Source organism: Brienomyrus brachyistius, chromosome 3 (assembly GCF_023856365.1).
Source record: "Brienomyrus brachyistius isolate T26 chromosome 3, BBRACH_0.4, whole genome shotgun sequence".
Taxonomy (NCBI): domain Eukaryota; kingdom Metazoa; phylum Chordata; class Actinopteri; order Osteoglossiformes; family Mormyridae; genus Brienomyrus; species Brienomyrus brachyistius.
Genome location: NC_064535.1, coordinates 31,142,887 through 31,267,852, shown reverse-complemented (window position 1 = coordinate 31,267,852; position 124,966 = coordinate 31,142,887). Strand labels below are relative to the sequence as shown.

General features: G+C 42.1%; 4 protein-coding genes and 1 long non-coding RNA gene across 8 annotated transcripts; 3 read left to right on the top strand and 2 right to left on the bottom strand.

The window, feature by feature from the left end:
* The first annotated feature begins 25,441 nt into the window (after window positions 1-25,441).
* LOC125738035 (plasma membrane calcium-transporting ATPase 1-like) lies at window positions 25,442-68,868 on the top strand. Of its 4 annotated transcripts, none has more exons than XM_049006518.1 (21): window positions 25,442-26,042; window positions 33,621-33,818; window positions 34,166-34,423; window positions 34,723-34,848; window positions 35,447-35,638; window positions 35,921-35,959; window positions 36,519-36,674; window positions 36,768-36,982; window positions 39,178-39,420; window positions 39,627-39,868; window positions 40,040-40,277; window positions 47,027-47,206; window positions 47,289-47,376; window positions 47,574-47,680; window positions 47,932-48,123; window positions 56,774-56,987; window positions 57,282-57,493; window positions 57,877-57,984; window positions 63,670-63,843; window positions 64,268-64,398; window positions 66,896-67,020. In XM_049006518.1, coding segments are annotated over exons 1-21 (3,507 nt in total). In that variant the 5' UTR covers window positions 25,442-25,849; the 3' UTR covers window positions 66,897-67,020. The 4 variants fall into 4 exon arrangements, with proteins under 4 accessions (XP_048862475.1, XP_048862474.1, XP_048862476.1 ...); XM_049006516.1 differs by having other exon boundaries at window positions 25,443-26,042; window positions 64,268-64,369; window positions 66,896-68,868; XM_049006517.1 differs by lacking the exon at window positions 64,268-64,398 and having other exon boundaries at window positions 66,896-68,868.
* LOC125738064 (uncharacterized) lies at window positions 40,285-45,066 on the top strand. The gene is made up of 3 exons (XR_007396686.1): window positions 40,285-42,385; window positions 42,592-42,672; window positions 42,780-45,066. It is a non-coding gene; the product is annotated as an uncharacterized LOC125738064 (long non-coding RNA).
* Window positions 68,869-71,548: 2,680 nt separating the features above from the next.
* On the bottom strand, window positions 71,549-87,943 carry copg2 (COPI coat complex subunit gamma 2). The gene is made up of 24 exons (XM_049006520.1): window positions 87,791-87,943; window positions 87,067-87,119; window positions 86,764-86,844; window positions 84,488-84,559; window positions 83,061-83,140; window positions 82,825-82,900; window positions 82,258-82,350; window positions 82,089-82,175; window positions 81,790-81,947; window positions 81,576-81,709; window positions 81,428-81,495; window positions 78,926-79,114; window positions 78,600-78,695; window positions 78,282-78,525; window positions 78,058-78,133; window positions 77,202-77,305; window positions 75,091-75,216; window positions 74,843-74,911; window positions 73,607-73,746; window positions 73,188-73,359; window positions 73,008-73,105; window positions 72,570-72,708; window positions 72,347-72,445; window positions 71,549-71,882 (listed from the first exon to the last, which is right to left on the bottom strand). Exons 1-24 carry the CDS (start codon window positions 87,825-87,827, stop codon window positions 71,752-71,754), a joined length of 2,622 nt encoding a protein of 873 aa, XP_048862477.1. The 5' UTR covers window positions 87,828-87,943; the 3' UTR covers window positions 71,549-71,751.
* Window positions 87,930-97,644, top strand: LOC125738057 (uncharacterized). Its single transcript, XM_049006584.1, has 3 exons — window positions 87,930-88,000; window positions 95,454-95,676; window positions 95,809-97,644. The coding sequence occupies exon 3, from the start codon at window positions 96,362-96,364 to the stop codon at window positions 96,896-96,898; it is 537 nt and encodes a 178-aa protein (XP_048862541.1). The 5' UTR covers window positions 87,930-88,000; window positions 95,454-95,676; window positions 95,809-96,361; the 3' UTR covers window positions 96,899-97,644.
* On the bottom strand, window positions 89,455-90,333 carry LOC125738062 (urocortin-3-like). The gene has a single exon (XM_049006595.1). The coding sequence runs from the start codon at window positions 90,271-90,273 to the stop codon at window positions 89,848-89,850; it is 426 nt and encodes a 141-aa protein (XP_048862552.1). The 5' UTR covers window positions 90,274-90,333; the 3' UTR covers window positions 89,455-89,847.
* Window positions 97,645-124,966: the final 27,322 nt, after the last annotated feature.

Below are 124,966 nucleotides of genomic sequence, written 5' to 3'. Positions count from 1 at the left end.
TTAATAGTCGTATTATTTTACTTTTTTTATTGCAATTGTCACAAATTTGCAAGCTGCCACGATAGCGCAGTAAAGCACGGGGAAAACAGGGATTTATTGCAGGTATGGGCAGGGCAGGACAGAATGCTAGTACAAACATCAACTAACATTAATGACAGACAAGAAACCAGGGCAAGACACGGACTGAAATAGACAGGACTGGGCAAAAATAATCAGACACAGCTGGGCAAGATCGGGGAAGCACACGTGGATAATCAGGGGGCGTGGCACACACGAGGATCGGACGAGCCGGGCATGACACAAGCTCTCCAGGTAAAAACATGATCAGACTACCTATTCATTCGACATTTTTCAGTTTTATCTATTAAGACATCGGACCACTTCGCTGCATGGCGTTTCTGCATTAGAGAACAGAAAAATTCTGCTGCCAGGCTACAGATACAGGAACGATGATGAATCAAGAAAAACCAGGGAGTCATGAAAAAAATTACGCCGACTATTATACAGTAGCGTGGTAAGGATAGTTTTATATTCAATATTTGTTTGATATTCGCATTTACCTCTGCTGTATTGTGGCGAGAGGAAAAAGACAGGAGGCAATTGCTTAGTCCATGAAAGGGATGAAACACCTTTTTTTTATTAGCAACAAGAAAAAGAAACAGAGAGAGGAAGATCCGGTTGCCGCCGAAATAACGAAAAAACTTGGTAATCAAACAAGCCTTCAGAATAAGAGCACATCTGCCCTGAGAATTCTGATCGCTATGAACCCGCTACACAGGCCCCCCCAGAATTTACAGAGGCAGTGGCTCCCACTCCTTAGGGGGTCTGATTGGCCGTCCTGACCTGCTCACAGTATCACCCACAGGAGTAGGCACAACCAGGGCTGGGGCCGGTGCCGGGACTGAACAGCGCGGGAGACCCCTATGAGGAAGATGGCCGAGTGGCACTGGGGCATCTACATCTGATGGGGCCGGCTTCAAACGGTCCACAGAAATGCGGTCGGCCTTACCACCCATTTCCAAAACAAAAGACTTGTCCCCAGGCTGCAGCACGCGAAAAGGCCCATTGTACAGTAGGGGGGATGCAAAGGATCGTGATGGGCATCATGCTGAAAAAGGTCAGCAGCTGCCATTCCCCATTAACCAGTTGCTTATGTACTGCACCCACAGCAACATCAGAAGCATCCATAGTGATGGCAATGGGAGCATCCGGCAAAGGGTGAGCTAGCAATGTAGCTTCCAGCAATGCCTGTTTAGCATTATGGAATGCCTGACACCGCTCTGGTGCCCACTCAACCACCGCCTTAGGGCAAACACCCTTAAAATAAGTGCACAGTATAGGGGACACATAATGTGGGCAGCTTTAGGGATGAAACGATGGTAGAAGTTAACCATCCCCAGAAACTCTTGCAAGGATTTGCCCATGACTGGCCATGGCAAATCCTGAACAGCAGCAATTTTCTCCGGGAGGGGCACTGCCCCTTCCGAGGCAATGCGGTGGCCAAGAAAATCAATAGAATGGACACCAAACTGACATTTGGTAACATTCACAATTAACCCGTGAGCACTGAGACGTGCAAACAATGCCCGAAGATGAGTCAAATGCTCAGCCAAACTGGTGCAGGCAAGTAGAATGTCATCTAAATAAACAAATAGAAAAGGCACGTCCCGCACAACACTCTCCATCAAACGCTGGAAGGTTTGAGCTGCCTTCTTGAGCCCAAAAGGCATTCTAAGAAACTCAAACAGACCAAAAGGTGTAACAACAGCGGTCTTCCGGATGTCCTGGGGGGGGGGGGGGTACCGGAACCTGATGGTAGCCCCTAACCAGGTCCACCTTGGAGAAAATGAGAGTGCCTGCCAAACAAGCAGAGAAATCTTGGATGTGTGGAACAGGATACCGGTCAGGGGTAGTGGCATCATTAAGGTGTCTATAGTCCCCACAGGGGTGCCAGCCACCCCGAGGCTTGGGCACCATATGGAGAGGAGAAGACCCGGGGCTGTCAGAACGCTGAACAATCCCCAAATGCTCCAATGTGGCAAACTCCTCTTTGGCGACAGCCAGTTTCTCAGAGTCTAGGCACCTAGCTTTGGCATGCACTGGCAGGCCTGCTGTGGTTATATGGTGCTCCACACCATGTTTCACCCAGGATGCAGAAAACGTGGGTGTGGTGAGGGTGGGAAACTCTACCAGAAGGCGCTGGAAGACATCAGCCAAAGCAGAAACACCAGACAGGTTGGAAGGGGCAGCCCTGCTAAGTGTGCACGGAAAAGAGCAAAAAGTCTCAGTGTTTATCAGGTGCTTAACCAGCAAGTTGTTGGAACACAAAAAATCAGCCCCCAACAATGGAGTGGAAACAGACACCAACACAAATACCCATCGGAAACGCTGTCCATGAAAACAGAGGTCTACTGGCCGATCGCCAAGTTTCAATCGAAGTGCAGTCAGCAGCCACTAGGGGAAAACCACGCACTCCTGACTGCTTGTCTAGTTGTGAGGCAGGGAAGATGCTCACCAAAGCACCCGTGTCACACAGAAAATACTGGCCAGAAATGGAGTCTTCAACGAACAGCAGACTGCTTTGCCATCTGGCACCCAGTGCAGTTACAGGGCGCCGGTCCTGACGTTTTCTGGCGGCTTCAAAGAGCAGGGATCTTGTAGAACGCTTACCACCCATGATGCTGTGGCGTTGTCCAGTGCAGCAACAACATAATAGTATTTTGTGTCGTCCTGCTTGATACCCCGGACGGCGAACTTGGCTTCAGCCTGTGCGAACCACACAGAGACATTGTCACGCCAGAAGTCCAGCAGCTTTAAAGCCACAGCATTAGCCATCATGCTGAGGGAAATCTCGAACATGTGCGAGGAGATGTCGGGGTCACCAATGTGGCAAGAGGAAAAAGACAGGAGGCAGTTGCTTAATTTGTGAAAGGGATGAAGCACCTTTTTTATTAGCAACATGAAAAAGAAACAGAGAGGAAGATCCGGTTACCGCCGAGATGACAAAAAAACTCTAACAGGTCGAACAAGCCTTCAGAATAAGAGCACATCTGCCCTGAGAATTCTGATTACTATGTACTTGCTACAATATCTTTGAAACTGCACCACTAAAAGTCACTAAAGTTACACTTTATGTTTCAGAAGAAAATGCAGATTGTACTTCAACACTGTATAGTGACTGATATGTTCATTAATTATTGTAGTGACGAGGCATTTCCTGTGAAACTAATAAGCTAGTGTTGGAAGCGCAGCCTTTTGCTAGAGACCATCTACAAAGTGCAAAGTGCATTCAGGGGATCAAAGCATTGCTACTGGAACATTTTTGCTGATCTTCTAACACAAAAATCTGTGAAGTTGCAATAATTTCACATTCATACTTAACCAATTTCTCCCACTTCAAAGGTTGTAGTAGTTGCCAGAGGTCCTCCCTGACTTGCTATAGGTGGAATTTCTCAGAAATATCGAACCATGAGTGGACAGTAATTCAATACATTTTTTTTGGAAAATTACTGCAAACCACACAAATGGATTTCTCCCACTTCATAGGTTGTAGCAGCTGCCAGAGCTGCTCCCTGACTTACCACAAGTAGAATTTCTCAGAAATATCCAACCAGGAGTTTACAGTAATTCAATACGTTTTTTTGAAAATTACTGTAAACCACACAAATGAATCTCTCCCACTATAAAGGTTATAGTACTTGCCAGAGACGCTCTCTGTGTCATGTCCTGGTCACAGCGAGACGTGGTGAGGGATGAGGCAGACCGGCGAAGATGAGGAAAATGACGATTTATTGGGGGAGACAGGGCAGACGGCGACGATCATCAATGACAGATCTGATGCAGACGGACTTAGACGTAGAATAAATACAGGAAACAAGCTGAAATAACAAGAAACAGCTGGGCACAATCAGGGAAGCACACGTGGATGATCAGGGGGCGTGGTACACATGAGAACTGGACGCGCAGGTCATGACACCCTGACTTACTACAGGTGGAATTTCACAGAAATATCCAACTAGGAGTTTACAGTAATTCAATACTTTTTTGGAAAATTACTATAAACCACAAACATGAATTTCTCTGATTTCAAAAGTTGTAGTAGTTGCCAGAGGTGATGACTTACTCACTGTCATGTTCGCTAAGCAGACAAGCAAACCCGGCACACAATGATATACACTAAACAAGCCAAAAAGAACATCAAACAGCTGGAACAATCAGGGTAGTACACGTGGGTAATGAGAGGGCACGGCACACACAAGGATCGGACGAGCTGGGCATGACAACTACAGGTGGAATTTTACAGAAATTTCCAACCCTGAGTTTACAGTAATACGTTATGTTTTTTGAAAACATACAAATTTCTCCCACTTCAAAGATTGTAGTAGTTGCCAGAGGTGATCACTAATTTACTACACGTCCCCCTAAAGGGACTGAAGGGACCAAACAGGAAACACGACAGAAAACAGAGCACAACAGCACCTGGGTGAAACAAAAGGCTATGCTTAGTTCCCCTGAATGCACTTTGCAGATGAGACAGTCCCTACTGTAGCAAAGGGCTGCACCTCTAACGCTGGCTTATTAGTTTTGCAGAAAATGCCTCGTCAATACAATAATTAATGAACATATCAGTCACTATACAGTGGTTGTCACGCCCACACAGGCAGAGGACACCGGACGAACGGTGTTGCCCGTCATGCCCACACAGGCGGGAGCTGCCGGGTATAATTCGTTGCCAACAATTGGGGAAGGTTCAAAAGAATCCAACCTACCACAACCCAGTGCGAAGTATTGAGCCGAATGTTTGCGTGCCATACCGAGCAATTTCTTGTCTCTCATCTCCCCGATCTCCCAGCCCTACTCCATTTGCCTAGTGTGTTTGCCTTACCTGCTTTCCTTTCCCTCTCCAGACCCGCTCCCGTACCTGACCTGCCTTCCCCGCCAAGACCGGCACTTCCCGTTCCCTCATCCCCGTGTGTGCCAGTCCCGTCTATCTGTGTAGGACAGATTCCTTGATCATCGACCTCTGCGCTTCCCCTTCTACGACGATTTCTGCTTGCTCCTCCTATTACCGTGTTTCTTGTTTTGCCAATAAACTAAAACCTTGCTTGCAAAACCTGGATCCTGGTCTTCCTGTGCAAGAGCTACTGACAATGGTGTAGTACTGGTGTAGTTTTCTCCTGAAACAGAAAGTGTGATTTTTGTGATTTTTGGTGATGTTGTTTCAAAGATATAGCGGAGGCAAATCCAAATATCAACCGACTATTGAATATGAAACCAACTTTACCACACTGACTATTATTAGGTGTTGTGGAAGCCTCGCTCCAGTCTCTGGGTGGGACTTATGGAGGAAAATGGATTGAGGAGTACAACTTTGTCCACGGATGTTTATACTAAATTATACAGCTGTTCTGTTATATTATATTACATTACATTATCTACATGGAGGTTAAGAACATCAGCCTTTCGAGTTTAAATTCGGGAGTGAGATTGATAACCCAGAACTTTCCCGATATTTTATTTGCACCAACAGGCTATCAGCCATAATTCATGTCCACCACCATGTCCTTGCTCAAGTATATGCCCCCTAAATGATGTTTGTGGAGTGGGCCGTGCAGATCCAGAGAAGTGTCTGGTCTGTTTTCAGTATTTTATAGCGGCATGTTAAAGAGGCGGAAGGGAAGTTTCCCTGCATTGGGCAGCGCCGTGAGTGTCGATTATTCTCATATTTTGCGCTGATCTAATTGTGGCAATGATGTATGTATTTTTAATCAGCAGATATGGCCGTGCAGGCAGTAACATCTCATCTTCGCTTATAAATCAATTTAATCAACCAAGTTACTGATCCGCAGTAGGTTGGAACAGGGAAAGTGCTTATTTTTATAGGTTTACAACATAAATGAATTACATGATCAGCTGCCCTTCCCGTAAATAGAGAGTGAACCAACCGAGCTTTTTAAAGGTTTTGTCCAAAGTACGGATGCGTTTTGGGTAGAGTTTCCACCTGTCCTGGTTTTCCCGGGATTGTCCTCTTTTTTGAGCAACCGTCCCGGAAAATTAGCATCCTTTCCCAGGACAGGAATTGTCCCGGATTTTTGTGAAAATGTACATCAAGTTTAGAATGTTGTGAATAAAACCTCACTTGGTTTCCTTTTACTGCTATTCTTTTGTCTTTCTGTTTGTGTTTATATTTCCTATCCTGTGTCCGTCAACGGTGGAAAATGGCTTTATATATACTGTATAGCTCGGACATATGCAACCGGCCTGCTTGAACAACGCGGCTTAAATGATTGTCTGAGTCAGCCCCTATCTTGCGCATGCACACTCACACAGACACAAATTTCAAAATGGCGACACCAACAGGGACACATGCAGCCCTTTTATTTCAAATAAGACCCTTTAGCCACATCGTCTTTTAAGTAATGAAACTCTTTTTCGGCTAATGTGTTATTTAAAATAAAACATCCTAAGCATTTCGACAACAAGAATCAAGGAATAACGTGGGTGATCCTTCTTAAAATAGCTCTCGCTCTCTCCATGTCATGCTTGTGCGTAGAGCCACGATCCCCACACACCACTGTCTTTTACTGAAAAGAGCTGAGGCAAGTTGTTTTCTGAATTTTAAAGTGTGTATACAATAAGTAAATGTGTGTAAAAGAAATATAAAATGTGTTATAAAGCATATAGCCAATGATAATAATAAAGAATTTAAGCATAATTTCCTAGACATACCACGGCCTATAGTTGGTAGAAATGGAGCTATCCTATGGCCTACAAGATAAAAGCATATGGCACCAAATTGGAATCAATAGTCTTTAAAAGAATAAAATACATTACATGAATTTATTAATGCGATATTTTAAATATGTTTTAAGGCATAATAAAACTTTTAACAACAATTTTAACAGGGTCACCGAACGTGTAGAGCTTTCCTAGCTAGAGAGGAAAGAGAGTCTGGCAGTTTTGAAGGGTAAAAAGCAGTAGTTGTGTATTGTTAACAAGTTATTTTTTAACAAATGTCCTATTTTATATTATCCATCCATCCATCCATTTTCCAAACCGCTTATCCTACTGGGTCGCGGGGGGTCCGGAGCCTATCCCGGAGGCAATGGCCTATTTTATATTATATATTTTATATTTTATACACAGCCATTCTGTTTTTAGGGGGGATTTATGTGTGTTGCATGTCTAGACATGTCGGTCAGCTAATGTCCGCGGCAGTGGGTAATGGGGTGTCGGCGCAAAAGCTTTTGCAGTCATGAGCGATAAGCCCATGAGAAGGAATTGTCAATGAAACAAAATGGCCGCCGGTTGACAAATTGTTGCAGGGGGTGCCTGCAGAGTGCCTGTAACATCTCACTTAACTGTTGGTCCTGAGTGTGAGAAGCAGACAGCCAGCAGTCCAGTCGTGTTATTTTAATAAACAAGTTTTTTCAGTAAATCTTTGTTCACACTCATGCGCACAAACAAACACACACCAGAGGTCGGGGGCTTTAGAGTTTAACTTTAGGTTGGTGATCGCTATGTGTGACCAAACACCAAAGCACCCTAACTTAAACTTAACTTAAACTTAACTTAAAATCTTAGAGGCCCTTGCTGCAGTTTATGGAGGCCAGTAGCCAGTGGCTCAGCTACGTGTAAAATGTTTACACTGTAATCAGGAGGCTGGGGAGACAGTAGGGGCATTTATTCTTTGTCTGTGTGAGTTGCACCAGAAATGGCGAGCTAGAGACCCTCTTACTAATGGGACGGATGATAAATTGCTACATACCCAGTTTGCCATGGGTTTGAGAACTGGGCCTCTGAAGCAGGAATTAAGACAGTTACAATGGGTTCCCACATTTATGTTTGCTGATAGATGTAGGGAGTTGAAGGCGTTAGAACAGGAGTTGGCTCAGGAAGAAGAGTTTCAGGCTTGTCACGGCTCCTCAGCCCAGACCAGCAGTGACATCAGTAGGGGAAAAGAATCGGGAGTTAACTACAGCAGAGTGGCAACAGATGAAGGATGCCCTGTGGGTATAGTTACAGCAGGAATTAAAGGAGCAGCTAATAGTGTTGAGGAAATCCCTCTCTGAGGAGTTATGGGATCAGTGTGATTTTGGCTTGATTGAAAACCCATTATTGACTGGTAGGCCCTTTCAGCAGCAGCATTTCAATTTGGCCTCCCAACATCAACGCCTGGGGTCAGCTCCTCCTGATCTGCATCCGTATAAATGGGATGCCCAAGGGCGAGCTATTTGCCTTGATTGTGGGGAGGCAGAACATATCCTTCGGGCAGTGGAGGTTGATGTTCGATAAGCTGAACAGACCCTGAGCGGGGATCATCCGGCCCTGGCTTTGTGGGATGAGGGCCTGGATATTTACCAGCAAGGGGAATTAACTGTTCTCCTGGGCAAGTGGTCCCATGTGTTTGCAGCCCATGAGGAGGAATTTGGGAAGACTGAGTGGTGAAAGAGTGTTCGAGACTGTGGGCAGCCCCATTTGTACTAGCAAAGAAGAAGGATTGGTCTTGGAGATTCTGCGTGGATAATCGCAAGCTTAATGCAGCAACCCACAAAGACTCCTTCCCATTGCCACTCATTGAGGAGTCCCTCACTAGCCTATCCAAGGCCGAGTGGTATTCAACTCTCGATTTAACAAGTGGCTATTAGCAGGTGGAGGTGGATCCAGTAGACTAAGAGAAGCCCGCCTTCATCACACCATTTGGCCTCTACCAGTTTGAACGCATGCCGTTTGGCATTTGTAATGCCCCAGCCACATTTCAGAGACTAATGCAGCACTGCTTGGGGTCCCAGATGTATCACTTTCTTCTTATTTATTTGAATTATGTGATTGTTTACTCACCTGATTTTAACACCCATTTACAACACCTTGAAAGAGTCTTTCAAGGAGCATGGGCTAAAACTGCAGCCTCATACATGCCACCTGTTCCATCGTTAGGTGATATACCTGGGACATGTGGTCAGCAGGAGTGGCTACAGACTCTGAAAAGACTGCTGCTGTTCGGGACTGGCTGACTCCAGTGACAGTGAGGCAGGTCCGCTTGTTTGTTGGGGTTTATGGTATTACCACCGATTTATTCTGGCTTTCTCAAAGGTAGCTGCCCCACTCAACCAACTTTTTCAGGGAAATGCTAACCAGCCCTCTTTAGCTATCCAGTGGAGTGCCAATCTGCCTTTGATGCTTTTAAACAGGCCCTCCTTACTGTTCCAATTTTGGCTTATAATAATTTCCAACTCCCCTTTAGGTTGTATACAGACGCTAGTCTTGATGGTGTTGGGGCTGTTCTTTCTCAAGATCAGGTTGTGAAGGAATGGGTGATCGCATATGTTAGCTGCAGTCTTCATCCATCCGAATGTAATGATCAAAATTATAGCTCCTTCAAGCTGGAACTGCTCGTCTTAAAGTGGGTGATCACCGAGAAGTTTAAAGATTTGTGGGGAGCTTGTGTGATTTACTGACAATAACCTCTTGGTCCACCTAGAAGCTGCAAAGCTAGGGGCAACGGAGCAGTGGTGGGTGGCTCAATTAGCCAACTACCCCTATGAGATCCGGTGTAGACTAGGAACAAGAAATCGGAATGTCGATGCCCTTTCTCGACTACCAGGGGAAATCTCTGATGTGGCAATGTATAGGATGGAGGGCACCGCGCCACCAGAGTCACCCACTGGGCCAGGAATGTGGGGGAGGCTACACATGGAGGACCTGAACCTACGACAAATGCATGCATAGAAGGCTCAGGGTGAGCCCTCAATGGTGAGTGACCCCTCGATTCTATCTAATCAGCTGCAGTGTTTGCTGAAAGAATGGGATCGTTTGGAACTGTGTGAGGGACCCCTTGTTTGATGTGTCACTGAACCAGATACTGGGGCCCCTGTGCACTGGTGGTGATTGCTTTTGATCAGGTTTGTCAGGTATGGGAAGAGTACCACAAAGTGGCAGGTCATGTGAGTGGTGACCGGATGGTCTCACTTTTGTGGAGAAGATTTTATTGGGTGGGCATGAGCAGAAGTGTCCAAGCCTGAACAATTGAGTGCTTTAATTGTGTATTGGGGTAGCAGGGAGCACAGCCAAAAGCACCTTTTTGCTCGATTTCTGCCAGTTACCTATTTGAAATTGTGGCACTGGATTTTCTGTCTTTCGGAAAGGCCTCATGATACTTACCCATAAGTCCTTGTGATCACAGATGTGTTCTCCCGATATGCTTTGGTGGTCCCCACTCGGGATCAGACTACCTCCACCACTGCTAAGGCCTTGTGGACTGCACTCATTTTCAAATTTGGTTGCCCAGAGTGAATTCTTAGTGATCAAGGTGTGGCATTTGAGTCGGATTTGATGCAACAACTTTGTGCAGTGTATGGGTGTAAGAAGGATCATACCACACAATACCACTCACAAGGTAATGGAATCTGTGAGCAATTCAACCGCACCTTGCTATCACTCTTAAGCACCATGGAGGTGGCCTCCCAAGCTCAGTGGCCAAATGTATTGTCTTACTGCAAGCCTAAAAACAACACGAATCATGCAAGTACAGGCATGACCCCTCATTATGTGCTCTTTGGCCGCCATGCAAGACTGCTGGTGGATGTGCTACATGATGTTGCACCACCACAGTATAGAGATGGCGTGGATGGGTGGGTTAAAAACCACCCTCCTTGAGGCCTACGCTAAGGTGCAAACCAACGTTGAACGGTGCACCTGTTATCCTGGGTGCATCATTTGACCCAGTAGCTGGCACCCCTCATCCCCAGGATGTAGACACTTCACCCCATGGGGCTCCTGGGCCCAAATTAATAGTGCCTTTTCCTGCTGAGGTAATGCATGGCCCAGACCCGGAATTCAACGCAGCAGTGAATGACCCCAGCAAGCTAATCATGGCATTCGTCCTGCCCACTACAGGCTGTAATGGCCTGAGAATGGCTGGCCATCTATCGTGCCGTATAGTGCACAGAGCACAGACAGAAGAGCGGGACAACAGGATTCAGGGAAAATGCAAGGTTTAATAGAAACGCTGGCAAACGCAGACTGACAATACCACATTAATGACCGGACTAGGGAAACAAATGAGAACGCAGACTAAATACATTGGACTAATGACAACAATCAAAAACTGCTGGTAAACACGGGAATCCACATGGGGTTAATGAGGGGGCGTGGAACACGAAAGGAGAGGACGATCGGAGCGTGACACCATCGGCTGTTTGACTTTAGGGTGCAGTAATCAGGACGACCACTTTTAAAGGCCGGAGGACAATGTAGCAGTGCTTATAGAAAACTGTATACAGGGAGTGACTGTGTGAAGCAAGTATTGTATGATGTTGGGTGGGATGGTAAACAAAACAGCAAATGAGATTCTAAAGTATGAGTTCAATGGGAAATTTTCAGCAGACAAGTGCAGCAGCGGAGGAATAGTGTAATTATTCAACACGCTCTAGTTCCTTTCAATAAGGGAAGTGACTAAGTTTTACTTCTGCCAAGCCTGGGGACACGAACTGTGTGTGGGTGGGAACTGATACCCTACCTCTTGCTTCACAGATCCGTGTGGATGGTCCTTGTGCACCTTCGGAGCTACTGGGAGTGAATTGATGCTCTACAGGAATAGACTGCTGTCATACAGCTTGCTGATTCGGGGTGTTGGTGGTGAGAATGTGCTTGTGCAGGGGTTTGAAATGGACTTTGTGAGTGTTCCGCTTTGTGAGATTTTTCTTTCTTCTGATTTGGTTACCAGTAACGTAAAGGTCTGTGTATGTCCATCTCTCCCTATTAGAGATGTTTCGATGTTACTTGGTAATGACGTTGCGGGTGGCAAAGTTTTTCCCAGCCCTGTTGTCGCCCCTTTTTCAGGTCTTAATGATTCGCATATGGAGCTTCCAGAATTTTTTTATGTGAATGTAGTCAGCCGCACTATGGCAAAAAAGGTAAAAGTAAAAATTGAAAAAGGCGACAATGAACATATTGATCTTAGTGATTCTTTTATTGTCTCCTTAATCTATGTCTCCTTTTGGTGGCGACAAAGTCTGTATATATGTGTATTGCTTGTGTCTCTAATTAGCCATGAACGACTTGTTCTTGAACAAAAAAATGACCCATTTCTTTCCTCCCTATTTTTAGAAGCTGTGTCAGAAGAAGATATTGAATGTATGCCTTATTGTGAGGGGGTTTTGATGCGAAAATGGAGACCACTTACAACCGCTGCGAAAGATGAGTGGCGTGTTTTATATCAGGTTGTTCTTCCTCTGGCTTATCGATATGATGTTTTGCAACTTGCTCATGATCATTATCTTGCCGGACATTTAGGCATCAATAAAACTACTGGACATAACAACAGACATGTATTGTTTACGCTTTTCTTAAAATTGTATAAGGATCGTTTTGTTATAGTGAAATTTGAAATTAGGATGAGTGGGATATAAATCATTTAGGTAACAAGAATTGAAGAAATATATTTATGTAAAAAATGTTTCTGCCAGAGGGCGGCATGGTGGTGCAGTGGTTAGCACTGTTGCCTCTCACCTCTGGGACCTGGGTTCAAATCTCTGCCTGGGTCACATGTGTGTGAAGTTTGCATGTTCTCCCCATGTCGTCGTGGGGTTTCCTCCAGTTTCCCCCCGCAGTCCAAAAACATGCGGAGGCTAACTGGAGTTGCTAAATTGCCCGTAGGTGTGCCTGTGTGAGTGATTCCTGCGATGGGCTGGACCCCCATCCTGAGTTGTTCCCTGCCTCGTGCCCATTAGTGATGTGTCGGTCGCGAACGAAATGGCTCTTGGAGCCGGCTCTTTGAAGTGAACGATCGGAGCCAGCTCCTGCCTGTGAGCCGGAGTCAGAGCCGCTTTTTTTCTTTCTCTATTATTTATTTATTTTTTAAGCCACACGGATTGGCCAACTACACGATGCGTGTCTGCACTGAGCAAGAAGGGGAGGGCGGTGCTACAGGGTGCATTCGACTTGGGCTTTAAGTCTTAAGTTGTCTTGCTCTCGCGAGGTTTTTGTACCATGTGACATGGTTACAGGTGGTGACGTTTTGCAGCACTGGCTGAAGTCGAAGAAAAAAATCTAACCATGATGCATTGCGTTGGGACCAGAATGCATTTCTTTAAGCCAGCGCTGCAAACGGCTGCGTGAAGTCAAACGCACCCATAAATACAGCAATTGCACGCACAGTGAGAAACAGGAGGGAAGGAGTCGCGCGACAAAACAGAACAAATCGCCATAGCACACCGACTGACATCAATGACGGACAAGGGAAACCGGGGAGACCAGGACTTAAATACACAGGACTAAATCAAAGTAACTAGACAAAGCTGGAGACGATCAGGGAAGTACACGTGGGTAATCAGGGGGCGTGGCACACACGAGGAGCGGACGAGCCGGGCATGACACTTAATATAGTCGTGAGATTTAAAAAAAAAAAAAAAACTCACTGTGCAGGTCTTGAAAAACTCAGAGACATCCTCACATAGATACACAGGAAGGGCATGAAGAACAGTAACATGCTTGGTGTGTATGTCATGAAACTCCTATATAAAAGGAGATAAAAACAGAATTGTACATAACTTATTTACTGTTAAACATTACAATCAGATATACAAAATCAGACAAATACCAAAAAACCTGGACAAGTTGTTGTATTCAAAGCTCATTTGAATCATCAAACTTTTCAAATGTTTTCCAGTGGTCCTCTTTTAATTAAGAATTAGACCCATAAAATAGGTATAACAATATTTTTACCTGTTCATCATGGATTTTTAGGATTTCAGTCAAAGCATCTGACGTCGTCCCAGTTCTGCTTGCCTTCTGTCTGAACAGGGTCATCAGTCTAGGAAGATGTCGGTCAAGCTCAGAGTAGAATGTGTTGGGCAGGTTCTGGTTTGTAATCCGTTGGAACTCTGCATACACCTACATTTTAAAACAAAGACAGACAGACAACACAGCCGTATTAACTATGTGAATCTGGCAAATACACTACCCTTCCATAAGGCAGAAAACAGCCCCTGAATGTGGTATATGTTGTCAAAAAAAGAAATAACAGGAAAAAGTGCCTCAGATTACCTCAGATTCCATTTTTAGTGCAGGCCAGAGTTCCATGAGCTCTTTCACTGGTGGGCATGTCTTTACTATGGTTTGTCGCCGCAGGGCAAATGTGGTTTGCATCATATTTTTTATAAGCGGTAAGTTCTTCTCAGCTTTCTTCATTTCATCAACGACTTTCTGCCTCAGCTGTTCAAGGGTTGAGAGATTTTCTCCTTGGGGAAAGTTGGGCAGAAAGTTTACCACCGCTCGTTTGGGTCTTTTAATATTTGAATGTGAAGATTCATTGTCAGGATTCATTCTACTTCTTTTTCCAGCATTCACTGTGATCTCTGAACATCCAGCCCTTCTCATCTTGCTCGTGTAGTTGCCCATCTTAAACTTTAGGCTGTTCTTCCATCCATTCCAGCCAGTTTCAGATCCTGCTTCCTTCAAGCAAGGATATTTTAACACAAGAGCCTCAGCTACCATTGCTATCTCCTTATCACTGGGATAAGCCTTGTAGCCATACATCTCAGATGCTAGCTTTTCTAAAATGTCATGTTTTACGTCTCTTGTTAACTGAAGATACTTGTTGTTCTTCTCAAATTCAGCATTACCTTCCCGAAGTTTCAATTCAACATCCAAAGAAAATGTGGGAATTGAAAAAAGAACTGAAGGCCATCTTCTCCCATGTTCTGAGGATGATACGCTTGAGATTGTTTCCGTTGAGGCAACAGAGCTGGAATCTTGCTCAAAAGACACATGCACAACCGCTTTCTGTGGCAACTCATCAATGTCAGAGAGGGATGTAAGTTTTCCATCAAAGTCGGGTTTGTCATGCCCGGTTCGTCCGCTCCTCGTGTGTGCCACGCCCCCTGATTACCCACGTATGCTACCCTGATCGTCTCCTGCTGTGTCCGATTACTTTGATTAGTCCTGTCCTGTTTTAAGTCCTGGTCTTACCTGTTTGCCCTGTCCATCATTGTAGTTTGTTGTGGATCTGGTGAGGATTGTCCCGGTGTTACCCGTTTCCCGTATTAAACCCTGGTTACCCCGATCTCGACCTGTCTGCCTGCTGCTTGCTCGCCTTACCCGCACGATCGCCGCTTGCCACCAGCCTGATCGTGACAGGGGTCTTCATATTTTAAACTGAAGTCAAGGTCTATTTCCAGCTGTTCTTTTAAAACAGCAATCAGTGCATCAATAGAGGCTGGTCGTGAACCGAGTTTTAATTTTCTAGCCCGGTCTGGTTCAACAACACGAAGGACCATGGGTTGTGGGGATAGATCTGCCATTATGCTAATGGAAAGCAAAAGATTGGCATGCATAAATGGTTATTAAAATATACAGATTATATGCTGCTAGATAAACAGTAATAAAAATATAGTAATTAATTCATTAAAAACTACTCACCACTGGCTAGACTCAGTTCTGTTTTATTTGTATGAATCTCTTGGGTGTTAACAGAAGTGAGCCTTCTACCTCGTATGCAGAGAGCGGGACTGAATCGTTGAGACCAGACTTCAGGTGGATTGACCGACTTGTCTGGGAAGGTGACAGCTCATAGGATCCAAGATGTTCTAAATACCAGCAATCATAATTAGAACAAAGGAATGAAACAGTGCTACTGACAAGGTAGATGTGCTCTACTCTGCAGAACCTAGGTAGTCCACCACTGTCTCCGACAGACAAAAACATTTCACAGACATAGTCTGTGCCATCAATGGTAACCTTTGATGTCTGGTATATTGTGTCACTAGTTGTTAGTGTTCTAATGTGTAGCTGAGCTACTTCTGGTAGAGCTGAAACCAGAACAGAGTCAACCCTGGATGCTTGTGTTTCTGGCTTGAAAAATGATGGGGCAGCAAGATGGTATGCCATCATGTGTTGGTGTCTGACTGCCATTGTGTTCAAAATATTTTTGAAGTTTTGAGTGTCATGCTCAAAAAATGGTGTTTGGCCTCAAATCGCATTGTCCAAACATGCACCAGGGGCCCATAGCACTTGATCATGGTGGGGTAATGCTCCACATAGTGATGTTTAGGACGAAGGCTAAACTCTGGGAATGTTTTCAGCAGTACTTGCTTATGATCGCTGATTTTGGACTGAAAATAGTCTAAGGTTTCATCAGTAAATGATGGGCATAATGCTAACTGCACTACTTCTTTCAGTTCCATCAAAACTGTCCATGCACCATTACCTTCTGGTACAACACAGCCTACAAGCAATGGAAGCAGTCGGAGCAGAGTAGCATTTTCATGTCCATTCCCTCCTATCGTTCCTCGAGACAGAAATGTTTTGGGAATTGGTTGAGGTTTATCCACTTTATCAGCATGTTGATATGGGAATGATGCAATCTTTTGGTTCAAATACTCTAAAGTGAAGTACTTCATCTGGATCAAGGTCTTAATGCAGAGAGAAAGCTCCACAGGAACTATGCCTTCTAGAAGATCATGAAGGACATCTGGAGGAAAGCCTGTGACTGGATGAAAGTAATCCAGGGAGTCACGCAAGACACAACTTGCTTTAACACCAAAGTGGTTGGAGGAAGTGTCATTTTCCTGAATGTTTTGTACATGAAGGTCATGGCTATCTTTGGTTCTTTGAGAAAACTGCCTGGCTTCAGTTGCTGGAAACTGTTCTCTTGTGGCCAAGCAGAATCTGCAAACATAGCCTGCTTTAAATGACTCCACAAGTCATTGCAAAGCCCCTCATGCAAGGGGAAAGCCCCTCATACAAGTCAATTCAGTCACTTTTATTACTCAATAAGTGTTTTTTTAAAATAAATGTTATTAAAATAAAGCATATGGTTTTATCAACAGGAACCAGAACAGCACAGCAGTGGGTTATTTTTGTGTCAAGCCAGGATAGGCTGCAGGATAAGCCAGTGGTGTGTAATTTGATTTGTCTAACGTTAAACATTAGCTTCATTTAGGTACGTATGAATCTATACGTAGATCTGCAGAATCTTGTATTGCTTATGTGTTTCCTTATTCTTAACTGCATAACGTAGCATATAATTGGGGTTAAATGTTTTGTGGTTTTAATATCACAAATTGTTTTTCATTTACATGGTGGCCCTACTCATTGGACAGGACAGTTGAGGTCTAGAGAGGACAGGTTTCTTGGCAGGTGTCATCAGGGAGAAACAATAAGCCTCATATTAAAATGATATGGCCATGCAAAACTGCAATTTTAGGACATCAAAGCATATTAAGGCATTATAGATTGAAACATTTACATGCTGGTCAGGGCGGTCACTACCCTGTTTGTACACAGACTGTCCTTGTTCATTTAAAAGTTGGGGGGCACTTCGCACCCATTTGTCTAGAGATCATACACAGAGTGAACAGACAGGGCAGATTGTTTCCTTTTCATGTCGTGTATGTAATTCGTGTAGTTTTCACACAGAGAGCCAATATTTTGAACACCTTGGAGCTCATCTGAAAAAGTATGAAACTGTTCATTGTGTTTTTAAAGATTCTGACTACAGTACTAATGTATATTTAACTTTTGCATCACATAAAAGTAGAAAGCACAATCCTCACTGTATTGAGGATTTTAAACATACTGTAATTCAGACATATTCAGGCAACAGAAGATAGTAGTTGGTTGGTAGATGAAAGTGAAGCTACTTCTCTTGAAACACTTGTCAAAGAGGGTGGGGATTTGGGTAAAATCATAGTTGATCAAATTGGCTCCTTATTGCCTAAATTAGACTGCATGTGCCTAGTTATATAATATAGACTGGAAATGTACTTCTTTTCCAGTTACAACTGTAGACCAAACTACTCTTTTTAAGCTGAGCATTGTACGTGCACCTTTATGTAGAATTTACCCTTTACTTTGCATCAGGCTATTTGGCCTGGTTCCTAATGTTGTGTGTGTGTGAGAGAGAGAGACTGCAAGTGTGTGAGAGAGAGTAAGTGTGTGAAAGAGAAAGTGATGAGTGTGTATATGACCTGGTTCGTTATTTTGTACGTTTGAATCTTTTGTCAATTTAGGTCAAGGAGGAATTTAGAAGAATAACAACAGTTTCCCTGGAGCAGAGGTTCATGTTTAAACTTGAGCACTACACACCAAAACTTACTGCCCTGATGAAGGCCAAGGGAGGTGTCATGGGGACCAAGCTGAGACCCTTCCTGGACAAACTGAGCCAGGTAAGTTTGTTCAAAATTTGGATTTATATTTTTATGAACAGAGAAGAACCTGTTGTCTCTCTCTCAAACACACACGGAGCAAGAGCCATGTTTGGAAAGATGACGTGTGCAGGGGCAGAGAAGCTATAGAGTGCAAAGATTCATGCTTTACAGTATATGCGGTATGTCCACATGCATAGCACTAGCCCTTACACTCTGTAACTTTAGCTTTTCACGTGCCGAAATCACTGCTCTTTGCACATGTCTGCTCTCAATTGACTATTCATTGTATGTAAATAGTTGTTTAGTGTTGACATCATAATTTGTTCACAGAACCAAAAACTTGAGATGAGACGTGAAGCTGTTATCCATAGCATCATCGTGTACCTTGGGGAGGAACTTGAAGATTGCCTGGTAAATCATAATTGAGTTGTTTTATGATACAATTTTAAAACTTAATGTATTATTGTGATGCCCGACTCGTCCGCTCCTTGTGTGTGCCACGCCCCCTGATTACCCACGTGTGCTTCCCTGATCGTCTCCTGCTGTGTCCGATTACTTTGATTAGTCCTGTCCTATTTTAAGTCCTGGTCTTGCGTGTTTCCCTTGTCTGTCATTGATGTTAGTTGGCGTCAGATGTTTCCCGGTCCTTGTTCTCCCATTAAACCCCGTTTGGCCCGTATTCCGCCTGTCTGCCTGCTTTCTGCCCGTCTCCCTGCCCGAACAACCACTTGCTCAAAAATAAACATGCTCGGGCTTACAAGGTCATAGGGTTTTCTGCCACTGTAAAGTATGGAGCCTTTGACTGCTCACAGCAGAGGCTGAGAGAAATATTAAAGCAACTGTCACTCAGAGGATACTGTGGAGTGCAGACATCTTGCAACAAATGTTTTACTAATGCCGGTTCCCTGTAAATGGACTCAATTTAATGTAAGCTGATCGTTAAATGATCAGGACAGCCGCAGTGATGCCACTCAACACGTCCTCAAGATCCTGGTTGTCCATGGTACTGATGGAGAGGAGCCAGTGTATGTGTCCATCCTTCTTGAAGGCAAGGAGATGATGTCTGGATGTGGCAGTATTGCAGGAATGTCAAAATGTTGTAGTTGTGCTGTAACAGAGTTTTAAGGTTTTAATTCTGGCTGTTGACATTTTGTGTAAAATAAGGGTTTTAGTCCTCAGAGAAATTTAACAAGCTTTTTTAATTGTTAAATACTTAATTTCTGTGTGTGTGTGAGTGTGTGTGAGAGTAACATACTGTGTGTTGAAAACTAGTGGTTTGAATGTTGCAATTGCTTTTGTAATTTCTTTAAAATAAGAGCTGTGCTCCCCAGGGATATTTCAGCTTTTTTCCGAAGTGTTGACATCGACTTTTTTACATTGTTGTTACATGTATGTGTCAGAGAGAGTGAGAGTGTGTTTGTATGTTTTAGTTTGAAATGTTTTATACTGATTTGTGATAACTGTATTGATAATGTTTGAAAATAAACTGTTTAATTGTAATGCATTTCAGTTGTGTGGTCTGATATAAAATTGTATTCAATGCAGAGAAAAAAAAAATCATTCATTTGGTAACATTAATCAGGACAGAATTTACAGGATTTTCATAATTATATTGAGTAATTTAACTTCCATCCATCCATTTTCCAAACCGCTTATCCTACTGGGTCGGGGGGGGGGTGGGGGGGGGTCCGGAGTCTATCCCGGAAGCATCAGGCACAAGGCAGGGAACAACCCAGGATGGGGGGGCCCAGCCCATCAGGGCACACTCACACACCAGTCACTCACAAATGCACACCTATGGGCAATTTAGCAACTCCAACTATCCTCAGAATGTTTTTGGACTGCGGGGAGAAACCGGAGTACCCGGGTGGAAACCCCACGACGACATGGGGAGAACATGCAAACTCCACACACATGTAACCCAGACAGAGACTCAAACCGGGGTCCTAGAGGTGTGAGGCAACAGTGCTAACCACTGCACCACCATGCCGCCCCGTAACTTAACTTAATACAATTAAGTAACTGAAAGAGTCCAATAGTGAAAACATAATAAAAAATATTTATTTATATCATAACAGTAAGTAATATTTATTATATTAGTTTAAGTAAGATTTACTTAATATTTTTATAATAATATTCTTCTCTATAAACTGATTTTACTTGATTTTTAATTGATTTTACTTAATTAATTTAAAATTGCTATTTAAATATAATTATGTAACATTTATTTATTATCTTCATCAATGTTATGTTCAGTACTAAGTAAATTTACATTGATACTGGCATGTGAGTTGTACTTCATTTTACAGCAGTAAAATCAACTTAGAAGTACTACTGCAAATTGTTACGAGGATTTTATTAAGTAAATCCTACAAGTCATTTTTTACAGTGTAGTTAACACCTCAGAGAATGGTGTTTACTCTCACAGTTTCTGCTTCATCAGAAAGAAAGAGAACAAATGTTCATTCATTAGACCAAAATCTAAAGGCAGCTTTATGCCTGACTATTGACAGTGAATAAAATAATCCAATATCATGCATCGGGTCCTTGACTTGGGTAATATACTGTAAGTGAGACACAAAGGTAATATTTTGGTTTATGTGCCTGTTTTACTGTGCCCTCATTGAGTTTTGACCACTGATCAAGGAGTCTCTCTCCTGTTTCTCCTTATAAATGAGCCTGATGTTTCTCCAGAGACTGGACCACAGTGAGAGAGAATGCAGTGTCTCTGTCTATAGATGGCTTGTACATGGCTTATTATGTGGCTTATTTGTTGTTGTTTATGTTGTTTGTTGTTTTGTTGTATATTTTGTTTGCTGCGCCAATCTATCTGAGTTGAATAAGGTTGCTTTTGTTATAGCAGCAACCACATAAAGCTGGTCATTTAAATACAATGCAGTACAGAGTCAATGTAACACTGACAATGTAAAGCAAGAATCGCCTTCAGTAATATATTTTTTGTCCACTTAAATAGCCAGAAGCACAGAGAGTCTGCACGGTCAGATGCTCAGTCGGTTTCCTGTATTTCGTTGCACAGTTTGAACTTGGAAGTATGAAAGCCCGTTAGCGCTAGCGTGGTACAAAAGAAATTATAATGTAAGTTGAAATAATGATGTCATGCCCGGCTCGTACGATCCTCATGTGTGCCACGCTCCCCTGATTATCCACGTGTGCTTCACTAATTGTGCCCAGCGCTTCCTAGTTATTTTGACTTGTCTGTTCTATATCAGTCCGTGTCTTGCCCTGGTTTTTGTCTGTCATTGATGTTAGTCGATATCAATGCTGTTAGTGGATGTCATTGCTGTTGTTCCGTCCTGCCCTTTCCGTAGCCTACTGCAGCCACTATGCCTGAGGCACTCCGTCCGCCCGAGGCCCCTCTGTCTGTCCTGCCACCTGCTGCAGCTACGCCCGAGGCCCCTCTGCCTCCACTGCCTGCTGTAGCTATGCCCGAGGCCCCTCTGCCTCCACTGCCTGCTGTAGCTACGCCCGAGGCCCCTCTGCCTCTGCCCACGGCTCCGTCTGCACCTGCAACTGCAACCCCTGTGACTCCTGTCCCAGTCCCTGACCCTTCTCCAGTCCCTCCAGCTCCAGTCCCCGAGGAGGTCCTGACCAACCCCACCACCGCTCCTCCCTCCTTGGAGGTAGAGGAGCCTTCCTTGTGTCTTCCCTTCCCTCGCCCCGGCGAGGTCGACCCCACATGTCGGTGTCCCGGAAGGGGAGAGGGCACACATGCAGGGCTAGGGTCCTACCCACCCTGCCCCCTGGCTCACTCGCCTTGGCTGGGGCTCGGGTGGCGCCTGCGGGCCCTGGGGCTTCCGTTCGGCGGTCACCTAAAATGATGTCATAGTTGATAGATTTTCTTTATATGTTTTCTTATTGGATGAGATTTAATTGGGTACAGGAGAGGACCCTGGATTGTGGACATCCATGAAATTTTTGCAGTTGTTTCAGTGTCCCCCCTTGACTGTGATATTCAAGCTTGGTGTCTCTAGCTTAAAAGATGTGAGGGAGCAGCAGTTTAAAAATCCTCGCTGTATAAGTCAAAGGGGAAAATGGGGTGTTCAGTGGGACCTCACAAAATGAAGGTGGGTGTGAGAGCTTATGAAAGCACACCCCAAATTCACAGCTATGGGATGAAGAAGTGTGGAAAGTTTGATGGCTGTACTTAAGCGTTTAGAAAATTGGGGAAAGAGAAAAAACAAAGAACAATTTGTTGGCTTTTTCACTCACAAATTGGAGTCACTCACAATTTTGCCAAAGAATACAGCCATGAATAAATAATGGTACCAAAATAATATCCGACAGCAACTTCTTCCAACCATCCAAGTTTGGTGATGAACAATGCCTTTTCCAGCATGATGGAGCACTGTGTCATAAGGCAAACATAACTAAGTGGCTCAGGGAACAAAACATCAACATTTTGGGTCCATGGCCAAGAAACTCCCCAACCCTTTTACGGACCAAAACAGGGTTTTATTTAGGGAAACAAGGAAACGAGGAAGCACTAAATACACAGAATCAATTAACAACAATTAGACACAGCTGAAAACACCGGGATTCCACATGCGGTAACAAGGGAGCGTGGCACACAGTAGGATCAGATGAGCAGATGAGCAAAACCTTAATTCCATTGAGAACTTGTGGTTAATGCTCAAGACAAACAAAAACCCACAAATTCTGACAAACTTCAAGCATTGATTATGAAATGGGCTGCCATCAGTCAGGATTTGGCCCAGAAATTGATTGACAGCATGCCAGGGTGAACTGCAGAGGTCTGGAAAAAGAAGGGACAAAACTGCAAATATTGCATAAACTTAATGTAATTGTCAATAAAAGCCTTTGACACTTATGAAATGTTTGTAATTATACTTCAGTATAACATAGAAATATCTGACAAAAAGATCTACAAACAAGGAAGGTGCAAACTTTGTGAAAACCAATACTTGCATCATTCTCAAAACTTTTGACTACAACTGTACATGCCTTGATGATAATATTTGGCCAGAGTTTGATCGAAATATGTTAACCAACTTTTGTGTGCCCAGTTCTGTTGTTGTGGAACTGGGTGCATGCTGTTTATGTCACATGGTGCTGTGTTGACACACATACTAGCTACTTTCAAATGATGAAATTGTTTTCTTGCCATGCAGCTGACTGGGTTTTGCCACTAGATTTTGTACAACATGGAGACTGTCTAATGGACCTGATAGTCTGATCCCCCATCAAAAAAAATAATAATTGTCTTATTCCTTGAGTGGATTAACATACTGCTCTCATGTAGTTGATGAGACTTATGGGTTTCTAAAGCTTAACAGTGTTTAAAAATGCAATAATGAGAAATGTTTTGGTTTTGGAAAATTGAGGCAATATAATCTAAGATAAAACAACAAAAGCACATACAAAGGCGCAGTGAATGTGAGGGCTGAGAAAGGACATCATAGGCACAGACTAAGTGCCCTTGCTAAGTTTGTCGAGGAATGACTGAAGAAACACAGGCAGGGACAGTCAAAAGGGTTGCATCTTTTAACAATTGTTGGAGTATGCTGACTCCACCGGGTCTGTAGATGAGAAGAGATCACCCGGAGGCGTGGATGAGTTGTCAAATAGCCTTTATTCCTGCAGATCGATCTGGGAACTCTGCGACGCACCGTAACCTCCACAGAGTTCGACTTCCTTGTTGTTCATGTTTGTCTTATACCCCTTCTACAAGCAGCCCCCGCCCCTGTCCGTACTTTTCCACTTTCTGGCAATTTCGGCTTATCTGGTGCAACATGTAGTTCTGTACGTTCCTAGTTATTGCGTCAATCCTATATCATTTGCCTAGCGGCTGTCACCGCAGCCTGCGTCAATAGATTAGCTTTGGTACATACAGAGCCTCCCTCTATGTCCTTGTTCCCCTGCAGATATCGCTCTCCACAATTCCCCCTTTTGCTCTCACATTTAACAGTGGAATTATTTGAGTCCCACCCCTATCTTGTGTGTGGAAAATTCCGCGTTCCCCTGGTATCACACGGGTCTCTTCTTTCAGTTCAAAGATGTGCTGTTAGGCTAATAGGAATCTAAGTTGACTGTAGTGTGTGTGTCCATGTGTGTGTGTGTGTGTGTCGTCCAGGTATACCTTATGTTGTAGGGACCAAATGTCCCCACAATGAGATAAAAAACTGTTATTTTATTGTTGTGAGGACCATTTTCTGGTCCCCATGAGGATATCCTCAATTTTATAAAAATTGGCAATCAAAAAACTAAAAATGCCAAATGACTTGAATTTCATTACGCTATTTATGGTTAAAGTTAGGTCTGAGTAGGGTTTAAGGTCATCATTTTTGGATTTTGGTTTTTCCCATAGAAATGAATGGAGGGTCCCCACAAAAATATGAGTACAGGTCTATGTGTCTGTATGTGTGTGGGTGCGTGTGTGCATGCAACTATGCACTCAGCGATGGACTAGTACCCCATCCAGGGGGTATCTCAAATATGTGTTCTGTGGTGTGTGGGATAGCCTTCAGGTCCCCCTGCATCCCTGACCAGCATAAGTGGTTGGGTGGATGATGGATGGAAATTTTTAGTATGATCTTATAGCACAGGATAATGTACGAATTGGTTGGTATATTTCTTAGTGTATCAACTGATTAATTTTTTGTTATTTTCCAATTTATTCCTTGGCTTCAAGGTATAATAAAGGTCTCTGAACATTATTCATTATTATGCAGAGTTTGTAATTTTACAAAAACCAGATTTTACAAAAACCTTTTTTCAGAGAAAAAAGCCAGGGGTTGAAAATTATTGGAGTAGGGCATTCAGTAGGAAATGCTGCTGGGAGACACAGAGCTGATCCCTTCTTCTATCCTGCATCTCTCCTGACCTCTTGCTACTGTTATATGTAGCTATACTGTTATGATAGCAAATTGGCAGAAGAATCGCTGCAGGAAGTTGGTGGCATTCATTACCAAGTCCAGCGGGGTAAGTATTCCATGGTTTATGGTTTACTGTCTCCCTACACCTCTCCACTGAGTTTTATTTAATTTAATTTTATGTAAGAACTAAAGGCTATTAAGATGTAACAGGCGTGAGCTTCCTAAATCAGTATGGAGCAGTGCTGTAATTTTGGCTGAATTTTCTGGCTTTTTTAAGGCATGTTTCTCTCTGTGTGACAAGTAGGTTCCCACGCCGTTCCTCAAATAAAGTTCTGGTATTTTTTCCTTTAAATGGGTAGTGTTTCATGTTGAGTCCACGCCAGTGACCTGGAGTTCCTCAATTCTATTTTTAGAGCTGGCCGCACTACCAGCTACCAGTCATAGCAGTTGATCCTATTGAAATCCCGGTAGTCAGTGGCCTTTTGGTGTTTACACTGGGATAGAAACTGCATGCTGCCACTGACATCCACTACTACCATTTTTTTTATACTGCAAGAAAAGCAAGGGATGTTAACATTGTATACTCTATTTCCCAGTCTCTCCCAGATCTTCCCATGCTGATACCCCTGGGCTTTGGACAGCAGCTGGCAGCATGGAGGAATAGACATGGGACATTTGGAAGGAAATGGCTTTTAATTTATCCAGATCACACGACAAAGACCTGGACGTGGCATAGCTCTGACGGATTGAAAACGTTCATGGAAAGTGCTTTATTCAGCTGAGGATATTGCTGTTTGTTCATGGGCCTTCCCCTGACAAAGCTGTGGTGATACGCGGCAAGGAAACATGGCAAACAACTCTCATGGCGGGGGAAAGAGCCCCCCAGACCAGGACGACCAGGAGCAAGAGTTTGGCTGTACGCTCCAAGAACTGCGCTCTCTCATGGAACTGCGGGGGGCTGAAGGACTACAAAAAATACAGGAGTCATACGGTGGCATCCATGGACTCTGTTCCAAACTGAGATCATCTCCTGTAGAAGGTAAAAATCTCCTTTGTTGTTCCAGATTTTAGTGTGAAGAAATAACAATTAATAGTCCTTCAATGGTTTGGTTACATTCTGTGCAACAAGAGTTACAGTGCTTGGTTTTAATATATCCTTTTATAGATTGGTGATAATCTTTCAGTGATAACTTGGGCCTAATATTTGTAAAAGTACAACTTTTTGGGAGATACAGGTCCATTCCGCAAATTAGTGTGTTTATTATGGGATATCTTTGTTATGTGTTGTATTGTCTTAGACAGAGAGGAGAGGTATTTATAGAAAATCTTAAACAATGCTGCTTAAGGTGTTTGTTACCTCTGTGTTGCCTGCTTTATACCCAGTAAATGACATTACATTGTGAAGTAAAGCTTCTATGTTATCTCTGTTGGTCAAAAGCTGATTATCACCAAAGAGTAGTTAATTTTATTTTTGTACCATATGTTTTACCTCGGGGGCGGCATGGTGGTGCAGTGGTTAGCACTGTCGCCTCACACCTCTGGGACCCGGGTTCGAGTCTCCGCCTGGGTCACATGTGTGCGGAGTTTGCATGTTCTCCCCGTGTCGTTGTGGGGTTTCCTCCGGGTACTCTGGTTTCCCCCCACAGTCCAAAAACATGCTGAGGCTAATTGGAGTTGCTGAATTGCCCGTAGGTGTGCATGTGTGAGTGAATGGTGTGTGAGTGTGCCCTGCGATGGGCTGGCCCCCCATCCTGGGTTGTTCCCTGCCTCGTGCCCATTGATTCCGGGATAGGCTCCGGACCCCCCGCGACCCAATAGGATAAGCGGTTTGGAAAATGGATGGATGGATGGATGTTTTACCTATGGGCTCACAGGAGCAGCTGATTACCAATGATTTTTTTTTTTTGAGATCCCACAAATGAGTATGTTCATAGATCATGCAAAATGACACAAAAAATTTATGGATTAGTCAGCTGTTAAACTTTTATTCCTTTGTTAATCGTCCCATTGGTTGGCTAAGAACAATAATAATGTTCAGCAAATTTATTTGTAGAAAAGTATTATAAGTTTAATTATAAATTGTTTTTGGTTGGTTTTGGATGTGTATACAGCCTCTCCCCGGGTTATGATGGGGTCACATACCAACAAAACTATTGTAAGGCAAAGATATCATAAGGCGAAAATGCATTTTAATACAGCACACCTAACCTATCTATCAAACATCACAGCCTAGCCATTAGCCTACCTTAAACATGCTTAGAACACTTACATTAACCTACAGTTGGGCAAAATCATTAACACAAAACCTAATTCATAAAAAATAAATGTTGAATATCCATCCATCCATTTTCCAAACCGCTTATCCTACTGGGTCGCGGGGGGTCCGGAGCCTATCCCGGAAGCAATGGGCACGAGGCAGGGAACAACCCAGGATGGGGGGCCAGCCCATCGCAGGGCACACTCACACACCAGTCACTCTCACATGCACACCTACGGGCAATTTAGTAACTCCAATTAGCCTCAGCATGTTTTTGGACTGTGGGGGGAAACCGGAGTACCCGGAGGAAACCCCACGACGACATGGGGAGAACATGCAAACTCCACACACATGTGATGTTGAATATCTCATGTAATTTATTAAATAATGTTCTGAAAGTGAAAAACATTTACCCATTGTAAAGCTCAAATATCATAACACAAACCATCGCAACCTATAGAGTGTCTGTATATTGGAATTGTATTAAAAAATGGCACTTTCATACAGAAATGTGATAATATAGCTAGTTTGTGCTTTGTAAAAGAATATTGCCTTTTATGATCTATTATCATCTTTGGTGATGGTGAGTAAGTTTTGAACTTGTCTGTTATTCCTCTCTGTTTCTATCAATATTTTGTTGCATGATAAAAGATGTAGAGTGGAACAAACCACAGGCCTCTTTTATGAAGCACTTGTAATGGTCTTGTGGTTTTGGCAAATTAAAAATGCTTGTTGTGAAATATTTCTCCTGAAGACCCAGAGCACATGCAGCAGTGTTCCAGTGATTCACTTAGTGGCCTATACCACTATGTTACTATGTTAAGTAATATTTCCTGTGCTCATGGGAAGACCCAGGCTGTGCCTGACACATTCTGCCCACCTGCTACCAAAAGGTGTTTCACATGATTCCAGCAATCTTGTGGTATAATCTAATATATGGCAGTTTTGAATTCTGCAGTGTACGTCTATACATTCAAAGTTAAGTTGACAAATCTTTGGGGAAAAAATCCCTCTCAAGGATAATAAGAAAACCCCATAAAGTAAAATGTCACTAAATGTGAGTGGTGGATGTTGGACTGTATTGATTACCCACAATGACAGTTAAAGGAGGGTGTGGATGCTAGAATGCATTCACTGCATTGAATCCTCACATTTTATGGCAAGTTAGATCTTAGTATTTTACAGCACTTATTATGAATGTGGTATAAAAACTGTAGTGTTAAAAAAATATGTATTAAGATCTATAGGGTCATGGTGAAGGTGGAGTGTCTGCCAGGAAGCTCAGGCCATGAGGAAGGCAGGGGACACTGTAGACAGGATGCCAGTTTATCTTAGGGCACACATTCACATACTTGGTCATTTAGAGTCCCTAGTTTACTTGACCACCAAGTGCAGATTAATTTAACTGGGGGCCCTTGCTAACCACGTAACTTTGCACTGTTGCAGAAGCTGGTTTCTTTTGTAATGCAGGACTGTTATCTGTTAATGTTGGGAAAATTTATTTCGTCACATATAGTGATTCCACTGCACTGGCTTGCTTTCCTAAGGTAACATTTAACTAGTACTCTGACTAGACTGCTATGGGAATAGACTGGAATAATAAGACACTATCTGTACTCTGTACTGTTTTAGCACTGCACTGTTTTGTTTGTTGATTGCTGTAGATTCTTGTTATTTTCTTAAGTAATGTTATGTTCTTAACATAGTACATTTTGGAGTTTTGCTGACTGAAAAATCTATAAGTATTTCGGCCATTCATTTAGGTAACAGATATCATAGTGTCTCACTGTCTGTTTGCCTAAGATTTATAAATAATATTGCCTAAATTTTGGCCTTATTTGAAACTGTTACAGTCTTCATCTGTGCTTGAGAGCCGGGCTGTTTGGTAGGATTTATTTCAAGATTCAAGAAACTTTATTGTCATTCCACACGTTCTCAAATGCCGTGGAGCGAAATTAAGTACATTGGATAAGCCACAGAGCTAGTCACACACACTTATAAAGATAAAAATTAAATATAAAGGTCCATCCATCCATTTTCCAAACTGCTTACCTTACTGGGTCCCGGAAGCAATGGGCACGAGGCAGGGAACAACCCAGAATGGGGGGCCAGCCCATCGCAGGGCACTCTCACACACCATTTACTCACACATGCACTCCTACAGGCAATTTAGCAAGTCCGATTAGCTTCAGCATGTCTTTGGACTGTGGGGGGAAACCGGAGTACCCGGAGGAAACCCCACAATGATATGGGGAGAACATGCAAACTCCACACACATGTAACCATGGGAGGGACTTGAACTTGAGACTGGTAATTTACTATATAGTAGTAATAACTTAGTTACTGTGTTATAATGAGTATTGCACATATGGGCTTATTGCATGTGTTAAATATCACTTCGGTTGATGGTAATAATAATTTAAATACTATGTTATGGGGAACATTGCACATATGAGTGTATTGCACTTGTTATATGTTATATGTTACTATGGTCTGCTGGTGGTGGTGGGGGGGTATAGTCTATTAGTCATTTTGTGTGGTGGAGATGGGGGGGAATCTGTGCGGGGGCTGGGGGCAGAGTTCAGCAGTCTTACAGCATCTGGCAAGAAGCTGTTACACAGTCTGGTGATCCTACTCCTAATGCTCCTCAGCCTCCTGCCTGAGGAGAGAGGAACAAACAATTTGTGTGCTGGGTGGGTGGAGTCCCTTATAATGCAGGAAGCCCTTCTCTTGCATCTGGTGGTGCAAATGTCAGTGGTGGTGGGTAAGCTGCTCCCCACCACCCTCTGAGCTGCCTACACCACCTTCTGCAGTCCTTTCTTTTTTTTCAGCCGTGCAGCCAACATGCCATACTGTGATTCAGAAAGAGAGAATGCTCTCCACCGCACACCCGTAGAAAGAGTTCATGAATGTCCCCCCAGCCTGCCTCAGCTTCCTGAGGAAATAGAGGCGTTTATGGGCTTTCCTAATAAATTACGATGTATTTATAGTCCAAGTGATGTCCCTGGTGAGAAGTACACCCAGGTACTTGAAGCTGGAGACCACCTCCATAGGTGCTCCTCCGACATGTGGGAGGGGTGTCTGCGCTTCCTGAAATCGACGATTACTTCCTTAGTTTTCTTTACGTTGATGCAGAGATTATTTTTCCTGCACCAGTCCTCCAAATGCTCCACCGACTGTCTGGATGTGGATTCATCATCATTCCTTATGCATCCCACCGCTACCATGTCATCCGCAAACTTTACGACCTGACAGCTGTGATGTTTAGCCGAACAGTCGTATATCAGTAAGGTGAATAGGAAGGGGCTCAGCACACAGCTCTGGGGGGAGCCGGTACTGAGGGTAATGGTGGAGAAGGAAAGGTTCTGGATTATAACATGCTGTGGTCTGTTAGTCAAGAAGTCCAGGACCCAGTTGCAGATGGGCTAGCTCAGACCAAGCATCTTGAGTTTTCTCACCAGTGTCTGTGGGAATATTGTGATAAATGCAGATGTGAAGTCCACAAACAGAAGGCGGACATACGAGTCCTTGCTCTCTAAATGGGTGAGAGCCGTGTGAACCACTGAAGAGATGGCGTCCTCAGTGGATCTGTTTCTGCAATAGGCGTACTGATGTAGGTCCACAGTGATATTGATGGAGCTCTTAATGTGGGCCATAACCAGACTCTCGAGGCACTTCACGACAATCGGGGTAAGAGCAATCGGCCGATAGTCATTCAGGCCTTCCGGCCTATTGCCCTTACCCCGATTGTCATAAAGTGCCTCGAGAGTCTTACTTATTATTGTGAATTACATAACAGCATTACTTAATTAGGTGATACCCTTTATACCCTTACCAAATGAAATGCTGGGGACTGGAAAGTAGACTGTTGTCCATTACATGGATTTTCCCCTTTTTGCATCTGTGAGCACAAACTGATGTACTTGTACAGTATGTGTACAGTTAATAGCTCTGCATGTTTCCTGAGAGCCGGTCATTGGGGAATGTGCTGTGATCCCACATCCACAGGCATCCACTGGCAACTCCAATGAACCTCCGCATGTTTTTGGACTGTGCATGGAAACCAGAGTAACTGGAGGAAACCCCACAATGACATGGGGAGAACATGCAAACTCCACACACATGGAGCTATGGTGGAGTCTTGAACCCTGGTCCCAGAGCTAGGATCCTGTTATTGATAAAATTGATAAATTTCCCCAATTTAAATCTGTGCCCCAAAAATTTTCAAGTAACTCCTATTTAAGTGTTATATTCTCCATTCACACAATAGCGGCAACTGCGTATTGTTTGTTTATAGTACAAACAACGAATTTCATCGCCATACAACGCGTCGCGTCACGAAATATACATAAAAATTTTAGGCATATAAAAATAATGTACAGTATAAAAAAAAAATAATCACATTTTCGAAATTACTGTATTGTTTTTGACTGTTATTCAGTCTTTTAATGTTAATTGTTTAGTTTGTTGGGGGGGATGTTTTGTGGCATTTCCGTGTTTTGGTGTCTTTCGAGCAACCAGCCCCCGCCAACAAGAGTATGCTCAGTTGTACTGTTTTATTTAATTTAGCATTATTTGTGTATAATTAAGGTTATTTTAATTTAAGCCAATATTCTTGGTCACAGAAAAACATAAAAAATTGAAAAAAATCAGTGTTTCTGAGGTTTGAACGAATTATTTGTATTTACATTATTTTAAATGTATCTATCTATCAGTTGTCTCCTGTTTTACTTTCTGTAATAAGGTTGTTTTGGGATAAAATGCATCAACATCAATTCTACTCTTAGGCAGTAGCTGGAATCTTAAACATGGGATGTGCATGTGGTATTGTGAGTGCGAATGGATGCTGAACCTAAGTACCCAGACATAAGGTTTATGTGCATAATACATAAATATGTTCCTGTTCTCCTCAAATTTGTCTCTGCACCTGTCTGCTTTTTTTAATTTTGGCATCTTCAGGTTTTGCACTAAATATAAATACAAAGATACATGTGTCGGATTTTGGACACGACATGCATCTGTACATCATATATCATATGTAGAAAAGTGATTTTTGTGTCTTTATTTAGAAGCTGGTTAAAGAAAATGCAAACTTTCCTGCCTAATCAGTGCTACAGTTTGTTCAATGACTAGAAGGTAAACTGTGGTGACTTCCTTGTAACACTATAGGGAACTCTAGGAATCACACCTTAATTCCCAACTCTCTATAAAACAGGATATAAAGGTCGCTGGAATAGCCTTTTATAGCCCTTCTCTACTTAGTAAGGTATCTAAACTGAATTGCTCCAGTATGATATATGTTTTGTAATATATCCCAAACAACCCCATGACATGATTTCATAGTCCTTTAATCATGTAGCAATGTTGTCATTCAACATTTTAAAATCAAATTATATAAATGTAACAATAGATATTTTAATGAGAACAGGGAAGTTCCTTATTGCAGCTACTATAATGATGGATTGGTGACCCAAGGAGTAGCTGTGAATTCTGGATCCTCTGACAAAACGTTACCTTGGGACCTTGAGCCCCCACTAGGGTTGACACTTTCAATACTGGTTACTCAAGGTAAAATTGTGCCAATCTCCCATGGTTGATTAAAAGTACAGGACCCCATGAATCTATCAAGGCATCCCTCCAATGCCCCTGCATAGGACAGAACTTTCTGAAAACTTAACTGTATAGCTTTCAGTACACAATAATGAAGGTTCCATAGTGATGTTGAATTCTCAAATTTGAATGGTCAGAAGGGTGTTGAATGACTTTCTCACACATAGTGCCAGGTAAACAGTAGTAAACCAATGAAGTATTATAAACAATGGACAATTTCTAACTTTTGGCTTATAGTCTTACCAACAGACAATTTTCTAATTAACAATGGTAAGATGTTTTTGTGCTTGTGTATGTTTTGTACCTGGATACCATTTCTTTTTCTAGAATACCAATCAAATGCCAGTACATTGTTCTAAGCCATGTATGTCAAAGTCATGCTATTGTAATTATATTAACAAATGAATTTTGTGTATTTATGTGAAATGAGTTACCGGAGATCCAGTCATGCAGTGTTTCTCAACCCAATCCTCTGGGATCCCAAGTCCATATTTGGGATAACAAAATGTGGACTTTCTGGGGATCCCGAGGAATGGGCTGAAAAACACTGCAGTAAATTGACTAGTAATGAAGTAATGACTAGCAAAGACAAGAAACTGTTGTTGGTAGACTTGGTGGCTATTCATAGTATGTTAGTACTATGGTAGGCAGTATGAATTTAGGCTTCAGATTAACTGAATGTCTGATTCAACAATCAATAAAAGCATTTAGTTTTGACTTAATTTAGTGTTGTTGCATCATCTTTTCCAGGGTTGACTGGCTACCCTGCAGAAACTGAGAAGAGGAAAGCAGAATTTGGACAAAACCATATACCACAAAAACAGTCAAAATCCTTTCTTCAGTTAGTGTGGGAAGCATTGCAAGATGTGACTCTCATTATTCTGGAAGTGGCAGCCATCATTTCCTTAGGCCTTTCTTTTTATAGACCTCCAGATGCAGAGAAAGACTGTAAGCACGTTCATGCTCATCACTGTCTGGTGGAGTCTCTCTCGTGAAGCTGTATATGAAATGTCAGTGTTTTAGCCTGATGATTTGTTTTGGAAATCGGGTACTTGCTGATATTCGTATGGTGATTTAAGTCCAAAACTAAAAATTTGTAAGTCTAAGTGATATGGAGAGCTAAATGGAGAGAAGCCATAAATAATAGGAGAAGGATTTTATGAAATATTAGAGCAAAGTGAGGAGAGAATTTTGTCTTGTATCTTTCATATCTGCTTTACAGTGCATGCTTTTTAGACCAGATGCATACTAGTGAACACATGCAGGCATGTAAACTATGTTTTTGCCTGTCAAAGACTGTAGCAAGGCGGCTGGAAGTGTGGATGAAGAGGACAAGGCAGAAGCAGGCTGGATTGAGGGAGTGGCCATCCTGCTATCCGTCATCTGTGTGGTACTGGTGACAGCCTTTAATGACTGGAGCAAGGAGAAGCAGTTCCGGGGCCTTCAAAACCGCATCGTACAGGAGCAGAAGTTTTCTGTCGTACGAAGGGGTCAAGTTATCCAGATACCTGTAGCAGAGTTGGTTGTTGGGGACATTGCACAAATCAAATATGGTAAAATGCTTTCTTTGGAGGCCATGTGGTATTTTTGAGGCAATGCATTATATTGTAGATGATCTTGTTAACAATGACACAGATGTGGTGAAACAGTTTGTTTAGTTGTAGATATGCTGTATATGAGGTATGAGCTTTGGTAATTTTATTCATATGTCACTGCAATATAACGGCATGGTGCATTGTTCTACCTTTGATATAACTGTACTTTTTCATAAAAGGCATAGAATTACCTATTCTGTGATTTTTATAGTTAATTTGTTATTTATGACTTTTTGTAATCTGTGTGTCTGTGGCAGGTGACCTCTTACCCACAGATGGCATCCTTGTTCAAGGCAATGATCTTAAACTCGATGAGAGCGCCCTCACAGGGGAGTCTAACCTTGTAAAAAAAGCACTGCATAAGGACCCCATGCTGTTGGCAGGTATAAAACCATGTACCTAGTGACCATGCACCTAGTGACCAGTGTTGATAATGTGCCCTGTGATGGACTGGCATCCTATTTGAGGTGTCCCCAGGATTATGCCCTGCATAGAGCAAACTTTAGGCTCATGACAACCCTGCACTGGACCAGTAGTTCTGGGAAAATGAATGGATGGATGACATCCATTATGGTTATTGAACACCTTAATGTGTTTTTAGCCTGCATTATTCCCCTTCCCCAATTAAGTAACAGACCATTCTGCTGTTTTAGATGCTGTAATCTTTACATTTTTTCTTGTCCTTCAGCTGTTCCAATGTTATGGAGCCCTGAAGGGGACGGGGTTGGAAAATCTATGCTTTTAAAACAGCTTTTCGTTCCCTCACAAAACCGCTGTGTTCCCTCACAATTGATTTTGCATTTCCTTGCAAGACACTTGCATTCCCTGTGAACTGTTTTTGCGTTCACTTGCAAAACATTTGCATTCCCTGCGAGTTGTTTTTGCATCCCCTTGCAAAATCTTTGTGTTCCCTCTCAACTGTTTCTCCATAAAGTATTCAGAGCATGAGAAACATTGGTCACTTAACATTTGTCACTCCAGGTACCCATGTCATGGAGGGCTCTGGCAAGATGGTGATCACTGCTGTTGGCATAAACTCCCAGACAGGAATTATCTTCACTTTGCTGGGTACTGGAGAGGATGAGTATAATAACAAAAGAGCGAAGAAGGAGCAAAAGAGGAAGAAAAAAGAGGAGAAAAGGAAAGAAAATGGGAAAAAGAAGGAGAAAGAAAGTATGTCCCAACTGTAGACTCATCCAACCATCTTCTAATGGTTCTAATCGTGATCAGGGTTGTCGGTGAACTCTATATTTAAAATGGGTATAGGGGAGCTAATTTATATGCTGATCATGACCATGGCCCTAAATTTTGACTGAAAGTATGAATATGACCATCAGTGTGGACCATAGATGACAGCATTCGTGATATATAGATTTATCTGTGGGAAGTCTGGACTGTAGATAAAGTGGGATTTTATCTGATACCTTCACATCTTTATGCTGTTTTCCCTCTCAGACAAAGAACTGGATGAATCTGCTGAAAACCACAAAAAAGGTGAGTGACAGGTACCACTTTATCATTTCTAGAAATTGTATTGACAGGTATAGAACAATGCTCATTCTACCCTCACTCTTTCATGCTCGTTTTATACTTCCTATCCTGTGCCTTCCCTACTTTTATACTCACCTTTTTGAACATGCATTTGTTCATGCTTGTTTAAATTTTGGAATCACAAATCTTCATTCTGACCACTTTTCCCTGTCAGACCCGCTGAGTGGCAAGGTACTCTTAAATCCTATTCTGGTAATTAGTGACCATGAGATTAAAGGTCTTTAAAGGCCTGAAGCAGAACCCTAACATTTTTCATGTCTGATTTTTTAAAAGTTCAGGTCTGCATCCGTGGGCATAATTTTTAAGATAATGTCTTCAATAAAATAAAAAATCATGCTTTTTGAGTCATGCATGCTAGTTACATTCTACTTTTGTGCAATGAATGCAAAACTTGAAAAACAGTCTGAAATTGTATGAAGCTGGTACATGTGGGCAGTCTGGGCCTATTTCTCAGTAAGGATTGTGGCCCTGTTGGATTGATGCTTTTTGTCTCCCACCACAGATGAAGCTCTGGATGGTGTAAAGATAGAAATGCAGCCCCTCAATGCCAAAGAAGGAAGTGATGGTGAGGTCAAAAAGAAAGTTAGTATGTCAAAAAAAGAGAAGTCTGTTCTTCAAGGGAAGCTCACTGTATTGGCAGTTGAAATTGGCAAAGCAGGTGAGACTAACAGAGATACACTAAAGGGGCTATATGTTTTGATACTTGCATGGATGTGGCTAATTTTGTGTGTGTGTATGTGTGTGTTTCCAGGCTTGGTCATGTCTGCCATGACAGTCATTATCCTGGTGGTCCTCTTTGTGGTTGACACTTTTTGGGTCCAAGGCCGATCCTGGGTCAAGGATTGCACTCCCATCTACATCCAGTTCTTCGTCAAGTTCTTCATCATTGGCGTCACTGTGTTGGTTGTAGCTGTGCCTGAAGGCCTTCCATTGGCCGTCACCATCTCTCTGGCCTACTCTGTCAAAGTAGGGGCCATCTCTCACTGCATCTGTCTGTTTCTTTGCCCCCTGTTTAGTCGGTACCGTATGCTGTAAAACAAACATTCGTATTTGTTCTAAAGACTCAGGAAAGCTTTATAGAGACATTCTTTGCATTACATATCCAGTTTATGTTATTTGTGTGTTATATACCGTACAGTGCAATAGTCTTAGGCAGTGAAAAGAAATGTTTAAAACTATTTATCCGGGTAGTAAGTGCACTTTTGCTCAAAGCACTAATTTAGCTTTAGAACTTGTAAAAATTAAGAGTAACACTGCAAAAACTAGTAAGAATCTCTTCTGTTTTCAAAACAGTGACTGATATCTAGTTGTATAGCTAGATGCACACTGCTTCAGTTCCCAGACCTCTCTTCAGGGGCACCTCAACCATTCCACGCATTTATTAAATTTCACCACTACCCCATTTATTAGATAGATCTATGGATGCTGTGCAATGGTCAATACCTTGAAGAAGCTGTCAAAGTGACTATGTGTATAGATCATAATAGCTACTACCATACATTATATATATACAGTGGTACCTCGGCTCTCAAAAACGTAATTTGTTCGAGGACTCAGTTCGTGATCCGAAAAGTTTGCGGCCTGAATCAGTTTTTCCCATTTAAAATGTAAATACAAATAATTCATTCAAACCTCAGAACCTTTTTATGTTTTTCTGTGACCAAGAATATTGGCTTAAATTAAAATAACCTTAATTATACACAAATAATGCTAAATTAAATAAAACTGTACAACTGAGCATACTGTTGTTGGCGGGGGCTGGTCGCTCGAAAGACGCCAAAACACGGAAATGCCACAAAACATCCCCCCCAAAAAACTAAACAATTAACATTAAAAGACTGAATAACAGTCAAAAACAATACAGTAATTTCGAAAATGTGATTATTTTTTTTTTATACTGTACATTATTTTTATATGCCTAAAATTTTTATGTATATTTCGTGACGCGACACGTTGTATGGCGATGAAATTCGTTGTTTGTACTATAAACAAACAATACGCAGTTGCTGCTATGTGTGAATGGAGAATATAACACTTAAATAGGAGTTACTTAATAATTTATGTTATTAATGAAGTATTGTAATTTTATGTATAGATATGTGACTGTTAAAAATCATCACAAACATGTTTATCAATCACTGAAAGGTACCGCTATACAGTAACAGAACGTTCTCTCTCTCTATTTTTTTCTTTTTTCAGATATTCGACCTCTGAAGAGATATAGTAAAGACATACATCTACAACAAGTTTTTTATACATTTCACAACCGTTCTTGAGCATAATGTACACTTCTTTGTGTTTCGGGTGGTTCTTTGGGGCACTTCTGGGGGATGTTTGTGTGTTTGCAGCCTGAAACCGTGAACCGGTACAAAATCTTTTTGAACATCTGGTTCGTAACCCAATTTGTTAGTGAACAGGACTGTTCATGGTTCAAGGTATCACTGTATATGAAAAATAATAAAGAAATATTATTTAAAAAGTATAATATATAAACCAGATATTTTAACATAAATCTCTGAAACACTTTGACCGGCAAAATAGCACAGTTTTACACCAACATGGAGATCATTTAAACATAATTTTCTTTGCCTAAGACTTTTGCACAGTACTGTATGTTATGACATCCCTTATTGCCTACAACCTTACTTACTTAAAACACGTGATAAATAGCAAATAAAAATGTAAGGCTTTTATAGGTACCTTGTGCCAGGGATTTTGAGGTTTCCAATAACCGTTAAAGTTAAGTTGTTTAAGTGCTTAAGTGTATCTTAAATGTCGACCTGCAATATCAACCAAGATGGACACTTCAGACCAGTGCTGATGGCATGATTTCTGATGCACCTAGGCTGATACCCACATGTTAACCAATATATCATGCATCTCTACCATGCACTTTTAGGTACTATATTTTGGGTGTTGTGTTTCTTTCAGTATTTGACATTTTCAGTTGGCTTTTTCAGATAAAGTATATCTAATTCTTATCCTAAGATATGAATTGCCCAGTGTGTTTATGAGTCTGGTTCCTTAGCAGCTACAACATCTGCATTCACCTCACTACGACACATGTACAAGGTTATTAATGGCCCAGACTAAATAAATAGATACATATATAAATAATACACCAACTGTGGAGTTGTAATGCTTTTTTCTTCTTTTTCTAGAAAATGATGAAGGATAACAACCTGGTGAGACACCTTGATGCCTGTGAAACCATGGGCAATGCAACAGCTATTTGCTCTGACAAAACGGGAACTTTGACCTTGAACAGGATGACTGTAGTTCAGGTTTACATTGCAGACACTTATTATAGGCGCGTCCCTAAACCTAAACACATCCCAAGGAACATCATGGACCTTCTCATTCAGGGCATTGCGGTCAACTGTGCATATACTACCAAAATTCTGGTGAGTTTTTTTTTTAGATCTTGTGTTTGTGTTTCAGTATATGCGATTATTGAGTTGTATTTACTGTACTGTTAGTGATTTTGTAATTTATGCCTGACAAGGCTAAAGGCAGTCATTGTTAAAGAGAAGATTCATTAGTGTTGAGAGGTCAACTGGGTAGACAGGAAGAGAGCTGACTAGACTAAGGTGAGTCTTTGTGGCTACAGTGTCCAGACAAAGAGGGAGGACTGCCACAGCAAGTGGGGAACAAGACTGAGTGTGCCTTGCTGGGCTTCGCCCTAGCTCTGCAGAAGGACTATGAGGCAATCCGTTACGAGATCCCTGAGGAGAAGCTCTATAAAGTATATACCTTCAACTCCATTAGAAAGTCAATGAGCACTGTTTTAAAGAACGCCGATGGAAGTTTCCGAATGTTCAGCAAAGGAGCCTCTGAGATCCTCCTGAAGAAGTATGTGGAATTTCTACATTTTTAGTGCAAAGTACTTATTATATAGCGCAAAATTGACTGAAGATGATATTTTCCTGAGTTCTGAACCTTTTCCTTGATGAGGAAAGTCCATATACTTTTATATGTTTTTTTCTTGTACAGAACTTTTAATGAATTGTGGTTTTGTTACAGATGCAATAAAATCTTGTTGTCAAATGGTGAGTGCAGAGAGTTCCGACTGAGGGCTCGCAATGACCTAGTGAAGATGGTAATTGAGCCTATGGCATCAGAGGGCTTGAGGACCATCTGCCTGGCCTACAGGGACTTTCCCCTGACTGAGAAAGAGCCTGACTGGGACAATGAGGCAGATGTCCTTAGATGCCTAACTTGCTTGTGTGTGGTAGGCATTGAGGACCCAGTTAGGCCAGAGGTTGGTACCATCATCTTTCTTTTCTGTTGTTATATACTGAAATATTACTAAATATTTATTCAGAATATATACGTGATAAGTGTTCTCTTGTTATTGACAGTAATAGAGTGTACTGTATTTATCTGCTTTTATTTTTTAAATTACATATCTCCACAACACATTTACAGGTAGCTGACAGGCTAAATGGCTTTTCCACTGCGTCAGGTACCATACTTTAAGTACAGTACTTTTCTTTTTTCAGTGACTTCCGATCAAGTTCCAGTAGCAAAAGTTCCAGGGCCTAAAGTACCAAAGCTGTGATACTTTTTTGGTACTTCAGTACCTTAGGATACGTAGAACTTGCAAATGAGTTCATTGTAGATTGGTTATGCAAATAGCCTGCCTCTGAAACACAATGAAAAGGCCATCTTGAAAAAAGTTACAAACTCAGAAAACAACGATACACAAAGTTAAAAAAAAAAGTTAGAAAAAAGTTAATGTATGTGTGGACAAATAAAGAGACCCAAGCTCAGGCCTAGAGTGGCCAATTGTACAAACATTCTTTTCTCTGGATTTGAGGTTTTATCAAATCCTTGCCCAGTTGTAGCAAATGGAAAAAAACAATGTTGGTTACTTGTACTATTGTTCAATATCTCGGACGTCTCCCCTTATGATACATTTTTCATTTGGATGGCACTGAATCCATATTGGGACAAATGAAAGCTCCCAAGGTAACTGTCTTAAAAAACTGGGCAAGGAATTGATAAGACCTCAAAGCCAAAGTGCTATTTTGTGAAAATGGTAAGGTAAAATTTGACCAGTTTTCTTTTGGAAATAGCCAAGAACCTCCACTTTCAAAAAGTATGACTTATTTATATCTTATGGGAAAATTCTGAGAAAGACCTGTCAAAATTGGCTAATATATGCAGACACATATATTACCATAGATTTCAAAGTGCATTTTCTTAAAAATGGTACAGTAAATTTTGGCCAAATTTTGCCTAAAAATATCCTTGGGCCTTACCTTTCAGAAGGTTTACACTACGCTGGGCGGTATACCGGTTCATACGGAAAAACGTTTTTATTATTGTTATGATTTTTCAACAGTATTTTTCATACAGTATAGCGCAATACCGGTTTAAATAGCCTGCACAATGTTCGGAAAGTGGCGTAGCTGGAAACTGGGGATCCTTTTTCACTGCTGCACCTCTAAAAATGTACCGCGAAAGATCAGAAACGGAAGATATAGCTGACGCTGAAGTTGAAATTTGGTTGTCAAAAAAACGACTCTCAAATACTAATCGATATTAAAAATTAATATCTGATTAGATACTCATTTTCACCATCATTGACACCAGCAGTGCGGTCTTCCCCTCATTCACCACACTTCACACAGTACCACTAAAGCGCAGGCGCACGTGCATGCACGCACGCCCACACTCATGCAGCCCCTCCCTTCCTCTCAATAGCCGCTGAACGCATTTGCGCTGGTTAATACACACATACCAAGTTGGCTGAGCATGGCATATGCTGTAAAGAAAAAACGCAAAAGTGCCATTTGGAAGTATTTTGCAGACGAGCGTGGAAAGGCTAAGGATGTCGATAAGCCTCTATGCAAACAATGCTACAAAGTTGTGGCGACAAAGTCAAGTAGCACATCAAACCTGGTGAAGCATCTTAAAGACCGACAAACAGGTGTTCTGACAAAATATCCTACCTATCAAGCTGTCCTACCCATTGTTACTGCACATGCGCACAACTCAAAACGGCCATGTTTTCATGCTAAGAGTACACGCCTAATATTTTATCCTATCCTGATCTCGTGTGTGCGGAAAAAAGGTTAGTTTTTCGTGCAAAAATAATCTAATTTGGAGTCTCAATTGAAGTCATGTTTCAAGTCTTCATTTACTACTTCTAAACTTTTGTAAACTGGCATACATGTGTAAACCTTGTCAGCTAATTTTATTCCTCGTGCAGTTAGTGGACACCACATTCATTTTTTATCTCGAAGAAAGTAATATTGCACTACATACTTGCTAACTGAGTGATAACATGGTTTGTGCTCACCACTACGGAAGCAGGTGCGCTGGAGTGAATACAGATAGCTTGCACCCTACTTGAACATCGAGGTAAGTTCAGTAATGTCCTTATCGCATTATAGTGTGTAATTGCAATTTAAATAGTACTTTTCAAACACTTTGTGAAAAGACCTTTCTAAATAAGTCTAAATAAAAAATTCAGGAGAGTAATTTGCCATGGTGTATCTTCCTAAACACTATCATTATTTTTTAATTATTCAAGGAATAATGTTTGAATAACAGCAAATGGCCATCAGTTTATTTTAGGGAATGCTGAGGACCACTGCATTGTTTGTTCTATGTTAGATGCCGAAGCTGACCGCAGCATGATTGAAATGGTAAAAAAACACCATAAGTCATATAACCATTACTTGCTGATCATGTTTGAAATGTTATGTAATGGTATGTACAAAAAGAATATGAGCTATTTATTTTTCCCTTCCAGGTGCAGTGTAATTCTTGCCACAGATGGGCACAAGGCACAATTTAAATATGCAAAATGAGCCATCTAAATTAAAATGCAAAAAATGTGAGGAAAGCATGTAACAAGATCTCATAAATACAGCTATCTTTTCCCCCCATTTCTTCTTGTATTCTGTGTTATCATTAAATGAATGTGTGCTGGAAGCATATTTTGATGGCGTAATTTGGTCATCAGAACGTCCTACCTATATAAATATAAGCAGGAAGCATGTTATGATAGTGTAATTTAACCATCAGAACATCCTACGTATAGATATGTACCGTGGAGGCATAAACCACGCATGGTAGTATATTCTGATAAGGTAGCACAGATTGATAGACATGACTATAAATTTATGCTACGGTAGGATGTTTTGATAAAGTGGGATATTTTGTCAGAACACCGGTCTTTATAAGAAATTTTGCAAGGTCAGTAAAGCTCACATTCCAGCACCACTGAACTATTAAACGCATCAAAAATGTTAACTTGGCCGGCGCACACCTTAACATTAGCCGTTTATTTTATTTATCCTTTATTTTACCAGGAAGGTTCCATTGAGATACAGTATCTCTTCTTCCAGGACGAAGATGGCAACAAATAAGAAAAATAAGACAAAAGTTTCATATACATACACACAGAGATGATTAATATAAACATAAACTAAAACATATACAAATACTCAAACTCTCCAAAAATACCTAGAATAAAAATTTTTTATATGAAACAATGACACTATTCTTTAAGCTCAGACTTTTTGAAAACATTCAGAGAAGGCAAGTCTAAATTCAATATATTTTGTAATATATTCCATTCATGAGATACATAAGAACAAAAGGCAGATTTCCTCAGTTCTGTGCGTGTGGTGGGAGGCTGAAGGAGAATTTTAACTGATGTATGTTGTATGTATTAGTGAGAAATGTCAGCAAATGTACTGAGGTAATTTGCCCATTAAAGCCTTTGCAATAAAAACCAGGCAATGCATTTTCCTTCTAAGAAAAGGAAATTTATAGGCTGTTTGCCAACAAACACATTAGCTGTTTTATGATTAAGGTAGCGGATAGGCGCAATGGCTAAAAATAAAATACCACAGTTAATGTAGGAGCAATACAAAAATGTAAAACAAAAGTGTGTCCTGTAAAATCATATAAAATGTGGTAAACGCCCAGTCATACTTTAAAAAAAATAATAATAATAATAACGTTGTATAGCGTGAAAACGATATAACTGAAAAATACTGTGATATAAATTTTTGGTTATACCGCCCAGCTCTAGTTTACACTTATTTATACTTTAAGGGAAAATTCTGAGAAATTACCTGTCAAACTTGGCTCATAACACAACGGATTTCAAATTGAATTTTCTTTAAAATGGTACAGTAAAAAACATATTTTGTCTGGAAATAGCCGTGGACCTTTCAGATGGTTTACAAGTTATGAGAAAGTAAGGAATGAATTGTATCTACGTACATCCTGTACTTCATACATATGAGTATGCATCCTTTTCTCATGATCAATCACTTAGAGTCTGTTATTTTCCTAAGCGCGAGTTGATGCCATAATGTTACATCTATGCCTTCACCACAAATTTTAAACGTAGATGATTTAACCGCGTATCGGCAAAGTGCAGATAGCTTGACCACAGTAGCACATTGCGTATTTTAAATGGAAGCACACTCAGCTGGAGTGCAGAAATGGTGTAAGAAGGAGCAAGATCCGATGAATGTGGTAGGCAGGTATCTGAAGTCTCGCATTGACCATGAGGCACACGTTTTGCCCCGATGTAATCTCACTCCAAATTTTTTATTCAATTTCAGAATCTTGCATGTTTCATTTTTATATTTGCTTTTATTTTTCTGCTATACATATGAAGAAATTTTCTTCTTGAAATGTCAGTAATACATTTATCGGAATAATAAGACTAACTTTTCGTCATTCACGTAATTCCCTTAGAATTAGAGCAATGAGCTTGTGCTCTCTGAGCCAATCGTAATCATTTTCATCTCACAGACGGTGTGGTGCATTTGGATGACTTTCGAAGGACTGAGAAATCCGGAATCTAGTCAAGTAGTCAAGAATTAAATTTTGATAACTCGTTAATCCATGTACAAAGAACACCCCCTGATTGTAAACAATATAAAAGTTTAGGTCCTGACGTGAAAACATTCAGTTAGTGTTTCAGGTGGAAGCTAATTGTTGTTTGGTTTATTTCGTTATAAAAAAATGTTTTATTTTACTGAATACTTATGCTTTAAAATATTAAGATATTTCATGTGCGTTTTCATTGTCAGGATTAGGTTTTCGATTTTTAGATCTTAAAAATGAAAAGCATTGAAATTTAGATTGTACTGTATTTTTGTTGGAAATTAATAATCTGTACATCACAGTCAAGTTAAACCATTAAACAAATATTAAAATATTAACTAGATAAAATGAGCTCTTTCTTATGGTCAGGCAGCATAGTGGGAAAGTAATAATTTCAAAGTAATTTTTTAGTTCATTTATTCTTACATGTAATATTTGTGCACAGCAAGCAAGCCAGAAAAATTAATGGTGGAGGGCAGATGCAGTCGGGGGGCTATTGGTTGCCCATCCCTGAATTACAGTATATGGAATCATTTCTGAAAATTTGTTATATACTTGGGTTCTGTTCAGTTCAACTGAAGTTTCAATACCAGTCCAATCAGAGCACTGTTCAAGTCTAAGCAACTTATTTTTACAGCGCTTAATTGTATTCCCCGGATGGGTCCTACAAGGACCACGATAGTCAACCGTGTTAAGTATGGCGTCACATTAAAATCAAAACTCACACGCGAAAATATGCCACTCGCGAGCACAGGACGAAAAGCTGCGTGCGCGTTCATCATAATATCACCTTCTTTAATGTATTTTTCTTCTCCCATTATCATGGTTGCGCTCACGCGCAAAGCGCATTTCCTTCTCCCGTTCTCTGCGCTCGAGGGAAATTTCTGCGCTCGCGTTCTGCCGGGGGGAGGTTTTGACAGTTTGGGGGCGGAGTCATGTTGTGTCTGACAGCGAGCTCTATTGACTGATAAAGTATGGTTTATCTATGTTATGATGTTATTGCCCCCTTGCCTGTTTCCCCGTCAATATAAAACAGATACAGTTACAGAATGCAGGGACACACGTTATTGGGATGCTGAGGCAGGCTTTAGGTTCGGCATTTCCATATAATAAAGTAACGTTGGCATGTGTTACGAGTTTCCATAGACCATACATAATTTCTACACCTCGTCATCCAACCGGTTACGATGACATTAAGTATTATAAACTAGTTCCAAATAATTACGGATATGGTTTGCCTCGAGCTGCAATCACTTAGTTAATCATGTGTTCACAGCTTGTATAAGTATATACATTTAAATTACTATTTTTTTAACAGTTTTTTGACAGAGAATAAGTTATACTAAAGCAGATTAACAATCTTTGCAATTTTAATGATTTTTCCTTTCCAAGTTTATCTAGTAAAATAAATAATAAAGTTTGCTGCCACTGGATTTGTATGAGCTCTGAGCTATTCATAATCATTTTCATCTCACAGTGTGGTGCATTTGTGAGAAATTTAATAAAAATGTGGAAAGTAACCAAGAACTGGTCATCAAAGGATATTTGTCTTCCGTTATATAGAAATATTTTGGATTCTGTAGATACAATATTGAGCAAAAGAAACTTATTTGTCTGTATAACCTTGTTATAACAACTCACAGCAACACCATCAACTTATTTGACAATATACTGTAATATGAATGACATTTTAAGACATGGACATTAACAAATAGACAAAGAAATATAGTTGGTGGGGAAATATTGTGTATATTGGCATGTGGAATGCATAATAAAGGAATAGGTGCTGTATCAGAGTTAAGTGTCACAGTTAGGATGGAGCATTTGGGAAAACACATTTATTGATATTTCCAGTTAATCCATCCATTAATTCTGCATACTGTAGTGGTTGGGGATGTAGGAGGTTCAGGGAATAGATCGGGAGGGGGGGGGGGGGGTGTCTGGGGAATGGGTTGTCATTCTAACAGAACATTTTCTAGTTTTTGAGTAACATAAGTGTTACTGGTAACTATGTAAAGCATTGAGCTGGTGCACTCACAGAAAGGAAAGTGTAAAGCTTATTTGGTTAATCACTCTGTTCTTTTATAAAGTGTGCCACTGTAACTTTGGTCACAGTGTACTTTTACAGTGTCCTTTGTTCAAATGTAGGTCCCAGATGCCATCAGGAAATGTCAGCGTGCTGGAATCACAGTGCGAATGGTGACAGGGGACAATATCAACACAGCCATAGCCATAGCCACTAAGTGTGGTATCATTCAGCCTGGGGACAACTTCCTGTGTCTGGAGGGAAAGGAGTTCAACAAGCTTATACACAATGAAAAGGGCGAGGTGGGTTTTTTTTTCACTCATACATAAATGAGACTTCTCATTCTTTCCCAGGGCAAGTAAATAAAGTGAATTATCGTTTCAGATTGAACAGGAGCTCATTGATAAGGTCTGGCCAAAGCTTCGGGTGCTAGCCAGATCGTCCCCAACTGACAAACACACTCTAGTAAAAGGTACTGTTACCTTGCTTCAACTTTTAGTTTAAGAATTTTCTTCCAGTGCAACCGTATTTGGAAGGAGGAGAAGTGTTTGAGTTTTCGGCACAGATTCAAAAATTATACACAAAAATATCTGCAGCTGGGTAGTTTGGTTTGCAGCTTTGGAAGTTTTAGCCATAAAATGTCATAGCAGATGTTTGTTTTACTGACAGGAATAATTGACAGCACTGTAACGCAGCAGCGGCAGGTGGTTGCAGTGACAGGAGATGGAACTAATGATGGCCCTGCCTTGAAGAAGGCTGATGTGGGGTTTGCCATGGTAGGTTATACTTTTTCATATAATGTTAGAAAAACAACAAACTTCTGTTTACAATGAAGATTGACAAGCTTTATGTCTCTGGCTGAAACCTTTGAAGGTTTTCCATAAATGAGTTAGTGGAAAGTTTGATGTATTCAGCGTTTAGTCCACATTCTGAAGCTCAACTCAACATGCCCTTTAGTTTGGACTTTGTGAGTCAGATAAAAAAGGTCACTTGTTGGGAAGGCACAGCTCAAGAAAACCTGTTTCAGGGCATTGCTGGCACTGACGTAGCAAAAGAGGCCTCAGACATCATCTTGACGGACGATAACTTCACCAGCATTGTGAAAGCAGTCATGTGGGGGAGGAACGTGTATGACTGCATTTCCAAGTTCCTGCAGTTCCAGCTGACAGTCAATGTTGTGGCCGTGGTTGTAGCCTTCACTGGAGCCTGCATCACTCAGGTATGGTGTCGCTTAATTATTTCAGTTTCTCAACCTAAAATGTTTAAGCCTTTTCTAAAGAGTGAGCTTCATGTTCACTGATACATTTTTTGGACTGGGCTCTTGGGGTTTCATGACATTATTCTGCAGTAAGTCTACTCTAGCTCAATTACGGATAATTTGAGATTATTATATTCCCCGGAGAGGGAATATATATGGTTTTGGCACTGGTCCTCTGCCATAGGAAATACTTTCTCATCGGTGCAAAATCTCAAAAAGTATTTGACATTGTTTTCAAACTTTGCAAACACATCTGACAAACTGGAATTGATTAAATTTTGCGATGGCATGATCAGACATATGATACCATTAGCATGATAACTCCAAAACTGCTTGAAAGATCTTTTTCAAATTTTGCAGAAACATTCTATTGTTGACTAACTGGAATCCCCAAAATTTCATTAATCCCACTTAGTGGCAGCAAAAGGAAGGATGACTACAGACACATTGCCAATTTGACAAATCAAAAAGTATTTCATGTATCTTATTACTACTTTACATAAACATTATATAGATGAAGATTTGCACCTAGGGCTGGGTACAAAACTTTAGTAGTTTGAGGTACTGACCAAAATTATCCAGGATTATCCAATCCTATCGAGTATCAAAAAATGTATTTTCTTTCGCTAACAAATTCTGATACTCAAACAGTAAATCTCACCGTCTGTTAGCTAACAAGCATGCAGCATAGTAAAGTCTAAGGTCACTGGTGATTGGCTGTATAACATAATGTTTCACAAACATGTCATACAGGCCAGAGAAAACAACGTATGCCCAGAGACATTGTGAACTGGTTCTCGTGTTTGTGTTTTTTTTTTTTTTTTTAGGCGCACAAGTGCGACTTGAAAATACTGTATGCCCCCCATACACTACATAATTGTATATCATGTTAAACACCCAGAGAGAGCTAGAATTAGAGTGTATGCGTATACATACGTGTGTGAGCGAAATCGTTGGTACTCGGTCCAATTCAGTTCCTTGGAGGTACTTGCAGTCATTAACTTGCTGATTGCTTAACCACAAGCACTGACACTAACATGAAAGTTACGCGGAAACACAGAAAAAAAGTAGATGGAATTATTTTTCCACCTAAATAAGATTTTGCCTGCTTCTCCAGCCAGTGCTGGCGGTGAAACGTGCCGGCGCTTATTAGCGGGATAACGTTACAGCATTTTTTATTTTGTTGAAAATTAAAGAGCAATCTGCTGGCCAGATTTATTTATGAATTAAAAACATGTCGCAGGTCGTATAATTAAAATCAGGACTCTCGAATCTCATGTACTGACCGTGAGACACGCATTTCAACCAGTTCACACGCTCACATGCCACACCTTGTGTCTCTCAAGCTGAGGCATAACGTATAATGCCACCCAAGGTGTTCCGTTAGGAGGAAATTGATGGATGAGGCGCAGGCATACAAAATGGAGTTTCCCGCCAAGCTCATAAGCTGTGTGAAAGATGCCCAGCCCTTATTTACATCAGATTTAGTTTTGAAATAAATTACTCCAGCAGCACTATGTGGCTGCAAAGGAAGGAAATGGCAGCTGTAGAAGACACTTGGTCTACAAATCTTTTTCTAACTTTGCAGGCACATTGTAAAGGTAATGATCATAATTTTTTCAAATTTGGAGAGAAACCACCCAAAAAATTAAGCGATGATTATTAGTGTCAGCAAATCGAAAGGTGAGTGCAGATGATGTTAGACAAAATCTGTTTGATCTTATTACCCTATTTACTCTATTGGATCTTTGATGAATCTTGTTACCACTGCACAAAAACATGGATTAAAATATATCTGAAAATGTACAACTGATAGACCTGAGACAAATGGTCCCAAACTGAAACAGCAGCAATAGGCTGCAGCAGAGGGCGGAAACTGCAGTACTAGTGGAGGGTGGAAAGGGAGGTGCAGGTGCCAACCTGTGAACAGAGATATCAGAAAGTCTCTTTGTCAAAGTTCACAAGAACGTTGTACAGGTCAGTGATTCTCAAACTGTGGGCCATGGGATCATTTTCAGAATATTGTAAAATAAAATGTATATACTTTTTCTGCTATTTATTCCATTATGTAAAGTTCATATAATTTGTTTATATAAAGCTTATGTATGTTGTCAGCTAACTGGAGCTTGTGTGTCTACAATCAAAAACTATTTGACTTTATTGGTTGACAATAACAAATTCTGTTTGGCTATACTGTAGCTCTGTTGGGTAAATTTGATCTCATTTTTAGTTTCATAAATACCACAATATTAACTGCAAAAATTTCGAATATCGCAATGTGAATTTTTTCCAGTATTGTGTAGTCCTAGATTGTCAGCTTTTTGCCATTTTTATGCATGCTCATTTTAACTAATCTACCATTATCATAAATATATTTATTTCCATTGATAAAATCCTAATATAGCAACTTTTTTGTTCTTGATTAGGATTACTTTTGATCAGCCAGCATCATTTCTAGTTATACCTTACTTTCAGAATAGCAGTTAATAGGAATCTCTCCTCATGTACGGTTTCTTCTCTTTAGTACTTATGGCATGTCTGCAGAATTTTACAGTCAGGTTTACTGATGAATAATTGTTCCAGGTTATGTAGTCATGTTCATTCCCTCCTCATTTCCAAATAGGATGATCCATCCATTTCCTGTAACCACTTGCCTTATTGTCCATACAAACTCCACATGCAGAACCCTGGAGGAGACTTGAATGCTGGTCCTAGAGGTGGGAGGCAACAGTACTAAATACTGCACCACCATGCGACCCCAAAATGAGTGATCTGATTGGTATATTTATTCATTTTTACTTTCTTGAGTGATATAAAGAGCCAAGCTACTTCTGGTGCTGCTACGAGTGGCTGTCTTCCACAGTAGCTCCCGTGTGTTTGTTTTCTTGGTTTTTATGTATTATAAGTTTGTGTTTTTCTTTGTAACCTTTTAAATAAGTTTACAACTACCATGGCATGGAACAGGAATGTTTTCCTGCTTTTTATAGCCATTGGTATACATATTTCAATCAGGGACAGCAGAGCAAAGTCCAGGCTAACTTGTAAACATGTGGGACTGCCATTCACTTACATGACAGGATCCGCTAGGCCTGTGTCCCCTGTCCCAGAAAAGCCAGCAGTGCTGGGGAAGTCAGGGGAACAAAGCCAAAGCTTGGCTCCAGAACAAACGCAAAAGATACAAACCTTACCTGCCTTCTATCAACATAAGCTTACTGACAAGCAAGACGGATGAGCTCTCTGTGTTGACCAGGAGCTAGGAGAGTACCAAACAGCCTCATGTGCTTCTCGGAAACCTGGCTGAGGCCAAAACCCTGGACTCTACTGCTTTTATTATCATTGCTGGAGATTAAAACTGTGTTTCATTCTCCGACACCCTCACCAACTGTTATCAGGTTGTGAACTGCACCACTAGGGGAAAGAGGATTCTGGACTTGTTATATGCTAACAATTAGGAGGCAAACAAGTCCATTGCGATGTCACCCCTGGGTAGCTTCAATCTCACCATGTTTCATCTTACACCAATCTACAAACCAGCAGTTTGACAGATACCAGTCACTACTAGGATTGTAAGGAAGTAAAGGAAGGAGGCTGAGGAGCCTCTGCAGGACGGCTTACAGGAGACAGACTGTGACATGCTCTCTGAGTCATACAGGGAGGACTTTGAGGGACTCAGCGGCCTACATCTGCTTCTGTGTGGACTATGCAGTCCCCATAAAGTCAGTGTACTGTTTTCCCATTAACAGACCGGACCTGGAGGACCTTCTTAACAAAAAGAAGAGGTCCTTCAGGTCTGGAGACAAGGAGGAGATCAAGTGGGTGCAGGCAGAACTGAAGATTCAACTTTACCAGGGGAAAAATCGCTAGAGGGAGAAGCTGGAGCATAAGCTACAGAAACAGCTTGGAGGAAGTATTGAATGGAATGAGGACCATCCCTGGCTACAAGCAGGCTGGTAACATTGTGGTGAAAGGGAGCACTGATAGGGCTAAAAAGCTGAATCTTTTTCTCAACAGATTTGATTCTCACAGGCCAGTCCTGCCCTCTCCTGATACCACTGGCTCAAGGGGGCCCAAAAGTGCCCTCCACAATTTTCACACCTCCCTATGACTTCCCAGTCAAAAGTTGCTTTCCCACCGAAGTTCAGGAACATAAATCCTGTTCTTGGCTTTTGTAGCTCCTGGACACTTTCATGTGTGGCTTTGCCACCACACAACAACTGTGACCTTTCTTGGGAGACGCAAAAAGATCATAGATTAATCTTTGCACATAATTTCATACGAAACACCACCACCCCAAAACAAAGCAGGATGAACAAGTCATTTTGTTATTTTTGGACCCCACACAATAAAAATGGGCCTAATCTGTCAGGAAGCGTGTTGGACGGGCGAGCAGGAAGTGGGCAAGGACGAGGCGAGCAGGCAGGCAGGGAATTCGGGATTTATTACGGGAATGGACGGACAGGGCAGACGGTAACCAACGAACATTACTAACATTAATGACAAGTCTGGGGAAGACGGACTCAGACGCAGACTAAATACAAAAGACAAGCTGAAAACAACAAGAAACAGCTGGGCATGATCAGGGAAGCACACGTGGATGATCAGGGGGCGTGGCACACACGAGGATCGGACGAGCCGGGCATGACATAATCACATTTTATTTATATTTTATTTATACAGCCCGTGACATCTTTATAATTCATTATTAAGTCTGGTCAGCAGATCGATATTTAATTTTCCTCAGATTAAAAAACAATGTAACGTCACTCTGCTAATAATCCCTGGCAGAAGTATGTTAATTATCAACCAAATTTTTATGAAGATGCAAAAAGGTATTCATTAATGCATTTAATGTAATTAAGATATAATAGTTTCATCTGCTCAATTTTTGCTCCACTACTTCTATCTTCTATCTCTGTCCTAACAATGAATTGTCCACGCCAGCCTGTGTAGAGTAGCAGATTGAAGACTGCATCCATGATGTCACACTTCCATGGGACTGAACCAGCCCATCAGGCATCTGAACATGTGAGAAGGAAGGCAGAGAACATGGGTGGTCAGAACATGCATAGACACATTGATAAACATGCACAGTAGACCAAAAGGGCATGTATAGCAGCACCAGCAAGTATAGTTATAGTGTGTTATATGTTCTGTTGTGGGTAAGCTGAACTGAATTAACAGGTCTTTTGGCATGTCAATCAAGAGCTGCCAAACTGTTCCACAATAAAGGTGCCCTGTAGCAGAAGATTTTACCACCAGATGTTACTTTATTTATATGTGGGATGACAAGGAAACCTGTGTTTTGTGATCTGACTGTATAATGCAGCTTGGAAACATAAATCACTTTTGTCAGGTAGGCAGATGCTAGACCATTGAGCGCCTTATATGTAAGTAGGAGAACTTTGATTTCAGTCTTGAATCTAACAGGAAGCCAGTTCAAGGAACGAAGAACAGGCATTGTGTGTTCAAACTTCCTGTTCGTATTGACAATTCAAGTTGCTGTGATCTGAATACGTTGTATTTCATAGGTGGTGTGTGCACATATATAATAAAACATTACAGTAGTCCAGTATGGGTTGATATTTGTGCCACTTGAAACTGAATATAAGAACATAAGAAATTTACAAACGAGAGGAGGCCATTCGGCCCATCAAGCTCGTTTGGGGAGAACTTAACTAATAGCTCAGAGTTGTTAAAATCTTATCTAGCTCTGATTTAAAGGAATCCAGGGTTTTAGCTTGTGCTACACTAGTAGGAAGACTATTCCATACATTACGCTGTGAAAAGAAGTGCTTCTTCAAATTCGTTTCATAATGTTCTCCCACTAATTTCCACTTATGGCCACGAGTTCTAGTATTTAAACTAATATTGAAATAGCCATTTGGCTGAACAGCATCCAGACCTGTTAGAATCTTATATACCTGGATCATGTCCCCCCTTAGTCTCCTTTGCTCGAGGCTAAACATATTCAGCTCAGCTACCCTCTCCTCATAAGACATTCCTCTAAGATCAGGAATCATTCTCGTAGCCCTATGTTACACCTTTTCCATGGCAGCAATGTCCTTCTTAAGGTATGGTGACCAAACCTGCACACAATATTCTATTGGGGTCTTACCAAGAAATTATACAAGCATCTGCATGGAAGCATCAGATGTTTCTCGTAATCAGCTACCTTTATTTCAATGTAACCCATAAAACATCTGTACTTTATATTTCTTCTCCCTTCATGGATTACCTTACATTTATCTATGTTAAATTTCATCTGCCAGGTATCGGCCCATTCGCTAATTAAATCAAGATCCCATTGTAGCCTCTCTGCTGCTAGATCAGTATCTGCTACACCAACCCCCTTGGTGACATCTACAAATTTAACCAGTTCACTGTATGTATTGGTGTCAATATCATTAATGTAAATTAGGAACAGTAGTGGTCCTAAAATTTAATCCTGTGGTACCCCACTACAAACACAGGCCCACTGTGCCATTGTGCCTCTAATAACTACTCGCTGCTTCCTGACGGTTAACCAGTTTTCAATCCAAGCTGCTACAGTTCCTGAAATCCTTTCAGCTTTGATCTTAAGCAAAAGCAATTTGTGGGGGACATCAAAGGCCTTCTGGAAATCTAAGTATATCACATCTTAGGCCTTTTTGTAATCAATTTGTCTTGTAGCTTCCTCAAAGAACTCAAGTAAATTCGTTAAACAGGATCTACCTCTCCTAAATCCATGTTGGCTATCTCTCAGAATGTTATTTGTATCCAGGTAATCTACCATTTTCACTTGGAATATACCTTCAATTATTTTTCCAGTAATGCTAGTTACTGATTGGCCTATAGTTTGCTGGGTTACTTCTATCCCCTTTTTTGAATATGGGTGTTATATTAGCATGCTTCCAATCAGAAGGTACCACACCAGCAGATAAGGATTTCTGGAATAGTAAAGTTAAAGGTTGGCTAATAATATCCCTCATCTCTTTTAAAACTATAAGTAAGATGCCATCAGGGCCCTGCGATTTATTTATTTTGAGCTTAGCTAGGCTTAGTACCACATCAGCCTCAGTTATACATATATTGGTTAAAGACGATGCTGTATTCATACTTAATGGTCGTAAGTTACTCATGCTCTCTACTGTGAATACCTTTGTAAAATAATCATTAAATTCATTTACTATATCAATTTCATTTTCAACTATACAGCCCTTATTATCCTGCAAATTAGTGATTTCAGCTTTTAGAGCTCAAAATATGAATAGTGTATATTTGAATCTGCAGTTGTTACATTAAAAAGCTGAATCTGAATTTATTAGTTTGAATCTGAATTCCAATAACTTAAAACTGCATTTATTCATACTTGGAAAATGTGATGCTCTATACTTACAAATTCACTTCTCCCAATTCAATTTCAGTTTTCAAATTCAATTTATTGAGACGCACAGTCTGGGTCCTTGAGGAAAAGTAATTGACCGCAGGTTCACAACGCAACTCATTTCCATGTTTACGACAGTTCTGTAGGTTGGGGTAAAGTGGAAGCGTGTGCCGGGGTGTCGCAAGAGCATTACTTTGTGATATATATGAGAATAAGCTTTATATACACAAGCAATAGCATAAACATTAACCATTGGTCTGGTTAGTATGGTAGTATATGTAGTTAAATGAATGATTTCTGGCACTGCTAGTGGGGGTGGCATGGTGGTGCAGTGGTTAGCACTGTTGCCTCACACCTCTGGGACCCAGGTTCGAGTCTCCGCCTGGGTCCCATGTGTGTGGAGTTTGCATGTTCTCCCCATGTCGTCGTGGGGTTTCCTCCGGGTACTCTGGTTTCCCCCCACAGTCCAAAAACATGTTGAGGCTAATTGGAGTTGCTAAATTGCCCATAGGAGTGCATGTGTGAGTGAATGGTGTGTGAGATGTGCCCTGCGATGGGCTGGCCCCCCATCCTGGGTTGTTCCCTGCCTCGTGCCCATTGCTTCCAGGATAGGCTCCGGACCCCCCACGACCCAGTAGGATAAGCGGTTTGGAAAATGGATGGATGGATGGATGGCACTGCTAGTTTATGTAATATGGTAAACTAACCCAAAACTAGCTAGGGATATGAATTTTATTTCTAGTTTAGTTTAAGTTATGGCTCGCCTGTTCAACTCATGTGGCTTTCTAGCAGTGTTTATGCTAAATATCTTTTAAAACATTCAACAATTTCTCTTATCTTTCCTATCCTGCATACCTGCATTGAAATCTGTTGTAGACATTGCCTTATTTACCTATAAACTTTTAGAAGGAATGTATGGTGCTGCTATCCTGTATGGAGTGTAAGTGTAACATGGTGTAAAACCAATAGAGACAGTCACACAGAGATTTGGCTTTTGTAGTACTATATTTTACAGAGCTCTAAAATTAGTATCTAAAATGAACTTAAAACAATATCTCAGAAAGACTACATTATGGCTTGACCTATGAGTAGTTTTGGAGAAAGGGATTTGCAGAATGAACATATATAAATATAAATCAAGGTGGGTGTGTTTGCTTGTGTGTCCTCAATTTGATAATGGCCTTTCTACATTTCTGTGTTCCAGTATCTCAGCCTGTTTATATGTATCTCTTGTCTGTTTGTGGATAGGACTCTCCCCTGAAAGCCGTGCAGATGTTGTGGGTTAACCTGATCATGGATACCTTTGCCTCCCTGGCCCTGGCCACAGAGCCACCCACTGAGTCGTTGCTCCTCAGAAAACCATATGGCCGCAACAAACCACTCATCTCCCGCACCATGATGAAGAACATTCTGGGCCATGCAGTCTACCAGCTCACAGTTGTCTTTACCCTACTGTTTGCTGGTAAGCTGCAAGTAAACTTGTTCTTTACAAGTCAAACATTTCAACCAATGCCTATAATGCAGTGAGGTCCACTAGCTGTTGGTTGTACTCTTACTGAGATGCACAGGGCCTTGATGCCATATCAATTCACGTACTTCACATTAATGACTTTTCTATTCTAATTTATGCCATTCCTCGAGGGATTTCTTCTTCTTTAATCGTACCCGCTGTGAGTTTCAAAGCCCCATCCCTATGATCATTGCACGGGTATTTGCTGAAGGTGTGGTGTCTGGTCCTTGGCCAACTTTCCCACAGGTGAGCGGTTGTTCGACATTGACAGCGGCAGGAACGCCCCACTGCACGCCCCCCCCTCCGAGCACTACACCATAGTATTCAACACATTTGTCATGATGCAGCTGTTCAATGAGATCAATGCCCGCAAGATCCATGGTGAACACAATGTGTTCGCTGGCATATTCAGCAATGCCATTTTCTGCTCCATCGTGCTGGGCACATTCATCATCCAGGTAAGGACATGGACATGCCATTTGTGATAGTTGTTTGATGTTTAGCTCTGGTGTGGCAGTGGGTGACAGTGTCCGAGTAAAGATTGCACATTCTTCTCACGTTGAACATGTATTGTCTAGGTCCTCATGCAGGTAGGCTAACTGACGTATGTAAATTGTCACACATGGACTAGCATTTAGCTTCGGGTATTCCCCTATCTTGTGTAGTATGGTGCCTGGGATATGCTCAAAGCACTCCTAATCCTGCATAGGTTCAGGGAATGGAAAATGAATTGATGTATATATGGATGGAAACATGGTATTTATTCAGGCCTTACTGACTAAAATAAGGATTATGGTATTCCCTACTAGTGGACACTAACTTTGCAGTTTTCCCATCACAGATTGTGATCGTTCAGTTTGGAGGGAAGCCATTCAGCTGTGTAAGTCTCAGTTTTGACCAATGGCTGTGGTGCATCTTCCTGGGGGTGGGATGTCTGCTCTGGGGTCAGGTGAGTCCTTGATAAACGGCCTCTTGAGAGTATCATATTTTGTCTACTGCACCGTATAGGAGTTTTGTCTTCTGCTGTGGGCAACTTTCACAAAAGACTAGAAGCAGTAAACCACCTAAGTACCATAAATTAATTTTTGTTCTAATGCAAGCAGCAAACATGGATTTTATGACATTTAAAAATCACAAATAAGTCTAATTTTTTCCCTCCTTGAATATTCAGTGCTCACAGAAAGTCAAGTCTTGAAACATAATTTGAGTTTCAATTTATTGCTACTTCAAATGAATGTTTTACTTTAAACCATTGGTTGTTTTAATGTCTATCCATCCATCCATTTTCTGCTGCTTATTTGGGGTTGGATCGTGGGGCCAGCAGTCTAAGCTGAGATGCCCAGACCTCCCTCTCACCAGCCACCTACTCCAGCTCCACCAAGTACCAAGGCATTCCCAGGTATGCTGAGAGAGATAATCTCCCTAGCGTTTCCTGGGTCTGTTCCAGGGCCTTCTCCCGGCTGGACATACCCGAAACACCTCCCCACGGAGCTATCCAGGAAGCATCCTACATAGATGCTCAAACCACCTTAACTGGCTCCTTTTGACGTGGAGGAGCAGCAGCTCTATTTTGAACCCCTCCCGAATGTCTGAGCTCCTCACCATCTCTAAGGCTCAGCCCAGCCACCCTGTGAAGGAAACTCATTTCAACTGCTTGTATCAGTGACCTCATTCTTTCAGTCAATATCCAGAGCTCATAACCATAGGTGAGGGTAGGGATGTAGATTGACTGATAAACTGAAAGCTTTGCCTTCCAACTCAACTCTCTATTCATCATGAACAGAACAGCATCCACATTACTGCCGACGCTATACTGATCCATCTGTCGATCTCACGCTCCCTTGTTCCCTCACTTGTGAACAAGACTCCGAGACACTTAAACTCATCCACTTGTGACAGCAACTCATCCCCCACCAGAAGAAGGCAATCCACCCTTTTCCGGTTGACAACCATGGCCTCAGATTTAGAGGTGCTGATCCTTATCCCGACCGCCACACACTCATTTACAATCCACGCCGGTGCATTCTGCAGGTCACAGTCTAATGACGCATGCAGGAGTACATCATCTGCAAAAAACAAAGACATGATCCTGAGGCCACCGACCTGGACCCCCTCCGCTCCTTAGCTATGCCTAGAAATTCTGTCCATAAAAGCTATGAACAGAATTTATGACAAATGCCAGCTCTGATGAAGTCCACCACCCACTGGGAAAGAGTCTAACTTACTGCTGGTAAGTCAAACCAAACTGTCAATCCATTTGTACAGGGACCTAATGGCCCGCAACAATGGATCCAGTACTCCATACTCCTGGAGCAACCCCCTCAGGACCCCCTGAGGTACACAGTTGTATGCCTTTTCCAAGTCTATCAAAACACATGTAAAGTATTTGTACAGACTCCAATGAACCCTTCAATATCCTTGTGAAGGTGAAGAGATGATCCAGGGTCACAACCAGGATGGAATACGCATTGTTCTTCCTGGATCTGAGGTTTGACCAATGGACGGACCCTCCTCTCCAGTACCCCAGCATAGACATTCCCAGGGAGGCTGAGGAATGTGAACACTCTAAAGTTGGAACACATACACCAGTCCCCTTTCATAAAGATTGGGACCACTACCCCAGTCTGCCAATCCAAAGGCACTGTCCCTGATGACCATGCAATGTTGAAGAGGTCTGTTAGCCATGACAGCCCCACAACATCCAGAGCTTTGAAGAACTCTGGGTGAATCTCTGCCCTCTGAGTCTTCCAGATGTACTTCCTCCAAGGAAGTTATATGGGTGGGATCCTCAAAATATTCTTTCCACCGCCTGAGTATTTCCTGAGTTGACAGTTCTTCATCCCTACTGTAAATGGCTTTGGAGAAGCCCTGCTTTTCCCTCCTGAGTCACCTGACGGTTTGCCACAGCCGCTTCCCACTTAACTTGCTGGTACCTGTTAGCTGCTTCACGAGTTCCACAAGCTAACCAAGCCTTGAAAGCCTCCTTCTTCTATCTGTCAGCTCCCTTTACCACTAGTGTTCCACCACCGGGTTCAGGGATTACCACTGTGACTGGCACCAACAACCTTTCTGTTACACTTGGACTGGGGAAGCAGGAGCAGGGAGACGGAGAATCGGGGAATGCGAGATTTATTAAGAGTCAATCTATCACAGGACACTGGAAACATGCAGCGTCAATGACAGGAATAGGGAAACATACTCTAACATGGACAAAAATACACAGGACTAATTAACAGCAACAAGAAACAGCTATTAAACACAGGGATTCCACACGGGGTAGGTGAGGGGGCATGGCACATGGGAGGATGGGACGAGCAAGGCATGACACAGTGCCTTGAAAAAGTATTCATACCCCTTGAACTTTTTCACATGTTGTCATCTTACAACCACAAACTTAAATGTTTTTATTAAGATTTTATGTGCCAGACCAACACAAAGAAGCAGATAATTGTGAAGTGGAACAAAAACAAAAACAGTACATGGTTTTCAAAAATCTGAGAAGTGTGGTGTGTATTTGTATTCAGCCCCCCTGTGTCAATACTTTGCAGAGCTACCTTTCACTGTAATTACAGCTGCAAGTCTTTTGGGGTCTGTCTCTACCAGCTTTGCACATCTAGAATTTTTGCCCATTCATCAATGCAAAATAGCTTAAGCTCAGCCAGACTGGATGGAGAGTGCCTGTGAGCAGCAATTTTCAAGTCTTGCCACAGATGCTCAATGGGATTTAAGTCTGGACTTTGACTGGGCCATTTTAACCCATGAATATTCTTTGACCTGAACCATTCCATTGTGGCTGTTGCTGTATGTTTAGTGTCATTGTCTTGTTGGAAGGTGAATCTCCTTTCCAGTCTCAAGTCTTTTGCAGCCTCCAACAGGTTTTCATCCAGGATTGTCCTGTGTTTAGCTCCATCCATCTTCCCATCAACCCTGACCAGCTTCCCTGTCCCTGCTGAAGAAAAGCATCCCCACAGCATGATGCTGCCACCGCCATGTTTTACAGTGGGGATGGTGTGTTCACAGTGATGAGCAGTGTTACTTTCCCGCCACACATGTCGCTTTGCATTTAGGCCAAACAGTTCAACTTTGGTCTCATCTGACCAGAGCACCTTCTTCCACATGTTTGCTGTGTCCCCTACATGGCTTGTGGCAAACTGCAAACAGGACTTCTTATGTCTTTCCTTCAACAATGGCTTTCTTCTTGCCACTCTTCCATATAGGCCAGATTTGTGGAGTACACGACTTATTGTTGTCCTGCGGACAGACTCTCCCACCTGAGCTGTGGATTTCTGCAGCTCCTCCAGTGACCATGAGCCTCTTGGCAGCTTCTCTGACCAGTGCTCTCCTTTCTCAGTCTGTCAGTTTAGGTGAACGGCCATGTCTTGGTAGGTTTGCAGTTGTAGCATACTTTTTCCATTTTTGGATGATGGATTGAACAGTGCTCCTTGAGATATTGAGCTTGGGATGTTTTTTTATAACCTAACCCTGCTTTAAACCTCACCACAACTTTATTTATGACCTGTCTAGCGAGTTCTTTGGTCTTCATGATATTGTTGGTTCACTACTGTTCTCTAACAAACCACTGAGGCCAGCACAGAACAGGTGTATTTATGATGAGACTAAATTACACACAGGTGGACTCTATCATCTAATTAGGTGAATTCTGAAGACAATTGATTGCACTGGATTTTTTTAAGGGTATCAGAATACAGACGGCGGAATACAAATGCACGGCACACTTTTCAGATTTTTATTTTCTTACATTTTTGAAAACCATGTATCTTTTTTGTTCCACTTCACAATTATGTGCTTCTTTGTGTTGGTCTATCACATAAAATCTCAATAAGAAACATTTAAGTTTGCGGTTGTAAGGTGACAAAATGTGAAAAAGTTCAAGGGGTATGAATACTTTTTCAAGGCACTGTACTGCCACAGCTCTGCACAGCCGCCTCAGCAATGGAGTCCCCGAACATGGTCCATTCAGGCTCAAGGTTCCCTGACTCCCTCAGGAAGTTTTACCAGAGGTGTGAATTGAAGATCTCACAGACATGGCCCTCTAACAGACGCTTCCAGCACACCCTCACCATGTCTTTGGGTCTACCAGGTCTATCCCTCATCTTCTCCCACCATCGGATCCAACTTACTACCAGGTGGTGATCAGCTGCTCTCTTCACCTGACTGTCCAAAAGATGCAGACACAGATCCGACAATACAATTATAAAATTGATCATCAAACTGCTGCCTAGGGTGATCTGGAGCCAGGTGCACTTATGAACACCCTTATGTTTGAACATGATGCTCGTTCTGGACAAACTGTGATTAGCACAGAAGTCCAATAACTAAACTCCGCTCAGATTACAATCAGACAGGCCATTCCTTCCAATCACACCCCTCCAGGTTTCACTGGCATTACCCACATGAGTATTAAAGTCCCCCAGCAAAATAATGGAGTGCCCCAAAGGAGCGCCTTCCAGTATCCCCTCCAAGAAGGCCAGATACTCCGAACTGGTGTTTGGCATGAACACACAGACAATAGTCAGAGCCCATCCCCCAATTTGAAGTGAAAGGGAGGTAACCCTCTTGTCTACCAGGGTGAACTCTAATGCACTGGCACTGAATTGAGGGGCTATAAGTAGACCCACCTCTGCCTGGCACCTCTCTCTGTGGGCAAGTCCAGAGTGGAATAGAGTCTAGCCTCTCCAGGAGTTTGATTCCACAATCCAACCCATGCGTTGAGGTGAGCTCGGCTATATCTCGTTGGTATCTCTCTGCCTTTAGCATGATGACTGGATAGTCGAGGCCCCTGACTCTACATTGCACCCGAGCCCAACGGCTCCTTCTGCAGGTGGTGGGCCCACAGGAGAGCGAACCAATGTTATTTCTTCGAGCTATGCCCAGCCAGGCCAGGTGCTTGGCCTCGAACTCCTGCCCCACGTCTGGCTCCAGGGTGAGGTCTTTGTCACCCCAATCCAGGCGTGGTAACATGGTGCTTTATTGTAATCGTCATGGGAGTCTTTGTGAATCGCACTTAGTCTGGCCAATCACTTAATACCAGTTTGCCTTGCGAGACCCTACCAGGGACAATTGCTTCCAACAACATAGCTCTTAGAATCATAGAGGCACACAAACCCCTCTACTACAATAAGGTGGCATGTCATTGGAAGGGACTCCTCATGTTTCTAATGTGATATATAATCTTTTTTTAAACAAATGAATAATTATTTTTTTGTTATAAAACTTTGTTATAAAAAATATTAAAAATTTGCAGAATTATTATTGAATTAAGCAAGACCTTCTGTGAGCACTGTAAATTTCTTTTGCATTGTATTAATCTAGGCAAATGTGATCAGTAAGTTTAACCAAATTTGCTATTTTTAGTGTTTAATAATGGTAGACTGATTTATATATTTGTTTTTATCATGCAAAGATTGTTTTAGCATAAGAGGGCTATATTTCCCAAAACTGTTACCTAGGCTTGTTGGGGTACCGACTGGAGCACTTAGTCCTTTCATTTGTCATTCCTAAAAGTATAGAAGCTTGATATTTCATTAGTGTTTCGTAGACAGTTTGGCATAGTCTATTGTGTGTTTCTGCTGTTTCAGTCTGTTGGCACTTGTTGTTTGTCCTACTCTGGCAGATTGTCTCCTCTATTCCTACAAGTTGGCTTACATTTCTGAAGCCAGCAGGCAACGGTACTCACATGCAAGATGATGAGGACATGGATGACCTGGATGAAATGGACTATATAGAAAGGGAGCTACGACGTGGTCAGATTCTCTGGTTCAGAGGCCTTAACCGGATCCAGACTCAGGTAAAGTGTCAGATAGCTGTCATCGGCAGAAAAGTTCTTTGAAACATTTTTTTTACAATATTCATTAATTAAGTTTTGTTTAAAATGTTTGTTTTAAATCCCAGCAAAAGTTGTAAGCTGAATTGTCCTTACATTTGGCTGCCTGAATTATTATTGATGTTTGTCTGAAACAGAGGAATTTCTTGCTATTGAAAAGATCAGGGGTTAAGTCAAGTGTACCTGGGGCTTGATTTTTTTTATCTTTGAAGGAAGACTGGCATCAGGGCTAAAATATTCAATGCTAGGCTTAAAATACTTTAATTTAAAATATGTAAACTGAAAAACAGATTGTGATCTGACATTCCTGTAGACACTGATGCAACTGTCTTTGCTCTATAGACACACTTTCTGGGCTTTCCTGTTTTTGAGGTCTGATTCCTTGCAGATGGACATTATCAATGCTTTCCAGAGTGGAACGTCCTTTCAGGGGTCTCTACGGCGCCAGCTGTCCAGCACCATCTGTCCAGTGCCAGCTAAACCAAATAGCGTAACTGATTTTGTAGCTCTGCACATATAGTACGGCCCTTTGCTGCTGAGGGTACTAGCGGGCATGAGTGGGTGCATGAAGTGGCTTTTTTTTTTCCAAACTCAGACTGAAACTTTTGGTTGTAACAAGCTTTATGTGTGAAAATTATACACAGCTTTTCTTATTTGTGAACTCTGTGTTTCATTTATATGCAACCATTCTAATGCGGGCCCATGACTTAACTAAAGAGTGGTGTTAATATTACCTAAAAATATCACAGTCTCACTACAATCCCATTGACCTTGTAAAGCAGGGGTCAGTAGGGATAATTTAAGCATAAACAGGAAGGAAATGTGTTGCGGTTTGTTATTAGTATAGTACACAGAAATTACATTCCTGTTTCCTGTAGTGTTTCCCCAGTGGAAAAACTAAGTAGAGTTTTTCATATCACTGTGTCTGTATTCCAAAATTGTGGCTTGCTGGATTATTATTTTTAAGTTCATACAGGCCACATGACACAAGATGTGTTCAGCCCACTGGCTGTGAATATCCAACTTTGGCTTTTGATTAACAATTTTTACATGACAGTGAAGCTATAACATGATAAAAAAATTTAAATGTTTAAAACTGAATTTTCTCTAAACATTAAAATTTAGTTTATGTTATATATTATAGTACTACATTATATGCAGACAAGCAGGGACCAGTGGGCTAAATTAATAATTATAATCTCAAATTTTCATAAATGTAAAAAGCTGAAATAAACAGACTTACTAGAAGGTTGGACAACTTAACCTTCTTTTATCATCTGAATACTTTTATTATGAAAAAATCTAGAGAATATACTGTGTACATACTGTGTAAATTTCATGATTTCAGAAAGAGCTTATATAACAAATGCTTTTTTATTATTGTCCTTTGACATTTGCAGTTTCATTTTGTCAGACAATTAACATTTTTATGTCGAAACAAAACTACCATGGTGTTTTAGTCTGTTTAGACTGTTTGGGGGTTAACTCTTTTAAATATATTATTTTACTCTCTGCGTGTTTAGAATGTTTGGGATGGACAATGTTTTCCCTTAATTAAGATGCTCATTGATGGATATGTTGGTCAAGAAATTATTATCAGAAAGAAAAATTTAACCTCGGAAAAAAGACCGGTTTCCCCCCCACAGTCCAAAGACATGCTGAGGCTAATTGGAGTTGCTAAATTGCCCGTAGGTGTACATGTGTAAGTAAATGGTGTGTGAGTGTGCCCTGCGATGGGCTGGCCCCCCATCCTGAGTTGTTCCCTGCCTCGTGCCCATTGATTCCGGGATAGACTCCGGACCCTCCGCGACCCAGTAGGATAAGCGGTTTGGAAAATGGATGGATGGATGGCATAGTTGAACATTTTGTTTCTCTGAAGTGTTGCACATCACGAAACAGAACAACAAAGATTGCCAAGCATTTGTCAAATTTAGAGGATTTAATTGGTGATTTTAATATCAAGCCAACTTGCATTGTAATACAAAATATATGTGTTTAGTAGTGTAATATGTTTCATTTTCATTTTTTTTTACATATTTCAGCAAAACCATACACTCATGAAAGGGTATTGCCCTGGTATAGTTTTGTTCTACAAGGTATAAACAACATTAATGTACCTGCAATGATACAAAAATGTTCCTCAGAGTTTATTTCTGTACCTTAAATGGTACATTTAACTTATAGCTAGGGTACAATGGCCAGACCCCTGAGGATATAGCCCCAGTGACAAGTAATTGTACCCTTAAAGTACAAATGAAAACTTTTTCTGATAATTGTAGACAAGAACTCTCAGAACTCAGCTTATTGTGTTAACTGCAATATGAAGCACTGATGCATTCATATAAGTTAAATTCATGTCTAGTTATTTGAATGATCATTTTCTATAACCTGTACAGGTTTACCTATTTATTGACAAGGCCCAAAATCATGGAATACTTTTTTTTCTTAGCAACTCTTTCTGAATTGATTATAAATTTTTTAAAAGTACATGCATCTATCACTCACTTACCTAGTGAGCTGGGGGCCTGGAGGCTGTCTCAGGCAGCAGAGGGCAGAGTGACTGGACAGGATTCCAGTCTAACACACTGTTTTATTGGATAATTTTATAAGCATAAAACCACTCGACGTGGACAGAACGTGCCAACAGTGGGGGCAGGATTCGAATCCATAACTTTGGAGGCAACAGCATTGTCCTCACTTGGAAAACATCTGTTTTGGTGCTGAATTTTCCAGTATATCCTATATTCTTCTATTTTCTATCTATCTTCTATTTTTTCCACCATCAACATTCCACTTCAGGTTCCTGATTATGCAAGAACATAAATCATTGTACTTGTCTGGCATCATATTTAGAAAATAGCTTTAAGCTGGTAGTTCTCTCAAGCTCCTTTCGTCCTTGTGCAGACAGCATGTTTCTGGGCAGTTTGATGTCTAGACTCACTGCAGTGGCCTTCGTTTTAGCATTAGCATGCAGTCAAGGCAGACTTTAATCTTTCGTTTCTGCCCCCTTCCACAGATTCGAGTGGTCAATGCCTTCCGGGACTCACTCTCCCCCTATCTGGAAAAGTCCCAGTCTCTCACTTCCATCCACAACTTCATGACCCCCCCAGAGTTTTGGATGGAGGACTCCCAGCCCCACGTGCCCTTAATTGATGACACGGATGCAGAGGATCAACTCCCCACCAAACGCAACTCCATAGCCTGTGCCCTCCCCTCACTTAACAAAAATAATAATGCAGTGGATAGTGGTGTCCATCTGTTTCTGGAGAGCAACAAGTCAAGGCCCTCAGCTCCAGAAATTCCCTTGCATAGCCTGGAGACCACTCTGTGATTGGTTCCCCAAACCCTGGGTGCCTGAAGCCAATATCCCCATACTTAGTGCACCAGTAGGGGGCCTCTGTGAGCCTGTTGACCAATTTGAAGGCTAGCATGTTCTCTGCTAAAACCTCTCTTTATTGTCAAGTGAATAAAAAGGAGAGCTGCAAGAACTTAAACATGGATAAAAAGTAAGTAAAAAAACAAAAAAGGGGAAATATCCATCTTGCACCTGGACTGTGTTCAGTGAAGCTATTCATCTGGACGACTGTATTTGGACTTTTTCTTCTTCTATAATGGCTGATACGGTAATACATAATTCAAGATAGCAGTTGTTTACAAGGTTTATAGGTACTTTATGCTTAAATTTATAGCTAAGAGGTTCCAGGAGAGGAAGATGCTGAAAAAAATAAAGGGGAAGCATAGCTCATATTTTGTATTGCTGTTTTATAAAGGGCTTGTAAAAGCAGAATCGTGTTGCCCTTTTTTCTAGTTACATATACTGTTAAATGCATCCAAGTATCAAAAGGGTGATGGTATTAATAAACAAGGGCCACAGACACAATTATGATGGGGATGCTCTGCTTTGACAACACCTCGGAGTTTGCTTTTAGAGAATTAAGAATGTTATGGGATGCTTGTCATACTTTGATTCCGTGGAGATGCATGAGTGGAGGTAATGGCCAGTGATAGTAGGGTTCTCTTAAACTGAGTAGCGTACACAAAGTATACGACGGGACCCCTATCACAAAGGTTAGACTGGTTGTAGACACTACCATGGTTATCGGAAGCGTTACTTGAAGAAAGGAAATGGTTCACTGTCCATCTTCCAGTATTCACTGAGCATGTCTAAGGACTGTACTGAAAATTAAAAGAAGACATCAGCAGATTTGGTGTCATTATGCAGCAAGACTGCATCTGTGTGTTTTATAAAATGTCTTCCAGTGAACTATGGCTTAGTGATATTTCGACAGATATGGGGACAACCATTTCTTGATTAAGAGCTAAGATACAATCCTTAAAATACTTCAAAATTCCTATTCTTAATTTTCTGCACACAAAAGTTCAAGAAATATGAAAGCCTTTTTTTTTAATCACTATGGTCAGTATAGGGGAATTCAATACAAAACTTTGAACAAGAACTGCTTTTCTTTTTACCAGTGGAAATTAATTTGAACAGTGTTGTCTTTTTAATAATAATAATAATAATAACAATAATACTAAAATAATAATAATAGATACTTTATTCATTCCCTCTGGGAAATTCAGAACCATCTAAGGAGCATCATCTATACACAAAAAAAAACCTACAAATGCTCAGACATCCTGCTGCATATTGATAATCAGCAGCTATGTTCCTTTGCCTTTTTTCCTTTTGATTTCCAATCCATGCGGAGTAAACACTGGAAACTGGACAGCTGTGACCATAAGGATTGTTTTTATTCTTGCAGCATTTCAACTGCACTCATTATTCAACTTCTATTTCATTTTTGTTGTACAATTAAAAAAATCCAACTTGCAAGTTTTTTCCCCTTTCAGTGGGAATGGATTTTTCAGCATATGGAAAAATCTTTGTTTGAAACAGTGTAAATGTTATTGTGTTTCAGTTGTTAAAAAAAGTCAAGCTTTTCTCGCATAAGCTACATAACAATAAAGGTAGCTTTTTTAACCTAACTGTAGAAGAATGGTTTTGCACCAGTACCACAGCATACACACTCTGGCTTTTCTGATATCTATGCAAAGAGGACTTGCTCTTGTAGAACTACACACACCCTTGTAATGAATATGATGCAATTGGTGCGTTACAACAGTGGTTCTCAACTCAGAATATAAAAATGAACTGTATGGAGGGCATACCAACACCTGGGGTAAGGAACCCCAAAATCATTTTCATACACCTACCTGTATTCTCTCCTACAACAATCATTAAAAAATCCCGACACATCTATGCCGTCCCATTATTCAAAATAAATGACTGCGGATAACCCCTTGGCAGTAAGCAAATGACAGCTATTCATATTTTTTTATTCTAAGTTTGGTTTGAAATGTTAGCTGTTAACATTTTCATTAATATGATAAATCCTTTTTATATACACAGAGTATGGAACATGCTCAAATAACTTCTGGATAGATATAAAAGTGGACTTGCAGTTTGTTCATCTATCTTCCATCCATCCATTTATCCTGGTGAGATTCAAAGGAGCCTAGAGCCTGACCCAGGCAGCAAAGGGGAGGAGAACACTGGACCAAATGCTATCCATCGCAGTGCACATACACAGTCATATTCTATGGGCACTTTAGACAAAGCAGTTAGCCTAATTTTGGAAACCAGAGTACCGAGTGTAAACCTGTGAGAGAAAGGAAGGACATAGGAACACATGCAGAGAAAAGGTGCGATTCAAAACCCAACAACAGTGCATATTGGTGTTAGATTTGGTTAATGTTATCTGCAAATCCTTGTATTATATTAGCCTCATTTTCATGTAGCACTGGTGGGTAAAGACGTACAAGCTTGCCAATGCCAAAATAGTTTCTCAGGACCGGGAATATGTAAGGTATTGGGCCGAATCCATCACTGTCACAGGCACTTTCTTGTTAGTGCGATAACTCGAAGTTTTGATGGATCTTTTACAAAATTTGCAGACACATGAAGATCAGAAACTGATATTTTGAAATTGCACCAAAACTGAAGCTCACCACACAGAAAATAGCAGTTTTGACATTTGATAACACAACTCAGAAAGTATTTGACTGATCATTTTCACAAATCTGAAAGTATGAATGTGCAGAACTGCCTTTGTTGATCAAATTTTGAGACAACAGCCACAAAACTGAAGCAAGGTACTTAGTAGCAGCAAAAAGGATGACAGACAACACTTGACATGGTGAATATGAAAAAAAAAGTATTTAATATATAGTTAAAAAGTATTTGATATATCTTATTACCAACCTTACAATAAAATTATATGGGTGGTGCTCTATACCTGATTTTACTTGGAGACAAATCACCCCAAAATTGAAGCAGCAGAACTATATGGCAGCAAAAGGAAATGGCAGCTGCAGAAGACACTTAATCTTGCGACGGATGTTTTTCAAACTTCTCAGGAACATTATACAGGTGGTGACGTGGGATCTAATTCATTTTGTTTCACCAAAACTGAAGCAGTGTCACTTAGCGGTGGCACAAAAAAGGCCAGCCATATACAATACTAAATCTGAAATTAGACTAACCTGATTACAGAGAGACAGGAAATGTTGCTGTTGGTGGTGTAGGATACCTACAGAATAATTACAGTCCAAATATACCCACTGCCGCTTTCTTTTGAGAGGTCTGTCATCATACTGTAACAGTTTCTCTCCAGTGAGACTTGGGAAGAGAGACTTTATTAGAAATGATAAAGTGGATTCTGCACAGTAAATTGATTTAATAAAACTACTCTTCGTCTGTGTTTTTTGGCTTCTTTACATTTTCACATCTGACAATTATGCATTTATTCTACCATTTTCACCCAAACTCAAATAGATGATTAAGCCCATTGTAAGTTACTTGCAATTCGTTCACACTGCATGAAGCCAGAGCTGACCCAGGCCATACCACGGATGTCTGTGCTCCTGCTTCTTAGAGGAGCAATATACCTTTTCTGTTGGTGGTACTGACAAACATTACCTCGAACAGATAAAAGCCACTGACTGATGTTTCTGGGCCTCTTACGCAAAGACGGCAAACGAGGCACAAAGAATCACCACTTAACACAGTTTAACTATGCAAGTACAAATTTTTAAATAAATCACTCTGGTTGTATTTGTGGCTCTTTCGGAAATTGTCCATTCCAAGATAACATTTCCAAGGCCTCCAAAGAGAAAATTGTACTTTCTTCTACACATTCATTGTTAACCCTCTGAGGACAAGCGCATTGTTGGCGATGCAGCACATTTTTCGCATCTATTTCAGTTTATATTTCGCTTAAATCTTTATGTAAAATCATCCAAAAAAGCTTTTCAAAACGTCCATTGTCGGAAGTATTAAAGTTTTTAAAATTAGGTTAAAATCGGCAAAATAGTAAACCATGTCACCTTTCTTTGTTTTACCTGCATCGGGGTGCGTGTAGAACCACCCTGACATTGAAGATTGGTATTCACATTCTTAAATAGCTGCATTACCACGTGTTCAAATCGCATTCACATGGTAATTTCATGGTAATGCCCCAGTCAGTGAAAATGTGTTCCCTACCTCAAGTTCCCAGAGGGTTAACAAATAGGTAAAGGACAAGAAAAAAAAATCTAGCTGCAAGGAAAGCCCACCAACTGAGAAATGTCTAGAAATGGGTATAAAACAGAAGAAAACACACATAGGTCCCCATGATGCACCATTTTAATTATACAATAAGAAAAAAGCAAGTTTGTTAGGAAACTGGATACATCGAAGCTATTTGTCCACTAAGCTGCACAGCCTTTACTGATTTAACATGTAGGCCAAAGGGAGAAAACAGATTACACATACTTTAAAATTTCCTTACACGAGCCTGCAGACCACAGGCTTTAGGCTAGCTGAGTAGGCTAGCCCACTGACGCCAGAATGACATCAACCGCTGTCTCCTCCCCACTCCGCACAGTCACCTGCATGGTGACCCCATCTGCCAGAGCCAGGCGTGAGCGCACCAACACGTCATGACCCCCTCGAAACACACCTGCAGTGAAACAATGACACCACAGTTCAGTTATGTACTAAAGATACAGCAGGTTCAAGTGCAATGCCAGCATCATAATGACATGTCATAATGATCTAGAAACTTCTACATTTCTATTCTAAGGCATGAAGGTGGTGGTGGTGGTGGGGGGGGGGGGGGGGTTAGTGATCTACCAACTTACTTTCTTTGCAGTTAAAAAACAGACCTGAAATCCAGGTCAGTTTTGCTCAGAATTCAGTTTTCCAATTACACCTGCTTAACAAGTAGTTTATCAAAAACCCGGAACCAATGCTGTACACACAAGTTCAGGACTCAAACCAGACATAAATTGAACATCAACACTGGCTAACACAAAAGTGTCCATTCAAAGTGTTTCCTATTGCTTTTACCCATTTAAAAAGGTCAAGGCATGGCACAAACAACCATATTCTATGATGCCCAATCAAAAAGCCTAAGTGCCTCACCTGCAAGGAACAGGATGTGGGAATTCTTATTCTCGGGGACCTTGTCAGACCGCTCACAAGGCTGCATGCCCAGGAAGCTGACAATGTTGTTGACAGCCTCTGTGGGTTCGCAAAGCAGCAGTCAGAGACCTCTACAGGTTAAGCAACTGAATAAGTGGATAGCCAATCTGGTGCTATTACTATTCCTATCAGACAGTTTTTTTAAACGAACGCACAGAATTACCTTCAAGTGTTCTGACAGAAGCCAGTGCGAAAGTCTCCTCCTTCTCAAATTCGTCGCCCACCTCCTCCCACGCGGCTGCAAAATTGGGTTTGAGCACTTTCTGTATGTGGTCTGCTACTGTTACCTCCAGATCTTCCAGCTGCCAGGAGGGGGGCGGGTCAGTATAAAGGAACCTCTCTTATACAAGATATTGACATAGGTAAATATTACAGTATTTATGCCTGCATATTTACATTTGCAAACTAGTGCACACTACTACAACTGTGACACTGAAATTAATAAGCTTCCTCCATGCTGGAAGCCACAAATCTAAAGTATGAATGTGCAGAATCCCATTCACTGCCTTTGTTAAATATTACAAAAGCTGAGTGTTAAAGAAGCTAAGCTATAACCAGGGAATAGCATTCATCAACATCATGGACAAAACAAAAATCATACCACATATTCGTCGTCATAGCCGTCGTCATCTGGCTCGCCTGTGTTGGGATCACAGTCCCGCACCAAGTATTTCATAGTACAGCTAAAGGTGCAGGAAACTGGCAAACAGAGTGGATAGTGAACAGCAGATAACCTGGAATGGGAGACAAGTCAAGTCCTGGAGCTGTATGTGGGACCTACCTGCTGTGGGGTCATCCTCTGGCAGGCGGACCAGGCTGTAGCAGGAGCCTGGCTGACTGTAAGGCAGGCTCGCTGCCGGGACATACTGTACAACTTCATATGCCTCGGACGGCTCCATCTGTACCACCACCTTCTGCAGGAGCTGGTCGTTTAACGTGTTTGTGCAGTCAAACTAAAAGACAGTCAGAAAAAAAATGTGAAAAGCTTGAGCACTGGAAGACAGATTATACTCAGACAGCTAAGTACAGCTGAAAGCCAAGTTAAAAGTTATGTGATTCAATAGTATCCTGTCAACTAAATATTTATTTCTTCTATGCATCTTAAGCTTTGAAACTCACAACTTTTTGCACTGATTAATCCACCTGATTAATGTACTAGATATGGAAGTATAAAGGATATAAAGAGTACAAGAGGCTTACCTGGAAGACCATGTGATTGGCGAAGGTATGTTTTATGCATCGTACCACATACTCTGTCTCTGCCTCTGTGAGCTGCACAGGCTCTGAGGACTTGAAGAGAGGGCCTAGGCCCTGAAACTCTGGAATAGCAGCCAGCTGTTCTGCAAAGGGCAGAAGGAAACATTGTGAGAATCTGCTGCTAATTCAGAAATTAAAGGGAGGTTAGAATGCCCATATCTCATTAACTATAGGCTATGAAAGGGGTCATGGCTATGGCACCAGATACTGACCTTCTAGGACATGAAAGAACCTCTGAACGACTTGGGTAATTAGTCACAGCACTACTGGTGAATTAGTTGCATGCCTGTTTGGATTAGCTGCATGCACGTTCTTCTCTTAAGCTGTTACTGTTCATGTATGGATCACGACCTTAGCCAAGAACAAGTACAAGGGAAAAGTCCCACTGATCCCTGGAGCACTCTATTACTTACTCGTAGTAACACTGAATGTATTCAACACAGATTTGTTGAAAATCTTCCAGAATTCTTGGCACAAACAGTGTCACAATACCCAAGCAGCACAGGAACTTCCTGAGATCGGCTGTAGCTTGGAGCCTAAATTAAGGTAAGTGAATGCCTTTCCAAAAGTGCCTCTGAGGGCAGTCTGTGCATGATGAGGTCCCGGTGCGCTTCCTGGATACTCCATGACGTATAAAGACACATTATTTTATGTGATTCAAAATCTAGCGTTCAATTCCAGCATCACGCAAAAATAAATATAACTATAGTACAGTGACTAAGAAAGCCTTTTGCTACACGGCCCCAAAACTGTGAAACAGTTCGTCTACAGATATAAAGGACGTCCCTGTGGGACCCAGTCTTTAAATCATAACTAAAGAGTCATTACTTTAGCTTAGCAGTGCACACTACAAAATACTCTTGGTGCCACTTGACATGTTCCATTCCACCTCGTGACAGAAAGCCACAGCTAACAGGTCTTATTGATATCTACGAAGATCACGCTGGACCAGGATGAGAACAACGGAACCTACTTCCCCGTTGATATTTAGACATTTTTATGGTTAGCATGCTCATGAAGGGTGGGCATCAGATGACACTGGTGTTAAAAACCATCAGACACTGGAGGAGTGCAAGTGTTTGCAGTGCACTGCGTGTTCACAAATGTAAATGTAGAGCATTTCAAGGTACTTATTTTGGAAGGGAGCTTAATAAAAAAGCCAAGTCGAGGTGATCATACCTTGGTAGATATCCTGACGGGAAGGAGCCAGCTTCTCAGGCAGCTTGCTGGTGGCCACGGGAGCCAACTCTGAAAGAGGAGAACACATCATCATGCCAGGTCAGACTAGGTACAGCAAGGCCATGTGTAATGCACTTGTTTTAGGGAAAGTACATAAAGATCTGAAAACCGCAGCATACTAGTTATGAGTAAAACACTTTTAACAAAACAATAAAACATTTAAGTAAGGGTAAATGGGTAAACTATACCTGTCTTCTGCTCTGTGACCGGTGTGGTAGCCAGGGGAACAGTTTTCATATCAAATGGCTTTTCGGATGGTTCCAGGGTATACTGGTGAAGGGACTTCTCAAGACCAGGTACAGACACTGAGAGACCTGCGGTGATAAAATAACCCACGATCATTAGGAAAAGGGAAAACGAAACGAAAAAACCACACTCATAAATTGTCATGAAGAGTAGCATCTAGAGCAAGGATTCTCAACCTTTCCAACAAGGCCCAGTTGCTGCCCACACAGCTAAACATTTGAAATACAAAAGGTTCATTTACTGTCCCTATTGTAATTGTTCAGACTAATTTGCAACAGATAGCAGCACAATCAGATCTATTGTTTGTATTTGTTGTAAACAGAGTTCAGAAATGTAGTTATTGACCGAAATGATGCTCATCTGTACTTATACTGTTGAAATTTTAATATTAAATACATTTAAAAGCACTTTTGGTATAATGAGTCATTCTTTTATATGTACATTATTTTACATACCTTTGACTTTTTTATAAAATACTACAAAGCAGGGGTGGGCGATATGACCTAAAATTATCATCACAGTATTTTCCCTTTTCGGACAGTGACAGTATTATATCACAGTATTACTTTTTGCAAGTTTTGGGAGGAGTAGCATGTCCTATATGGACTGGGTTGTCAACTTTGGTCAGCTGCCATGCGATTTTCAATTTGAGACAAGTCTGCACATACATTTACATGTATGTAACAGTTTACCACCATGGAAACAGTCTGTAGGGTTTGCAAGCTACTCCAATGCTTTTGATGTACCTAATTATAGGATTATAATGGAATAATATGTGTTTGCCATAAAATTTCTTGTGTGAGCGCGAGTCTGAAAGCGTATCATGCCGGATGCATGACTTGGCAACGTGTGTTTTTTTAATTGTTTCACCAGAGTTGATTTGTATAAAAATAAATTACCTTTTACAAGAAACTTTGACAAACATAAAATCACCAATACGCTGTGTTTATCGTATAAAACTGCGTTTGAACTTTTAAGCTTTATGATTTCAGGACAGAGCAGCAACTCTTTTAGGAATATTATGATTTTTTTGGTTGAGGTTGTTAGATTCACTGCTGTTAACAACATAAATACGTTAATGCAAACAAAAGGGCAGCATACACCGAAAAACGCCTTGCTTGGAGGTTAAAAGAGTTTGATGTTCATTGGTATGGGAAATGTATGAGGGGTATTTTCAAGTTCACAAAATGCAAATATGTGTTAATTTGAGCAGCCAGGGGCGGAGCTAGGGATAAGGTCAAGCGACCTGAGTGACAGTGTGTGAGGAATACAAGGATTCGGGTTAGCAAACACACCGAGCAGTCATCCACAGCTCTGCCCACTCTGCTCCAATTAACATATATTTGCATGTTATGAACTTGAAAATGAAAAGACAAAAAGGTTGTTTAATTTTATTTTTTATACTTTTTTAATGTTTATTTTGAATGTTAATTTTTCAGTCTTGACTTTGCGTCAGAGTTTTTAATAGAAAATTCTCACAAAACAGATAAACCGGTTACATATACTATATAAGGAGAATTATTCAGATTACCACTGAAACTTTGAAGAAAATAAAATGCTTTTTATAACTGACACCGGTGTATCGTCCACCCCTACTACAATGTGTTTCTTGTAAGGAAAGAATTGCTGGTTAAGTGGTCAAATACGGTGTTAAATATTGAACACAGTCCAGATTTGGTTTGTTTGTAAACAAATAAAAATCATGATCTATACCGTGGATCATGATTCTAAACAAAAATAGTGATATGACATTCAATTCAATTTTATTTATATAGCGCTTTTAACAACATTGTCAGAAATCACTTCACATATAACCGGCCCAAACCGGCCATATCGCCAACCACTCATCTAGAGCAGTGTTTCCCAACCCAGTCCTCGGGGAACCCCGGACAGTCCGCATTTTTACTTCCTCTCAGCTCCCAGTGTACCAGTACCAGATATTCGCTGTTCCTGATTGGCTGGGAGCTGGGAGGGAGCAAAAACATGGACTGTCCAGGGTTGCCCGAGGACTTGGTTGGGAAACACTGACCTTGAGTATTTTTGATGGCCTTACCATTGAAGATATAGGCAGCATTTAGTGCTTTCTGCTTTTGCTGCAGGACATTCATGTAGAAGGTGGCCCTGTCACGCACCTCGTCATCACTGTCCATCATACACCTGTGAAAAATTAATACTTTGAATATGCTAATTACAAAATGTATAGAAGTGAGTAAAGATTCCAAGTTCTTCATTTCACTTTATCAAAAATAATAATAAAAAATCTAAAGTTTAACAACACTAATAAAAATGTGACTAATAAGGAGGTAATATCCTGGATCGGTGTCAAGCACAAACTGTTGTGTTCCCCTGACTGCTCTATCTCAGCATTTAAAGGGGCCTTATTATGCTAATCTTCACTATTCATAATTTTATTTTTGAAGTCCTCTAGAATATATGTACATGATTCAATGTTCCAAAAACACATACAGCGCTACCCTCCCTCTGTCTGAAATGCTATGTTGGAGCTTTAAGCCCCATCCCCCATGAGCCCAGTGTGATCTGATTGGTCAGCTTGCCCAACTGGTCAGCTTTCCACCCATCTTGTTGACCTTAGGCAAATCCTTGCAGGTAGGTGGTCAATAAGGATTTTGTTACAAGGTGACCTCACCACGTCATGAACGTAAAGGCCGTTTACAGGGAAATATTTCTATTAGAATAGAGAAAAGTGGTATTTGGTAAGAGTTACTCCTTTTGGATTTAAGACTTTGCAGACCGTTAACATGCAGAAACAGCTATACAACACAATAAAGGAAAGAGAAAAACTGGAAAAGCATAACAGGGCCCCTTTCAGTTCATCTCACTAAATGATTTCTATGCAAGTTCCTGCGGTAAACTGATTACAAGAGAGCCCCTGCAGAACTCAAATCTACCTCTGCATGAGCACCAACACGCTTGGAAGGAGGTCATCATTCTGGGCTCCAAACTTTGCCAGAGCACTGACCGCAGCTGTGAGAGGGAATGGAGTGATGTTAGCCACATTTCCAAAATATCTAGGGACAGAGAACAGCAACACAACACAACGGCAAAATGGCACCAACAGTCTGACCTGGGCTTCTTGGACACAAGGAGCCACGCGAGGGGCAACCCCACTCACCAGCACGTACGGCCTCACTCTCCAACACGACACGGTTGAAGATGAAACGGATGTATTTGGAGGGTGAAGGTGTGCGCGGCCCCTCCCGGCCCAGTAGGTGCAGGATCTTGGTGGCCAGCACAGTGTGTTCACAATCCTCAATGAACTCGCAGAGATGCGCCAGCCCAGTTTCTTTGCTCTCAGGGTTTTCCTCAATGATGCTGATGATGCAGTCCACGATGGCCCGTTTGTACTCGAACCCACCCTGTCATACACAAATCCTTAATACAAGGCTTCTGCTCACATCGGATGCATCCAGTTGTTTAGACATAAACTCACATCATCTCTCAGCATGTTGGACAGGAAGTTCATCATGACACTGTGCTTTCTGGGGTACTTCTGACAAAGTGCGCTGATAGCCTGCACCACAACCACCTGCAAAGTGAATGCAAAGCAAACACGTCAGTGCCCACAAACAGTTACTGAATTCCAAGACACGACAAAAATCCAATTTATCTGACTGAAGCAGAAAATGTCTCCTGCTAAATTACACTGAAAGATTCATTTTCGATATTAATCCACTTTTAGTACCTCAGGGGTGCTTTAGGGTCACATTCTTTTGAAATAAAAGAGGTAGCTGGGGGAGGTCAAGAAAGAGCAGTCACCTTAAACTCGTCGGAGATCTCGGATACAAAGGAGGAGATCTGTTTCATGAGGCGGTCAACGCTGCTCTCACTGCCCGTCTTCAACAGCGTGGTAATAGCCAGTGTGGCGATGCTGCGGTTTGAATCGGTGATTAGATTCTCCAGGTCCAGGTTACAAGCAGTGACTGCAGAAGGGTGCTTCATTGCCACCTGGTGAGATACGCAAAGTATGATACGGGTTCATACAATTTTCAATCGACAAATTACCATGACTTTTTCATGACTTCAAGCTAAATTTCAAGGAATTTTTTTGTTCAACCCATTCAGAAAAAGTGTCTAAAATTATGTGATCATCGTTGCATGGCAGCATTACAAACATTTACCTTGTGTGGAGGAACCAGCTGTTATGATCTTGCATTCACTATTTAGATATGGATGTATCTTCCATTGCAAATAATTTTACAGATATGCATGTTGCTTTTCGCTCTTATTCAGACACACACTATCAAAAAAGCTGTATAATTTAATTTATATCTGGCCTAATAATGATGAGCTGAACAACTATTAACCACAGTAGACTTTTCTACCTATTGGCAGATAGAAAGTCATTTATTTCTTACATTTGCAGTAACAAAAAACAATAATTATTGAGTTGTAAAAGTTAGTGCTAAAAGACAAATTACTTGGGTGTGCCATTAAAATTACCCTAATCTGACATAAGCAGAATATACGTGTCACACAAGGACAAAACAATGATAACTTGAAGTATACCCAACATATTATAGAATGTGTAAACTTGAAATATCAGATTTTATAAAAAAAAATGCCATAAATTAATAATTCCATGGAGTCTTGCATGTCAACATGCAGAAAGGAAGATCCTTGGGTATGTGTATGAGTGCAACTGTTAGCACCTGTCTGGAATTAGAAGCTAGAAATTACTTTGTATCTTTTGTGAAAATATTTTATATTAGTGTTCCGTCTAATAACCACTTGAATGACACAGACTCTCTCTCGCTCTCTGACACACGTCTTTTTACACACATTTATTTTCACACTGTGTAATACTCGAAGTGGAACTTTATGCATTCCATATCCAAGTTTCTCTGCTAGCTTGTACTCATAGCAGAGCAATCTTTTTCATTGGTAGAACATTAAGCGCTTGTATACGCTTATACACATGGTCTTTACACATTCTACTCTGCAAGTTAAGAATATTATCCATCCATCCATCCATTTTCCAAACTGCTTATCCTACTGGGTCACGGGGGGTCCGGAGCCTATCCCGGAAGCAATGCGCACAAGGCAGGGAACAACCCAGGATGGGGGCCCAGCCCATCGCAGGGCACACTCACACACCATTCACTCTCAGACACACACACGTACGGGCAATTTAGCAAGTCCAATTAGCCTCAGCATGTTTTTGGACTGTGGGGGGAAACCGGAGTACCCGAAGGAAACCCCACGACGACATGGGGAGAACATGCAAACTCCATACACATGTAACCCAGGCGGAGACTTGAACCTGGGTCCCAGAGGTGTGAGGCAACAGTGATAACCACTGCACCACCCTGCCGCCCTTTTCAAAATAACATTCTTTCATTATTTTATGACACATTTCTAATGCATATATCACACTTATGTCATGTCAGGGCACTTACAAATGGCAAAAATAAATAACTTGTCTTTTAGCACAAACTTTTAGAACTTAATGATAAATTTATAAAGATTGTTACCTTTTACTTCACGTGTTCCAATTTAGACATAATTCACCAAATATGACAAAACAATGAACCTCTTTATTGAATTTTTTTTTACAAATTTTGAGTATCAATGGTTATGATTCTAAGCCAAAATATCATCTGGTAATACTACATAAGAGTAATACTACATAAGAGGCACGATACAACAAAAAATAATGCATTACAGACTGAACCCTTTGCTCAAATGGAAAAGTTTTACTGCTTAGTACTGAAAGACCTGTATTAACACTGTTGACACAGTATAACAATAGGTCATCATGGGTTTTTTAAAAGCATATTTTAAAACCAGTTCCCTGTAGGAAAGTGCCAGCTTGAAACATGTAAAGAGGAAAAAAATACCGCGTCTAGAGGGGAAAAATACCATGTCAAGATGTATTTTCCCTCATTTTTTCCCCCAAAGACCTTCCATACTCACGGCCAGCGTTGACATGGAAAGCATAATCAAGATACTACTCGAGACAGAAGGTGTTATATTGCGAATGCTGATAAAAAAAAAATGTAAACGTCACTGGATTTTTCAAAACCACAAAACTTTATAAGTTATATATTTCCATAACTTTTCCTGATGTAGAAAACATGATTTCTTATTTTCATGATTTTTCCAGGATTTTCATGACCATATATATACCCTGTATAATCATGTAAAAAGAAGTTGGCACACCACGACTAACCACTCAATTTTAGGTTTACATTATAGGATCAATTCACAAAGATCAGCATCAAATCAAACATTAACCCAATTTCCTGTCATGTAACTGACCTTGTTTAGTGTCCTGACAGCAGCATATCTCAGAGCTGCTTTGGGGGAGCTGCAGAAGAGCTGGAGAACTGGTGAGGAACATAAAGAGTTACACGACAAAGGCACACGTGCAAAAACACACACAGAGGTGGTTCTCCAGCTCACTCACCTGACACAGCCGGGGCCAGCTCACGAGCTGTGCAGTTGGGCATGTGCACAATTGCGGAGGCAGCTTCATAGACCACCATCTCATGCTTGTTCCTCAGACAGCTCTCAATAAAGTCAAACAGGGGGCTGTCATGCCTGTTGACAGAGTAGTTGTTCTAATGAGCTCAGCTGAGGCGTGTGTACGTACGCGTGCACAGTCACAGACTGACACCTACCCTCCATCAGTTTCCTCCAGCAGCCGGCTGGCAATGCGGATGAGCATGCAATAGGCAAATGGAGACTTAAGGCCAGACTTGGTGAATTTATTAAGCATCTTGGAGACAGCCAGGCGGTCGTTCTTCCTCAGGTGGTACAGCAAGCCCAGGGCATGGTACTAGAGGTCAGAGGGATATTGCTAGAGAACTGCAGAGCACCACACAAATCCATTTTTTCTACTTTAGACTGTACTGAAGTTGTTATGGACACCAATATTAAAAGCTGTCTAGATAGAGGTATGAAGAGAAGTTCTGCCCACCTGAACCATGATGTTGTCACTGGAGGCAGCTTCCTGTGCTTCATTCACCCAGCGCTTGACTACGTCATAACTCATCCGCACCATGTGCTGTACACACATAGAGGGTAGCTTAGAATACACACACAAACAACCAACCCACCTATGGTCAACGTAAACAACTTCGACTCACCAATGAGGAGACTAGAGCTGAACTGGAAACACTAGGGACCTTGTCCACAATAGCCTGCTTCATGTACCTCTCTATGGCTTGCAGCATAGTGGTCTACAGGAAGAAACCACACAATTAAATCAGAACCACTCAATAACAGCATCTATGCAAACCATACACGTGGACTGTGTGGCTCAGTAGGCTGGGCCTTTATGCCTGAAAAAAGAAGGTCAAAGGTTTGAACCCAAGCCACAGCAGAATAGTCACATTCATGATTCCTTGAACAAGGACCTTAACCCCCAATTACAAGGGTACTGCACACTGACTAATCCTACACTGTGACCCCCAAGCTTGCACTCACCTGTATACGCATTTGTTTGTATCACTACTCAAGTATTCTTTTTGCAATTAAGCCCTAATTAAGTAGAACAGGATATGATAAAAAAATCCAGTTATTTTATTAATACAAGTCAAACTTTCTAAGTAAGAGATATCCTACGCCAAGTCAGTCGTGTATACAGCAAATGTATGGCACCTATATTAGCAGAACAACAAGAAAAAGCTTTATAAGAGAGGGGAACATCTCACATCTGTGATCCGGCAGAGAGCCCTGATGGCCGGACCTCTGTAGACGTCCTCCTTTCCAGTCATGTCCTTGGTCAGGCTGATAAGGAACAGAAGGTGGTTATGAGAGCCTATCACAATTATTTATTAGTCAAAGAGGAAATACTTGAAAATCTCGAGGTTTTCAACCTGAAACCTTCTGGTCAGAAGTTCAAACCCCACGAGAGACAATGGTGGAATCAAAAGAGACTAATCAGTACCTGCTAGTGACGATGATGACATCCTCGGAAATGTTGGCCATCTCCTTTATGGTCAGGTAGCACATCCGACGCAGTGTTTGCTGCAGGGACAGATACAGAAAATACATTAAAAAACCCTGACATACTAGAAAACTTACCCCAGAATAAAACGGCAGATTCCATATAAAAAGCAGCAGTTTCAGTTAGCGAAAAGCAGATCCACATTCTCTCAGTTCCGATGCGATTCCGATACGCTGCCAGTACTGATACAGATCACGATACAAGAGCACTTTTTAATTTAATATAATAAATTTACAATATATATTTATACTTTACATTATAAAATTACATTTTGTTTATAGTAATACAAAAAAGTATTGGAGATGGATCGTTCATGCATGGCCACACAAATGCACGAATGCAATCACAAGATAAACACACTATTTTCTTTGATGCGTAAGTACAATTAATTCAAAGACATGCTCGACACGAGTGATCATCAGTATGAGGTCCCAAACCACAAGTACTTTGCAAAAAACTGCTATAACAAATTACTATAATAAAATGTGTACAGAACTATAAGCAGCAATAACAAAAGCAGACTGCCTTTTGTTAAGCCCTCATTATTTTCATGGTTTTAACTGAATAACTACACTTAGTTACTAAATCTCTGTAATTTTTTTTTTTATTAACACCAAAAAAGATACATGACAGTTAAGCACTGGTTCACTTGCTTGTTATCAGCTCTTGCTAATTGCAGTTTCACTTGCGTGACAGGAGCTAAAAGCCACCTTGCGGCCAAATTATGGAATTTTTTGTAAGAGTGAGTTTGAAAATTGAATATCGTTCAACCCTAATTAAGCATCTGCTATGCTAGAGGGTGAGGGAGGCAGAGAGGAAGACGAATTTGCACCTTGAAACTTATGGTAAAAATCAGACAAAAATAATCACCCTCAGAGGCAACTGAACTTTAATAAACAACTAACTTAATGATATAGAAAAAGTATTCTTCTCATTGAGTGGTTAAACAAATGAATATACCATTAACTTTTAAACCATAACCAGCACATCCTCACATTGTATTCATGTGTAGGGCTACGAAAAGCAATAACTGGTCAACAAGGAGCAGCTATGACTGGCAATAGAGGTATTTACTTTTGATAAAGAGTTTGAGTAGTCCTGTAACTGCAAAGGTCCAGCCCATGAGACCCTGCTTGCAATGCATCTCTCCAAAGACCAAACACACTCATCTGTCTTTAGATTACAGATGTACTTCAATGTGATAACAATGGGAGAAAATGGCATTATGGTGTGTTATGCAGACATACCCCTTTAATTATGAACTATGCAGCTTTAATCTCTACATAACAGTTAACTATCAGTAACAATTTCATACAATATAGAGTGACACCATGAAGAACAATGATGCAGAAAACAAAAGTGCTTACGTCATTGGATTGGAAAAGCCGGGTCATTGCGAAGAAAGCTTCAGTAGCCTCTGTGGTCCCAAAATGCTCACCCTGAGAGAGACACCAATGAATGGAAAGAATTCTAATTTAAAAATTCCATGTAAGAGGCTGTTCACAAAATTATAAATATTACTGCTCATTCAGTCACAATTCAATTTCTGGAGTCTTTTGCATTAGTGATGTACTGTTGAGAAAATTTTTGGCCAATTTGTTTTTTTTGAAAATCAGTACAAATTGTTTAGGGAGGTTCTGATTAAATACGTTTAAAGGGACTCTCCACCCAAATAAACTAATAAATAAATAACACAAAAAAAAAAAATACAAAAAAAAAAAATCAAATAAGTATTTTTTGGTACAATATCAACTCTGGCAATACAATGAATTATAATGAAATCCTAGAATACTATATCTTTATACTCTATTCATTTTTATATGATATTATTTTATATCATATTGGCCCTGAAAAATTACAACTAATAAACTGGGGGCATCTTATATTCAAAAACTAGAATTTACATGTGATTACACACATACAACAGTAGATGGCATAAATTATCTGCCTCCTAGCCGTACGCTTCAAACGTAATTTACAGAATCAATATTGTTTATGAGATCATATAAGCAGTGATCACCGTTTTGGTGCTCCATCTGTGTAGGGCCCCCAAGGCAAACCTTTTCATTTCTTCTGATCCCACCCACTGTCCACAATTAGTTGAAATAATTTGATGCTGCGCGGTTGGTTAGCAGCACTAATTATGAATTTACTTGCATGCTTTTCACTGCATCACACATATCTTTAAATACTGTAAATGAACATCTGTAATTGTGTATTTTTGTTAATTGTAAATGTCGTAACTCTGTAATGGATGCCATGGAATGTGTATGCTTTATGGTTGTGTAACTGAGTGACATGTAAATTGTTAGCTTCACTCTCTGTGCTTGAATTAAGCCAATAGCGGCTGTTAATACAGAGAGCAACTTTCATTTTAAAAAAGCAGTCATATCCTTTATTAAAATCACTCAACCACTTGCCACAATGTTTTTTGCACTTATGTGGATCTGCTACATCAAAAACAATCCGCGCCCTCTAGAGTTGTGGAATTTTGAATATTTACTATGCCCCTACTCGCCTAAATAATGCATTTGTTTACTGGAATGTTTGCAGTTTAACACACTTATTGTAATGCAATTACATGTGGTTGCTTTTTAACAGTGATATGAATATTGACTTATTGTCAATCTTGTCAAATAAAATTATTTTTCTTTATAAAGATATAACTTGGTATTCCAATAACTTTTAAAAAATATATAGTTGCCAAAAACTGAGATGACTGGGGGGGTCATCTCATAATTGGGGCCATCTTATATTCTTGTCAGTACAATACTTGTAACTAACAGCTTTCACTTACATTGCACGTTTCAAATGATTATTTGTGTTATTCAAATTAATATCAAAACCACATTATTCACAATGGCATTAGTGCAACGTTTATACAGTAATTGCTACTAACACTTGACATACAAATAAAGATGTAGTTACTAATGATCTGAACAGAAAACACTTGGAATACAAATAAACTCAGAATCCTGTATTTGTTTTCGGGTACACAATTACACATTTCAAGTATTGTGTTACAGCTATGTTAATTGCTGAAAAACAGTGCCTTCAACTACAGAAAAGGGCTGATCATCAAGTGTTATAAACTTCATAATTTTTTAAGCAATATCTTGTTTTGGGGAATCTGAATTGAATTTTTTTTTGCTATCAAACACTTGCATTACTGATGGAGTAGTGTTATTAGGAAGGATTTCAGCATTAATGACGGGAAGAGATTTGCATTTCAGAAACTCTTCATACACTTAACTGGCTCTCAACTTGAGATGAGCAATCAAATTTGTTGTATTAATTTTTTTGCTTCATATTCTCTTCATAATATTTCCACAGAAAAATGTTTGGAAAATGCATTTCTAACATTGCTTTCACAAATATTAAAATAATTCCATTCGGCAAAAATGTTCTAACTGTTTAGTATGTGGGCCTGCAACTCGTATGATGCTCAAGCACCATGGTCCACCATTTTAAAGGGGCTTACCAGCAGCAAATATCAACTCACTTTTAATCATCAGTCAATAGCCGATTGTTGCTGTACTGACCAATAACCTTAGTTGGCTGATGCATTCGGTGCATCTCTAATTTCCATACTTTCAAGCAAGCGATGGAATGCCTGTGAGTAGAAGCTTTATGAAAACCTCACCTGGTTGAGAAGATATATGATTTTGGTGAGGATGTGCAGACATCTTCGTGGGTTAATTGGGGTCTCATTGAAGATGCGAGCCTGAGAAAAACAAATCACTAAGTTATAAATACTGTATGGCGAAAGACCTGGAGTATTGGGGGCACCTGAAATGTTAGACTGCCAGCATAACAAGTGCATACAACTGTGCTTCATCTGCAGAAGAATCAAACTGCCAGATGTTATATCCTCTCAATTATTCACTACGAAGTTCAACAAAGCTAAGATGCACTTCTCCAATATTACAAAAATGATAATACACACCTCCTGTAATACTGCACTTTTCTCCAGGTGCTGAAAGGGGTTTGAGCCACTTCCTGTTTCAAGAGAAAATTGTGAAGTAGCTTAAAAGTGCAAATAAGCAAAATAACGAAATAACTTCTCTTGAGGAAAAAAAACACCAACGATAAAATCGCATTGACAAAATTAATATTCAGGCTTCACAATATTAATGCTACAAAATTAACTAACCCAATACATTCGCTACCTGTACATGGTTAAAAAATGAATGCACTAGATCGAAAGATAACCCTCACAGACATATTCAGCTATGCATTTCAGAGAATAAAAATCATGCAATGACAATAATATGAAGAGCATCAGGTTAGCTTTGACAGGCATATCTTTATGTTTTGAATAATCCATGACATTTCAGAAATTACTAGATATTGGCAATTCCATGCAAGACGCATGAGTTAAACTAGACTAGTAATTATTAGTATTACAGTGAGCTTTGCTTGTAATCTAAATTCGCTAAATATCAATATTAGTGGCTCCAGACTAAAAGTATTAATTTACGTTTTAAAATAAAGCAAAAACAATATAGCTTTTCCTTAAACCGGTACACGATTGGTTAAGGTTAGCTATAGCTAACGAGGCCTACAGTAAGAAGAGAACTGACAGATTATATAAAATTGATTCAGTCCTATTATGAGTATGCTTTCTACAATCATGATTGCATTTTACTTTAAAATAAAGTACATCTTACCAGACTCCTCGTCCTTTTTATCAAATTTCTTGATCATTGTTGCTGAAGCGCTACCTCTGCTTCCACGTACAAATCCCACTTCCACGTCACTCTCTCGACCGGAAATAACACGTCGACGGAATTTACGTCAGGCCCGTGTCAGCCACTTTCACAGGGGGCAGGCCTAAGAGAGGAAGCAGGGAGAAGTCAAATGTTTGGAATACGTAAAATGTGAGTTGGGCAATATTACAAAATTAAAATCTTTAAATCTATTACAAGAAATAGTCTTCAACATTTACTGAAACCTTAATTATCCTAGCCTTTCATGGCACGAGAAAATATATTTTATGCACTCCCGTTGCCGAGTTGCTTCTGTACAGTTTCCTTTGTTTATGTTGTTCTCTTACTAGTCCTTTTCACTGATCCTTTACATTTCATTATTTGAAATCATACAACACGGTTTGGAAAGTTTGCAATTGGTTGTAATTATTTATTTTCCAATGTTTGTCATTTCAGACGTCCTGCAGATATTGACTCTTTACGGACATAAGAGTGGTTTTGTATTGTTATTTAGCTAATTCGTAACAATTGGGGGTTTCGTGTTATAATTTTATAGCATTTATTTGTGGATGGTGCAATGTACGCTGTTATAGCAGATAGGCGCATTTTGATCCACCGCTTGCACTACGTAAATATGCCGAGTACGTGTAGTACGGGATTTCAGTCACTTGTACTTTTTTGAGATAATTGCCTCACCCTTCGGGCTGTTCTGAACTGCTTGTAAACATTGCATTTATACACGTAAAATCCGGTATCTTTCGCATAATAACATGAAAAACAGATTAAAAAGAAACGTCAATAAAGGTGGTGATGGGTTAATAGTGTTTGGTTGCTTGGCTGAAATGCCTTGTTAACGATGTATCACATATTAAATGTTTCATGTCAGAGTCTGAGGGTGAGAACCTCGGACATTCGGAAGGGGCTTAAAGTAGAGCCGCTGCTCCTCCGCATCGAAAAGAGCAAGCTGAGATGTCTAATGCCGCCTTGACGCCTCCTTGGGGTGGTGCTTTGGGCATGTCCAGCCAGCAGAAGACCCCAGGGCAGTCCACGACATGTTGGCGAGTTTATGTTTCTCGGCAAGTCTGGGGATGCCTTGGTGTTCCCCCAGAGCAGTTGGAGGAGGTAGCTGGGAGGGGGAGGTCTGGGCATATTTGCTCAGACTGCCGTCCCTACAACCCAGACCTGGATAAGTGGTGGTGAATGGATGCATGGATGTACTTTAAAATGTGATATAAAACCATGTGATGCTTCTGTTAAACATTCCAGAGCAGACCATGTTCGTTTAATTTTCTTTATGACCCATTCCACAACTTATAAATAAATGTCACCTAATGTCTTGAAGACACCCCTCCGTGTGTTTGGAGTTTGCATGTTTCATGTTTCATTGTTGGATTCCTTCAGGAAGTATGATTTTCTAACGCAGTCCCAAAAGTATGGTTAATCGAATTGTTTTGTTGTGTGATTTTGTGAGTATATGTCCGGTTCATTTGCGTGGGGCATCCCATACAAGGTGTACCTGCCTTGTGCTTCACGGAACTTTTGAAGTGGATAGGGAGTTGCGTAAATGTATTGCTAATTAATTTAATTGAAGCCTGTTTCCAGTCGGGGAATTTGTAAGTGCTTTGTTTATTATTTACATTTGAATATAAAAATAATTTACCAGATTTTAAAGTTTTAACACTGCTATGCATTAGGAATCCAAACCAAATGCCCATCAATCTGCCAAGATAAACGTACATAATGTGATAATTATAATCAAGATTAGAATGTCGTGACACATTTCCAGCATACAGTTAGATCTCCTTTCGTTGAAAAGGTACACAGTGAGGTAATCACTCCGACAAAATATTTTAAGGTTTAACGGACAAATGGCTAACCAAAATCCAAACACAAGATTAATGACATCAATTTGAAACTTATTGGAAAATAAAACATCTTTTAAAACATACTTATGCACATTAAATTTGTTAATTGTTAATTAAAGTTAAAGTGCTCAACATAAGCTACATTTGTAGTCTTTACTTCCTTTTACCAATCTGCGCCAGCAAACGTGCGTTATCGTTGGCTTTAGCGCGAAGGTTCTTATCTTTGGCTATGCTGAAGAGGATGTTCATGATGTTAGTTGGTACATCGAGGGATAGTGTGAACTTCGCTTGCTGATCGCTTTTTGGAGCATTTCTTTGATCCACTTGCTTCAGGTAAGAGGTGGGAAATATCTTTCTTCTCCGGGACTCCTGAGAATCAAAGGTGCTTTTGAGCAGATATCGATTGCCCAGCCCATCTGCACCGGCGAATTGGTAATTTCTCGCGGAGATGTCGCTGTCCATAAGGCTTGGTTCGGACTTATACAGTTTGATGCGGTGACAGGATGTGGAAGCGCAGAGAACAGTAAGGGCGAATAGGGGTTTAATATAAGACATTTTCTGTTCAAAGAAAAAAAACATGAATCAGTTCTCATAAAAAAATAAGTCTGTACATTTTTTTTTTCATTTCTCAACCCAGTGGAAAACTCGACGCATTATATCGGGTGGTTTCCATCTAAATGGGAACCCCCCCCCCCCCCCCCCCCCCAAAAAAAAAAAAAAAAAAAAAATCAGTGCAGAAACAGACTGCTACTATTAATGCGTGGTCACAAAAGTCAGGGTCCTCTTGAATATTTTTCGTTCCGACCGGGAGAGACATTCCTCGTGTGTCTTTAACCGGAGACCCTGGACCCTAACACCCTGTATTAAAGGTGAAGTAGATTTACGACATTAGTTGGACATCACCTCCAACCTGTTTCAAGACTATCAGCATCCTGGCGTTCTCAAGCGTTACTGGACTGTGAGCATATACGGGCTTGCCGTATAACTATCATGAACCAAAGTTGTGGCACTCGTGCAATATTCTTTTGCTTGTCTTAAAAGTTATTCTAAAATATTCCAGGAGTGTTCTTAAAAAAACATCAGCACTGATAGTTTTATGCGCAGAAGTTGTTTCACTATTTTTTTTTTTTTTTTTTTTTTTTTTGTTTCAGCATAGTATAGATTTCAGGCTGTGATGCGACACATGCTGTCTAAATGTAACAGATGAACAGGGAAGAATAACTGCATTTTTACAGCAAACGCAACCTTCTATATTTGAGATATTAAGTTACCCTGTTGTTGTATGGAAAGATACATCTATATGGATAACTTCCTATATATTTACAGGAAAAAAACTTACCTTGTGTAAAACGAAATGGTTGCAATGTAGTGAAATATGGAAAAGGCTGAGAATTGATGTTTTCTTCTTCTTGTCCTCCTCTCTTTTTGTGTCTTGATAAGTTCCCGTCGCGAAAATTACGAAATCAGCTTGTATTTAAGATAAAACCTAATTCCATAAATAGCGGTTCCGTTAAAATGCAATTCTCTGCGTGAACAAACGTCATAGATATAAAAGTCAAGCCGCAAAGCTACTAAGACGAGTTGTTCCAAAGGCAACCCTGAGTGCTGAGGGCAGGACCATAACTGCAGATGCCTTTTTAGTAAGTTACACTGTGGACCCGTATCTCTGAAATGACCATTAGATGACTGAGTCATCTGTACTTAAACAACACATACTGATGCAGACCACGCGGCGTGGCACATATCTATCACTGCGTCAAAATGCTTAGGTAGCTATAAATTAATTTTTCGTGAACCCCCTAAAAGTTACTCCCAAATCAATTATAAGTGGACACAAGTGAAAAGTTTGAAAGAAACATTCATGAAAACAATTAAGTGCGTTTTAGTAATATCGATAGTGTATTGCATCTAGCTTAGCTGGAACGTGTGACCATCATTACCCTGTCACACCTCACTTTGGACTCGTAGATGTGTAATGAAAAGCTTCCTGGGTATTTTCTGTTCTTTTGTGCTGTGTGCTTTCTGCTAGTAAGAAAGGGTGTGTCAATTATGGATATTAAACAATGAAAATGTTTTTAGCTTCTATTTTTCATAAAACATTAAATGACTTTTCGAATTTTCTCTTTTGTATTAATTTTTAATATATCTGAAATTAGAAATAATCTTTTTTAGAGCAATAGTGTTAAGTGGCAATAATTGCAGTTAAACAGGATACAACAATGTTAACGTGAGATAAAGTGAAGTTCAAGCAATGGTTTAATGGGTTTGTGTATTAGAAGGTGAAAGATGTTATTGATACAGGCCAGGAGTCATTAATGACAAAGGTCTTTATAGGAATAAGTTATTAACACAGGTCAGTATGGAACTGGTTAGTGAAGAAATGCCATTATAGGTTTTGGATACTGAGACAGTATGGAGTAGTTTATTACTGAGTTTCTGCTTAGTGCTGTGCAGAGGCTCAGTGAGTAGCACTCCTTTGGAGACAGCTCAGGTTTACCGTGACCCTGTTATAACCACAGTGAAAATAAATTTCCTATCATACCTAGTTACAAAATACACAAGGTAACTATATATATATATATCAGTCCTTTTATTTTTCCATCAGCAACTAAAAGGTCCATTCTAACAAAAAGGTAGGAATATCACTTCATGAAATCATAGAAACAGTATCCATCAAAATAAATACACATTCCTCCTCAAATGAGATTCTTTAAACAGTTCAACATAACGACATATGCTGCTTGTAAACCCTAATGTTTTACAGAAAAACACAATATACTTACACATGTTGGTTTGTAAATTATTTTTACCAGCATAGGATTTCATAGGACACATAGGTACAACAAGCTTTCCTCACCATTCCCGAGCTCAGGTGGATGTCCTTCTCTGCTCTTCTCTTTGGTTCATTAACCTTAATATGAGGCCTCTTCCTCCGCTCAGCAAAATTAAATAAAGGACTGCTGAGGTAACAGTGGTTACACTGAGAAGTGGTTGGAAGATGGACGAGTTTCTCCTGGAATTCTCTCACTGAGTATCGAGTGTCTCTCTGAATATGGCTGTGTGTATATGAGAGTTTATAAATTCTTGTATGCATGTTTCTTGTCGTCAACCTTTTCTTGCTTTGTTGAAAGTTTTAGATGTTTAGAATAATTGCTGCAGCCGTTGTGGAAGTAATATTTTCACATATTTCAATGAAAAAATTCTATCTAGCAAGATAGCTGCATATTTTAATTGTTTTACTTTGATTAGGGAGTTGCCCTGCGATGGGCTGGCCCCCCATCCTGGGTTGTTCCCTGCCTCGTGCCCTTTGCTTCCGGGATAGGCTCCGGACCCCCCGCGACCCAGTAGGATAAGCGGTTTGGAAAATGGATGGATGGATGGATGAATAGGGGGTAGCATGGTGGTGCACTGTTGCCTCATACATCAGGGACTGGGGCTTAAGTTGCTTCATGGGTCCAGAGTTTGCATGTTCTCCCAGTGTCAGTATGGGGGTCCCTTCTGGTGCACAGTCCGAAAACATAGCAGGCTGAATCAGAGTTGCCACATTGTCTGTGTATGTGCCCTGCGATTAGTTGGCTCCCCATCCTGGGTTATTCCCTGCTTTATGCCTGTAGCTTCAAGGATAGGCTGCAGATGCCTGCAACCCTGCATAGGACAAGCAGGTATAGAAGATGGGTGGATAGTTTGAATAGTGTGACTGTGGTACATAACATCATATTCATGGCTAGCATACTGTAAATATACCTTACATTAGACTGCCAACATCACATGTACCATCCTTTTCCACAGAGAAATACATGTAGGTAAGGGTTTCTTATGGAATTGCCTCATGCCCTCACAATATCCATCTTGGTTGTAGTGACATTGCTGACTTCTTCGTACCCATGTCACATGACTTCAGTCATACACTGATTAAAGTAATTAATTGACAGAAAAAGGGAAAGTGTGGTAACACCAAAAACTATCCTTGTGCATCCATTCAGCCTAGTGTATCACAAAATCTCAAAAGCATTCAGCAAAAAGATTGATAAGTGCTTATCCAATGTAGTATATATATACTACATTGGATAAGCTGCCTCTCTTGGTGGTATCCCCTCCCTCTTCCCCCCTGCCAGATAAGCAAAATCAGATGGTCCCCTGCATCTGTCTGGAGAACTAACATTTTTGCAAGCCTGCATCGTCTCTTTAGCTCTGTGCACACAATGCCTCCTACTGTTCAAACACGCGTAATAGCTGAGACAAATACAAGAACCTGCCAAGTCAAACAGAGATGCCAAGGTTTTGCTGGAAGAATAACTGTTGTGTGGATTTCTAAAAATGAAAGAATATGAGGAATGCCCAGTTTCTACTGTCCCTACTGTCTGGTTTTCCAGCCCTGGGGGACACTGTATAGACACGACATTGACAGCGGGTGCCCACAGGCTAGGAGCCAGGAGGGTGGGGCTACACCACACCCTGTATGGGAGCTGCAGAGGAGGTCACGACACAGAGAATGCCATGCTCTTGCTCACGTTTATCCACACCCACTCTACCCATATTCAGAGGGCCAGGACTTTGTATCATGTTAAGCTTCGAAGCAAAAGTTGTCTTCAGAACAATTAATGCAAAGTATATTTTCCTTGCCATCCAATATTGAACCCATTTAAGGGTGCAAAGTAAAGCATTAATCAGTCTCAGAGCACTCTACTCTGGAGTGTGTGGAGTGCCACAAAAAAGAAGAAATCTGTAAACAAATAAGTAAATAAATGTTCTATAAGAAAGTAAAATAAAAGAATAAGAAAATACATGCTTTTCTTTATTGCTTATTCCATATTACTTTCGCCTTTTCCATATTGATTTTGCTTTTTCTGGAAGGGCCAAGCTGTCAATCAAATGGCTTTGGGAGGGCCATCCCACAGGAACATGCCCCCTCAAACAGACTGTGTAGCAAAACATGGCTGATGTTAGTCAGGGAAAGTGTAAAACAAATGGTTTTTGCTTAAATTAAAGGCAGTTGGATTCAACAGGGATCTATCCAACTTCCCGAAGGACTTGTGGACCATGGACATCGATATATGGCCAGCAACTGGGTTTTCTGTCAACATATTTTTCAGAATCTTTAAAAGTTATCTGGCTAACTGTCTAAACGTTTTTTTGAAGAAGCCCCTTATAAGGAAAACTAGGTTATCTTGGCTAGCTAACACTAACCATCTCCTACTTTGTTTGTAGAACACAAGGCTCATCATCCTGGATGTTTTTAAATAAATGCTGACAAAAACGTCACAGTTACATACACAGTTAAATATTTAATTGATGAGTAGTCAATACAGTATATATACAGCATATATGGTATGATTTTACCCAGATATCCAACAAATCAATGATTGACACAAATCCACATTTTGGAGCTTGGATTCCAGGTGTTGCAGAGGATTGCAGTGATCCATTTGCTTCTTTTTTTAGTTTTCAGCAGTTTATAAAGACTTGCTCTTTCCTCTTGTAAATGTTTTTTTCACAGCATTCAAGCTGAAGTTAACGCTACCATAATGGTTTTGCCACTCGGTGGGTGTAACCAGAATATATTCCTCCTCCTCATTTGAATATCCCCTAAAGGTTTGCCCTTTGCCCTGCACTTTTATTTATATTTTGCTAACTGCAGACCCAAAATGAAAATTTAAAAAACACACAAATCCCTGTTCCCCGCCACTGCTGTTGATCAGCAGCAAGCTTCTGTTTTCCCCCTCTTCTGACATCATTATACTGTTTTCGGCACTGTGCAGATCATCTGGTGATGGCAGAAAACAAAGACACACTCACTGCTACCTCATCCCACCCCTGCTTCACTCAGAAGGCTTGATGGGACAGTGGTGCTCCTGTAGATGATGTGCTCGCTTCACGCATGAACACGTCCACTTCCTTGGACAAAAAGCGATCTGGCTTGCAAACGCGCCACCATAATAGCAATCTGCCATAGATCATGCGCTGCTTTCTTTTATCGTTGAGGTAACGTGCCATTCCGATTGGTTTATTGACTATTACTCCCAAGACATGCCTTTGAATATTAACCCCTGGAGTGTGAGGACAACCTTTTTGGGCTTTGTACTGGCACAAAATCTGTTTTTTTTTTGCCCCAAGAACTACAGGTCGTGGTGGAGGTGTCATGACCTGCGCGTCCAGTCCTTGTGTGTGCCATGCCCCTGATCATCCATGTGGGCTCCCCTGATTGTGCCCAGCTGTTTTCTATCATTCTGTGTATTTAGTCCGCATTTGAGTCTGTATTCCCCAGATCTGTCATTGATGTTGTATACTGTGTTCCCTCGTCTGCCCTTAAATAAACCCTCATATCCTGAATCCTCGCCTGCCTGCTTTGTCCTTCCCGCTTCCTGCCTGCCCATCAACCACCAGTCACAACAGAATGACAGATTTCTGCAAAGAAGACTCTCTTCCACGAGCTGAGCAGCAATGCGTCAGCTTACTTCAGGAGGTCATTTATTGGCTGAACCACCCCGAGGTCCGTGAAGACCCGAGGCGCTAGAGCTGGCCAGGCGAAGTGGGACCCTCCTGGGAATCCCCGATCACCCCAGGTGTTGCCACCTTCTGGGGAACGCGCTTGGCTTGTTGGCGCAGAGCCGTATGGGACGCTATCCCACGGATCCCCAGGGCTCTTAAAGGGGCAGTGCCCGCAATTATGGCGCTGACCCTAGCGGCTCTGAGGGATGTCCTGCCCGTGCCAGATCTGCCTGTCCTGCCGACGTCTGACATGCCTGTCCTGCCCATCCTGCCCGATCCTGAGCTGCCCAGCAAGGCTCCGGCTGCTGCGGTGCCCCCTGCTGGTCCTGAGTTGGCGGTTCCTGCAGCGCCCCCTGCTGGTCCTGAGTCGGCGGTTCCTGCGGCTGCTGCACCACCCGAGCTCCCTGCCGTGGCTGCAGCACTGCCTGCTGCTCCGGCCAAGGTCCCGGTGCCGCCCACGCCTGCTTCTCCGCCCAAGGTCCCGGTGCCACCTCCACCTCTGCCGGTCCCTGCTCCGCCCAAGGCCCCTCTGCCTCCGCCTGTCCCTGCTCCGCCCAAGGTCCCTCTGCCTCCGCCTCCTGCTCTGCCTGCGCCTGAAGTCCCTGCTCCCATGACCCTAGTCCCTGGCCCCGAGGACGTCCCAGACTGCCCAACCACTACTCCTTTCCAATTGGGGGTGGAGGAGCTTTCATGGGACCCCTTGGGATTTTTCTAATGACCCCACTGGACCCCTCTAGGGTACTGACCCCTCCACCTTCGCCCCAGCGTGGTGGATCTTGTCGGTGTCCCAAAAGGGGAGTGGACACCATCACAGGGGTCAGGTCCTGTCCACCCTGCCCCCTGGCTCGCCCTTGCTTGCCTTGGCTGGGGCTCAGGGGGCACCTGCAGGTCCTGTGGCTCCGGTTTGGCGGTCGCCTGCGGGTCCCCCTTCGACGCCTTGTTGCCCGTTCTTGGTCCCGCCTCCGACGCATCGTCGGTCACCTGCGGGTGTCCCCGCTTCGGCTCCTCAGTCGCCTGCAAGTCCCCCCACTCCGGCGCGTCAGTGGACGCCATCTTCGCCTGCTGTGGATATGCCATCGCCTGCTCTGGCTTCCCATCCCTCCTCGCATCCCCTTGTGCCCCCTCAGACTCCCTCCTCAACTCCTCCACCTGTCTCCTCGGCTCCTTCGGGGTCCCCTCCTGATCCGACCTCCCTGTCGCCTGTGGCTCCTCCAGCTGCCATCCGTCGCCCGCTGTGGCTCCCTCGGACTCCCCTTTACCCCCCGACCTTTCCCTTTATGCCTCCCGTGTTCACTCCTGGTCCTTTTGTTCCTCCATTTTCTGTTCCCTCTGTGTCTCCTTTCCAGCTCTGCCTGTCTGCGTTCCCTGTTTTGTGTCGGGTCCTGTCCTACTTCCTGTCCCTGTGTTTGTTATGTGTGTCAGTTCTCTTCCCAGTCCCTCGTTGATGTTTTTTGCTCTTGTTTTCTAGGTCCCGTGCCCCCGATCTCGCCCTGTCCGCCACTCCCCTTGGGGCATGCCCAGAGTGCGTGCCTTGGGGGGGGTTCTGTCATGACCTGCACATCCAGTCCTTGTGTGTACCACGCCCCCGATCATCCATGTGTGCGTCCCTGATTGTGCTCAGCTGTTTTCTATCAGTCTATGTATTTAGTCCGTGTCTGAGTCTGTATTCCCCAGATCTGTCGTTGATGTTGTGTGCTGTGTTCCCTCGTCTGCCCTTAAATAAACCCATGTATCCTGAATCCTCGCCTGCCTGCCACATTCGTCCCCGCTTCCTACCTGCCCATCAACCACCGGTCGCAACAGGAGGTATTGCTGCGGTATTTAAGAAATGTTTTAAATACCATGCTATTGCAGCTGGCACCTTCTTGAGCTTTGAGGTTCAAGTTTTGAGATTGGACTATTGTAACCCTGTTATTTGCGCTACTGTGTACATTCCACCTAAATCATATAAGGACTTTATTCAAGATTTTTATGAATTTCTGTCATCTGTATTGGCTAAGGCAGAACAAGTGTTAATTGTGGGAGATTTTAATACTCATGTTTGCTGCCCTGGTAAACTGCTGGTAAAAATTTTTTGTCAACTCATTGAATCCTTTGGTCTGTCATAGCAAGTTAAAAATTCAACCCAGCAACAAGGGCATACATTTGATATATTCCTCTTCTTGGGGCTTAACATTAATAGTCTGGATACTGAGCAAGTCTGTTTTTCAGATGATTAGGCAGTTACTTTATACATTTTTGTCGCAAAACAGCATTTTCATGTAAGCTCTAAGAGAGGCTTACTCATTGCACGGCTCGTGAGCCATATGCGGCTTGTCGAGCTTTAACTGGTGGCTCGTGTAGTAGCTTATAACAATATGATAATACAGTCAATACATTTTGTGCTACATAAATATACAATGAACACTACACTACAAACATGCAAACATAATGATGATGATGATGATGATGAGGGGAACCCTTTATTGCTGTTGCAATACACCAACCGCATTATATTTCCCCTTTCACCACAATTAATGTTTCCAAAAGGTAATTGTCAAACCTGGCAACACAGGATGCTTATGGCATTTTTTACAATACCGGCTCACTTGACCACAGTGTACGCTTGCTCTGCTAGCCAACGTGCAGGGACGGATTATGGGTTGTGTGGGCCCCTGGGCAAAACGTTCGCGAGGGCCCCCCCTCCCCCACCAACAGCACCACCACCACAACCACCACAATTTAAGGGCCCTTGGCAGCCAAACGCCCTCCCTATAGGGTCAGGGGCCCTTGTAGGCAGAGGATCAAAGAATGTAGGCCCTCGTAAATACCCTGCACCCCAAGGGCCCCTGGGCAGCGGCCCCGCTGGCCTGGTCCGTAATCCGTCCCTGCCAGCGTGACATGCATAGGGCACTTAATGGATCGATTTTTAATTTTAAAAAGACAAAAACCAGACAGGCAGACACACAGGGATAATGTTAGTGAGGATAAAGAGGAAGCAGCAAACGAAAAGCAACATGAAGAAGCCGGAGAGGGGATGAGCAGTCCAATGCTAGGTGTTCCAAGTAAAAAACAAAAGGTACGAGGCATACAAGATGAGCACAGGAAATTTCAAGAGACACGGACAGACAAATTCTTATTTGTTCTTCATGGCATGAATCCTCTGTGCTTAATATGCAAACAAACGCGTGCCTGTTCCAAACGAAGCAACTTGGAGCGACATTTCAACACGGCGCATCCAAAATTCAATGAAAGTTATCCGCCTGGCAGCCGACTCAGAAAGACAAAAATAGCACAGCTTACTGCTACACTTTGTGAGCAGCAAAATCTTATCCACAGGACAACCTCTACTGCATAGCATTTAACAGAGGCATCTTTCGAGATAGCATCGATTTTGGCGCAGACAAAAAGAAACATTTTCAGACTTAGAAATAGTAAAAAACTGCTTTTTGGCTTTAGCAGAAATATTGTTCACAGATGTTGACAAGGACTCAATTATTAAACAAATAAAAGGATTACAGTTGTCTGATTCAAAAATAATGAGGCTGATGAGGCTAATCTGAGGCTAAATGTTTCAGCATCAGTGGATAAAAGCACAGATGTTGCTCAGATGTGTCTTTGGGTGAAGTTCCCAAAAGAAACTGCTTTCGAGAGGAAATGTTTTGCTTTCTACCACTCCATAGCCAAACAAGAGGTGAGGATGTTCTTAATGCACTTTTGGTATTTTTTGAGGAAAAAACCCTCAGCTGGGCCAAACTTGCAAATGTGTGCACTGATGGTGCCCCAAGCATGCATGGCAGACAAGGGTCTTCTTGGCCTCATGAATAAAAGAGATGAAATGCCCATCCCAGGAGTCACTGGTATCAAAGCTCAGAAACAATGAATTCCAAAATGTGATGCAAAGGGTTGAGCATGTGGTAAATTATATTGTTTCAAGAGCACTAAACCACAGACAATTCAGACAGTTAATTGAGGACTATGACACAGAGTACAGTACAGCGATTTAGTGATGCACAGTCAAGTCAGATGGTTGTCCTGTGGAAAGGTGCTGGAGCGGTTTCTGAGCCTCCTTCCTGAAATTTGCACTTTCTTGGACAGCAAGGGAAAACAGACCCACACTGGATCATACAGCTGGCCCTCCTTACTGACATTTCCTGTCACCTGAACACTCTCAACTTCAGCTCCAAGGGAAAGACAAGCTTCCAAGTGACATTCTGAAGGCAGTCAGAGCATTTCAAAACAAAGTAACTGCTCTGTGGATACCTGATAGAGAATTCATCCACTTCCCAAAACCCAGAGCAACAATCACAAGTGAGCCATCTCTGCAGCAGCACTTCAGCTACAGAGGATTTGTTGAAGTTTTGGAGAAGCTGAAGGGTGAGTTTGAATCCAGATTCAGTGATGTGAATGAACATAAGGAGATTTTCAATTTTATTAAAAAACCCCTCTCATGAATCCTCTCTTACTCCAACCATCACACAGGTCTGTCCTGATAATCGTGCTGCTCTGGAAAGTGAAATAATTGAGCTGCAAACAAATGACATTCTTCCAGTTGAACTCAGGGCAGGTGTTGGTCACTTCTGGAGTTTGGTTTCTGAAGCAGACTTTCCCGCTTTGAAACCACTTGTACAGAAATTGATGTCTTTTTTTATGAGCACATACACCTGTGAGTCAACATTTTCAACAATGAACACTATGAAATGAAATGAAATAGAGAAACCAGTTGACCCATGCTCATCTTGAATTGAATTGCACTGTGATTGCAACAAAAAACTACAAATATAACATGAAGAAAGTCAAGGACATGCATGCCAGCTTCCGCTCATGCCAGTATTAAGGTAAATATGATCTTAATCGAAAATGCATTGCCTACTTCTTTTTTTGTGGGATGACCAGTTTATTTTTATAAATACTCATCTGTGTGGGTGACTTGGTATATTGTTGTAAAAGTGGCTCTCCCTTTGACTTTGCTCTGCCAATATGGTTCTTGTGAAAAAAAATAATAGGATCACTGCTCTAAGAGAACTAGCTTTGAATGACTCCACTGCTGAACTATTTATAGAGGAATATCTAAAAGCACAGTCATCTAGTTCAGTCTTTCTATATGGTGTCGATCAAGGAGTTTATTATCTGATATCTCATTTTAATGCTCTATGTACTTCCATCTTATATAAGATTGCCCCTCTGAAAATAAAAAAGTAAACAGAAGGCACAACCCTGGATGAATGAGAACATCAAATCACTGAGACGGTGCTCTAGGAAGGCGGAGCGTAAATGGAAGAAGGTTAAACTCCAAATTTCCTTACGAAATCTTCAGTCAAAGCATTCAATGATGCAGTAAAAATGGCGAGGACACAGTATTTTGCAGATATTGTTAAGAGACACAATGGCAATTCCAGGGTTCTTTTTAATACCATAAACTGCCTTATGAATCCACTGTCACAGAATTCTGGGGCATCTTGAACTATGTGAAATTTCTTTATTTTTCTTTAATGGAAAAATTGAGAATATAAGGAAGTTAATCAAACTGTGTGATGTTGCCCTTTCCTCCCTGTCTAGTGGTATACCAAGTTTAACTAGTTTGAGGAAATGTCACTATCCTCCATTCAAGACATCGTTAGCCATCTAAAATCCACTTCTGCTACCACAGATGTTATTCCTACTGAAACTGATCTTTGAATTTATTGGCAAGGATATTTGTCGAATTATTAATGCTTCTTTGAAAACAGGTACGGTTCCACTGGCTTTCAAACATGTAATTGTTCAACCGCTTCTCAGGAAACCAAATTTAGACTGCAAAAATCTGAATAACTTTCTGCCAATATCCAAACTTCCATTTGTTTTGAAGATTTTAGAGAAAGCTGTCTTTTCTGAACTGTTAAAATATCTAGATAGGAATTTCAATCAGGAGTTAAGCTAGCGCATAGTACAGAGTCTGCACTGCTCCAGGTATCAAATGATCTGTTTTTTACTGGATTTGGGAGATAGTACCATTTTAATTCTCTTGGACCTTAGCGCTGCCTTTGATATGTTGGACCATAATATTGGACCATAATATTCTTCTTAGTCAGTTAGGACAGTGGGCTAGGATTCAAGTAACCATACTAACTTGGTTTAGTTCCTATATGGAGGGCTTCTGTTCATCAGCAGCACCTGTTAAATATGGGGTTCCACAAGGGTCAATTTTAGTTCCTATTTCATTTTCTATCTACAGTATATGCTTCCACTCTGTCAGTTAATAAGCAAATTTATACTACGGGACCGTTGAATGCTTGAATCTGTTTGGCTGACGAACGTTCTGAGGTGTGCAATTATTTTCAGATAAACGCACGGCGAACGTAGTTCCAGGTAGCTCTCTTGACCGCATTACAGTTCCATATCACTTCGCATAGTTAACTGTAATAACGGAAATTAGCATACAGTACATATACAGCACACAGGACTAACAAAAACAACAACATGACAGACGATTTTCCGAAAGTAAATTTTAATATTTACGGTGAATATGAAACTTTCAACAACTGGGCTGCAGCAGTATTAGTTAGCCTAGTGTACCAACTTAAAGGCTACACATGACATTTCTCACTAGCGAGGTAATAACAGCACTGCATCTTAAAGCAGACTTACAGTTTAGAGACGGTGCTTCAGAACACTGTTGAGGGACACACAGAGGTAGCCTAATTCATACAAGCTCGATCTCTCTCTCTCTGTTTCTCTTTCTCTCTCGCTCTCTTTCTAATAACTTCATTATTAACTGTATTAGTCTGCTATCAACGGCTCAAGCCTCCATTGCCAGCTTTAAAATGACGTTTTGGAACTAGCAAAAGAGTCATTGGATGAGATGCGGAAGAAATAATCCTACTCACAATAGCGATTTAAGTAGAAAAACCAGACGAATCCCTTGAAATATATCATCTGATCGATGTCTTGAGGTGTGGCAACCGTAGTATAAGCGGAATAATTGACTCCGGACCGTTGAATTATTAGAAAATAATGCACACCCGAGGTGTAACGGCCACTCCGCTTCGCGTCGTGGCCGCATTACTTTATTATTATAAAAATATTTATTATTTTCTAATAGTTCAATGGCCCGTCGTCAATTATTCCTTACATGATGTCTCATTCCCTTGTTATGGAGATGATGTGCAACTTTATGTCCCTTTAAGGCCTAAAAATGGGTCACAGATAATGAGTCTCTGTGATTGCGTGGGCCATACGTGGACTGGAGAGTATCTTTCTTCATCTTAATGAGAATAAAACTGAGATAATGGTCTTTGGCCCTGCCACCAACACAGCATCTGTTGTACACCATCTTGCTCATTTATCTTCTTATGTAAGACCCCATGGCAGGAACCTTGGGGTAATCTTTGACGCTGAACTTAAATTAAGCAGATAACTTAAATAAACAGATAAACTGTTGTCAGTGCTGTCTTCTTTCCAAAGGTGGCAATTTCAGGTCCAGAAAGTAAAAATCCAGACCATGATTTACTTTCAACCAACCGGATGAGTACTCTGTGACTGTGACTCTTTATGCTCAACTGGTTGGTTGAAAGTAAATCATGGTCTGGATTTTTACTTTCTGGACCTGAAATTGCCACATCTGCTTCTTTCAGCTATGACTCATTTCAAAAATGAGTTTAAAAACATGCTTTTTTCACTGATCCATCATTTCCCTACCTTTGGATTCCTGTAATGCTTTATAAGCAGGCATCAAGCATGTTTGCAATTAGTTAAGAATGCTGCAACTAGGTTATTGACTGGCACTAGGAAGAAGGAGCACATTACACCTTTTTTAGCATCAGGGGTGATTGGGCTCTTGCAGCAATTGGATTCATGTTATGGAACTCTTTACCAGTAAGCATTAAAATATCGCCTTCTATTCCAGTTTTTAAAAAAGACTCAAAACGTATTTTTTCTTGCAGGACTTTGAGTGACTACACTGGTTAATTGTACTAAACCCATTCTAGGGGCATTTTGACTGGTGTTTTTTCTTTATATTTATATGTGTCATGTATCTTGTCTTTTTGCTTACCTGTTGTTGTGTGACTTTGAAGTGTACAGCACTTTGGTGAACACGCAGTGTTCTTGAAATGTGCATTGCAAATAAAATTTTACTTGCCTACTTATTTATAAAACTTTTGTCTGTGTCATCTTATTCAAGAATAATGTGTCTTCTTAAAACTGTGTCATTCTCAAAAATTTTGGCCACCGTTGTATTTAGTGAGATGATGTGTATGCCTCCATAGCATGAGGGAGAATGTTGGAGTGTAATCTGGCAAGAGTGAAGAGGAAGAGTCAACAGAGAGTGCAGCAGCAGCATGGACACAGGGGGTGTATTTCCCAAAAGCATAAGTCAAACAAACATTCACAAACATTGTTGTTACGTTGTGTAGCTCTCAAGCTGTAGTTAGAAGTTTAGTTCTAGGTAACTGTGTCATCGATGGTGAAAAATCAAGTGGAAGGAGGGTAATCACCATGTAAGTAAGGTGAAAATATAAAATATCAATATACAAGTCAAGTGCTTTGAAAATGGAGTTGTGAAAGTACTTTTTGTGTACTTCTCTGTTCATAAGTATTGTCATGATCGATCGGACAAGCAGGGAGCGGAGAATCAGGGTCCAAACACGGAAGTCCAGGGAACAGGTTAAGGCACACAGACAGATACGATTGAGACGTTAATGACGGAACTGGGGTTACAGACTCTGACATGGATTTAAATACACAGGACAAGTCAAAATAACAGGAGACAGCTGATAACAATCAAGAACTCACACGAGGTTAATGAGGGGGGTGGCACACAAGAGGATCGAATGAGCAGGTCATGACAAGTATGGCATAATTGTAGATAATGCTGTTTGCCCACCTTGTTTGTGCTTTATGGTAGAATTCACTACGTAGATAAATATATATTTAGGGCTGCATGATTATGACATCGTAATGTCACATTGAGTAATATTGCTATATTTATTAAAATCAAATAGAAAATGAAGTGGGGGCGGCATGGTGGTGCAGTGGTTAGCACTGTTGCCTCACACCTCTGGAACCCAGGTTCAAGTCTCCGCCTGGGTCACATGTGTGCGGAGTTTGCATGTTCTCCCCATGTCGTCGTGGGGTTTCCTTCTGGCTCCATAGGAGCACATGTGTGAGTGAATGGTGCTTGAGTGTGCCTTGCGATGGGCTGGCCCCCCCATCCTGGGTTGTTCCCTGCCTAATGGAAAATGGATGGATGGATGAGATTAAGCTACCTGAAATAAATTATAGTGTGTCTAGTAAGTTGGTGGCCTTGTCGTGAGATGGCTGGGTTAGCAGAGACATGCACACATGTTGCAGCTATGCTGTTTAAGCTGGAGGCAGTCATCAGACGCTGAGAGACAGTAACAGGACAACCTGCATACTGGATGATACTAAGCAACATCAGTAAAGTGGGAGCAGTAGCAGAACACAAAATAGACTTCGCCACTGCAAAAGCGAAAAGAAGAAGCCCTGACAAACTCCTGAATGGTGAGGCAGCAAACTTGCCTGCTCTAAGGACTGCAACAAACAATCTGACATTCCACATTTCCACACAGTGGGATGCGTATGTTACAGAACTGCAGAAAGTATCCCCAAAATGTGTGTTATCCTAAGAGTAATGCAACAAACCAGTCTATTGCTGCTGCATGAGGAAGACAAAATGAGGAGTGTTGGAAAACACAGTACAGATTGCAGACTGCAGACTCTGAGATGAGTCAGTGTGGGTTCATCATAAACTCACACTTTCCACAAGTTAGGGTATCACCAGATGGGAGTTTGCAATGCACTTGCTGTGGTAAATTTTGCATCGAAATAAAATGCTCATATACGTACCATGACACTCCTGTTGAGGAGGCATGCAACTATAGAGACAAAAACTTCTGTTTGGAAATAGTGGATGGAGAGCTGCAGTTTAAGAATGATCATCCATATTAAAACAAGTACAGACACAAGTTTTTGTTGCAGATGCGGAGATTTTGTTGTGTGGACTCTGAAAGACTGTGCTGTTGCGTGTGGCACCTGGCCCAGAGCTCTGGAGTGCTCTCTTGAAAAAAGCACAGCAATTTTTTAAATGTGTTTGTCTCCCTGAACTGGTCAGCTGTTACTTGACTAAGGTTGCAAGACTGATGCCACTTGTTGAGATTTCTGTTCCGGGGGGGGAATCCAAAAAGAACACACAAAACATTTAACACAGCAGTAGATAAGTCCAGGAAGAGGGAAATGGCTGTCAAGTTGTGGTGCTTTTGTCGTGGACCAGAGAGCAAAGATGACATGGTGGCATGGTGTGATAATCAAAACTGCCCAATTGTGTGGTTCCACAGCAGTGTTTCCCAACCCAGTCCTCAGGGAACCCCGGACAGTCCATGTTTTTGCTTCCTCTCAGCTCTCAGCACACCTGTACCAGGTATTCAGTGTTCTTGATTGGCTGAGAGGGAGCAAAAACGTGGACTGTCCATGGTTCCTCAAGGACTGGGTTAGGAAACACTGGTCTACAGCATGCAACAACTAAAGTGGACTTTTGGATCTGCTCTCATTGTTCCACCCAGACATGCTGCAAGTCTGATTTGAACATTGATTGAACTGGTATGTGGTAACACTAAAGTGTTAGCTAAAAATCTGTAAAGCTTCTCATTTGGTTAACAAACTTAATATTTCATATTCATGTTTTTTCTCCACAAAAATCTAATATTTTATGTAATCAGTAATAAGTAATTTTCATTACCAAAACACAGAAAGGAAAAGAGTCAAGAGCATCACAAAAATGTGACTGGACATAACTTTATTGATCATGTTTAAAATAAAAGTGGGAAGCAGAATATAAGCTCAGCATACGATTTATACAGATCCTTCCAGACATCATGTAAAAACCGTACTTGCAAATGTTTCTAAACTTAAACTATAGTTGGGCATTGGTTCGTCAAGGCACTGTACACAGTGACAACCTTACCCAGCATTGTCCTGCCTTCACCTTCACATGGAAGAATCATGTTTATGGGAATGGTTCCTGTTAAGATATGACAAACATTTCGAATGACCCTTTCAAGTGTGCAATTTTTCTAGCTTCCTCCACATCTCTAACGACTAACTGTGCCCTTGAGAGGTAAAGTGGGCTATCCCACATTTTTGCCCCCTACCCCCTTTTTATTGAATATTTTCAATTGGATAAGTTGTTATTATCTAAGTCATACCTCTGTGCTACTTATGATATATATCAATTGTAGGGTATAGGCACACTGATTTTTTGAAAAAATTTCAACTTTGGAGCTCATTTTCTCAAAACTTTGTTTTTGTGGGATAGCCCACTTTACCTCTCAAGGGCACAACTGACTTTTGTAAATGCTGGAAGTTTTACCTCTGCACACAACATGCCCACACGTTCCTGTATGTCAAAACATTTGTCAGCCAAGACAATGTCCCCAGGCAACAGATTATCAAGAAAACCACTGTTCAGGGTTATATGTTTGTCACTTGTTCGACCTCCCCACCCTTTTGATAAGAAACAAATGGCTCTCTTGGGTGTAATACCTATCAGGTATTTTATAATGTGGTGGTGCTTGTAGCTGGAAAGCATTTGGGCAGGCACTTTCAGATTTGATGGTTTCTCAGTGAAATTCTCAAAACAGTCAGTAATAACTGCCACTCTGTTTCCAAAGGCCTCCACAAACCCATGAGGCATAATTTTGTGCAGTGTCTCTCTATCTGGCCATACAATTGAACGTCTAAAGTTTGCATGTAAAAATGACACTATTTCATTGAATATTCTGTACACTGTCATGAAACAGATGAGCTAGGTGTTGTGGAGGCAGATCCAATCGAAGGCGCATGACAGTTAACAGGAGCATTTGAAATGGGGTGAGAATTTCACCATGCATGAGGGGTACCAAAAAACCGAAAAATGCCATATAGGTTCCCAGGTTTGGCAGACCTGTATAGTACTTTACTTTTTCATCATCCTCTCCAAAGAAACCATCAGATATCCTGCACTCATTGAGTTCACGTCGCAGCTTTCTGTTTTCTTTCAACAGGCAGTTTATTTCTGCCCGCCTGAGCACACACAATTCACATTCAGTCTGTGCCACCTCGTGACTGGTGTTGTGTATCTCGTCCTCAGTGATGAGTTCATCACTTTCTCCTCCTGCCTCATGTGTCCCCTCTTCGGCATGTACTTGACCACCTTCTTCTCCAGTGTCAGGTGTCTCCTCCTCAGTCTGTTGCCGACTGCTTTCTTCACCCGGCTCTGGTGTGTCATCCTCATTCTGTAGCTCTCCAAGTTCTGCATCCATCTATGCTGCTTGCAGTACATTTTCTGTAACCACTTGTCCTATTCAGGGTCATGGGGATCCAGAACCTCTCCCAGAGACTACAGGTACAGGAACAACCCAAGATGGGGCACCAACCCATCACAGGGCACACTCACATACCAGTCAAAATACATACATATATTTGTTGAAAAAGACGTTTTCTCAGTGCAATGCAGTAAAACCATACAACATACAACATGTGGTTTGACAATAAATGATCATTTCTAAACAGTGTTTTTTCAGCATATCCACTAATATTCACTGGTAATGGACACTGTAAACTCCTATTGTTGGAAGGAGCCCTCAAGGGCAGTTAGGGGCATACCCTGTGATAGTGTGGACAGTGAGCTTGAGGGCATAGACAGTGAAGACGAGGGGGTTCCTGAATGAGGTTTGCTTTTCACAACCCATGTTTAGCAGACTGTGACAGAGCCCTCTCTCCCTGGCAATCGGCGGCATGGGGTAATGTACAGCACAACAACAGCTTGGAAGCATAGTGAACACTTACACTTACCCATCGTTACGTCATTAATTTTCTGTTAGCTGGGCAGCTGCAGGGGTGCACACCTGTGGCTTGACTAGCATGTTGAGATTCAAACATACAGTACTCATGCATTTACATCATTAACCCAGAAATATGCAGTAACATACACTGACCATACTGCTGTGGTATGTGTGAGGGGGTGGGGCTAAGAGGCTTCCTGCATACTAAAGAGGGACACAAACACACACACACACACACACACACACACATATATATATATATATGGACTAAGACAGTGAAGACAATGTGGCCAGGTCAGGACTTTCTGGGTCTATTGTCACCTGTTCAGTATGACTGTAAAATATATGTACATAGTGCTTTTGCAAGGAGGAGCTGAGTAGCCCCAAGGTACAGAGCTGGCAACCCAAGGCCAGCACTAGGAGGGATGACACCAGCAAGTACGGAGTTAGTGGCTATATTCAGAGACTTCCTCATCGTGAAGGAAAAACGAGACAACGCCTTGAGCTTCAAGGTCTGGAAACATCACTACAGGACTTGCAGCTGGGGATGACAGAGAGGCAGAGGGCTGTCAGGACCTTGTTTTTTCAGAAAGAGATTTTCAGAAGCAGGCTGCAGTTGTCCACCCCGGTACCATGAACTCCACCCTTTACACTAGCGGAGCAACCGCCAGTGTCAAGCAGGGGAGAGAACTGGGAACACCCCCTGGGCCAAGTCACTGTGAAGGGAGAGGAATCTCTAAGTCATTCTAGGCTCCATAGGCTCTGAACACCACCACACTCCCTCCCCCCCACCTCCCTGAATAGCACAAGCCATTACAGAAAATGGTTGGATGTCATGTTGAACAATTTCTTCAATTCTGTTTGCTTGCGTGTTCCTTTCACTGCATAGTAACAACACCAGCTGTTCATTCAGTCTTGCATTTTGCTGTCATACCAAACCATGGCTGTAGTGCTGCTACAGAAGATCGAAGGCCTAATTCAACTCAGTCCTAGAAAAACATGCAGCCCAGCTTCCTGCCCTGTAGGTAAGTGATACAGTTACAAAAGAATCCCCTGTTAACCTGCACCTCTGACACATTGGCCTGCGGCTCATTCTTAGTGCACCATCATCTGTAGCTAAGCCAAAACACTAGTCCAATTGCTGGGACATTTGTAATAATTTTTAATATCAGATACAATTCTTACTTCATAATAAAGTCTATGATGTATCTTCCAAGTCAACAACAAAGCAGTCTTCAAGCCTGGAAACTTAAGGTGTAAGATAGGGTGCACCCTGAATGGAATATCAGTTAATTGCTACTTTCTCATTACATGTTGCTCAGTCAGTATATCAGCCCTGCTGCTGGGACATATGTGATGGTGATGCAGAGAAGCCAATATTTTTTGGAAGACTATCTGTGCACAGATTTTTGAGAATGAACAAATAAGGGTAATACCCAGTTATAAATAGTCTCTTACAGTCTCTACTGTCTGGTTGTCCACCCCTATGGAGAGCTGTGTAGACACGACTTTGGCATTGGACAAAGCAGGCCGGGAGCCAGAATAGCAGTATTGCATCATACTCTATGAGAAGAACCCAGGAGGAGGTCACGACACAGAGCAGGCCACAATCCTCAAGTACACCCATTTTATTTGTATTTGGGGTCCATTCTATATTTGTTTTCTCCAAGTTAATTCCATACTTGATGCCTCAAACTGAAATACAAGTCTATCTCAGGTATTCAGAGAAAGGTGCTCATTTTTTCTATATCTGTCTATAATACATGAAAGTCACATGTAATGATTTAATTTTGTAGTGATTTTACTTATACATAAAATAAGACAACGTAGGAAATGTTTCTTAGGGGTGCTCAAAATGAACAATGGTAGTGGAATCACATTCTGGATGCTACTGATGCCAAAATATACAGACTTGGAGGATGGGCCTACCCTTGTGTTCAGGGGTTTATGTGTCTCCGTAAAGTTTTATTTATTAAACCTTTTAATAACATGCACCATTTTTCCAACCATAAAATAAACATTTGATAGTTCAGGACCTACATGGAAGGATTCCTCGTAAATTAAGTAAAAAATGTACACACTGCATGTAATGAGTTATCTACACTTGATATTCAGCAAGAGAAACTTCAGCATGATTATCTACTCTAATAAAAAACATCTCAACATTCCGAGCAACCCAGCATCACAAAGTTGACATAAATACACATCTACTCTGTATATCAGTCTTGATGTACATCAGTAACTTTGCTCATAACCAATAGGAATAACATTACAGTATGATTTAAAGAAATACATGAGTGGTACTAATAAGCAGTACGTCTGTCAAAGAGTGGAGGTATAACACACACTGGTTTTCCACCAGATATTATTTTACAGTAAAATCTTGGATCTTAAATTCTTTTTAACCTGACCAACTTGGACATGGAATGGTTCTGACATTTTTTTTGTTACCTGTACCTCAGCCACAATCTTGGAACTCAACTGTTCCCCATTCCTGCTAAAACTTGAATGGGTCGGTTGAGAAAAATCTAGCCGCAACTCGACTGAAAACGTGGAATACGATAAGACAAAATGACCTACTAATGCTACTAATTCAACCTTTTCAAATTAATTAAGTTTACGTTCCAATGTACCAGTGTGCTTACGTTTAATTATACTACCCTGCATACTTTCCTAGATGGGTATAAGGAGTAGGAGCCCATATAAGAGCAAATGCAGCCAAATTAATCTGGGCTCAATTGTAGTGAAGTAGTCAAGTAATAGTAAATTGTTAAGCCCTTATTTAAGGAACGCAAAACGGTCATTGCTCAGTATAAGTTATTTTTGTTTTATAAATACTTTGAATGGTATGCATGTTTTTTGTTTGATATAGCAATAATTGGAATATATGATTTGTTTGATACAGACAGGACTTTCCTTTTTCTTGGTTTTCTTTCATCCGCCATCCTTCTTTTGCTGGGTCCAAGCCAAGATGTTTCCTGGTTCATCCACAACTTGGGGACATTGATGACTACTTTGGACCATGCTATCCACAATAGCGATATATTTGTTTAACTGCAGTACTAAACTTTGCTGCTAATTCCTGTATATGTCATTTGTTTGTTTTTTGGGGTTAGAGGCACACTTTAGGAGCAAATATTGTTGTCCAGTGAACCGGTGTTGTATTCTTTTTATTGCCTTCCTGAAACATCCATTCCTAATTAATATTAAGTAACAGGTTGATTGTAGAACATAAGGTCAGCTGAGTTTCATAAGTGGTGGCCAAACAAAAATCAGGGCTTAATAATTTATTGTATTTTGCGTTGTCAAAGGTTGGTGGTGAGTTCACAGTTCTTCCATCTGTGACTCTATCAGAACTTTTGCAGGACATTATTCATTCTTTTAGTCATTTGTTTATGTTTGAAGATGAGGGCAAGCAATCAGAGGAGCATGTTGCACTGCCTGCTAGGGGAGAAGCACCACTTACTCCTTTTCCTCCAGATGGGATACAGGAGGTATTAACCCAGTTTCAGGCAGTTGAATTTCTGGTGGAAAAAAAATCTTGTCTTCAGTATTTTTCAAGCTTCCTTAGATGTTTGTAATGTATATACACAAGGATTCGAGGCAAAGGCAAAGGAAGAAAGGTTTGAGTTCAGATATCTACAGACATGATTCAAAATCTAAGTCAGTCATCTTGGATTGACAAAGATGAGCAGTTGAAGGCTCTGTTCAGGTTCTACTTGAAACACCTTGTGTAAAACATTATTCCCCATCTTTTTATCATATCTAACCATCCGCTTGCAAGAGTTACTATTTTAAAACAACCATCAAGATTGACTTTCCCTATTTTAGCCAAGAACCAAATGAGGATCCAGTTGCATATATTGAGAGTGTGAAGAATTTTTACCAGTCAGACTAATGAGTGATGAGGAAATATTAGCTACAATGCCAACTGTTTCATCAGGTACAGTTAAAGATTGGTAGTTGGCTGAGAGGAGAAGGATTTGGTTCATGCTATTCTGCGTGCCTGTAATGCCCACCTGGCAAGTCTACTAAGAAGTACTATTAAAACTGTATACAGTAAGAGTTAGTGAGAGTTGAAAAAGTGATTGAATGGGACTAGAAATCAGCCAAATTCTATCATAATCAGTTTAACTAACCAAGAGCTGACCAACAGAGTTAAAAAAAACTCCTAGTAAGGTTAGCCATACAAACTCATTACAGAAGTAGGGACTGGAACTACCTACTCTGAAAGCACTCAAATTACCAATTACCACCAAGGGCCAGCAGTTTTTCGCAATGACAGACACAGGTAATTCTGTCTTACTGATACAGGACTCTTGTTAGAAAAGCTTAAGACATTGGGAAAAAATTCATATGAGCCCAACTGCAAGTGTCTTATTTATTTATTTAGCAAAAATTAAGAAGCCCTGTGTGAAAAATAATTCAATAGCTTGTAGAACCATCTTCAGAAGGAATAACTTGAAGTTGACTTTATTAGTCTCTCACATCATTGTGGAGGAATTTTTGGCCCACTCTTCTTTACAACGTTGCTTCAGTTCATTGAGGTTTGTGGACATTCATTTAAGCACAGCCCTCTTAAGGTCCTGCTGCAGGATTTCAATCGGCTTGACGTCTGGACTTTGACTGGGCCATGCAACTTTATAAACCTAAGCCATGCTGCCTTCTTTAGAAAAAAGAGGCTTTCTTCTAGAAACCCTTCCAAAAATGCTAACTGAGGCCGGTGAGATGTAGCTCTTAGGTTTTTTGCAATTTCTCTAAGCATTGCATGGTTTGAATGAATTTCTTGGGATGTCCACTTCTGGGAAGATTGACAAGTTTCTTGAATGTTTTCCACTTGTGAAAAACCTTTCTCACTGCAGAATGATTTCAAATTCCCTCTCAGTGCCTGATTATCTATATCAGGAGTGTTAAATTAGGGCTGTACCTAAGCTCTGCAGGGTGGTAGCTCTTCAGGAGCAGGATTGGGCAGCCCTGGGCTAGACTAAACAATTGTGTTTTTAGCCTAGACTTGAATATTGAGAGTGAACCTGAATCCCACACATCCGGTGGAAGACTATTCCACAACTGAAGAGCAATAGGAGAAAGCTCAACAGCCTACCGTACCTCGTTCTACCCAAGGTACTACCAGTTATCCTGCTCCTTGAGATCGAAGAAATTGAGGAGTGTTGTATAAGCCCAACAGATTACTAAGGCATTCTGGTACAAGGCCATTCAGGATTTGTAAGTTAATAGCAGTATTTTGTAATCAATCCAAGACTTAACTAGAAGCCAATGAAGAGAGCATAGAACAGGGCTAATATGATCAAATTTTTTAGTGTTTGAAGGAACTCTAACTGCTGCATTTTGTACAATCTGAAGTTTATGTAAGGATCCAGAAGGGCAACCAGAAAGGATGGCATTACAATAGTCAAGTCTGGAAAATATACAGTAAAGACATGTATTAGAGTTTCTGCATGATGAAAGGAGAGCATCTTCCGAAGCTTAGCTATGTTCCGTAAATGATAGAACACAGTTCTAGTAATACTTTTAATGTAAGCATCGAAACATAAATCTGAATCAACCATAACACCAAGATCTCTGACCACTGTGTTAGGTTAGGTAGGGAGACCACCGAGCTTGAGGTTGTCTCCCTTATCTCAAACAGCCTTAGGACCAGTTAACAGTACTTCTGTTTTTTCTGTGTTTAACATAAGGAAATTATTTGCTATCCAGCACTGGATATCTAGTAGACCAGGGGTGTCAAACTCAATCGCACAGGGGGCCAAAACTCAAAGCACACTTTAGCTCACGGGCCGAACAGAATAAACATTTATTGAACTATATAAACTATATATTAGACTAATACTAAACGTTTTTTGAACATAAATATGAATCGAAACAGACAGGATACAACATTATTCCAAAATAAATAAACTTAAACTTAAAATAACATAAAATATTAAAATATTTTGTCACGGCATGCGTCAGGCGAGTAGGCAAGTAGGCACTCGGAGCCATGGATATGGGCAAATAGGGTTTATTGACTGGGAACAGGCAACACAGCACAAAACGTCAATGACAGACCTAGGGAAACAGACTTGAACGCGGACTGAAATACACAAGACAAGCCGAAATAACAGGAAACAGCTGGTTACAATTGGGGTTTCACATGAGGTAAATGAGAGGGCGTGGCACACAGGAGGACCATAAGAGCAGGTCAAGACATTGCTCTCCAAAAAAATATCTCAAATAAACAAATAACAAATCAGAACATTCCATTTTCTTTGCCCTTATGCCATTTTGTCAGCGCTGGATGCTTGGCATCTTTTCTTGGCAACAAGTTCGTTTATGTTTGGGCTAAGATTCTGTTTTGTGGAGATTCACTCTCAGCCACATTAGCTCCACAAATAAGACACATACGTTTACGCCGTAATGTCAGTAAACATATACTCAGCCTCCGACTGGTTTTGAAAGGCTTTCTTTTCATAATCAACTTTTCTTTTGGCTATTGTTAGGGGCTAGCTTTGACTTGAAATTAGGCTTATATACATTAACAAACAGTTGATTGATCTGATGTAACTTGATGATTTTGGAAGATTCATTGTTCACGTGGACAAACTGATAATGATCAGTTAAATAGGAGCGAAACCAAGAGAGGGCTATCTCCTTAATGCCAACCACAAATTCTAGCTGGTCCAAGAGGCTTTTATGATCCACAATATCGAGTGCTGCAGTTAAGTCTAGTAATACCAACAAAAATATACAGCCTCGGTCAGAAGCCATAAGCAAATCATTCACTACTTTTACCAAAGCTGGTTCTGTGCTATGGTTCAGTCTAAAGCCAGACTGATATAATTCATTAGCATTATTTTTCTGTAGGAAAGAAGACAGCTGGTGAGTAACAGCTTTTTCCAGGATCTTTGAAATGAATGGAATATTTGATATAGGTCTATAATTTCCTAGATCACTATAGGTTCAAGATTTGGTTTCTTTAGAATAGCAGCTAGTTTAAAAGGTTTTGGAACATATCCAAGCCTAAGAGACGAGTTTAACACATTTAACAGGGTAGTGCTAATCAGGGGTACAATCTTCTGTGGAATTTTGTAGGAATTGGGTCTACAAGGCTAGTAGAGGATTTTAAGGCGGAAACTAAGCTCAGAAGTTCTGATTGTTTTATAGGAAGGAATGATTCAAAGGTCACATTATCAGTATATATCGAAATAGCAGGTGTCACACCCAGAGGGGCGGTACGCAACAGCAGCAGGCGATTGCCTATGATTGGACCACACGCAATTCACATTGTGAAGTATTGTTGCCTTTGCTATGAGCCATACTGAGCGTTTAACTTCAAATAAACTCCCAGTCTCCTGAACAGCGAGGTCCGCTTCTTGTTTGCTCTCCCAGCGTAACTGCAGGAGGCTGGCAGCTGTGTGTAGCTATAGACGTGCACTAGACGGTCTGTCTAATCTTAGTTATTTTACCATTAAAAAATGTAATGACGTCATCACTCTTAAAAGCCTGTGAAACTTTTAATTGACAGTGAGACCTGGAGGGGCGTGATTTGGAGGAACGGCCCTCCTGATCTTAACCCTAGTGGTGTTTTGTTATTGGACTTCTGTGATCGTCACGGATTGTCCATAATGAATACCATGTTCAAGCATAATCCATATGTGCACTTGGCACCAGGACACCCTAGGCCGCAGTTCGATGATCGACTTTGTGGTCATGTCATCGGACTTGCGGCTGCATGTATTGGACACTCAGGTGAGGAGATGGGCGGAGCTGTGAACTGATCACCACCTGGTAGTGGGTTGGCTCCGGTGGTGGGGGAGAAATCCGGTCAGACCTGGCAGACCCAAGCATATAGTGCGGGTCTGCTGGTAACATCTGGCAGAATCCCCTGTCACAAGGAGCTTCAACTCCTACTTCTCAGAACTTCACCCATGTCCCGGGGGAGGCGGGGGACAATGAGTCAGAATGAGCTGTGTTCCGCAACTCCATTGTGGAGGCGGCTGACCGGAGCTGTGGCCATAAGGTAGTCGAAGCCTGTCGCGGGGGCAATCCCCAAACCCTTTGGTGGACACCTGCAGTTAGGGATGCCGTCAAGCTGAAGAAGGAGTCCTATCGGGCCTTTTTGGCCTGTGGGACTCCAGAGAAAGCTGACAGCTACCGGTGGGCCAAGCAGAATGGCGCTTCGGTGATCACTGAGGTAAGGGAAGAGTTTGGCGAGGACATGGAGAATGACTTCCGGATGGCTTCGAGGAGATTCTGGTCCACCATGTGGCAGTTCAGGGTGGGGAAGCAGTGCAGGATCAACATTGTTTACAGTATGTTGGGGATGGGGTGCTGCTGACCTCAGCTCGGTACGTTGTGGGTCAGTGGAAGGAATACTTCGAAGACCTCCTCAATTCCACCAACACGCCTTCTAATGATGAAGCAGAGTGTGGGGACTTGGGGGTGGACTCCCTGGGAGTGGACTCTGGGATGGAGATCGCTGAGGTGGTTAAAAAGCTCCTCGGTGGCCAGGTCCCGGGGGTGGATGAGATCCGCCCGGAGTTCCTCAAGGCTCTGGATGTTGCGGGGCTGTCTTAGTTGACACGCATCTGCAGTATCGTGTGGAGATCGGGGGCAGTGCCTCTGGATTGGCAGACCGGGGTGGTGGTTCCCCTCTTCAAGAAGGGAGACCAGAGGGTGTGTTCCAACTATAGGGGGATCACACTCCTCAGCCTCCCTGGTAAGGTCTATTCGGGGGGTCTGGAGGGGAGAGTCCGCCGGATTGTCGAACCTCGGATTCAGGAGGAGTAGTGTGGTTTTCAGCCTGGCCGTGGAACAATAGACCAGCTCAATACTCTCCGCAGGGTTTTGGAGGGTTCATGAGAGTTTGCCCAACCAGTCTACATGTGTTTTGTGGACTTGGAAAAGGCATTTGACCGTGTCCCTCGGGGAGTCCTGTGAGGGGTGCTCTGGGAGTATGGGGTGCTGGGCTTCCTTTTAGGGGCAGTTCGGTCCCTGTACGACCGGTGCCAGAGTCTCGTCCGCATGGGCGGCAATTAGTCGGACTCGTTTCCGGTTAGGGCTGCCCTTTTTCACCGATTCTGTTCATGGTATTTATTTCTAGGCGCAGCCAGGGCATTGAGGGTGTCCAGTTTGGTGATCTCAGGATTGGGTCTCTGCTTTTTGCAGATGATGTGGTTCTGTTGGCTTCATCGGACTGTGACCTTCGGCTTTCACTGGGACAGTTCACAGCCAAGTGTGAAGCGGCTGGAATGAGAATTAGCACCTCCAAATCCGAGACCATGGTCCTCAGCCGGAAAAGGGTAGAATTCTCTCTCCGGGTTAGGGATGGGGTCCTCCCCCAAGTGGAGAAGTTTAAGTATCTCGTGGTCTTGTTCACGAGTGGGGGAGCGATGGAATGGGAGATCAACAGGCGGATCGGTGCAGCGTCAGCAGTGATGCGGGCGCTGCATCGGTCTGTCATGGTGAAGAAAGAGCTGAGCCAAAAGGCGAAGCTCTCGATTTACCAGTCGATTTATGTTCCTACCCTCACCTATGGTTACGAGCTGTGGGTAGTGACTGAAAGAACGAGATCGCGAGTGCAAGTGGCTGAAATGAGTTTCCTTGCAGGGTGGCTGGGCTCTCCTTTAGAGATAGGGTGAGGAGCTCAATCATTCAGGAGGCACTCAGGGTAGATCCGCTGCTCCTCCACATTGAGAGGAGCCGGATAAGGTGGCTCGGGCATCTGTTTAGGATGCCTCCTGCACACCTCCCTGGTGAGGTGTTCCAGGCATGTCCCAATGGGGGGAGCTCCAAGGGAAGATCCAGGACACACTGGAGGCACTATGTCTCTCGGCTAGCCTGGGAATTCCTCGGGATCCTCCCAGAGAAGCTGGATGAAGTGGCCGGGGAGAGGGAAGTGTGGGCCTCCCTGCTGAGATTGCTGCCCCCGCGACCTGACCTCGGATTAAGCGGGAGATGATGGATGGACGGATGGATGGATGGCTTTTGGGACAATGCCATATGCTCATTTTAACAAGGATTGGCTGCGTTATTCCTTGATTCCTGTTGTGAAAATGTATAGGGCGTTTTATTTTAAATAACACGTTAGCCGAAAAGAGTTTTATTACTGCGGTAAATGCTATGGTTAAAGGGTCTTTTTTGAAATAACAGGGGTCACATGTGTCCTGTTGGTGGCGCCATTTTGAAATGTGTGTCTGCGTGAGTGGGTGTGTTCTCAGTGAGCATGCGCTTGTGTTCCTGACCCCTTGAAATTCATTTGTCACGTGTAGTTTTTTATCAAGAATGTCGGGCCAAAGTAGAGGAGAAAGTTCAGCAACCTGTGGCCCTTTGAGCATGAGGCTGTGGCTCTTCTCAGAACGATGGATGCATTCACATTTTCATGTCTTAACATATTATGATAATACATTTATAAATATAAATATTTTTTTATGGGTTTGTCACAGGAGAGGGGGTTGTGTGAAGAGGGAGGACGCTTCAGCGGGTCAGTCAGGTGCAAGTGGTTTTTATTAAACAGCCTGTAATCCAGGGAAGAAAAATTCAAAAATGTGTTTCGGGCTCGTGGTCGGGAGACAGACGGGGGTCAGGCGATCTTAGTAGGAATCCAGGGAGCAAGGCAGACTCAAGTCCAGGGACAGGCAGGTAATCAGGCGATCATCATCAGCACTTAGATGGGCAAGGCTAGAATCGTCGTTGGGGAAAACAGATCAGAGTCAGGGTACTTTAACAGACAGGCAGGCAGGCAGAGGTCTAGAGAGGTGGAGGGGATACGGGACAGAAACACTTGAACTCACAAATAATGCTGAAGATCTCGCGTCTGGCTGGCGTGCCAGAAGTGAATAAGTAACATCATCCATTAACCCCGATGAGCTTTAGCTGTTGGAGGGCAGCGTGCTGTAACCGGTTCTCCCAGGGAGTAAGCAGTTTGGTCACTGCGACACTCCATTCTCAAGAAACCCCGAGAGCGCAAAAGGGGATCCCTGCGTGACGTCAGTGGGGGTTCCTCGGAGCGATCCATGACAGGGTTAATAATATTATTTTTCATTTAGATATTTCTTTAGCTATATGTGAATGAGGCACTCCGTCGCACGCTTCTGTGATGTCTTAACTGCATAATTCACATCTTCCTCAAAGTCATTCTCTACAACGAGAATATGTCTCCAGTCAAATGCTATGTTTTCCAGAGTTTTCTTCAGTGTCTGAAATTGGATGTAGGCTTCAAGGTTAATTGGGATTCCAGATTCTTTGATATACTTTTTGTAGTAAATCGTCACCATGCCTTCTCAGGTCTTCATAAAATTGTTATATTTTCTCAGATTTACATATTATACAGTAGCCAGCTGAGTTTGGAGTGGTGAGTACATTTTTCACTGCTCAGTTAGCACAGTTACAAGTAGTGCAGAGTGAAGGCCAAATGACTGCAGAGCCAAACAAACTTTATTCAAGAAAGAATGGATGAGGGTGAAAACTATCACTACAGAAGTGAATAATATTGTGACATTAGTCACCTTTCCACTGTTACGCGTCCGAGTGATTTAAAACAGAGCCCCCTGAAATAGTTTCTTTATTTTTTGTAAGTACTTGAAGTTTTGTTTTTGTGTTAAATGTATATATACTGATATCACATAAAAAATTTAAGACTCTCATGATGACTCAGCTGAAGACACAAAATTTATTTTCAGTGCCCTCCATATTTATTTACACTATAGCCTATTTACAACTATTTACAGGCCAAACAAAAGAACACTCATAATGCCCTGTCAACAACCAGGGTTCACAGTTCAACCCCCTGCCCAGACGTTATCAGAATTTATTCCCTCCTCTCCTGCTTCTATTAATCAGTTAATCAGGAAATCGAGTCTATCTACGTGTCAGTTGGACCCTGCTCCTACTACACTTATAAAGAACTGTTTAGACACTCTGTCGGTACCCATTTCACATTTAATAAACTGCTGTCTTGCTACTTGTATTGTCCCACCGGAATTGAAAATTGCCACTATTACACCTGCTGTCACGCTCGATCGCGGGCAGAGCGGCGATCGTGCGGGCGAACAGGCAGAAACGGGCAGGAAGCCGTAATCAGGGCAAACAAGGGGTTTATTACCAATAACGGGGCAGGGAACAGAAGACGCCAACTAACATCAATGACAGACACTGGATTAGTACACAACAGGAACTTAAATACATGAAACAAGGCAGCAGGAAACAAGACACGACTGGGCACGATCAGGAAATCACACGTGGGTAATTAGGGGGCGTGGCACACACGAGGAGCGGACGGAGCGGGCGTCACAGAACCCCCCCCCAAAGGCGCGCTACACCGGGCGCGCCCAGGAAGGGGGCGACGGATGGGACGAGGCAGAACAGGACCTGAAAGACAAGAGCAAAAAAAATAAAATAAACGGGGAACAGGGAACAAGACGGACAGGCAAAACAGACAAAGAGGCAGGAGCCAGGACAGGACACCACACAAGACAGGAAAGGCCGACAGACAGACCAGGAAGGGAGAAACAGAGGGAACAGGCGGAACAAAAGGAGCGGGAGTGACGGGAGGGAACGACGGGAAACCAGGAACAGAGCGGGGCGGAACAAAGGGACCAGGAACAGAGGACGGCGGGACAAAGGCAGGAGGAGGAACAAAGACAGGCGGGACAGGGACAGGAAAGAAGGGAGAGAAGGAGGAGGAAGGAAGGGGAGCCCGAGGGAGCCCCAGCGGGCGACGGGAGGCAGCCGGAGGGGCCGCAGGCGGCCGGGAGGCCGGAGCCGGAGGGGACCTCGGAGGGGCCGAGGAGGCAGGGCGAGGGACCCGCGGAGGGGCCAGGGAGGAAGCAGGAGGGAGCACCGGGGAAGGGGACGAGGGAGCAGGAGGGGCCCACGGCGAAGGCCCGGAGGAGGGGGGAGCCGCAGCAGGCGGCGACGTCCGGTGGAGGGCCGGAGGTAGGGGCCCCGCAGGCAACCGAGGAGCCGCCGTCGGGGAGCCCGCAGGCGACCGACCAGGCACCGGAGGGGGGAGCGAGGCAGGGTGACGAGGCATCGGAGGGGGACCCGTAGGCGACAGCCGACCCGGAGGGCCAGGACCTGCAGGCGCCAACCGAGCCAGAGCGCAGGCGAGGGAGGGCGAGCCAGGGGGCAGGGCGGGAGGGACCCCAGTCCGACGTCTGTGTCCCCTCCCTCTGCGGGACACAGACATACCGACCCCCGGTCGGGGTCGATGTCGCCGGGGTGAGGGTGAAGGAGTCACAGGAGCGGGGCCAGGGACAGGAGCGGGGCCAGGGACAGGAGCGGGGCCAGGGACAGGAGCGGGGCCAGGGATAGGAACCGGGTCAGCAGGCGGAGGGGGCGCCTCGGGAGCTGCTGCAGCGCGGTCAGGGGGCGCCTCGGGAGCTGCTGCAGCGCGGTCAGGGGGCGCCTCGGGAGCTGCTGCAGCGCGGTCAGGGGGCGCCTCGGGAGCTGCTGCAGCGCGGTCAGGGGGCGCCTCGGGAGCTGCAGCAGGCGGCTGCAGAGGGGGCGCCTCTGCAGGAACAGGAGCGCGGTCAGGAACAGGAGCTGGCTGCAGTGGGGGCGCCTGCCCGGGAGCTGCAGCAGGTGGCTGCAGTGGGGGCGCCTGCCCGGGAGCTGCAGCAGGCGGCTGCAGTGGGGGCGCCTCTGCAGGAACAGGAGCACGGTCAGGAACAGGAGCTGGCTGCAGTGGGGGCGCCTGCCCGGGAGCTGCAGCAGGCGGCTGCAGTGGGGGCGCCTGCCCTGGAGCTGCAGCAGGTGGCTGCAGTGGGGGCGCCTGCCCTGGAGCTGCAGCAGGTGGCTGCAGTGGGGGCGCCTGCCCGGGAGCTGCAGCAGGTGGCTGCAGTGGGGGCGCCTGCCCGGGAGCTGCAGCAGGCTGCAGTGGGGGCGCCTGCCCTGGAGCTGCAGCAGGCGAAGGGGGCTGTGCAGGCAGCGAAGGCGGCTGCGCAGGCAGCGAAGGCGGCTGCGCAGGCGGCTGCACGGGAGCGGGGTCCGCCGGTAATGGCGGCTGCACGGGAGCGGGGTCCGCCGGCAATGGCGGCTGCTGCTCGGGCTGAGCAGGGGCTGCAGGCACAGGAGGCGGCTGCTCGGGCTGAGCAGGGGCTGCAGGCACAGGAGGCGGCTGCTCGGGCTGAGCAGGGGCTGCAGGCACAGGAGGCGGCTGCTCGGGCTGAGCAGGGGCTGCAGGCACAGGAGGCGGCTGCTCGGGCTGAGCAGGGGCTGCAGGCGGCGGGACCGGCAGGTCCCGTGCGGGCAAGACGGACGTGGTCCCTTTAAGTGCCCGGGGCACACGCGGGATAGCGTCCCGCACCGCGCGGGCCCCCTTGTTGGCCAGCCGCTCCGGCCGGAAGTAGTACCGCTCGAGGGGCGGTAGCAGCTCAGCGGCGGCTGGGTGCTCTCCCCGGACTGGGGAAGCTGCCAGCGCAGGCAGCTTAGCTGCGGTGATGACGTCGAGGTCAGCCGGGGAGTCCTCCAATTCCCCGGTTAGGAGAGAAGCGGGGATGAGCGCGCACGCTCCCAAAACGATTGCAGGGGCGATCGCGTGCTTCTTCTTCTTCTTCTTCTTCCTCTTTGTCACGGTGTCCGCGGGAGGCTGCTCCACGTCCGACAGGACGGACGGCTGGGGAACAACCTCCGGGACGCACCGTGCGTCCAGCCCCAACCTCCGCGCTGTTAGGCGCTGAACCAGCTGGTTGAGGTGGGAGCGCACCTCTCCTAGACGATGCCCGCCCTCCGATGGGGACATCGCCAGCAGGAGATCGCAGCTGTCGGTGGCCAATTGCAGCGCGACGGGGTCCTCCTGGACGTCGGGCTGGTTCAGCCAGTAATGTACCTCTTGCAGCAGACCGAGACGTTGGCTCTCGGTCTGCTGCTGTGCCTTGTTGAGTTGGTCTGTCATTCTGTCACGCTCGATCGCGGGCAGAGCGGCGATCGTGCGGGCGAACAGGCAGAAACGGGCAGGAAGCCGTAATCAGGGCAAACAAGGGGTTTATTACCAATAACGGGGCAGGGAACAGAAGACGCCAACTAACATCAATGACAGACACTGGATTAGTACACAACAGGAACTTAAATACATGAAACAAGGCAGCAGGAAACAAGACACGACTGGGCACGATCAGGAAATCACACGTGGGTAATTAGGGGGCGTGGCACACACGAGGAGCGGACGGAGCGGGCGTCACACCTGCTCTTAAAAAGCCTGGTTTAGAATCATCTCAGATAAAGTTTTACAGGCCAATTTCTAATCTTCCTTTCCTGGTTAAGGCATTAGAAAAGGATGTTGCTGTTCAACTTTTTGATCACTTAAACTCTTATAATTTATATGACCCATTTCAATCTGGTTTCAGAACCCTACACAGTACAGAAACCGCTTTACTTAAGGTGACAAATGATCTCCTCATGGCTGCAGATTCCGGTAAAACCAGCAGATTCTGGTAAAGCCAGCATTCTTCTCCTCCTTGACCTAAGTTCTGCATTTGACACTGTTAACCATAAAATCCTTCTCTCCCGCCTCTCTGATATTGATATTACAGGTATTACTCAGTGACCGACAGTATTTAGTTTCAATCAAGTCACACAAATTTGATACTGCTCCTCTCACACAGGGTGTCCCCATGGATCACTTCTAGGTCCAACTCTTTTCACCAGCTATATGCTTCCCTTAGGTCAAATTATACGTCACTATGGTCTTAGCTTCCATTGCTACAGTATGCTGATGACACTCAATTATATGCAAATGCTGACACTAATACATGCCACCATCTTCACTAACTGTCTCTGAGAAATCACACACTGGTTGACTCAAATTTTTTTTTACAGCTTATCGTTGATAAAGCGGAAATTCTACTGGTGGGTACTAAATCACTTCTATCCACTCTGTGGATAGAATGGAGGTTTACTACAACCATCAAGTACAGTTCGTAACTTGGATATAATTTTCGATCAGTTTATCACCTTTCAATCACATGTTAGCTCTCTGGTACAGACTG

Excerpts from the sequence above, each read along its gene's own strand:
- LOC125738035 (XM_049006516.1), top strand. The coding sequence starts at position 25,850 with ATGGCAAACAACTCTCATGGCGGGGGAAAGAGCCCCCCAGACCAGGAC. Across the intron at positions 35,639-35,920 it reads GAAAAAGAAGGAGAAAGAAA|ACAAAGAACTGGATGAATCT; the intron begins GTATGTCCCAAC and ends TTTCCCTCTCAG. Across the intron at positions 47,377-47,573 it reads CAAACACACTCTAGTAAAAG|GAATAATTGACAGCACTGTA; the intron begins GTACTGTTACCT and ends TTTTACTGACAG.
- copg2 (XM_049006520.1), bottom strand. The coding sequence starts at position 87,827 with ATGATCAAGAAATTTGATAAAAAGGACGAGGAGTCTG. Across the intron at positions 73,360-73,606 it reads CCAATCACATGGTCTTCCAG|TTTGACTGCACAAACACGTT; the intron begins GTAAGCCTCTTG and ends ACTGTCTTTTAG. Across the intron at positions 73,106-73,187 it reads AGAGGATGACCCCACAGCAG|TTTCCTGCACCTTTAGCTGT; the intron begins GTAGGTCCCACA and ends TCTGTTTGCCAG.
- LOC125738062 (XM_049006595.1), bottom strand. The coding sequence starts at position 90,273 with ATGTTTTTTTTCTTTGAACAGAAAATGTCTTATATTAAACCCCTATTC.
- LOC125738057 (XM_049006584.1), top strand. The coding sequence starts at position 96,362 with ATGGCGCTGACCCTAGCGGCTCTGAGGGATGTCCTGCCCGTGCCAGAT.